The sequence below is a fragment of the Rissa tridactyla genome, chromosome 5, assembly GCF_028500815.1.
Source record: "Rissa tridactyla isolate bRisTri1 chromosome 5, bRisTri1.patW.cur.20221130, whole genome shotgun sequence".
NCBI classification, from domain to species: Eukaryota; Metazoa; Chordata; class Aves; order Charadriiformes; family Laridae; genus Rissa; species Rissa tridactyla.
This window is the reverse complement of record NC_071470.1, coordinates 39,011,509-39,155,687: the sequence shown is the minus strand read 5'-3', so window position 1 is coordinate 39,155,687 and position 144,179 is coordinate 39,011,509. Positions and strand designations below refer to the sequence as shown.

The 144,179-nt window shown below is 42.3% G+C and overlaps 1 protein-coding gene across 1 annotated transcript; it reads left to right on the top strand.

The window, feature by feature from the left end:
- Positions 1–39,312: 39,312 nt before the first annotated feature.
- On the top strand, positions 39,313–117,590 carry DNAAF9 (dynein axonemal assembly factor 9). The gene is made up of 37 exons (XM_054202775.1): positions 39,313–39,437; positions 49,632–49,711; positions 55,944–56,063; positions 56,879–57,003; positions 60,553–60,649; positions 61,926–62,032; positions 64,447–64,524; positions 66,733–66,831; positions 67,469–67,524; positions 68,648–68,783; positions 70,424–70,505; positions 71,547–71,583; positions 74,130–74,217; positions 74,624–74,700; positions 74,976–75,020; positions 75,483–75,528; positions 75,876–75,987; positions 76,880–76,950; positions 77,707–77,757; positions 78,590–78,677; positions 82,384–82,487; positions 85,812–85,958; positions 90,801–90,889; positions 91,122–91,220; positions 91,437–91,554; positions 93,387–93,475; positions 94,789–94,947; positions 99,760–99,885; positions 101,889–101,926; positions 106,133–106,268; positions 106,617–106,703; positions 107,799–107,905; positions 108,593–108,667; positions 108,827–109,029; positions 110,692–110,757; positions 111,402–111,495; positions 113,048–117,590. Exons 1-37 carry the CDS (start codon positions 39,352–39,354, stop codon positions 113,158–113,160), a joined length of 3,531 nt encoding a protein of 1,176 aa, XP_054058750.1. The 5' UTR covers positions 39,313–39,351; the 3' UTR covers positions 113,161–117,590.
- The last annotated feature ends 26,589 nt before the right edge of the window (positions 117,591–144,179 follow it).

Genomic DNA, 144,179 nt, shown 5'->3' with positions numbered 1-144,179 from the left:
TTCCAGCTGGACCACAAACCCTGCAGGGTGAGGCCACAAACCCCATAGCAGCTCAGAGGAATGGTGCTCTTCCTCCTTCCCTTAGTTTCGTGACAAGGTCTACCCCAATGCCAGCCCTTTTGTCACAAGACGAGTGGGATGTGGCCCCACAATGGGGGACCCTCTATTGTGACACGAGAGTTGCACATCTGTCCTTTTTACTTGGACGTGCAGGCTGAACCCATCCATGACCTGGCACGTGCCTGTGACACCGTGCAAGGGGGCTACATTTGGGTCATTTGATGCACGTGACAGCGAGGGGTGTTGGAACCATCAACAAGAAGAGGCCATTGGTGGCTCTTTGCTTGTACCTGGGGGAACCTTGAGGAGAAGGGGAGGTGGCATGAGCCATTCTGCAAGCCCTCTTATGTGAAAACGCCCAGATCGGCCTCTCACTAGAGCACCCCACACAATGCTGCTGGTCTCCATTCACCATGGTCTGGCAGGGGTGAGATCAGGCTCCATCCCTGGTGCCTTGTGTGTGGGCTCCATCTCCTGGCTGCTCTGCAAACCCCACTGCCCCCAGCCCTGCTGCTGTTGTCAGTCCAGCTTCCAGCAAGAGCAGCACCAGCCGGGCAGGCGCTGCCACCACCACCTTCTCTGCTCCCTCCCAGACACTTCTGCATGCAGCTGTGCTTTGCAGCTTCTCCTTTTCCTAAAGAGCTATCAAATCATATGCCAATTGCCAGGAGTTTCCCCAGGATGTGCTCCTGTTGCAAACCGAGTGCCTCCATCTCATCCCCTTCTGACCTTCCTTTTGGCAGTGGATATAATCACCCCACACTTCACCCATCGGGTTGGATCCGTAGCACCTTCCAGCTGAGCCAATCTTAAGCTCTCTGGGGGATTTGGCTGACAGCTCCAACCTCCCTGTGGTTGGAGGCCCTGCCCAAGCCACGGGCTCTCCTCCCATGCTGCTGGGAGGCGGCTTCGCAACCCACCATGACAGCATTTGGAGAAGCCCAGTGTCCACAAGCTGTCTTGTAGCCAGCAAGGATAAATTTGCCAAAATTAGGATCTCAGAATATTTACAAATTCAAGCCAAATTATTTTTGGCAGGTGAGACCCCTGTGGAATCTGGGCAGAGAGGTTGCTGGAGCGACTGGTGAAGCTCTGTTTCACTGGTAAAGTCAGCAGCGGCTGCACCAACGTGCCCCTGGGACTGACCCTGAGGGTCTACAGGATTTCTTCAACCCCACACTACAGTCTAAAGGATCAGTCTTAGGGTCCCATGATCTGTGCAGCAGCGCTCAAATGTAAACCACTTCTCCCTTGCCATAACAACAAGGCTGGCTGGTATCTTGACATGGATCAGGGCTCTCTCATGGTCTGTCCTGATCAAGCTGTTCAACCAAGTGTGCCACACTCAAGTATTTGCCAAGGCAATGCTGAGAACAGCTCTAGCTGATTCTGCAAGACATTCACCCAGAAAAGAGAAATTTAGAGCATCCTTCTCTTTTCTCTTTCATTATTCACCCAAAGTTGCCCAATATCAGCAGAGAGGTGGAGAAGAGCATCCCTCAACTCTGAACTCTGTCTGGGAGCTTGGGACCTCCCAGAGCAGTGCTCTAGAGCAGCCCCCTGGTCCATATCTCCCACTGGGAGGTACTGCATAAGCAGGGAGGCCACGAAGAACTGAGCTCTTCGTATGCTGTATAGGGGCCCATGTAGTTTTACATCAAGTGAAGCATTCCTGACAAGCATAGAAATAAATGAAGATTTTGATTTTTGGGGTTATGACGAGAAATGAAAAAACAGCATAATTTTCTATTTGGTGCTTGGGAAGTAGACAGGGATTGCCAACAAGAAATAAGTGATTCAGGGGTCGCACAGATGAGAGAGCCGGGAGTAATGTGATTAATATAAGCAGGAGCGGCAGGCTGGCAAGGAAGATGCGTTTTCTAACAGCCAGGAGCAGCTGTCCAAGAAAGGGATGAGAGTCCCAGCATGGGAAACTTGCAATTTCTGATAGGCGCAATCTCAGAAAACATGCCGCCGAGGATGGTCCCATCCTGCAAACCCACACTGGTGGGCAGGGCAGCCGCCTGAGCTCATCCGCCGCTTGCTGTCTGCTATTTCTCCCATTTTCACACATTCTCCAGACTTGTAAGACTGGCTCTGAAAACGATGAGCGGTTGCAAGATTAATTGCTTTGAAAGCACAAAAGGAACAGAAAATGCCTGAAGGCACTGGGACAGATAATATGTTGTATTCATAAAGGTTTTAATAATTTATTACCAGCAGCTGTATAAAGTTATTCTGTCCCCTTCCACTGCTCCTCTTCAAGGACGACTCAAGGCAGCTCGGTTGCTGCTCAAGGAGCTCAAATCAAAGGATGCCTTGAATCCTTCTCGGTGGAGTCATATTTTTTTAACCAAAGAAACTTGTTTGCTGGTAAGAAATTAAAAGCGGTTTTACTGAGTTCAGGGCTCATGAAAAATTCCAGATGGATACCCTGGAAATCGAAGATGATGTTTGCCTCGGCTCTCGCTGGGGAAAGAAAACTTGCTTAGGGGAAGGAGTGAAGCACGCCTTTAAAATTAAGCAAGTACCTAAGTGATTTCTTGAAATAGAGCCCAAAATGCTGCTCGGTGCAGTGCTGCAGGGCTCTCCTTTGCTACAGAGCCCCATGTCCTTTGGCACTGAGAAGATTGGGCATCTGTCTGGGGTTACCCCTTTGGATGTCAGTGCCTCACAGGCAATTCCTGCAACAGGGCATTTGGTTTCTTCAGTATGATCCCATTCACTTACAGCCATAAACCTGGTGATCAGCCATAAAAAACAAGAAAAGCTTTCCTAGAAGAATGGAGGAGTGGAAGGGGAAGATACTGGGTTGAAAAAGTGGTGAGAAAAACACAAATCTCCCACGAGCAAGCCTAGAGCACCTTCCATTTGCATTTTGTGGTTTATTACGTTTGGAGGCATTTCCTTCAAAAATATTATCCTGGTTGTAAAGTGGAGAGCAGGATATTGCTGTGAAGAAATGAACTTGGCCCAAATGTGCGTGGAGTAAGCAGTCGTCCTGACTTAGCTGGTGATGCTGCAACAGTGCTTGTCATACAGGGAATCTGCAGGTGGGGTTTTCGGGGGGCACCGGTTGTTTAGTGAAGTCCCATTTGACATCTGTGATTGCCCCCAGGAGTGGTGGGCACAGAGCAGGGCCAGCTAGGGAAAGGGGATCTGTTGTCCTTTTCTTTTTAGGAGAAAATTGATAAAATTAATGAGAAACAGGAAAGGGTGTGAGGGCGAAAGGCTCGGGCAGGGGTGGTGAATGCACTGGGGGAAGTCGAAGCTGAGCACCACTACTGGAGATGGAAGCAGTTTCCATACTGACTCTCGGGTCCCACCACCACATTTTGTCCAGTTTGATCAAAGTTGAGGGATAAGGAGAGACCTGAAGGGACAGCCTGCAGGCAGAGGGGGATGGCAGCTGGAACACACAAGGTGCACCAGGGACCCCTCTTGCCACGACAGGGTATAAGTTAGGGAACCCATGGACATACTGGTGACTATTCAGGAAGGCAGAAAAGCAGGACCAGCCACAGGGCGAGGAGGCCACATCAGGTCTCAGGCAGGATGGACCCCTCTGCTCCAGGGTTGGGGCTGTGGGTGTGTTCACAAATAGGTCCAGGTTGGCAGTTGAGAGGAAGGACATGTCTCCTCTGACCACCAGCTGTACCTTAACGTAGGTGTGATGACTTCCCCATGATCAAAGTGGAGACTGGCATTTTCTTCCTAAAGACTGTGCTCCTGAGAAGAGGCACATGGAGGAGATGAACGGCCATCCACGCTGTTGTGGTGCAACAGTTTGGGGACATCAAGTGAGATTATAAATTGGCTGGTTCAAAACCAGCACCGAGGAGGGTTAACCAGTGCAACTGGTTTCTCTAGGTTGATGCGGAAGCCAACACTTTCCATGGGTTCGGAAAGCAATCGGCCAACTCTGTTAAATGCAGGGCCGTCCAGTTTGTCCCTGGCATCCGCTGAGCCATGGAGAGCTGCGGCCTGGGAGGGTGTTCAGGGAAGGACCGCTCTGCGCTTGCTGTAATACTCTGCTATTAGCCAGTGGCAGCCAGGATCTGGGGCTAAGGAAGGCTTTAGATTGATCCACTATGGCCATTTGTAGGATCTTCCATTCTGAAACCTCCACGTTTGAAATGCAAATTAATTCAGCCAAATCCCATGGCTTGAATTATTCTGGGGGTCCAATTACACAAACACAATCATCCCTTTCAGCCTCAAAATCTGTGAATAAAGCCAACAAGAACCATTCTTTTATCTGTCGAAGATCTGGCCCACAGAGAATAATAACTGCTTTAAATTGAGCCTGCTTCAGCTCAGAGAAGCCAGAAATTATATGAATAATTTATGAAACTAGGCAAGAGACAGAGGGAAAAAAAAAGACGATTCTTTTTCCCCAATCCCACTTGACAGTGGAAGAGGCAAAGAGCAAGGCTTCTCTTAATGAAAGGAGGTTGAAGTCTCTGGGAGGAGGGGTTTTAAAGCTGGGCTTGGGTTGGCATGACTTGCCGTGACTGCCTTTGCTGTGTTACAAGTGACTCAGGAGCTCAGCTGACTGAGGGGAAAACCAGACAGATTAGATCAATGGAAAAAAATTTAATAGCATTCCTTTCATGGGCAGAAACCCATAGGAAAAGCAATCTTTAGACTTTGCACCTACATATCAACCTATTTAGGTGTAGCCTTGTCCGAGCTGATGCTCTTAGAGCTGGAGGGCAGAGCGAGACTGAGAGGGAATCCCTTCCTTGGCTGGTCTACCTTCAGAGCTGGGAAAAAATTTCTTTCTTGGAGCCTTGTGCTGTCACATAGAGGGGTTTTGGGGAAAAAAAAAAGTAGCCAAATTGCCATTGAACATCAACTGGTGCCATTGAGCTGATTGTGGAGGTGTCTTCCCCATGTCCCCCAGGGACAGACAGGCTCCCCAGGTCTCAGTGCATCCTTCCTCCCAGCCAGGGCAAATCCTTGCTAGTAAAGTCAGGCTATGAAACTGCTCATTATTCCAGTGGGATGCCTCATTTCCATGGAAATAACATGTTCATTGCAAATGTTTTGCTATTGGTGCTTCTGGGCTCCTCCTGAGATGCTCCCCTGACATCTCCGGGCCTTTTCTTTCTTTTTCTGTAATTAATATTCCCATTCACATCCTCATGGTCTTGGCAAGTCAGAGGGTGGCATAAAGACCTTGGCATTAAATATTTCATTACCAGGCAGTGCAAGATATTAACAGGAACAGTTAATAGTAAATGTCCTCTTTGTGAAGGAAAATGAACTTATTTATGACACACTGCCTTGCTTGTTTCCACAAGGGAAGGGGAAAATCGGCCTATATTCAAATGGCCATTAAAAACAAAAGCTTAAAGAAATGTTTGCCCAAAGAGTTTGTGTATTATAGATATTTCTGGATAAATAAAGATAGGCTATACGACAACAAGGATTTCTGGTTGGGTCTGAGCTGGTTGCATTTGAAACCTGGCTGGCTGAACCAAGGCATGGGAAACTAAATTCAGCATTTTTCTAGCAAAAGGACACACAATTTCCAGTCTCTCTCCTCTTCCTGTTCCCTTAACTGAGCCACGCTACTAATCTATCTTGCAGTCATTTAATTAATTTGATTAATTAGCCCAATTCTGCAGCATCTCTGAAGACTTTTCATTAAAACAGAGGCGATTCCTGCTCAGTCTTTCTTTAAACCTCCCTCTTTTTGTCCAGGTTTGCAAACTCCCTTAGCATTATCTGTGCTGGTATAGGAGGGGTAAAAATACCATTGCTTGCTTATGTTCATGGTTTTCCTCATTCTTCTCTCTTGAAAACCCCAGATGCAGGCTGCAAGCTGAATCCCTCATCCAGCAAGGGTATGAAAAGGATGCTGGAGCATCTTGGGGCCACTGGCCATGGATGAAGACCCCTGGCCCAAGAAGTGAAGGGATGGAGTGGGAACCGGGTGACAGAACGAGGTCCCCATGGCCTCCCTGCTCCTCTGGCCCCAACTCCTCTGGCCCCAACCTCGGCAGTAGGGATGCACCATTGGCTGTGGCTCTGGATGCGGCTGAGAAGCTGCGTGACACCAACAGTGCGTGGGGTGGCTTTTCCTCCGCGTAGCAGCTGTATTGGCTTTTAAGCGATACAAACAATGAGTCAGTGACAGATACTGCCGTTAGCATCCCACCCAAGCTGCCGGATTCTCCCAAAGAGGGGAAAGGAGGGAGATAGATCTGTGCTGCCTTTATACAGCCAGGCTGGTGCATGCCTGCATTAGGGATGAGCATCTTGGATGGACCAGAGACCCTGGGGTAAGCCTTACCCCCACGCCAAAGCAAGCATGCCACCTGCCGACATCAAGGGCTGCAAGAAAGCAGTGGTTTTTTCTCGCCTGGTACAACTTCCCATATTCATTCGAAACAAAAAAAACCCCCGCAGAACATGCACAGGGATCTTGCAAAAAGACTGATTCCACCTGGTAATGTCCTTGTTTAATGTCCAGGCAGGATGCATAAGGGCATGATGCCAAAGATGGTTTCGTTTACGTCTGCTTGACTGCTTGACTTCGCAGCCCAAGTCAGTTTCCTTGAGATCATTAGATCTTCATTAGATCTTCATTAAATCTGCTGTATGGGCTACTGGCTCCAACCTTGGGCCCAGCTGCTGGAGCAGCGCCCAAACTGTCATAGCATTGACACCTCTTAGTGTAGCATCTGTGATACTGATTTAACCATGGCCCTACCGTGACAGTCCAGTGGGGAAAAGAGGAAGCTACCACGGGTATGAGACATCTTTGGATAAAATGCAAGCAAACCTGGGATGTTCTCATTTAACCATCTGGGATAAAAAAATACCCCAGTCCCAAGCATCGAAGAGGAACAAAAACCAGCTGGATGACAACAAGTGTGTGTCTTGAATTTCTCTCTTCTGATCTGCTCACCCTCTGCATTGGAGAGGTGTGGAGTATAAAGCTGAAATCACAGAAACCTTTATTCTATGTTAATGGCGAGCCATCACCTAGTTAAATCGAAGACATGAATCTCTTTTTTTTTCCTTCGTATTTTTTTTATGTCCCAGACCAATTTTACTGTCTCCAAGATTGGTGAAGTGATAATTGCTCCAGCTGCACCATGCGGTCTACTCTGGAGAAAGCTCCTTGTCTTTAGCTCAGGCTGTGATCAGGTGCATCTATATGTTAATGTATTCACAGCCCTTTCTTGCACAGGAGACAAAATAGCTGGTAGAGGACAGAAGGAGAAAGAGGAATTTCATTTTCATCGATTTAGGAGAGCAAAATATTTAGCACAGTAAGACAAAGGAGGTGGTTGTTGCTTTTTGGTGTTTTTTTTCTTTTTGAACTAACAAGACTGAAAACAGGAGATAAAATATGCAATTACTTGGTTCAAATTCCATTTCAATCCCTTTTTTCTCACCTAGAGAGTGTCTGATGCCTGACATACAGACAGGGATGGTTGCTGTGGTTTTCACCCAGATATGTCACCCACCTCGTCAGCTTTTTGCTTCTTTGTTTATCACTTTTGATATTTCTTCCTCATCTTTCAGGACTGAATCTTTCAGGACTCCTTTTTTACTGCCTGTTACTCTTCAGATCATTCTTCCTCCAGTCTCAGTGGATGTGAATATTGTTTGTGACATCCAAGGGCTCTCCTCCATGTTAAAGCTAATCCAAACCGAGTCATGTCTGTGGCTGAAAGCCTCCTGGTAGCACTGATGAAGAGGCGACGAGGCTCAAAACCTCTTGTGTCTTATTGCAGTCCCTGCTGAACAACGTGCCAAGCAGCACATGAGCAGCATCAACAATGGAAAGCAGATGAATTTAATTCGTATTGGCGGTAATCACCTCTGTAAGCAGGGTAAATTCGACAGGCAGATTTCAACCCAGCTATTCTCTCTTGGGTGATCGAGATGAGGAGGTTGTAAAAATGCTCACTTACTCTCATTTAGCCCCAAAACCAGACCTCTTGCTTTTTCCTTCCCTGCACCCTTGCGGTTCCCAACCCCCAGGTTTGTGACCCCTTTGTGGCACCTCGCATCATGTCCCCTGGTGAACAGGAGACACAAAGCTGAAGCACAAGTGACAAGCATGCCTGCTGACATCCATAGGTGTAGGTCCCTGCAAGTATGAACTGTAATCTTTCGTTATCAAGGACGGCAACGAGGTTCTCTTTTATCCAAAGGCCCTTTGACATTCCTGTTTTCTTCCCCCCTTGCCGCTTCTCCTCTTTCCTGTAACAACTACACAGAGATGCCAACCACATTTAAAGTTGCTTTTCTTCCCGTGACCTTTGTATACTTTTACATTCTCTGATCAAATGTTTGAGAAGGGGGGGAGGGTGACAGGCAAAGGCGTTTTGTGGGTTGATTTATGTCTTATTGATGTGATTCTCTCCAGTGCTTTTGATACACCGACTCAAGCACATCGATCTCTCAGGCTGTATTTTTACCCCCCCTCCGAGCCTCCCTTCCTACCAGCAGTGACTCAGGCTGTCTGCATGGTGGGTTTGTTTTCATGTGCGTGATTCTGACTCGGTGTGTGTGTGAGCATCCACAAGATTAATTTGCAGAACTGCAATGCAGGTAGCATTGAGATTGTTCCAAAAAAAAAAAAAAAAAAATATGTCGGGGCTGTAGAATTGCTTTTCTTCCCAGCGCAGTCTTACAGGAAGAAAATACATAGGGACCGTCTTGTGGCTGCCAACAGCCCTAGAAGCACGTCTATGGAAAGAAGAGGGGAGGAAACTGGTTCCTCCAAGTGAGTCCCCATTAACCCAGTCTGGGATACTAGATTTTTTCTACCGTGTCCCCTGAGCTCGTACGGGTCCATCACTTCACCGTTGTGTTAGGGCAGGGCACGTTGTGAGATGCACTACTTCTGGATGAAGCTGTGGACTCAGCGGCTTGGCAGCGCTGGCAGATCTCTGCATTGCTTCCGAAAGCTGGAGATGAGAAGCCCAATTTTCCAGCCCACTTCCCAGCCCGTCATTGTCGCGATTAGATAAAATACTCTTTGTTTCCTGCCCTAAGTGACTGGATGGTGTTCCTCCACTGTGTTTCACTCAAGCCCAGGATGTAAATCATCTCTAATCATGGTGGGTTACGGGGAGGGCACAACTTCAGCATGAAAAAATGCCACACTTCCAAATCAGGTTACTCTGAGTCAGAGAAAACATTGCAACCTCTCCTGGAGAGTACCACTGAAAATCCCCCAAACCTTCTGGTCAATCAAAATGTTCTGTTTCTATTTTGACTGTTTTCTTTTTCAGTACGTAAGACACTGAAATAAAAAGCCCTTCTGAAATGAAAAATGAAAAGGCTTCACTTTGAATGTTAAAATGTTCTGGTTTGATACCTTTAAAATACTTGTGAGATTTTTAGATCTTTTTTCAAGCTATGTTTTAATTAAATCTTCAGTCTCGGGGAAACTCACCTGTTTGATTTGCCTTGGCAAATATTTGAACCTGGTCTGCTAAGAACTACCTGCTGTAGAAAATACGGATCTGAAGGATTTGCCTTGTATCCTGCAGATACGGGCAGCTCCTTTATTCCTCCAAATTGAGGCCAAGGCCACTGCAGTCTGCACAGACCCGTCCCTCCTCCAAAGCCAACAGGACCAGAGAGAGATGAGATGCTCTCATTTTGCTGGAGCTTGCAAGTCCCAGTACCTGCAGATCAGAGCTTGTTGCCTTCAAATATAAGGGGACGAGCAGAGCTGTATGCGAACAGCCACGGAGGAAGAGCAGCTCTCAGTATTAGTCGACTGGGAGCTGAAGCCTGTGGTCCACTGGGCTATTTGATGTCTGCTTGTGGGAGATGCCGGAATCATGAAATCTAAGCCGCAGCGGCGCTTTGGGTTCATCCTTTCTGGGTGCAAACCCATCAGGGAGGAGAAGCACGGCCAGCTCTCCGTCTAAATTGCGTGTTTGCTTGCGAGTTATTTCAGAGTGCCCAGTTTGCCCTTTCAGAGTGAAATATCTCCTGGGTGATTTAAATGTAAGGTAAACGGTTCAGAGGCTCTGTGAAACAGATTTTTGGGCAGGGAAGGATTTCATACCATGCTGGTAGATGCTAAAGGTCACTTTCTGATAATATTTACACAGAGTAAATGAAGCAATTAAAATAACCAATCTGCTGCTGTTATCTCTCACAGGAGGCTGTCCCGGCAGCGGAAATAACTTATTCAGTGGGAAAAACTCCTTGGAAGTGTCTGTTTAATTGGCCAGCTGAGGCTCTGCCTAATTGGAGCCTCTGTTTGCCCTGAAATTTGTGATGCAGTGGGAGCAAAACGCTCTTTTGAACCCCAGCTCTCCAGGGTTGCTCCGTTGCCTGTGCAAGCTCAGAAGGTTTGGGCATTCCCATGAAACGCTAGAAGCAAGAAGCTGCCTGCAGCCTTCATTGCGTAGCAGATTTGGGAGAAATGGAAGACCCCTTCCTGTCTCAAGCTATTTCTAACCCTCATTCCCATCATGCATCCTCACAGCTGTGGCGTGGTCATCTATGAACCAGGCAAGTTGACCATCAGCTGATGCCACGATTGCAGACATCAGTACTCAGGCTGGATGGTTGAAGAGGGGAAAACAAGATCGCAAGGGTGCTCCCAGCCCATTCACATGGGAGATGAGACACATGAGGTGAATCTCGGATGGGCTGGAAATCATCGGCGAAACCCCACTGACTGCAAGGGGGTTAAATCTCACTTCTTGGGGGAGCTGAGCAATTGCACAGAGAGCATTCCATTTAGCTGGATCAGAAATCTGCAGGAAGAAAACAGATTGGAAGTTGGCTGCCACAGTGAATTTGCCTTATGTTGCACTTATCACACTGTTGACACTATATAAATAATAACATTTTATGATTTATTTATGAACAAGCCTGGAGGTGACCTCCAGCTGTAGACTCACGAAGCTGCAATAATCACACAGACATTTGGATATTGATCTCTTGGAGAAAACGAAATCTGTGGAGCTGGCACCAAAGGAAATTAAAAAGATAGGTTGATTTTTTTGGAGGCATGATCGCATGGGGAAGAAGGCTGGGGATCTTTCGTCATGATGGTCATGGGAAAATCAGTTGTGGGGAGGCACCTCAGAAATGGGGCTGGGGAGATGGTCAGGGATCTTTAGTATCTTGAAGGTCAAAGAAAGGAATTGAAGAAGATGTTGTTCCACATGGACAAAAGAAACCCCATGCAGTAAGGAATAAATACATTACAGACAATGTAATAAAGACTGGAATTTTTCAGCTAAATGGTGCCGACAGGCCAATATCTACAGACATTGCAGCTGAACAAGTGCTCACGTCTCGTGTGTGCCTTTCTGCCTGCCTCCCTGGAGCTCCTTGGAGGGCCCAGCTAAGGCCTCACCACTAGGCTCTGCTGGGACTAGCACCCTCGGGGAAACAAATGTCCAATGTGGTAGAGCTCCACCATACAAAGAAATCAGAGACTCAGCCAAAACCTAGACACCTGAAGAAAAACCCACCCCATTTCACTTGGATTAACTGAAGATCCCAGATACGAATTTGGAAGTCCAGAGACTCCTGATTTGTTTCATTTTTCCTGTGGTTCCCCATCAATGTGGTCACCTATGTTGGGAAGTTGTCAACACTTGTTTTCCATAACAGCCACCAGACTGTCCACATATGGCACCTTGTGATTTGCTCAGGAGGGGGAAGAGGAGACACAGGAGCTGTAGACGTCACCCCCCCCCACCTCCTGTCCATGCCCTACTCGCCCAAATCCACCTTGCATCCAAATCTGCCCTGAATGATGGCCAGGGATGGCATGGGCTGGACCACAAGCCAATGTCTCCACCAGTCAGACCAGTCTCCCTGGTTCTTTAGTTCGATTAATGCTGACAGCACAGATCTCCTCTCTGCAGCTCCTGCGGAGGTGGGGAAGCAGGGCTTCCTGCAGATTATTTATAGGGTACATCATTATTTATGTTCCACTTATCTTGCTACTGTCATCATCTGAACTGCATTTCAACATCGCAAGTTGATGATGGTGGCTCTGTGATGGATCCTCGTTTACACGTTCTTAACCAGACACAATTTTTTTTTGGCCTGTGCAAATATAAATCAAAAAAATAAAACTGACTTTCATTTCACAGTTCCTTCACTGGTTTCCTGTGCTGTTTTCTTTTTACAATTGCAACCAGCATTTATTCTCTGCAATTTGGAAGGGGGTTTGCTGTTGAAGGCACCAGCACTCCTGGATCTAAGTGACTCGGGGAGAAACCAGGCAGTGTGGGCTCAGAAGATGACATGAAACCCCCTCATTTCTCCAAAGCTGGTGGGACAACCCCAGAAAGCATCCAAGCAAAGTGAGGAGAATAGCCCTTGGGTCTCATGTGTAGAGAGAGGAGTACAGGAGTGTGACATCTCCAGCTCTCCCTGCTTTCAGTGAATTATTATCAAGCCAATTAATCTGTCACTTGAAAATCTCAGTACACGTAAATCGACCCAGATTCCACACTGGCATCAATCCCTCTGTACCCAGCTGGTAGTGGAGTTATTTTTCCTTTATGTTTTATGCTCTGTTATTAATGGGAGAATAAAAAAATGCACTTTTGCTTTTGCAGATGCCAGCTAGTGAAGAGGTATAAAAAATAGAAGATGAAAGATTAAGTATGTTTATTTATGTAACATTATTTTGTGTCTATGGGTTATTTACCAAAACAGTAACTCTCTAAAACTATCACCCTAAAAGGTACACAGCAGTTTATTTAATCACTAACTTAAACTTCCAGATGTTTTGCTGATGTGTCCTTAAAATATCCACAAGTAAACCATGTATTGTTGTACTTATAACCAAAGATGACAGGATTTCTAGTCATTAGTAGCATCAGCAGGGTTATTATTTAGGGCAATTCATTATTTAATGCTTCTTTAAGATTCCTGCAAAGATACACAGAATGACATATTCCAAAATGCAACATAAAAGGCCACAAATAAACCTGACTGAAGGGTGGATTTGTCTGCGTTTCATAAGAGCCAGGAGAATGATAAATAGCTGGTCCTTACTAATTCTGCCTGGGAACTGCACACTCACTCAAACCTCCTTGGACCACAGTGAACAAGATGCTGCAAATCCAGCAAAATTGCACAGGGGCTTTGAGGGATGGGAAGGAGCAATGGGGAAAAAAAAGCTGTTGAGGAGGAGTTCTTATTTTAAAATGGTAAGAAATAACCCTGCAGGAGACTAGGTGTCGTATGCAAGACCATTGCAAGCATCCTTTGGGAAAGCAGTGTGCTGCCCCCCTCCATTTACTTGCTGTGCCTGGAAAAGCCATTTTTCCTTTTCATTTCCCTCTCTCATTCCCTGTTAGGACTGTGCCTATTTCAAATTATTTTTACTCTGAAGCATAGGTGCTTGCTGCTCAGCTGCTGCCCCAGTTTATCAGTGCTTTTAGCCTCACGGGAACAACCTGTCTCCAAAGTTACCAGAGCATCTCGCAAAGCCGTAGGCACTGGCGATACGAAGTGCGTGGTGGTTCAGGGCAGTGTGCTCAGATCCCAGATGGTCCTGGCATGAGTGAAACCAAAAAATAGGTGGTTTTTCCCCTCTCCAAACAATAAGTTTCAAAAACTTCTCCAGCCTCGCAGGGGAATTTTATTCACTTTATTTCTTCTAGGGTGCTTTTGGCAAAGAGGCAGGTTCTCCGAAAATCCCTCCCTCATGTGTTCTTCTCCTCCATCCCCTGCTAGATGTTCTTAGCAGCAGTGATGAAGTGCAGCCCATCACAGTTTGCTCCCTTTATGCCTAAAGAAGTAAGTTAGCTGTGGGATGCCAAAACCTGGGCTGTGAGTAATATCAGAGGGATCTGAAGGCATCCCATCACCTGAAACTTTGGGGATTACTGATATTTTTAATAGCTGGCCACCTCCAAGGGTTCTGGACCACATGTTGTCCTTTCTCTGCTTGGGATGTATAGATTGTGCATGCACCCACTCCTGCTTCATCCACAAACTCTGCTAATTGTCTTCTCCTTAAAAATTGCTCATTTACGCTGTTTTTTCCTCTCATGCAATTCTTGTCTTATAAAACCACCCATCCACTTGACTGTGCTGTCAACATTTGCAGCGAAGCATTTGCAGTGAGTGTTGCATCGTCCACCTGGGAAGCAGTTTGTGTATCACCATCCATCCTCCTCCTCTCACCCCTAGCAACACAGCCCTTGTGATTAGCACTGTCCGCGCTGCAATAATTCAGTCTGGCTGAGGTTGGCGAGAAATATCAGATGTCAGCCTGGAAAACCACAGGGACTCCGATTTGCTGATTTAAGATGTTAAATTTAGACTTCTGATACTGAAAACCTTTGATATAAATTGCATTTATGGCTTCATTTGGACACGGTACTCTTCACTGTGACCATGAATGACTGTGTAACATTTTTTTGGCTGGTTATCAAATTCTGCTTTTCCCAGGAGGAGGTTGCATTTTCATGATTTAGCGAGGCAGTTTTGAAGACAGTGGTGATGGAGCAGATTCCTACACACTAGTCATTTCTACAGTGCTTTGGAATTCCCTTCTGGTGAAATGCCATGAGGGACATTGCTAAAATCCCTCAAGACAAGAAGGGATTGTGAGCTTTAATAGTGAGCTTTCCATAGGCTCAGCTTGTCATCACCACGGGTCTGTCCTCCAGGATTTTGTTGCCCTGCTGATGATGGACAATGATTAAGGGCTCCACAAAGCTGAGCAAGAAGGAACATGATGTAAAAACTCTTGGCTTACCACCAAACAAACCGTCTGGCAGAAGCACCTTCTCCCTTCTTATGAAGCATCTGACACAGGTACTGACAGCAACAGCCGTGGACCTGGGCTGGTGCAGCAGCTTCTCTATTCCTTGATTGCTTCTGGTCATAGGTAGATGTCCTGTTGCAGCTGGGAATATCTGAGCTCATTGTGATCATAAATGTTGAGCCTTCGTTGCCCTCTTAAGGACTGGCATCCAGATCAAGAGTTTCTTCAGATTGGCAGTAGAAAACCAAAAGTGCAATGAAGTGGTTGAGTCACCATCCCTGGAGGTATTTGAAAGACATGCAGATGTGGCACTTAGGGACATCGTTTAGTGGTGGACTTCAGCGTCAGGTTTACAGTTTGACTTGGTGGTCTTAAAGGTGTTTTCCAACCTAAATGATCCTATGATTTTAACTCCTCCATACAGGATTTTCAAATGGGGCAGAACAGAGCAGGTGAGCTATGCAGGAGATGGTGCACTCTCTGGACAAGCTTGGTGCTATGGTAGGAGTTTCCCCCCAGGAGTTATGGGGTGTGATGAGCTTGGCTAGATGTTTCCCTGCTTTTAAAGCTGTGTGCAGCCATTGCTTATCTCATTTTCTCACCACTGAGCTCTGAAGTGGCAAAACGGAGCTGAAAGCCCCATTGTCTCTTCTTTTGAGTCAGCCAGTCCCTTCTTACTGTCACAGTAGAACACTCAGCAATATCTGTTGCAAAAGATCGCTGCTGTGTGATGCCACTATCTTGTCATGTGTGGTAACTCTTTACACAGCAGGTTAAATTAAGAATAACATCCTTATTGCTGCCTCTGCTCTGCCTTCTCACCTGACAGGCAAACATCCATCCATGAATCCGTTTTTTCAATACTTAATCAGAAAATCAATATATTGTCCATGGCATTTCAGGAATTTCTGCTTGTTCTCCAGGACTCTAAATATATTTACAGGGTTCAACAGCCTCCCCCAACAAGCAGACCCAAGAGCTGTGCATGGCTAGAGGACAGCCTCTGTGTGGGCAGGACCTGGTGCGGGATGTGCCCGACCCCAGAGGGAGCAGCCCAGCCTTTCCCAGCCCAGCCCTACAGATGGGGAGCAGTGTAAGATGCCTGCTGGCTTTGCAAAGCTTTTCTGAAGCAAAACATCTTCTCGGGCCATTGTCTGCACTGTTCCTGCACTGCTGCACCGAGCCACGCTGCTGGGGTTGCGGAGTGTGTTTTACAAAGGATTTGGCTTGAGAAGGCCGAAAGCTGGACCTGGGGATTGACCCACACACTTGTAGAGGATTTTGGCTTTCATTGTAGAGTTGACATGTAAATATATAGCCATATATGTCAATATAAAAGCTACTGAGCAATGGTTAGAGGGCACGGGGCAGAGCTGTCTCCACCAGCTAACAGCTTACACTGCTGCCAGATGGGCATGGCAGGGAGAGACCAGTTGGGAAGAGAGACAGATGGCAAGACGGGACCAACTGGGTTACAGCTCAGATGTGCAGGGATACAGCGCTGTCTCATGAGGCTGCAGATCCTAAAATATAAGCAGAAAAAAATGAAAGCCTGAAGAGGGAAGGGAGCGCAGAAGCAAGGCGGGTCCTGATATTCTGGATGAGGCTCCTGCTGCTCTCAAGTGCTCTACAAATCTTTAGCTTGGTTTCACATCCTCAGTAAAGATCAGACCATCAGTGACTGTTGCTAGGAGGCACTGGAAAGGGTTAAACTCCATCTGGGGCCCTTATGGTTCTTCCTTCTCCAAAATTATTAGCCCCCTATAGAGCAGATCTGTAGAATACTCCATGTTTTTTATTGCTGGCCCTGGCCAGACCTTTCCAAAGACTTGTGTGTATGTCCGTGTGTGTATGTGTGCATGCTTCCATGACCAACTGATTTCATTATCTCTCTAGCTAATTAAAAGGCTGCTTGTGCCAGTTTGCATTCAGTCACAGCAAATTCACTGCTACCTTTATGGATCGATTTTTCCCTCCTTGTTTATGTGGTTGGTGAACACAGCACAGCTTTGAACCGATCAAATTCATGCTCCACGTACCAAGAGAACCTAATGAAATTACACTGCAGGATGCAACCTGCCCAACATTAAATGTAGGGAATTGCAGCTCTTCCTGGTAGAGTGTTGAACAAACAAGAAAGTAAAGATATTAAACAGACAGCACATTTCTGGTTACCATATATCCTATGAAGCCTGGCCCAAGGATAACCCCACAGATGAGTGTAACCAGGAGCACGCCTGCACCAGCAGCGCCTGCTGAGTGTTTGTGCAAATAAATCAAGTCCCACTGCATGTTCCCTTCTCCGCCAGAACATCAGCATCTCTGGTTGTCTCTGTCCTCCTGGGTTGTGTCTGGTGCCGATCCCGTGCCTTCAGATGGGCGAAGTTCACAGATGTGTTTGGTGCCTTATGGAAAATGATGCCATGTTTATTTGCTGAGCAGATGAGAGCATGACTGAAGTTAGCTTAATCTGGTGGTATTCCTAGTGAACCAAGTAATTTTTTATCTGACAGACAAGGGGGCCACGTGTTGGTGACTTGCTGCATGTCAAGCGTGCTGAGACTCTTGGGTGGCTGATACCAGCATGGAAGCTATTATAGTTTATGGCTCTGTGTAGTTACTGGGCCCCAGAAATGTGGATAAACTACTTTTCTTTTCCATGGCTGACCCCTTTCACCTGCACTCTGACTGCTAATCCGTCTCCACCAGGATTGCTTGTTATATTGCAAAACTCTGAGCAGCTTCCAAGTGGAGCCATTATAAGATATTAAATCTGGCAATGCAACTCTCTTTCTTCCTCCTCTAGAGAGAAACATCTAGATCAGGTGAGAGCAGAATCCCTAAAAGACCAGGATTTATTTTGTTCAGTGCTGGACTCCTCTGAGACAAGGACTTTGCAGAGCCCAGTAATTTGAAATTTGCTGTGGACAGAAATGCTGGCTTTATTCCCGCGGGAGCCCAGCAATCCGAGCAGTCCCGGGCACTACTTTGTGTAGCACATGCAGCCTCTGACCCTAATCGAGGTCGTGATTTATAGGATCATGCAAACCCCCTGATTTACAGAGCAGCTGTCTGGGAGCTTGTTACGGACCTTGCAGTTCAGGGCTGGCTTTCCTACCATTGCCTTTACACAGGATTTCCTAGGCTGGGGTGAGCTGTCCTTAATAAAGAGAGAGAGACAGGGTCTTGAAATCACGTTCAAACATAATTTATAACTGGATGGGTGGATGGATGGAAGGATGGATGGATGGATGGATGGATGAAGAGCATTAAGCACATGTGCATCTGGAATAAATAGGTGTAATTATGCCTTGCTGGAGTAAAGTGTATAATTCACTCACGGCCTCCCTTGGATTTTGTGGTTATCCCAAACTCATGCCTTTAAGAGAAATGCTCATAAAATGTCAAATGGTGTCTGCATGTGGATATAATTAAGATCCAAGCATGAACACACAATTATTTGAAACTTGTTTCTTCCAGTTTCCAAGCCCTATGAGGGCAGGCTGCAGAGCGCCTAGTGAGATCTGAGTTTAAATGCTGATTCACTGTATCATGAGTTCCTGGCAGGTTATTATTAATTTTAATGACTTTTGTTTTCCTAGAGGAAGCCTGCTTTGGTTTTGGCAGTTATGAACACTGCTTACAGCAGCCTGGGTGTAATTGGTGTACAGATCCTGGCAGCAGAGGAGAAGGGAAATGCATGGATAGATGACAAAAGCCAAGCAGAAAACCTGTCTGAGCCTGCAGGAGGAAAAGGTTATGGTGAAACCCTCCTCTGCAGGTCCAGAGGACACCAAACATTTCTTCAGGATCCAGTTATCGCCAGCAGAAGCTGAAGATATGGCTGAAATTTCTGCACAAACCCAGCATCAAACTTCAAAGAGCACATGAGGATTTGTCAAGCACCCAGGTGGTGAGATAGGAATCAGAGATGCCTGAGGAATATACAAGAGGCAACCTAGCCAGGAGGGTTGTCTTCATTAACCAACATGACAAGGCTAAAAAGACTTGCGGGCTGGGACATGGACCTGGCTTGCAGTGGTGCAAGATGGGATCGGCAGACGTCACGTTGCACTGAGGGTGTTTTTGGTTTCTACCTTCAGGTATCTGCGATCAAACTGAAGATCCCAGCTGAGCATTTTGCCATATGGCGGTGGATCGTTTGCTGCTCGGGTGCTCGTGCTTCCTGACAAAGTCTTGGTTAGTGCAGTTATCAGAGACAGGAGCAGATCCAAACCTCAGAAGCTCAGGTCTGAGCTTGGCCGCTCAAGGCAGAGCTGCTCCACATTATCCCAACCTTTGGAATCAGCGCAGGGGTCTCTGCAGGACCGTCGTTGTAGGGAAGTAGTTGTCAGCTTTGAGGTAGACTCACTATGGATGTCGGATGGAAAGCTGAACAAAACATTCAGGTGAACCAGTGTTTTTCAAAAGCAAGCCCATGGTATTTCCAACCAGCCCAGCCACTAACTGGTTGGATCGCCCAAACTGACTCCCCTGGGTCATGTCTCTTCTGGCCCAGCCGATGGTGTTCGCAGTGGCTGTTGGGCAGGATGAGTCATTACTGCTCTGCTTTGCTCCTGCAGCTGAAAATCTACCCCGCAAAACTGAAGTCTGTGTCCAGTCTTACAGCATGGGCTATTCTGTCCTGGGGAAAATGCATTCCCACCTCCTCTGCACCCCGCAAGCATGTTGGTGCCACTGCTTGTTGTTCAAGCATGGGGAAAAGCTTCTCTAATCCAGAGGAAATTGTAGGAGATCCATGCCAAAAGTGAGTTTCTGAGTCTTTTTGACATGCTGTGCTCTGTGGCCTGTCAGACACATACCTGATTACCTTACCTTGTTCGCTTTGTTCATCCTGTCACGCCAGTAGAGATGCTGATGGTGTGTTGATCTTGTTTCTTTTTATTTTCTTTTTTTTTTTTTTTTTTACCTTGAATTTTGCAAGCATTAAAGGCTTCACAGTGGTTGAATAACTTAAAATTGGATTTTCAATCCCTGCAAAGCTCCTGCAGAGGTATGGCTCCAGCACAGATGATTTTAGCCTTCAACTAGTCTAGCAATGAAAACTCAGTTCCCAACCAGCTGCAGCAGGTCACTCAGCACTAATCCATTAAAACATTTGGGTACGAAACTTCTAAGGGAATCCATGAGAGATTGGAGCTTAAATAAATTTGGTATTTGTTTTAATAACTATTGAGCCAGCTCTGTAATGTGGGGATGACAGCATGTCTACCACACCTGTGTTGGGAAGACAAATCTAGTGCATTGCAAGGACCTTGCCATACTAGAAAGAGAGTCATGGATGAGAGTTGCTCTTTACCGTAACGTTAGTTTTCAGTTCTGCCTCTTGCAGTGATTTATTCCAGTGGGGTGTTGCGCTTTGGAAATAGGGCTGAATACTCAAAAGAAAAAAGTAATGGGCCTACAAGCTTAGGTGCATATTACCTTTTTTTTCTAGATGCAATATCCAGCATCAATATTAGGGCAGTCCTCTTCAAGCAGCGTGTTATGGTAAGTGTCTCCACTTTCCTCCTCCCTAGCTGCACTACGGATGTCATTCAGCACACTAAAATGAATAAGTTATAGGTGTATTTATTCAGCACAGCATCTGTTTAGTCTGCAGATGATCTAAGACATTCATCAAGTTAGTGAAACTTGTATTATCCTGTGCCGACAAGCTGAATTACACAGCAGGAGAATTCAGGCAGAATCCTAAAGAGTTTGTGCCTTTTGGTCCCACTTAACTCTGGCCACGGACTCAGCCGTACTGATGGGATCCCCAGAGCCATGCTCAGCTCTTTGCTTGGAAGGATAATAATTTTCATGGGAAGGAGAGAGGATATAAATTAGGAAAAAAAAAATGGGATTGGGTCCTCAGGGCTTTTGCACATGCTGCAAGGAGCTCAGGGGAGCGAGCAAACATTATTTCAGTCCTGCTGTTTGCAGCTGGCATCGCTCAAGGTCCACAGTGAGCCCAAACAGTAAATAGAGGAATAACCAATATGTCACAGTTCTGCTGTTTAGTTCATTTTGTGCTTTACTGAGTCAATAGCTGTTAAGGTACCTCCCTAGAGAGAGAGATGGAGAAAGAGCTCGATCCTCTGCTCACAGCAAACCTCCCAGAGCGATGAACTGAAAATGCCCAGAGATCTCAAGTCTGTATTTGCTGTACCCGTTTCAGAGAGGGGCCCCAGGACCTGACCTAGGGCCTCCTTCAGGAAAAAGAAAATTCCAGGCCAATGCCCTCTGGACAAGCAGTGATTGATTTACACCTGCCTCTGGTACTGAGAGCCGTGTGAAGGAGCAGTCCCAGGGAGCGCAATGGAGCAATGGTTTCTTCTCTCTAGAAAACTGTACTTAAAGCTTCTCCTCCAGGTTTGTAACTCTCCATTTTGGTCAGAAATGCTATTTCTCCCGTAGTTTCCATGCAGCTGGATAACCCTGTCAGAAATGTCATGATTGCGCCGAGGGATCCCAGCCCAATACCTGGACCTGGAACACGAGAGTTGGCGTTGCAGGCTTGAGGCATTCCTGTAGGGCTTCTGCTGCATGGTCAGCCCTTCCAGAAGAGAAAGCTTCCTTAAATATGCACCTCAAAATAAATACAGGAACCAAACTCAGTGTAGCCACGTCCTTTTTGTAAGTCGTAGATTTCACAGGTGGTTCAGACCAATCTTGAAAGTCAAGCTGAACTTACTTACAGTGATGTCTGCCTAAAAAATTAGGGTGGTCAACCACTTGGCGTTCACATTTGTTTCTTTTCCTTAGCAATGACAAGCTGTTTCCTACCCAGAAATATGGCAAGCATCAGATCATGTCCACCCAGTACCATGTTTCTAAACATCTAGCTGGCATGTGTATGTCTGCATTCATCTGGATGGTCTGCTCACTGATAATCAAGTCACTGTGACCGTTTCTGGAGAGGATGCTCACCAGGTCATGATGCTGAATTTTGCTGTGCAAGTGGAATGGCTTAGTTATATCTATTCCAGTATCAAATTTTAGGACTTAGTCTAACTGTGTGTCAGAGGAGTGTCCTAGAGAATCTGTCTCTACCTTGCCAGCCCCGACATCTTGGAATTCTGTCCAAAAGGGTACAACAAAATACAGGGACACCGGAGAAGCAATAAAAACATAGATAAGATGATTTATTGTGAGCTTTGAAGGGGCATAGGTGCTTTGCTGCCTTGCTTTCAAATCCAGCCAAGTCACAAAATATCCACAGTGGGCTTTCTTCGACAACAGGGAAGAGGCTGCAAGGCTGGAAGCACAGTGCACACCTCGGTGACCTTCTGCACCAGACCTGGAGGTGGGAGCCCTCCACCAAGTGCAGTGACTTATGCTGGAATCAGAGCACGTATGGTTGGAGGCATCTCAATGAACAGAACCGGTGCTGCAATATCCCCACCCACCCCTCAGCAACCTGTTCAGATATTGAATCTCCTTTTACATTTAAAAATACGTTAGAAGCCCTTTTTATTTCCCATACAAATACTGCTTCATTCACTTCCGACTATCGGGTGTTGGTTATATTTTTCTCTGGCATATGGAAGAGCTATGTAATATCAAAGATCTTGTGTGCTGGTAATTCATACATCTAATCCAGTGCAGCATTTCTGCAGTGGATTATGTCTGCTGTACCAAAATTCATATTCCTTCCAAGGAAGTTTTGAAGAAAATACTCTGGTAGTGTGAGTGAATTCATTCTGCTGTAGATGGGCATGCTCTTCTCCATGGCAATCTCTCGAGAATCCTGTTTTGTCATTTGGGGTTAGACTCACCCTTTTGGCTTTTCACTATAAGGGTGATTCTTTGGCGTGGGGAGGAGGAAGAAAAAGTGCTTTTTGCATGTAACGGAGCGTATTAATCACTGAGCGCTCACACTCTGCTGCGAGGCCCTGGTGTCACCGTCCTGCAGAAATGTCCATGTGTTGCTTTGAGGATGCAGCCATCATAGAAGAGTGATTTTGCTACAGGGACCTGTCCTGCTGCACCTGTCTTCTGCTGGCCAGGGTGACTCCTTTGCACAGATCCCTTATCCCTCAACTTAATTTGGGAACTTCTTATCTGTGACTGCCCCCTCCAGTATTTTTGAGGATGGCACTCGTATTTGTCTGCTCAGTCCAAAAAACGCTCTTCAGCCAGCTTCTGAGCGCTTGCTTGCAGGGGGCTTTGGAGAAAGGACACTTGGTGTGTGCCTGTTGCAGAGACAGGCACTGGCTAATGGGATCACCACCGGTCCAGTGCAGCCATTTGTGCATTCCTAGGAGTAAATCACAGACTGCACATTACCTCAAATTACCAAATTTTAAGGCACTGAGGTCTCACAACAGCCACTGTATTTTCTACCCCTAGAAGCGAGCTCCGTGTCCACGCAGAAGCCAGGAGGACGATTACTTTCCTGCAGAGTTTCCAGCCCTGACATCATGGCATGAGGCGCCTTTCAGGATCCAGCTGCATCTCACGCTGCTTGTGAAAGCAAAGGTCAGGTTTTGCCTGGAGGTAAAGGAAAGGGACGGCGTGAGCCAGCAAAACTCTGCAAGCCCAGAAGGAAGAAGCTGCTGCAATTAAAACCAGGAACATGGTGGTACTTTTTGCTACTTCCCTGCTATGCAACAGTGATAGAAGGCAAAGCAACCAACAAGATATTATTTTCTCTTTGGCTTTGTACTTTTATTGTGTATTTGCTGCCTCCTGGTGCCTGCAAAGCAAGGAGCCGGAGCAGCACTTCTCTGTGCAGGCAGTTCTGGCACCACCACAGCAAAGGTGAGAGGCATGAAGCTCCTGGAGATACGGAAACATCAACTCATGACCCGATGCACGTCCAGCCTCAAATATTTTATGCTATTTGATAGCAAATTTGGGCCAGCCTCTGCTGTTGATGTTCTCAGAAGCCGGGAGGATACCCACCTATGCACATAAAAATTCATAGAATCATAGTGGGAGGCAAAACCTTCCCAGTGCAGAGAATTTCCTATATGAGCAAAGTTTTCTCAGGTGTGTAAATATTTCTGAGGTGTTATTTACGTTAGTAACAACACAATATATTTAAGTTAATAAGAATGTTAATTCCAGAAGGCTTTTGTAGCCCATCTAGGGAGAAAAAATACCCAGCTCAAGTGTGGGTATTGTACATCCAATGGGCACTCAAGTCTCATCCTGCTGACTCGTTTTCTGCCCTTTCCTGTGCTTTGGTTGAATCTTCTTCAGATCATAAACATGGTCCAGAAATGACCAGTCACCAACATCAAAACTCATGATATTTTAAAGGCGCATCCCCCAGCTGTGTGTTTTTCTGCTTGACATTTATGCTCATGCTGGAGCAGAGCGGTGCATGGCTCTGCAGACAGGCACTGACTTGTAGGGTCATGTTGCAGCAGCGTTAAAAGAGAAACTTAATGCACCACAGAAGAAAAAATATAAATTCAGAGAGACAAGACATCCTGCTTTCTATTAAATGGAGCAACAGCCAGCCAGGTGTAATCTGCTCTGAAAGCCTCCCTGTGTCCTCTGCGTACACTCTCTCGTGCCCTACTGTGCCACCAGGTTGTCCTCACCACTCACTGCCCATGGCCAGGAGATTGTTCATGGTTTTCTCTTGGGACTCCTTCCTAAGAAAATCCTTACAAGTGTTATATATTTTTCCTCTTTTTTTTTTTTTTTTTAAATCCAGTGAGTTTTCTAACTGCTTTTGAATACCAGGAGGAACTAGGGGATGCTCTTTGTGGCTGTTTGATTGTGGGAAGGTTTACGATGCATTTGCAATGCTAGCAATGTGCCCTTGGATAGCTTTAACTCATCTGCATCGAGAGCTTTACAAGGGCTGACGTGTCTTCTTTGCATTTTATGATGGGATAAGCAAGGTGTGGCCATTTCTTGACTTTTTCCGTGAAATGAGATGTTAGGAGTGAAATCCCATCCCCTCAGCCCTGCTCCTTTGCCTGAGCTCAGAACAGCAGTGAGATCTTCCAATACGAAACTAGAAATACTAAATATAAGGAAGAAATCTTTTACGATGAGGATGGTGAAACATTGGACCAGGTTGCCCAGAGAGGTGGTAGATGCACCATCCCAGGAAACATTCAAGGTCAGGCTGGACGGGGCTCTGAGCAACCTGATGTAGTTGAAGATGTTCCTGCTCACTGCAGGGGGGTTGGACTAGATGGCCTTTAAAGGTCCCTTCCAACCCAACCATTTGATGATTCTATAATTCTATGATTCTATGAAACCATTCATTTTATATTTCTGGTTCATCTCTTAAACCCATGACAGCAATGTTATCTTGACCAACTCTTCCAGAATGGCACAGCAAAGGCAAAGATCTGGGCTTTAAAAGACTCAGTCAGTGGATGCTTTTACACCAAGTGACCTCACTTGCTCTAATTAGCTCATCCTAAAGCTCTCACGGAGGCATGGACACTGTGCCTTCTTCATGGAAAAGGTCAGTTGTAATGACATGATTGAAGTAAAGCCTGCTTGGCTCTAGTTGTCACAAAAAGACTTGGGATGACACATAGCTCACTTCTACTGCCCATGGAGATGCTGCAAAGGTAAGTGTAATGTATGTGTTATAAATGAAATGAGTTTCATGTAATGCCATCTTTCCCAAGCTATTATCTGAAGGTACATTTTGCAGGCTTTTGGTTTCATAGCAAGTGCCAAGCTGTTGGGATTTTGTAGTGAGTTTGAATTTCAACACAGATTTTCAAGATGTTGTGAGAGTTTTAGTGGAAGGGAAAAAAGTGCTGTGATTTTGACTGAAAGTAGACATAAAGTCCCGATGGAGACAGAGCAGAGGCAGGTACCTCTGCACCGAATACCAGCGTGATGTGAATGTTGCCCTTCCTCACCCACGGGGCTATACACAGCTCTGTGACGGCAAAAGCTATCTCTAATGAGCCATCTGATTGTAAAAACACCTCTTTTGACAAAAAAAAAAAAAGATATTTGGCCTTTGCAAGATTTTGTATCATTTGCCTTCAGAGTGGCTCAAAGCCGGCAGCTGGCGGCAGCCAAAGGGCTGTGCCTTGTGAACGTGTTTGCTAATGAGATCAGTGGTTCGTTTTCATTTAATGGGCTGCAAGAGAGCACTTTGCTGAAGGGCTGTGCTTGAAATTAGTGTTGCCAGGAGGCCGGTCGTGTAAAAGCCCAACTCCTTTGTTTCGGATGTGGGCGACAGCTATAAATTGGCATTTAACTTGACAGCTTGGTTCCTATTGTTCCCTTTTTAAAGATCAAGCAAGGTAAAGCAGTAGATGAAAAGCTCAGGATAACACAAGGGAGAAGGCAGACAAGGTCAAAGTCAAGGTCAAAGACAGGAGATTCCTCACGCCCTTCTCTTGACAATAGGACAATCTTATTTTTGTGCTGGTAGTGGAGAATGCTGTTTTATATCCTAATTTTAGCTTCCTTTTAGCTAGTAAACAGTGGATATTATTGTGCTGGCTAAATAGGAATCGTACTCACACAAACCCCACTTGCATATTACAGATACCTCCTATTTGATACACAATCCTATTTCTTCATGTTATTTTACAGTTAGGAAAGCAAACAGCAATGAAATCTCATTTTGTATCACCGGACCTCAGACCTTGTTTTATTATATTGCCAGCACAGCACAGAGGAGCATCGTGGAGCGTGGAAAAAAGTACAGAGCATCAACACGAAGGGCTTTGCGGATGTTTCCGCAGATGCTATCGCAGCGATCATCCCGGGCAGCTTCCCCCCTCCTCCCTTTTTAGCTGTCATCTTCCTTTTATGCAGTCCCCTCCTCTGCATAAAGCGCTTCTCCACTCAAAATCTCTCCCAGCTGGTCGGGGAATAGTTTCTGATCATTGTCCCCAGTTCTGCCATGCAAACGCAGCATTCCTGCTGTGCCAGGCGAGCAGCGTGCTCCTCCTTCCCCTTGCCCAGCGCTCTCTAGAAAGCAGAGAATATTTTGAAGGTATTTTGAAGACAGTATTTTGACCATTTTCCTGACTCTGAGGCAAGAATGGATCATTTCTAATTATCTGTGATTGCATCTTAAGTGTCCTGTTTTGCGCAGGGAGACATCAGATTTCCTTCGTTTTTTCTATTTGGGAAAAAAGCTTTTCCTTTGTCTCCCATCGAACAAAGAGATGTGAACACGCTATTTAAACAGTGAGGGCTAAGCCCATCCCCAGGGTAAAGGCGCTGCCTTAATGGGGTTACATGCAGAAGAAATTTGGCTCAGAGTATGTAATCACTGCCTGAATTAATGAAAAAAGGGTTTCTTTGGAACAGATTGAATAGCCCAGCTGCAGCGATTATCTCGTCACTCATCAGAATGACGACAAAATTAGTTCCAGATATAAAACCAGACAACGGAGGCAAGACACCTAGCGTGTATTTATTTTCCCAGTTAATGACACTTGAGGTTGCCTTTCTGTCCCCATATGTTTGGCGCAGCCTGTGCCGCACGCTTGTGGCTCACAGCAAAGCGCTGGTGGTTCACGCACGGCGAGACGGGGACCTGGACACCGGCTCCTTTTTCAGGAATCTGCTGCAGCTCCATCTCAGCTCTCCAGGCCGCTCCCCAGCTCATGACCTCTGCAGGCAGCTCCTGCCTTAAAAATGGAGATCCCAGCCTGGCTGAGCCCCATTGCTGTGCTCATTGCTGGGGACACGGGGAGCAGCATTGTCACACCGACCGCGATGTGCACAGATATTTATCCATCTTTTGGGGACCCACATCTCTCATGTGGCTTCTAGGTGCCCCCACAGTGCCAGTAACAGCCAAGATGGGCAATTGGTTTCTTGGGGAGGCCAAACATGGGACTTTTCCCCTGTTCCTGTTTGTGGACTGGGGGGCTGAGGGCTGAGCCTGCTGCTTTGGTTAATGTCTCTTCCTAAAACGCTGGGACTCGGCCGGTTTGCATGGCTGTGATTTGTGTCTCATGGTGACTGTCGAAGCAAAGAAGTCCAGTTTCTAGTGAAGAGGGAACAGGGACATCGTTTCCTAATAGCTCTGTGCATCGGCTTATGGCTGCTGCCCAACGTGCCCATGGGTCTTGGAGCCAACAGCCATTCGCAGAGGGCTCATACTCTACCCGTTGTGAGCAAAGAAGGAGAAAAACTACTGTATAGTTAGGCTAAGAAATTTCATTACGTATTTAACAGATTACGGACTACAGACCCCTTCTGCAGTGCCTGCTGATGGCTATCAGCAGTAAGCTTTGTCACCGGGGGAACTGGTAGCAGAACTGCCCCTGGGAATATGGGAGCTGCAAAAAGCTGATTTTAACTCAAGGAAGCAAACCATACAGGGAAATGTTGCGTATGGGGCACTGTTTTCCACCTAAAATCTGTTACCAGTCCCTCTGCTTGAGCATCCAGAGCCTTTTGCACAAGAGAATTGGGACACTCACATCCCTGCTTTGTTCTCATGACCCTCTGATGATGGATTTTGCTTCCTGATCCACCTGATGGTGTATTCGTGATCTAGCACACAGGCATCCTCCTCCTTTCTATCCTCCTAGCCCAACTTTAGTGTGTCCATGTAATCTTGGCTGGGTTTTGCCCCCGGGTTGGTGCAGGGTGACCTCAGTAGGTGCATTGACACCAGAAATCTCCCTTACGTGTTCAGTACTGGTATAGGCCACTCCAAGCCTAAAATAGCTAATAAAGGCTGTATTCTGTGTTTTGGGGGACTTTTAGCTGGTGGACCCATGCTGGCACGTTGCATCTCAGATGCAGCTGCATTGGATAGTGGGGGAAAAAAGATTGGTAAATTAATTTTGTGTTTTAGTTTAAAATATTCACAGGAAAGAAAGCTTTCGTACAAGGAAAGATTGTAATAGCTGCAGTTGATTCACTGCATTCTCCCATTGAAGGGGGCTCATAAGACACTGAGTAGAAAAGCATGTGATTTTTGTAAAGAGTTTTGGTTTTTTGTTTTGTTTTTTTTTTTTCTCTCCTGGCATTCAGAGGCATGCAGAGCTTTTGCTTAAATGAGAGCTGCAATTTCAGTTTTGCCTGTGTGCCCTGCATCCCTGCGAGAGTACCTACTAGAGACCATTTTGTGTATTGTATTTCCAGCCGGCGAGCAGAGCTACATAAATAACCCAGCTGCTGTTACCGGGTGTCACGCATGACTTCCAGGAAAGGGCTGACAATACCCCTTGCCGAAGGAAAGCTGTCAAGTGTGAACTGAAGCAGTGAGAAATCCGCTTGGGAAGATGCTGCCCAGCTGGCTCGGCGCTGCGTTTCTCAGGGAACAGGAAAACCAGCCGCCTCCTTTCCACGCTGCCCGTCAAACCGAGTGACCTCAGGTGACAGCAACGAGCATATGTGCTCTGGGGGATTTAACCGCCCTTCTCGCATCGCATGTGGGCGATGAGAAGGATGCCGTCTTTGGGGTGAAACACAAAAACACATCACCGCGTGGGTAAAGAACTGGTGGCACCACTTCCCAGCAAGCCCGTTAGTGATAACTAATCACTACTAATGATAATCAATAAATTAAGGCCTATGGGATTCCCCATTGAGATATCTAGCACTTCACAAACACTGGCTGAGAACGCTGTTCCTGCTCAAATGCCTGTTGCGCTGGCTGGGGCAGCCCTCAGGGTAGATGGAAGTTTGTAAATCATGATCTTGTAGAGCCTCCTGCAGGTTTAGTGAAAGGGATGAAGAGTCCCTAAAGGCTTTTGTCCTTGGGCTGGATTGACACAATTCCTGCCCATGCCCAGGGATGAGAAATCAGGACTGCTGTCCCTATTGAATTGGGATTTTTGTCTTGTGAAAGATGTGGGTTTGATCTTTGAACTTGGCCCATGGCATGTATGACAAGACAGTGATGTTGGCAAAGATGAGATAACCTGTATTAATCCTCCAGCCAAGTGCTTCATGCTTGTCCTGCAGCATCTCCCTGCAGTAATTTGGGAAGAAAGCCGAAGGGAGCTGCTGACCGAGGCTGGGGTGATGCAAGAACTGAAGGTTTTTGAGTCATGAAGAGGTCGGCTCCAGCAAAGCCCAAGCCCTCCAGCCCTCGGCGTTCAGTTCTGCAGTGCACACCAGCCAAAAACCAGATTTTGGGCTATTATTTCCTAAGACGTGGGGCCAAAGCACATCTTACGGGGAGCCTCGGCAGCTGGCTGTGTGTAACATCAATGCTGTGTCTTCCTCGTAAGCTCAGTCTTACGTCTAGATGCTTTCCCTTAAGTCTCTTAAGAGTCTTTAACTCATGAAACACAATAAAGGCCGCTTGCTGGCATTGGAATAGAGTTTCTCTGAAGCCTGCCTGCCAGCTCTGGTTTTCAGTGGAGATTTCCCCAGCATGTTAAGCAACAGGCTGTAGCATTTCACTTTCCAGCTGCAACTGTCCTAGAGGTAGGGAGAGAAGAGTTTATTAGTAAACCAAGATTTACGGCTGATTACGCCTGTGTGCTTTCCCAAGCTGCGTATTTCACAAGAATAATTGGGAACAGGGAAGCTCTCAGCAGCTTTCCTTCCCAAGGCTGAGTTTTAGACTCTGATTGTTGTTTCGTAAATGAATGGTTTTGTTTTTCTCACTTGCAGATGCAAAAATGCTGCACGTTGAAGGGCAGTGAATTGACCAAATGCAACGTTTTTCCCTGTGCATCCCCTTCCAAATCTCCGTAATCATGCATTTGATTTGCAAAGGATCCTTTTGCTAGTGGCTTCAAAGCTGGCCTGGTTAGAGCAAGCCATAAAATGAAACCGTGTTCCTCTAATTTGTCTTGGTAACAGAGGGACATGGCAGCTCGCGAGCCCTGAATGTTGCCATGAAGGGAAGCTTGCTGAGCACATCCCAGCCTGCCTACAGTGCGCACCCGCTAGATCACCAGGCTCCATGCTGAACGTCAAATTCATGAATAAATGGCTTGGGAAGACAATGGGTTCATCCCCATCCGTCACTGAACAAAACCTGGGAGCTGAGCCCGGAGCGGTGCTTTGGCTGCTGGCTTTGTCCCACTTGTGGGTCCCCGCCGGCTCCCACGGCCCCTCTGCCAAACGGGGATAAAACCTGTGAGCTCAGCCTTCCTCTGGATCAAGACAGGATGGAAGAGGAGGATGGAGTGCTGCTGGTTTTAACTATCACCTTCGTTTTCACAGATGAGCAAAAATGAGCTTAATATATTATCACAGAGGGTGAGGGTGATCGCTGCTCGGTGTTTGCTGATCAGACTCCTGCCTTTCCGCTGGGCAAGCCAAATCAGAAAAAAATAGCTTTCCAAATGATCTCATTGCTGTTTCCTTCCCCTGGATCCAACAAGCAGAGCGCACGGCAAAGTGGTCAGCAAGGTACTGCTTCGCCGGAGAGCTGGGAAACTCTGCAGGAGGTCCTGGTCAGGAACTGCATTTTGCCAGAAAAGAGGTTCAAAAGGAGATGGAAAGGCAGAAGTGACTCAGTGGAATGGAAATTAGTGATGGAGTCTGAGGACATAAATGTCCTTCTTTGGAGAAAAAGGAGAGAAAGGGGTTAAAAGGAGTTAGGTCCCAATTCTCACTGCACCGTGTGTGGTTCCTTCCTCTTGCGAAGAAGGTGGACAGCACTGGCCTGAGCATGGAAGGTGGGTGGGAAGCCATTGAAGACGTTGGCATCGGCAGCATGAATATCTCACTTAAATGAAATGTTGGCAAAAGGAGATGATAAGCTGAGGTGGATTTTCCCTTCCTGACATCCTTGGCTTTGTCATCTCACAACCTTTCTGAGCCAGAAACCATCGCAATCTGGAAACAGGGAGTCCATGAGTGCAAAACTCCAGATAAGGAGAAATTCTGGCTGTTTTCTGGGAAAAGTGGTGGGTGAAAGATGGGGGGAAATGGTCTCAGAGAGAGAGAAACAGCTTCTGGGAGTCTATCCAGGAGAGGAAAACTGAGAGGTGAGGTGCACCAGCACAGCATGGTTCATTCGTATGCTCATAGAGCCCCTAAAAATTTTCCAGTGTGATGCAGTGGAGTTAAAGTGAATATAAGCATGCCGACAACTTTGCTTTCTTAGTCACCTTTTGTGGGCCCCTTAAAAGGAGCCCAGAGCTCTCCAGGATCACCAGCTGAGGAGTCATGCCAAACGTGGAGAGCCTCAGAGATGCTCTTCGCCTACACATCCAGCCTTTGAAGATGTTGCATTGCCTGAAGTTGCAGCCTCTCCCCAGCTTGATGTTCGAGGCTGACAGGTAGCGACTTGAGAGCGATCTGGAGAGATGCAGAATCAGATGCTGTTTGCTTAAATCATGTTTTAAGAAGTGTATCCCCAGGGAGTGTTGAGAGGAGGCTCCTGGAAGGGCAATGCACAGTGAAGGGAGGGATTAGAGCCCCGGAGGAAGTGAGATGGGAGAGGTAGGAAGCTGTTCCTGGAGATAACGAGATGCAGGGGAGGCCACACAGCAAGTGCTGTGGGTCCTGGCTTCCTCTCTGCATCTGAGGCTGAAATTACTATATCAAAGGGAGGGAAAAAAGATGGGTGTAGGGCTGGTTGCCTCCAAGAGCTGGTGGCCAGCCAATGGGAGGACAGCTGTAGTGCTGAGGGTGGGTAGGTTGTGGCTGTGGGAAAGCAGCTGGAGAGGAGAAGGTCCCAGGGAAATCTTTGAGGTTTCAGGTACGGGGCTTAGGGAGGTTGCACTGTCTCCATCCTTGGAGGACCCTGAGCAACCTGGTGTGACCTCATGGCTGACCCTGCTTTGAGCAGGAGGTTGGAGTAGAGACCTCCTGAGGTCCCTTCCAACCTGAATTTCCCTATGGTCCTAAGACATATCCAGACTGTTCCCCCTTTGCAGAGCCTTTCCAGAGCATACAGGGGGTTAGAGAAGTCGGCAATTACTCCAGACAGTAATTTCCTGTCTTTCATTGGACAAAATCCCACACTAGTAAATTCTGACACTGACAAACAGCTTTAGAAAATGCTGCTTTTACCTCCAGGGTCACATGGTGAGTGGGTAGATGAGATCTGAGTTTTATTCCATGGGGCCAGACAGAGTAACACCATGGAAATGATGCTGGGCAGAAATTTAGAAAATAATAATATTTCTTTTTTCATCAAGAAGTGTCATAGTGTAGCACCTGGAGGTGTCATGTCCCAGGCTATGTTGGGATTAAGAAGCCATGACACTAAATTATCCTCAGGGATGACGGTTCCCCCATCTGGCAGCAAACACTTCCCTGCTCCGACCACCATTGAAGAAGTCAAAGGCAACTTCATTGATGACCACCAACAGCCCCAAATTCCGATTTCCCTACCTGTGTGGGGTTAGCTATTGCAAACAGAACATCTAATAAACCTCTTCAAGTTCATAGTCACCCTCAGCTTCACCTGCCTCTTAGCCAAACTCTTCATTTACAGAGGGCAGTGGCTATAAGAAAAAAAGTCTGGGTAACTCTGGGTCAGCACGGCTATTTTTGCAATATGTTTCCTGTGCTTGCACGATCTTGTTGTGTCGTGTCTCCATCATCTCCTGCATCTCCACCCTGTGTTTCATGGGCTTATGGTGCCAGATTCATGGTGCTGTAAACATGCAGACCTCAGCTTGCTGGAGAAACAACTCACCTTTTTATTTTCTTTGACTTGGGGGCTGCCTTTTGCAATGAGAAAAAACCCTTAATTTAAGGCTAGAGGAAATCTTAATCTCTCTCCTCCCAAAATAGCACTTGAGAAGAACTGAGATCTTTTAGCCTGAAGAACTTGGATAAATCAAGTAGGAGTTTTTTTATCGCCACCATAATTTATTATTTAATTTTCCCTCCTGAGGTAAAAAGTGTGAAAGTTTTGTTACAGTCTTGTTTTATCCCGGTCTGATGCTATTTATAAATTTTTCATGAAGATCTCTGTAGGCAGCAAGTTTGTTCTCGGTACAAACATCCGCTGCTCTCAGGACACTGCCTGGAGGGTGGACTCTGCTGAAACATTTATGGGATCCCATAAACAGAACAGGATCCCATAAATCTGAACAGAAGGGAGGAAAAACAATCCTTATGAAACACAGCAGGTAACTGCCTTGTTTTTTTTACCACGCAAGTATGGCACACTCTGTTTTTTCTCTCTAAGGAGTCTGAATTATTTCCTTAAAAGTGCTGTTATGGTGGGAAAATGGCTTGTATTCTTAACGCTACATAGGGATAAGAAGAGAAACACTGAAAGCCCCAAAAGATGGATCCTTGGCTCATGGGAAGCTGGAAGCTAACAGTGAGATTTCTGTAAGCCATAAAGCTTTTCTGTTTGTTTTTATTTGTAGCCTCTCTGCTGTCACTGCTACCATAGTGAGAGCCAGAACTGGAGCTGTGGCCTCTGGTTTTATTTCTGGGGTTGCCTCTGTCCGGTCAAACACAAGGGATGGAGACAGGTCTTCCTACTGGGAAACTGGGGTTCCACTATCCTGGAAAGTTCTCCAGGATGGCTCGTGGATGGGTCCTCGCCATGCACCAGGACATCAAAGCCTTCCTGCAGCCAACAAACCCAGCAGCCCAAGCCTTTTCAGGGAAGAGTTGTGCACGTGCCAGTAGTGTGGGATGTATATGGTAATTTTTTAGTAAAATGCAGCCTCAAGCTTCCTAAGCAGCCACCAGCCCAGGGTGAGAAGTTTAAGCGTCCCTCATGGGTGGGGGAACAGCGGACCTCTCCAGATGCATGTCATAGAGCGAACCATATCTATTTTTGGCCTCTGTGTATCCAACATTGGTGCAGCAGGTGCAGCAGGGATTTACTAAAAATAAAAAGGTATTAATGGGAGAGGGTGAAAAGGCAGCTGTTTGCATAGGCAGATGCCAATGTTGAGGTACCCAAGCTGAAAGCACAGCGAGAGAGAGCCCTATCAGGTCAAGCGAACAGAGACGTAACCCAGATTTGGTGGTTTACTGTTGGACAAGATCTAGGTCAGGAGGACCCACCAAGGAACATCAGCAGTAGCTTTCCCCTTTTTCCAAAGCACTCTGCTTTCCTCTTCCTTTCTTTGGCAATTGCTATGGAATTCATTCAGCTTTTGCAGGCTTCAAAACATGGAACAATAGTGGGACAGCGAAGCTCAGGAAGCCTGGAAGCAGGAACAACAGTTGACGTTTTGTCCTTCCTCAGCTGTGCTGCCAGACACCCCTTCTCCTTCCCTCCTTCTCCAGGAAGTCTGACCTCTCTTGTTTTTTTTCCAGGCTGTTGATCTGCTTTTACATCACCCTGCACCCAAGGGAAATGCCAGGCTGCAGTAACAGCCTGGTGCAATCACGGAATCACGGAATCTTCAGAGTTGGAAGGGACCTCTAGAGATCATCTAGTCCAACTCCCCTGCTAGAGCAGGATTGCCTAAAGCACATCCCTCAGGGCTGCATCCAGGCGGGTCTTGAAAATCTCCAGAGAAGGGGACTCCACAACCTCCCTGGGCAGCCTGTTCCAGTGCTCTGTCACCCTCACTGTAAAGAAGTTTTTCTGTGTATTTGAACGGAACTTCCTATGTTCTAGCTTGTGCCCATTGCCCCTTGTCCTGTCGCTGGGAACCATTGAAAAGCCCCTGGCTCCGTCCTCCTTCAACCCACCCTTTAGATACTTGTAAACATTAATCAGGTCCCCCCTCAACCTTCTCTTCTCCAGGCTAAAGAGTCCCAGCTCTTTCAGCCTTTCCTCATAAGGGAGGTGCTCCAGTCCCATAATCATCTTGGTTGCCCTACGCTGGACTCGCTCCAGTAGTTCCCTGTCCCTCTTGAACTGGGGAGCCCAAAACTGGACACAGTACTCCAGTTGTGGCCTCACCAGTGCAGAGTAGAGGGGGAGAATGACCTCCCTCGACCTACTGGCCACAGTCTTCCCTATGCAGCCCAGGATGCCATTGGCCTTCTTGGCGACAAGGGCACACTGCTGGCTCATGGATAATTTGCTGTCTACCAGGACCCCCAGGTCCTTCTCCTCAGAGCTGCTTCCCAGCATGTCCGCCCCTAACATATACTGGTGTTTGGCATTCTTCCTTCCCAGGTGCAGGACCCTACTCTTGCTTTTGTTGAACCTCATTAGGTTCTTCTCTGCCCAGCTCTCCAGCCTGTCCAGGTCACGCTGGATGGCAGCACGGCCCTCTGGAGTGTCGGCCACCCCTCCCAGCTTGGTATCATCAGCAAACTTGCTGAGGATACACTCTGTCCCCTCATCTAGGTCATTAATGAATATATTGAACAAAATTGGTCCAAGTATTGACCCCTGAGGGACACCACTCGTTACAGGCCTCCAACTGGACTCTGTGCCGCTGATCACAACCCTCTGGGTTCTGTCACTCAGCCAGCTCTCGATCCACCTCACTGTCACCTCGTCTAGCCCATACTTCCTCAGCTTCCTAATGAGGATGTTATGGGAGACAGTGTCAAAAGCCTTGCTAAGGTCAAGGTAGATGACATCTACGGCTCTCCCCTCATCCAGCCAACCCATTATAACATCATAGAAAGCTATCAGATTGGTCAGGCATGATTTGCCCTTGGTAAATCCATGCTGACCACTTCCAATAACTTCCTGTTCCTCTATGTGTTTGGAGACGACATCCAGAATGAGTCACTCCATTACCTTCCCAGGGACAGAGGTGAGACTAACCGGCCTGTAGTTCCCTGGGTCCTCCTTCTTGCCTTTTTTGAAGATTGGAGTGATGTCAGCCTTCCTCCAGTCCTCAGGCACCTCTCCTGTTCCCCATGACCTTGCAAAGACAATGGAGAGTGGTCTAGCGATAATGTCTGCCAGCTCTCTCAGCACTCGTGGGTGCATCCCGTCAGGGCCCATGGATTTATGAATGTCCAGCTTGGCCAAGTGGTCTCTGACCCGGTCCTCCTCAACTAAGGGAAAATCTTCCTCTCTCGATCAATGCACCAGTGGCGTAAAATGTCTTCCCTTGTTGGCTGAAAGAAGAGCCTTGGGGGCAAAATTGCACTTACATCTGTCCTAAGAAGATCCCTTTCCCCTCTCCTTTCCTCTCTCACCATGGGTCATGGCCACCAGGCTCTTGGTTGCATGCCAAGGAGAAGATGGAAGGAGCCAACACACCACCCAAATGTTAAGGACCGTGCTTGTTGCAGGGAAAGGACAGCTGGGACAAGCTCTTAGGACACGTCCCCTTCCCTACGTGAGCAACGGATGTGGAGGGAGCCCGGGAAAGCCTTTCAGAGGCTGATGGTCCACGGACTAGGACAGGGTCAACCATCAGGAGTCTGCAGGAGATTGCCCCATTCAGCATAGAGCAAGAGAGGCAGGAGGGACGCATTTTCGGGGCTTTCTGGAGAGAATCCAAGGGTTTTTAGCAATACTGAGAAACACCAAAGGTGCCTGCTTTTCATTTTGGTGCTTCACTTCCCACTGCTGATGTTGCCTAAGCAAATTCATTTCAAAGGACGTCCAGGGTGCTCAAAAAATAGGGAGAGCTTGGGATCGACATGGTGCCGACTTCCCATCAGCACATGGGATGGGGCTGGGTGGTGTAACCTGCGGCTAAGAGACATCTGTACATCGAACCCATCTGAGCTTTATTGGTGAGGCCAGTGAAAATGCTTCCTGGTTGCCCTGGGGCAGCTGGGTCATGGCCCAGCATATTTATTTTGTCTTCTTTGCTCCGCAGCCGTGAGCAAAGTCCAATTTGGTTTTGGAGGAAAAAAAGAAATTACATTTTGGAACATGTTCTCACCTGAACTGAGTGAAGAGCAAGGTGTGGGAGGTGCGCAGAGCCCTCCATCGCTCCCCATGTATCCCCGTTTGCATTGAGGTCCATTGCAAAGCAAAAAGGTGTTTGCTTTTAGCAGCCCGTGTCTCCATCACACCCAAAGGCTGCAGATTTAGGGCTTTTTGCTGCTCTTGGCAAATACTAGCGTAATTAAAATAAGATGCAGACAAGCAGTCTTATCTCATTCTCCACCAGGGATGAGGAGCCAGGGTGATTAACGGGGATGGCAACGGGTGCCGAGAGCTCAGCCATCACAGATTAATGTTGGGCTTTCTGGGGGGAAAGCACCACGTGGGGGGATGAGAGTGGGGACAGCAATTTCGGGTTTCCTTAATGCTTACTCAACCGCTCGTCATGCCGTGGGGCAGTTTTCCTGTCCTCCTGGGCTATGCTGACGAGGCAGGAGGATGCAGGAGGAGAAGGATGTGTTCTCCGCAGCTGGGGGATGCGTGGTTTCAAGCCATGTGCCCCTGCACGGTTCATTAAACCCCGGCTCCAGATCCTTCCCCGCATCGTGTTGACCTCAGTCCTTTAATTATAGATACTTGGAGGTGTTTGTGTGGGGGACCTAAAATCCCTGCTTCTGCATCACGGTACTGGAAGCCAGGTGTGCTGGCTTGTTTTATTTTTTGTAATAATGCAACACGGCAGGCCCATGGGGATGGCGGAAAGACGCAGTAACACTGGAGTGGGAAAGACTGGGGAAGGTGGGAGGTGGAAGTCCAGAGCCTGTGGCGAGGCTGGCACCTCCGAGCTGGGCAGGACAGGGCAGGATGGAAGAGGCGAAACTTGTCTCTGTTTGGGGGGGGGGGGGGGGGCTCTGCACTCCTCGCACCCCAAATTTCTGGTGTAGGCAAATAAAAGGTGTCCATAGGGCAGTTGTGCTGGTACCAGGACACGGTCGGCACAGACTGGGGTGATGTACTGCTGGGTAGAAAGACGGGGTATTTGGGGGGTGTGTGTGGTGCGGTGTGTAACTAGAGGGGGGCGATGGGAGATAGCTGAGGTTCTGGTGACTCGCCCCAGAGGGATGCGTGAACGGGGCTACCGTGGTTTTGGGGCCCGGCGGTGCGGCGAAGGGCAATTGGGGAAGGGTTTACGTGGGGGGTGTAATGCCTGGGGGCCATGGGGGGCCGGGCATGTCCACGTGGTGTAGGGCGTTTGGGGGGGAACAACGCTTCGCGGGAGCCAGGGCACATCGTCCCGCGGGGCTCCGGAGGCTCCGTGGGGGTCCGTGTCACACCGTCCCGCGAGGCGCGGCGGGCTGGGGTCCGGGAGGGGTCCTTGTCACATCGCCCCGCGGGGCTCCGTGTCACACGATCCCGCGGGGCTCCGTGGCGGGGGAGGGGGGTCCGAGGAGTCCGTGTCGCGTCGCATCGCATCGCATCGCCCCGCGGGGCTCCGGGGGCTCCCTGTCACACGGTCCCGTGGGGCTCCCGGGGGTCGGACGAGCCCACGCCACGGCGGCGCCGGGGGGCTGTGGTGGGGGTTGGACGCGCCCATGAGCGGCTGGGTGGGGGGGAGGTGGTGGAAGGAGCCGCTGCGCCGGGGGCGTGTGCACAGAGCGGAGCAAGAGTTGGACGAGCCCATGCCTCGCGGAGGGGGTTGCCAGCCGTGCACCGCGCTGTGTTTGCGCCCAGCTGTGGTCGGCGGTAGATGCCTTCCTGGCCCCGCTCCGTGTGAGGGGACAAGAGGGTCGGGCGGCATCCTGCGCGGCCGGGAAGGCGGAGAGCACGGGCAGCGCCGCGGCAGTGCCTCGGAGTCCCCCCCTGCGGCGCGGAGAGCGGTGGTGCGTGCGGCGCGGGGCGGGGCGGGGCGAGGCGGGGCGGGGCGGGGCGGGGCGCAGGGACCGCAGTGCCGCCGGCTCCCTCCTCCCGCTGCTGCATCGCCGTCGTCATGGCGCTGTGCGGCCGCTCCGCGCTCCTCCTGCCGCCCCCACGACCCTCGCCCCGCCGTCTCCGGGCCGCCGAGGCCTTCGTCAGGTAACGGGCGGCGGACGAGGAGGGGGGGAGGCTGCCGGGGGAGGGCTTTGAGGGTGCGGGGGGGGGACGCTGAGGAGCTGACAGGGAGGGGCCGGGCCGGGCCGGGCTTTGGGCTGCTCTGAGGGGGCTGGTGGGGTGGGGCCGGGCCGGGTGCTGAGGGGGAAACTGAGGAACCAGGGGTGTGAAGGGGGGCTGGGGGCATTGGAGGGGCTGTATGGACTGGGGCTGGGGTATTAAGGGTACTGAGGGGGGCGATGCCGGGGTTTTCGGGGAGCTGATGGGGAGGGGTTGGGGGCTTTGAGGAGTTTGGTGGGGGAGAAATTGAGAGCTGTGGGCGCTGAAGGTGGTGACTGGGGAGAAAATAGGATGTTAAGGGAGTTGGGGTGGGCTGGTGGGAAGGATGGGAGGGGCTAGGGGCTTTGGAGGTGCTGGGGTAGGCTAGAATAGAGGGGTTGGGGACGTTAAGGAGAGGTTTTGGGGTGTTCAGGGGGCATTAAGGAGTTTTGGAGGATATTACCAGGGGATTAGGAGTCATTAAGGTTGGGGTGGTTATGGGGGGCTGGAGCATTAGGAGCAGCGTTTGAGGGGCTGGGGCTACAGGCAGAAGGGATGGAGCTTCATGGGGGGTGGCTAATTTTGCAGGTGGCTACTGGGAGAGAAGTGTTGATGGCCCCGATGGGATGGCAGGCAGAGGCCTGACTTGACTTTGTGGGTGTAGGGATTGGTGAATCCTGAATCCCACTGGAGGAGGGTGTGTGGGAGGCTGCGATGGATTGGGGGACAAAAAGAGAGGTTTGGGGACCATGGAGAGGGGCTGGTCTGGAGAGAGGGGGCTTGGGGCAGTGTTACTGCAGGGAGCTAAGCCTGGTTCTGGTTTGGGTGGGGATGGATGTGAGGCTACCTTGGAAGTAGGGAAAAAAGAGCTTGGGAACGGTAGGAAAGCCAAAATTAGGTAGGGTAGGGATAGCAGAGATTTGGGCGAGGATGAGGGATTATAGAGAGAAAGGAGATTGTGTGTTTGTCTGGGCACCTGCTGGGTGGCTTGTGGAGAACTGCTTGAGGATGTGAAGGCAATAACATTCCCTGAGCTTCAGAAAAAAGGGGGATAGAAGCCGACGAGATGGGGCGTGGGCACATGTTAGATGATAGTGTTGGTTCTATGGGAGCTCGGATGTCAGCTCAGGTATCGTTGGGTTGCTGGAGCTCTATTTCCTTTTAAAGAATTGAGGTGCACCGGTGTGTATGTTAAGCTACAGTGTATTATCTGAAATGTCTGAATATCACAAAGAACAACCCAGGAACTGAAGTACTTTCAATAGTTATAGCACAATAGATGGAAGTATTCACCAGTGTAAAGTCAGATAATGGAGTAACTGGGACATTGCATGTAAATTTCAGAAATGCATGTAAATTGCAGATAAACAGTTGACCAAGCTACCTCGGTATTAAAGTGGGTCTATATTTGCTGTAGATTTGCAATTTTTTTTAAAAAAAGTTTTTTATATTTTGTACAAGAAAGGAATAAAAGCATTTTCACTTTTCAGACCATATGCTGTGAAATGAGAAATTCTGCACTGTGAGAGAAATGGAGGCTGTTCTGTTTGCTTGAAATACATGAACATGGCTGTTCTGTGATGATTGTGTTCCCTCTCTGCCTGCAGTTAGAAATTGAATTGATCATAAGAGGGAAGAAAAAGCGACCCTTTCAAATAACTTTTTTTTCACTTAATAAATTAATCTTACTTGTTTAGAAAGAGCTTAATATTTGTTTATAGCTGGAAAGGACCTAAAATTCATGATCAGTAACAAAATACCAAGATGGTAAAAAAAAAAAAAAGCTGAAAGAGAAAATGGTTTCCACTCAAGTCTCTCTCTTTATGAGTGATTTTTGTAATCTGAGATCCTGTTTTAAAGTTGTCATGAGAACATTCAGACTCTATGTGAACATCTGCAAGCTTTTGAGCTCCACTGGGAGATCCAGACAGCATCTGTAATTTGGCATGTTCGTAGGAGGCATGTCATTTGTTAATTTTTTTCCTCCTCAACATTTGTTCTTGTGCAGTTTTTTTTTTTTTTTTTTCAGGCCAGATGGAGGCAGGGAGGCCAGTGTTTGCAATAAATTTCCTAAGCAGTCAGCAGATACCAGGCAGTTAATAAAAATAACTTAAAAACCCCCCACAATCTGTTACCCTCCTTCCCCTGCCCCCGAGTCCCAAACAGGAATGGAAAAATTCTTAAGACTATATAAAGAATAGAGAAACATCCAGAGATAATTCTTGGAGTTCTTCCACATACTTCAGAGTTTTGGTTTGCTGTATGGTGTGTTGGGAGCTGGTGTTTACTGCAGAGACCCTAGGGTTGTAACAACAAAAGGAAGTAAAGAATGGTTTTGTAAATAAAAAAAAGAAAGCCCTTAACTAAGAGATGAGTATTGCCCAAAAAAGGGTATGCCTTTTTAGAAGATGATGTCATGTTTCATATGTCTGTGTTTAGTGGCAAATGAGTGTTTCCCTTAAGAATACATGCATTTCTGAACAAAATTTCTATTGAATGCTTTGCTTAAATATCACCATCTAAAATCAATGTAAATTTGTTCTATTTGGTAGGGCGCTGGATCTACCTGATTTTGCATTACCTTTATGTAAAATAGAGTAGGCAAATCCTTGTTATTAATTACCCGTGTTTGTAGCATAGTACAGATTCGTTCTCATTAGGTGTCTGTGTGGGGAAATGCAAAATGAGTACTTGGGTTCATTTTTATGTTGTCTTTGCCTATATGCCTTAATATTATCGTCCTCTAAACCATTCTGGCTTTAATCGCATAGTGGTTATGTATGTGGCTTTTTTCCTACAGCTTCAGAGGAGCAGTCAGTGGGGTGTTTGGGGACATGGCGGTGCAGGGACGAATGAGTTGTAGTTTCCCAACCAGTTTTAGCAGGGGACATATCTGTGTTGAAAGATTAACAATTGGTATCTGTGTGTTCCTTATGTAATTATGCTGAGGTTCAGGATTTTGTAATAGCACAGTTTGACCAAAATTTTTTTAAGGAATGCACTGTGTTTTAGCTGTGCAACCAGAGTGCTAATTTAACTTGCTGAAGTACTGGAGGGGAAAAAAAAGAGAGAAACAACCCCCACTCCTTGAATAGGGAAGTACGATGGCTTAGGGTCTGTTGAGTTCTAGGCTGCAGCCAAAGTTAAAAGGGATGTGGGACTATATGGTTGATAGGAATAGGAAGGTAGAAGTGATGCTGGGGAAGGAAAAGTTGCCAAGGAGAGGAGCAGAGCTATTGCATTAACTCGGCTGCCTGGGGAGCTTCAGCCGAAGGTACCCCTTTGCGATCATTTAGCTTGAACTGATGGCAAAGCATGTGGCTTCATGCTTTCTGGCCACGTGGTTGTGGTGGTTGTGGTCCAGTAATGGGCTCTGAAAGTAAATTTAGTCTTAAGGCACTTCAGCTTAACTTCTGATTTTTGCTGAAGTGCTAGACACTTGCCTTGTCCTTCTGATCAGAAATTGACTGATGGCAGAATAGTTACCCTGCAGCTGCTAGTCTTTCCTACTTCTTCAAATATTGCCATTTTCTCAGGTGATAGTGTTTTTTGGGGGGGGAATAGCTGCCATCCTTGATAACATGATGCAATGAAAATACAGAGCTGGTGTTTGTAAATCAATCTGTTAAACAGAGGATGCGTCAAGGCTGCAGATGTAACTGGCACGTACGTGTGTATAGGTGATGGGCAACCTGTCATTTGATTGTACCCATGGAAGAACTTCACTTTGTTTCCAGCCCATTAGCTGATGTTGAGGTCCTGTCTGCGAGTTACTCACGGTAAACAAGTATGCTGAAGTGCTGCACTGTCCAGCGTGGTTACAGAAAATAACAGTATGAGTATTGATGTGCAGCCTTAATATATAGCGCTGCTGTTCAGATGTGCTGAAGTGCCAAGATCCTGAACGAGCTTGTAAATTGCAAAAGGTATCAGGTAGTCCAGATGTTTTTTAGTAAGGAGAGATTCCTGCCTGTTCTGGGTGCTTTGAGGTCTCTGAATTACAGAATTAAATATTACTATCCAGTTAAAGTCAAGAAGCAAGGAATTTGGTCCTGTAAAATGCACACAGAGTTAAAATTTCTGCCTTTATGTCCAGTTTTAATATTTGCTACTTACTGTTGCTAAACATGCCAGGTGTTTTTAAAGTTGCTAGATCTCCTATTTACAGTCAAGCTGCATCCCTATGTTCGTTGTAGAGAAATTTTGAAAATAGCTGGAAAATTGTCATGTATTCTAAGGTGGGTGAATGCCATTGTCTTTTGTGAGTGCCAGGCAGTAAAAGAGAGTTATTTTATTGAGCTAAGGAAAAAAATAAAACTGAGAGAGCATGTTATTGTTCAAGCTAGATAGTAAATTTCAAATAAACTACTTTGGAAATTAATGAAATTCTGAGAGTCTTCAACTCAATCTGACTTCTGGTTTCTGTTTTCACAAATATGTTAAGATGGTGATAATGTCAGGCTATGGGAAATCCAGGGAAATCCCATACTCTAATATAAGCAGACAATAATAATCTTTCTGGTAGAAATCATGAAGTCAACAAAAGGCCCATAAAAAATAAACTTGATTTTTTGAGGGTAGAGTGGAAACAGATGGTAGTAGCAGCAAGTTAACAAGAAGTGAGATTTGGAAAGAAGTATAAATGGTTTTATCTTTCCATTTTATTTATTTTTTAAAATCAAGTACTTAATGTTAAAGGCAATGTCTGTCTTAAGTAGACAGCATGAATCTATTCAAGCCATTCCTGGAAGATGAACCTTGTTAATGTGAGGATTTGCACAAGCTTGCCAGGGGTGTCTCAGATTTTTCCCCTTGTTCGCTGCTATCTATCAAAGCTTTACCACGTGTGGGTTTTTAAGACTGCCTAGCCTTTGTGGGGGAGGAGCATAACATCTGCCAATATGAAGAAAAACATACTCAACACAGTGAAATCACATCCTTTGTCAGCTGAATTGCATGTTAACCACAGCTGTGGCCATCCCAGACAATGGTTAAACCAGCCTGTGAGAATCAATTGGGAATCAATCAGGGATCAAGGCTAATATTGTTGCTGCATTGGTACCACTGGATTACGACAGCAAGCTTGGGCATAGAATAAATTCAGATAGCAACAAGGGATGCAGAAAAAAGTAACACGTTGTGGAAACATAAATAAAATGGGAATTAAAATACTGTGTGTCATTGTTTAAAAAACACATTTGTTCTTTCTGTTGAGAAAGGCACAGTTGTTAATATTCTCTTTTTTTTCCAACATATATGGCTTGCAGCGCCGTGTCTGTTACTAAGTTGTGACAGGCTAGACTGTTGTAAAGCAAAGTACTTTGCATAATTAGTATGAAGACATGTGAACAGATGAGCACTAATTCTTAGAAGTTAATGATTGTCAATTATCTTCCTCTTTTTTTTTTTTTGGCTTGGATCTAGTCCAAGATTAGCAGAATATCAAGTACCTCAATGTATAGTTTCTTAATTGGCCTAAGCATGCTTTATTGCCAGATGCTGCCCCAAAATGTGGCTTTGCCTTCTGACCCGCTTTCATCAGCAGTCAGAGCAGCTTGCTGATGTTTGAAAGCTTGCTTTTTTTTTTTTTTTTTTTTATTCCTGGCCTAGAGTTTGTTTGGATCTGTAAGCCGATCTGACTTGACACATGGCTTGAAGATTGTTAGTGCAGATACAAAGGCAGTGAGAACAGCCAGGCAGCCCCTTGCAGCATCGTGGGCTTAAACCAATGTGGAAATCACATCTTCTGTTCAAAACTGCATGTTGGAAAAATTCTCACTTCACCTACTTCAACTCCTTACCACTTCTAAAGCAGCCTAGTTGTCTCTGGTTCTCTCAGATGTGGTTGGAATAGACCTAGTTTAAGTAGCTTGCAGCTCACATCTTCTCCGAATCTCATAGAATTCCAGGAATTTGGGGTTTCCTCAGAAGGGCTTCATGTAACTGTTTTTGAACACACCTAATGCTGATTTTTCATGATCAAGCTACTGTAAAATTTAGTTGTAGTTACATATGTGGGTGGATCCAGAGCCACATCTTCCAGGAGAGCATCCTGAAGCCCAAAGGGTTACACCATTGTGTGGAGATCGTTCTTCGTTGTTTCTGTTTGAAATTCTGTTACTGTGGTAAAATGAAAAAGATTAGAAAGTCAGTATCCTTGATAGGGTGCTTGTTTTGGAGATGGGAAAAGTAGTGGAATTTTGTTCCCAGGACGCTTTCTTTGTTTTTGTCAGCTGACTGTTTAATGTGAAATGCAAGAAAATGCCATTTTTTTTTTCTCTGGCTTTATACAGAGTTTAGCCTGTATTGTTTAAAAGCATGTATTAAGAATTCTAATTATTCTCTTCAGTATTTCTGAATAAGGTTGTTCTTCAGACACAGAAGTCTTCTGTTTTTAATGTCAGCCTTTGAATGTAATGATTTATACACAGTTGAAATGTCGTTGAAAATACTTCTGTGTGAGTTTTCCTAAGATTTCTTTCATAGAAACTATTTATTTAAACGAGGCAAGAAAAAATATTCTGTTGAAGGCTGTTTAATATTAAGATCGATGTAAACACTTTTATGGTCATACATCTCATGAAGTAATGAACATATAGTTTGCCCTGCGCTTTTTCCTTTTATGTCAGGAGTGTCTCCTGAAGGGAATGTAGCACTGACATTCAGCTTTACTTGGCAAAAGTTTTGTAGCGGCTTAATCTGAGAACTTTTTATCTTTTAAGGATCCACCAAAGTTATAACATTCGTGAAAGATACTGAAGCTAATTCTAGGAGAGTAAAATTCCTAACCTTAAATCAAAACTTGAGGGGGGAAAAAAAATACCAAACCCAGAACAGACATGCAAGTACTTTCCTCCTCCAATTCCTCGCCACCCCCACCCCCCCGCCCCAAAGTTACTTGAACACATAAAAAGTGCTTTCACAGAGTCCAAGACAAAAACATCGTGTATTTTCCTTTGCTCTGCTCTGGTCCTGAAGCACAGGCTCATTATGCTAATTTTTCTTTTCAGGTGATAAATGTATTTGATCAGGTTTCCCTTTTGTCAAAGTTGTTAGTGTGAAGTTAAAATTTAAAGATTTTAGGAGTAACTTACCCTGTATCATATAGTAATATTTTATAATAAATGGGTGTATTTTCCCCCACAATTTGCTTATGCGTTTCCGTACTTGTTCTTTGACAAATTTAGTTCTAACCGTTCTTTTCTTTAAAAGTGATCTGTATGGGGGGGGGGAGATTGATAGCAAAATCAAGGTATATATTCATGCTGTGTTTATAATGCATAAAAGGTTTTAAAAATGTTTTACACTCCAGACAAACCTGTCTTTGGCTGGGGAATTACTTAAATTTGCCTTGAGAGTAAAAGTTGAACACAAGTAGTAGGGGGATTTTTGCATCTTGTTTCTGAGAGTTTTATGAGAATCTACCTCTTGTGTCTTCAGACTGGAAGCATTCATAATATTTTTTTCTGATGACAGTTTCTTTTCTCACTCTGAGCAGAAGCAAGAAGCTGCATCCTCTGATATGGTAAATGTTTTAGTAAGAGTGAGTTTGGAAGCTGCTTATTGCGTCACTGCGGAAGTCCTTGGGCATGCTTTCTTACAGTCCTCAATCTGTCCTTCAAATAGCCTTGGGAAGCAAGGGAAGCGTTTTTGTTTTCATGCAGGCTTTGTTTGTACATAAAGTTGCTTCCATTTTCTTGCATTTTACAGAGGCTCTAGCAATTCTACTTGCCTGCAGCTGGTCCTTAAATAACTGTAGGCTTGTTTGCATACTAGCAAATTAAATAAGTCAAATTTGTTTGTACCCATAGTGAAGAGTCTAGTGGGTTTTTTCTACTTTTGATCTTCTAACGTGGGAAGTATAAAAATATGAGCACTGTGTAACTTGCCGTAGTGGATCATCTCTCACCTAGCTAGTCTGGGTCCGGTTTAACAGTGGGATGAAAATCTTTCAGAATAAGATGCAAAATCTTTAAGATTGGATAGCTGTGAGATTCAGTTTTAGGTTGTTTCAACAAACTAATAATTAAAGTTGCTAAAATGTGCAGCATAAAGTTCAATGTTTATTTTATGGACTTCATAGCATCACCTACATTGGCAACAACATCTGATAGTACCTGATTAGGTGTCTTTTTGCTGTCATCAGTGGCTTTAATTTCTGTTTCCGTATCTCATGGTGCATCAAAATATCTATTAATCCATACAGTGGACTGTGATATGGTGCAGTCTATAATATGGATTGGAAAATTTTAGGAAAAAAGAATAATTGAGGGATTCAGACCTCAAATAGGCAGCTTAAAATTGGGAAAAAATAAAACTGGAGTATTTTGCATTGATTTTGTACTTCCTATCAAAGTGTCTTCAAATGTTGTCTGTCTTCTATTGTGAATGTTCAAATTGCACTTAGATTAGCTATGATGTAAATCTCTCATGTTCGTTCCGTCTTTCAGACTAAGTATAGCATGATAATTGTAGGATTACTGAAAAGATCTATTTGCTTTTTACTTGGCTTATGTAACTATGAAAATAGGAATTCTTGTTTATCTGAACAAATCATAAGTTTAGCTCTGTTGCAGTGTTGCTGTAAGAGACATTTGTTTCCTAGAGCTGAACCGCTCATAGTTATATAAACAAGACTATGAACAAGAAAACACATTCAGTAATATCAGCAGTGAAATGTCTTGCCTTCTATCTGTATTAAAACAAGCTCATAAAATGTTGCCTGCAAGCACAAATTATGTTGCTCTCTTTGTGACTACTGTAGATGAATTTTGTGCCTGGCTTAAAGATGCATATTGGTTAAGTAAGTTAAAATTTATATAATAATTAATTTTTGTTATTAAAATCTTGGCAAGATTTGGTATTGTTGAATTTCTTTTTAGTGTAGATTATCAAAGATTATACGTCAGGTCTATAATTTTCCCTTATTGTTCATTTTAGAAAGAAATCATAGTTTTAATACACCTTACACCTTATGCACCTTATGAAAATGATCTAGATATTTCTTTGGGTATGGAGGGGAAAAAGTTCCTGCTTTTGTTGTTTGCTTTAAGTATTATTCACTTAGAGTTGTTTTGAGCCGTGGTTTACTTTCGGACTGGAAACCCACTAGTGTACATTCAGTTTGTTAATTTGTCTTGCAGAAAAAAATCTTTCTTAAAAAGTGACATTTTTCTGGAGTTCAGCTTTTGTTATGCCAAATGAGAGTATTGGCTATATGTTTTCCCGTTATGGACCAGCTAAAATTATATAGAGCAATGCCAGATGCAAGGAAGAACTGGAGTACCTGAAGCGTAAATTATAAGACAAGACCTCCTGGTCAGGAGTGTCTGTCTTGGAGCACTCACTAAAATTGCTTTATCTTTTCTGACTGAAAGTTCCCTCAGTTCTGTGTTCCTGCTTGTGTATGTGCTTGTAGTAATGACAGGGTGACCCCTTTGAGTCTTCACGATACTGGGAAGCAAAAGCATTACTGGGACACCGTGGGTAGCATGACACTGATATTTTAGTAACTGAGGATGTGGAAGAGACCCTGCATGTTTGTGAGTGGAGACGGTTCTCTGTGCCTTCACCCTTTCTCTCCTACACTTGCATTTGTACGAGGTCTGGGATGTGTCTGTATTATGTAGTTACACAGGATGGAAGCGGTCTGATGGTGCTGGAGGTGCTCAAACTCCATCTTTTGCAAACTCCTCTTGTGGTGCAGGAGCTACTGCAGTCCCTTCCGTTGTCAGCTTTCTACCTGGGCGTCACCTGCCTCATGTTGCTTTGCTCTCACCTTCTCTTGTAGAGAAAGAAGTGTTGCTGGCTTGCTGAGCGGAAACTTGAACAGAAATTTCTGCTAGAGGTTATTAGAATTGTTATTATTAGTTATTATTATTAGTTATTAGTTTGGTTAGAATGGATGGTTAGGGGTTCTTGTCTTCTCTCAGGGCTATGTACTTAATCTTTTAGTGGACAAAAGTAATCTGGGGTTTGATATGAGGTCTAAATGTATTTCAAACAAAAGATACCCAAGTTGAACTGTATCCACTTAATTTATATAATAAAGAAGAAAAATAGCTAGGTTGAATCTTTAGCCTACCAAATTTGAGCAATTCAAAACACTGACCTTAAGGATGAATTCTGTTTGTTTTGCAGCTGCAGCCGCCTTCGAAACATTCAGAGTATCCTGACACAGAGCAGCAAATCTCAACCTGATGGAATCCTTTGCATTTTAGGTTAGTTTTACCTTTTGTTCTTATTGTACTAATAAAGATACCATGAGTTGCAGAAAGGTGAGGATCATCTCCTTCCTGCCCCAAGCCCCAGTGTTGTTTCTCAGTGAATGGACAGCTGTTTGATTGTTACACATTTTTCTCTGTAAATAATTCTTAAGCCTATTTACTAATTTCAGGCAAACTTACTACAATAGAAATAATATCAACATTCTTGCAAGCCTTATGTAAATTCAGTGACTAGAGGGAAAAGAGAATATTTGTTAATGTCCCAATTCAAGGAAAGATGGAGAGAATTTAATCCATATCTATTTGGAGTAAACATTCAGCTGTCTAGGCAGTGTTTGTTTTCTAGCTGGTGCTTGGCATAAAAGCTCAAGGCTGAAGGCATGTGTGTTGCAGCTGGTTTCCCAGTGGAGGTGGGGAAGTGGAAGGGATTAGAAGGTGCTGAGGTTAAGGGAGTGGAGAAGAGCAGAAGAGCACCAAGGTTAGGGATCACAATACGCAGAGCTATGGAGGGGGGTGATTGAGACAAGCTTGGCTTGTAAGAGATGCCATGGGGGAATAATCAGAAAACTGACAGAATTAATAAAACCTGAATTTAGGGGAAGGGAGGTCTTGCCTCAGGAGAAGTAATTCAAAATGCATTTAGAGTCACATGAGAAATCCGTGAAGCATTACAAGCTAAGTGGTGGCATATAAACAGCACGTGGTTTCAGTGCTTTATTTTTTCTGGGGTTGGGAGAAAAGGATGGTAAGATATAAAGCTGTGCGTGCAAGTATGCTGTAGGAAAGTTTTTTGTACTGCTTTACTATTTCTGTAACATTGACTCTTGTTTTTTATTATATAATCAGCATTAAGGTACTAAAGGAAAAAGTCAGGACCAATGATTGAAATTCCTTAGAGAGTAGGACTAAGGAGTGATTATTTAAATAATGTATTGCAGTTAAAGATGGAGACATCTGCTGTACCCCTAAAGAAGCTATGTGTAGTAACAGGCTTGCATTAAGAAATGCTACAACAGCCTGCTTCTTTTGGTTTTTTGTTTTTTGTTTTTTTTTTTTTTTTTAATGGTGACGCAAGAAAACTTGAAGAAGCTCATTTACTGAATCACAAAAAAGTTTAAAATGTGTATAACCTGGTTTTCTTTTGGTCATTGCTAACTGTATAACATGAGTCTTCCTACCCCACATGCTCTAGGGTAAGAGTTTAGTAAGTCTTTGGCTAAGTAGTAACTTTACAGCTGGGAGGTCTATAAGGTGACTTTGTCAACCTTTGAATGAAGCTTAATCGTACAGGATGAAGTATTTGGTTTTTGGTTTTGATGCTAGTCTAATTTCATAAAATATGTCAAGTTGTGTCATCTCGCCATTGACACTGTAGTATTTCTTGGCTATTGTTAACTCTGAAGCTGCAGTAAGTCCCAAGCAAAGAATAGTCACTCAAAACATTATATAGCTTTAGGGAAAGCATTACAGGCAAAAGGAATTGCTTTGTGTAATCCTCAGTGTAATGTGGAGTATTTAAGTCCATGCATAAGACCATACCTTTTAATAAATAAGCATTTCTGTTACGGAAATATAGGGAGCGTGTTTTCTTATTAGACTTGTGCTTTGCACTAATCTCTTTCAGCGCCCACAATGGGACTGTTGTTGTCTCTAATCCGACCTGTTCAATTTAGCCTGCCGAATTTCTTGCATAACTTCTGATTAAGCAGGCATGTCACTCTGTTATAAGTGCATTAAATCTGTCTTCAGATACAAGGTTCAGATGACAAAAAATGTGTAGTCTTACATTTTGAGTCCTGTTGACTTGTTTGGAAAGCAGATATTCTTACAACTATGCGTTTTTTTACAGTCAGTGCATGTTATATTTCACTTGGCTGTCTTTAATTCCCTAGAGTTAATGCATTTTCATCACTGCAACTTTAATTTTACATACTGGGCTGTGAGATAACAATATAAACTTTCATATCTTCACTTCAAGTAGGTTAATATTTATACTGAAATTAAAAACAGCATTGTAATATTCCAAAGAGAGATGAGAACTGACCAATTATTGATACAATTGTTTAAATGTAGTTACAGCTGATTTTTTTTAAAAAGAATCCTGTCATCTTATTTTGAAGTGGTTAAATGGTAGCATTCCTGCATTCTTTGCCAGGGAGAAGAGACATCACAACAGGCAGGAAGAAGAAATTTGGAGATTGGCATGTCAGACATCTTTAAAAAGCTGTGATGTCTCAGCTGGAGTGTGTTGCTAAGAAAACAATATATCAAACTACCTGAATTATACTCTAAACTATGTTTTTAACAGTGGTGTTTCTTGCATCTTACCTTTCAACAGAGATTTTCAGCTCACCATTAATTTGATATGATTTCCGAGGATTTTTATTTAGTTTCAGTATGTTTTATCTATAAATATGATTGTGGTTGTAGCTGTTCTGATCATAGATCAAACCATTTCACTGTTCAGCAGAGCTAAGCTAAATTTTTACAGACTTTGACACTTTTTATCCTCCCTGAAGAGGATAGGAATACTTCAGAGGCTGTGCCAGTAAATCTTTTAAGTTTATTTTACCTTAGTTTTTATATCCATCCTACGTAGAGCTCTCGCTCTTTGGATGTGGGAGAAACTTGACCAGCGTTCAGTACATTGGACTGATCATTCATCCCATTCCCTTTCCCAGTGGAGACTATTTTAATGATTATTGTGCTACTTCTCTTAGATGGTGGTTCCACAACTTCATGATGGTTTTGGGCAGCTGTCTGAAGGTGATCTTGTCCGTTCTCTCCAGCCTCACCTTCTTGCTACCTCCCTGGTGTCCCTGGAGCTCACATGGCCATTCAATGTGTTATGGAACAACTATTCTTTGGCCTAATACTTAAGGGTGTGTCAGAAATGCATAGCTGGGACAAAGCAGGACTTTTTTTACCTGTAGGCTATGTTTATTTCAGCTTAGCAACCATGAAATCACAGATATGAGAGATGGCTGAGCTGAATGCTTTTTGCAGCACAAAAGGAGCATCTCAGCCTGCCCTAGACTATTCCTCTTACCTTTCCTTTGTTTCCTCCCCACCATGCTGGTGGTTGGTTGATATCTTGCACCTGGTTGTTCTTACAGAGCAAACACATTTTTTTAAAAAAACTTTTTTTTCCACCTCTGTATTTGGCCAGACTAGTTTTTCTGTTGGTTTCGCGAACTGAATCAGCTCACTTGAGAGGTTGTATGAGCACTGACTGCAGGAGAAGGAGGAGCAGGAATGGCTCCTTGGGCAGCAGTGAGCTGTTAGCCTGAGCCATTGTCTAACTACACCCTTGTGATGAGTTTGGAACAGGCTGGGAGTTACTAAACTCCCAGCTCAGCTGGAGACAGGCGTGGGGGTTTCCTAATTAATAGCCTTTCCCATTGTTCTGTTGAGGACTCCTAATACGCTTTCTGGAGGTATCTTATCTCTGTCATTGTTTCATTTCCTGTTTATTTTCCACTAACTATAGCCGTTCATTTAACTCCATATGTTTCTGTAGAATAGTATTAAAGCCTCAGTATGGAAGATTCTTTCTGTACTGGGTACTTAAAACGCCCCCCAAAACCACCAACAAAAAAACAAACCACAAACCCCAAATATTCTGTAGAGTTAATGATTTCCTGGTAAGCTAATGCCTTCCCTGCTAGCCTCTTAGCATTCTGTGAGCAATAAATTCACCCATGTCCTCTGTTATAAAAGCTAAGCTTATCAGCTGCCCCTCTTGGTAACATCTTTTTGTCTTCTGTTCCCCTTCTTCTGTCATTAACAAAAAAGCAGGGTTTTGGTGTTCAGCTTTGAAGATATCCTCTTCAAGATGCTTCAAGCCTGAAGAGCTGGTGCACCCAGATAAAACCTCAAACTTTTCAAGTGATGGTGACATCTTAACTTTTTTTTTTTAATGAGGACAATTCCTCGTTTTTGTTCTGATCTTCCAGACTTTACAATCATCTGTTCTTTTTTCTGCTTCTGTTAGCCTGAGCACGCTGCTTTGGCTGTCTAGGTTTTGGAGACCCTGGCAATGAGCCTGATAGGAAAAAGTACAAATGCCATGGCTGCTTTCATCCATGGTGTTTGGCCTGTAGTTGAGGGTGCCTTGTTAGATTAACATTTGAGATGATAGGTGATGTTTGCTTGCTGCTTGCAGAACAACTGATCTAACTGTTTGCTGACACTGAAAGGGACTATCCTAACTCCTCCTTTATGCTAGATTATTGCTCATCTGATTGCCTTCAGAAGTTGCTTCAGTTAGGCAAGTAATCAGTAAAACATTATCCTTAGGACATTATATGTGCTAGCTTTCTAAGGCTATAGCTGATTTCAAGGAGACTGATACATTTAAATGGAGTTCCCTAGAACAATGGGACAGTTGCTTACTGGAAGAAGGGAGTCTCCAGGCTTGGTTGTAATTAAAATCCCACCTGGAGACAGGGGCTTTGGCACCAGTATTCTAGATTACATTGGTATACCTGCTTTCATGGGGCTGGAAATATAATATAAACAGTGTGTTCTCCCTCTCCTCCCTCTTTTGTACCCTGTCTCTCTTGAGTTCACAGATCCAGGGCAGTCTGGTTATGCAGAAAATTACTGGCATAGCAAAGACAGAGCATTGCAGCAGAGGGGAAAAAATGAGTGACTGGGCCTGAGCATTCTTTAGCTGAGTCTTATCAGTTCCGTGACCTGAGTTACAGATTGACTGCTAGGACTCTTTTGTCAAGGAATGCCTCCTGACACATAGAATTGTGACTTCTTTTAAAAAGAGCATGCTGCAAGGACATATATGTATACGAATGTGAGATCAGTGCCAGAAGCTAGATAGCAGAGGATTCAAAGATAGTGGCTGGAAAGATTTTTGAGGACTGAGAAAGCTGGGGCAGATGTGATGCAGCTTCCCCCTTGCCCAACACAGTTCAAGGAATGCAGTGCTACAGCATGTTATTGGTGCTGATAACCATGAAGCCTTGAGTGGGGAGCAGTATAACAGAGGTTCATAGCTTCAGCACGATTTAAGGTGATTGTTTCTCTTCTGTAGGCTTAAACCAAATATCTTGAAATACATGTGAATTCTCCAAAGGCCAATTGCTGCACAAACGAGGGAGTTTATTAAGATGTGGGATTCAGTAGCTGGATGCAAACGCGGCGTCGGGTTAGCACTTTAAAGCTGAATCATAGCATAAAAAAAGGGGACATAATTAGGAGAACCTAGGATTTATTCCAATTTCTGGTACATTCAGGTTACTCTTGAGGAGTTTGATTTCCGATGCAAGTCCTGAAACCCAGACATCCAGGCCGTGTTGTTATATTATCAGTGTACTGATCTTTCCTTTGGACAGTGGTAACAAATATTCATTTGTTGGCAACCATCCAATTGTATCCTAATATAACTTGGTAGGAAAACTTGATGTTAGTGTTTATGAGAAATTTTGAAGCAGTTGGGACCAGTGACCTCTATCAAGTATGATGTCAAGGATGTTGTTTTGTGCATAGTTTACTTGTGGAGAAAACCTGATTTATTACAGTAGAATTAGGAACTGTGACTGTGAGATGAAAACATTTCCTAAATCTGTGGCCTGTATTTCTTGTATGAATCTTATATCTCTTCGTGCTCCATATCTTCAATTTTTTAAATTTTATTTTCCCAAGGAACAGAAAAGGCTTTCCTTGGAAGCTGTTTGTATACCATATGTTTTGTCAGAATATCTTTGCACGATTCGTTAGAAGTCTGCACTGGCTTTCTGGTGACTCAGGGATTGCACTATAATACTGATAAGATAATGTTTAATCATGTATTCTAAAGCAGGAGATTTAGGTCACAGGATTAGTTTGTTAGGAAGCTTCATTCAAGAACGTATTAATTAGAATGCATACTGCATACAGACAGATGTTTAAGTTTGAATTACTAGATAAAATTGAACTTGTGTTGATGCAGAGCACTGCAGAAAACTAGACTCATTTAATTTTTTTCAAGCAATGCCTGTGGATTTAGATTAAGAGTGGAATGTCAGGATGTGGCAATGAACTTGCAAAAACTCCTTGTTCACTACCCCATTTTCCTAGTATGTTCAACAGGCATAAGTGCCCACTAACTGTGTGAGGGAGCTGAATTAATACTTCTGTTTTAAAATTTTCTTATTAGGGAAGAAAACAAACTTTTCAGGTGTACAGTGTTAGGGTACATAACACTTCATATGTGGTTTTGCTTTTGCAGGAATAGATAGTCGATACAATGAAGGTTGCAGGGAACTGGCAAACTATCTGCTTTTTGGCTTGTATAACCAGAACAACAATGACTTTGAAAGAACTGGGTTTCCTGAAGAAGTTCTTGATGGTAAGATACTCAGCATTTTTACCTATTCTTCAGTCTTTCTGGAGGGAGTTGAGTGGAAAAAGGGGCATACCTCAAAAAAAAAAAAGTCAGTAAATCTCTAATTGTGTATTACGTGTGAAAACCTATTCTTAAAAATGCTGCTGAAGAACTCTTGTTTTTAAACATGTCCCCTCTCCATACATTCCCCAAGGTGTTCTAAACCTAGACAAATAAATCCTGTTATGAGAAGTCCTAGTTCAGTCATGGTATGTATGTACATGCGTTAACGATTATTGTGTGATCACACCTCTGGAGTTCTAAAATACTTGAACTCTTTTTTACTTCAATATATTAACTCGCTTTTGTAATATTTGAAAGGTGGCCGGTCACCATGATCATAGATTATTATTCCCTTATTTGCACAAAACTTTGAATATCTACCCCATAGGCTGTAGTGCTGGTTTTTAGTTGGAGCAACCTTCTCATGCAATATCAGGCAAGAGCAACTATAGTTTACAGTTTTGTAAGGGCTCTGTAAGGACTCATCACTGACACTCTTGGCTTTTCAAAGGACTGGCTGATGCAAGTTCTGTGCAAGACTTCAGAATAAACCCACAATTGTTTGGAACAGTAAGAAGTACTATTGTACTTGGAACTGTATATGACTGCCAACTGTTTCGTTCTCTTTTTTTAAAGAAGTGGAACAATTTTCTTTTAATGAGGTACATTATAGGAAAAGTATTTTCTGTTCAGTTTCTGTGAGGTTTTTTTTGTGCCCATATAGTTCTGTGCATGGAGTGTTGATGCTGGAATAATATTTATTCTGCTTGTTGCAGATATAATCATATTAATAAAAGCTGACAGTGTCCATCTGTACTGTAACCCTGTGAATTATAATCATCTTTTGCCGTACGTGGCATACTGGAAGAACTTGCATTTTCACTGTCTAACTGAAAATGAGGTAAGTGGAAAATGAATGCCGATAAGAATTGCTAATGAACTGATATTCAAAGTGGAACTTTTTTAACATTCCTTCCAGAGATCTTTTTTTTTCTTTTTCATGCTCAGCAGGGGAGTGATCTGCATGTATATGGGTATTAACAATTTTTCTAATGTGTGCAAGAAGAATATGTTTTTAATACTTTGTATTTGTTGGAGCGTGAAGATGAATTGCTCTAATTACTATTGTTTTGACATGAGTCAATGGTCTTTTAATGAGAAAGAACATGTGGGTTGTGAGAAATGCAGAATCTGAATCAAGTACCACAGTCAAGACTGCGATTTCCAATGATAGCTTTATTGGCTAACAAAGCAGTGTTTTAATGCGTTGTTTGCCAATATTTTTAGAATATTAGAAAAGATGTGCTTAGTAAGCCATTTAAAATCAAGAAACTGTATTATGTATTTTCATTTCAACTTTCAACTCTTCCTTTCAAGAACTATTAACCTCACTTTCATTGGACCATGTGAGTTTCATCTTGCATTTAGAATCAAGGTATTCTTAAAAAAACTATGTTAATCATAGTAGAGTACTGTTAGAGGAGTAAAAAATGAAAATAGTTTGTCTATGTGTAGAATAAAAGTGTTTTTATTCCAGTTGAAGCTGGAAATGCTTCTTCCTAAGTGCCATCATGGGAAGCTTCCTCCCCTGTTCAGTTCTGTGTAGTTCCTTTTCTAGATTAGAATTATACTGAAATCTGAAGGGAGTGGGTTAGGAGTTTGCAATGTCAATGGGTGAAGCTGGTGGAAGAATGAATGGGGAGGTCAGGGAGAGAAGGGAACCTTTTGTTCCCTTGAGTTTCCAGCTTGAAAGCAGTGGGGCTTATGATAGATTGATTGTGTTTTCATCTGTCTGTTTGATAGTTTAGATCACAGACTTATGAAATAATTTAGGTTAGAAGGGAGCTCTGGAGATTGTCTTGTCCAACTTCCTTCTTAGGGCAGGGTCAGTGTTGAGATCAGATCAGGTTACTCGAGTTTTTTTGCAGTTGGATGTTGAAAGTGTCCAAGGATGATGACTGCAGAACTTCTTTCCATTTCTTGACTCTCCTAATAGTGAAAAAGTGTTGCCTTTTATCCAATCTGAACCTCTCTTGTTTTAAATCATGCCCCTTGTCATGCATCCTGCAACAGCAGACCACTGCGAAGAGCCTGGCTTCACCATCTCAGTAGTGTTTTTGCGGGTGTTGGAAGGCAGCTCTGAGGTCCAGCCTGAACAAGCCTGGGTCTCTCCTTGTAGGACAAGTGCTCCAACCCACAGATCGTCATGGTGGCCCTCCACTGAACTTGCTCCAGGTTGTTAATGTTGTTCTTGCACGTAGGTCCCAAAACTGGGTGTAGTGTTCTAGATACAGTTCCATGAGTGCTGCATGGAGGGGGATAATTACTTCTTGTTAAGATGTAAACAGTTGGAGATACAGGTGAAAGCGTGCTGTAGCAAAATCTAAAGCCTGGCTTCATAAAGTTTTTCTGTTGCCAAAATCCCTACTGAAAGGGCAAATCTTGAAGCATACCTGATGGTGATAAACACACATGCATTTTGGAATGAAGAAGGGAGTAGTTCTTAACACTATTGCTAGCACAACTGCAATCTCAGCTATTGAATTTTAAGCTCCATCCGCTTATGGCCTTTTATATGATTTATCATGGTAAGTAGTAACCTTAATCACACAGTACTGGCTTGAAATAGGGATGTAACTAGAAGGGTAAACCATATGCCTTGCTATTTGTGGAAGTGAATGGAAAAGTCTGATTTCTGAAGCTGAAAATACAAAGTTTACTCCATTGCTGTTTCATGTGAATGAGCTAAGCGATGCATTTTCTAATGTATAAGAATTGCCAGTTTCCTAGATTACTTCTGAAAGAGAAATCAAAAACTGTTGCTGTGTCAGGCTTTAAGTGCATCCTGTTTACAGGAGGATTGCCTGCAGTGGCTTTTAAGCAATTTTTTTTTTTCAGTGATAGAAATAACTTTTGTTTGCTTTTGTAAAAATGAAACCAAAAAAGCTCAAGAGTTTTAGAAATAAAGCAAGCAATGCTGTGGCTGACTCTGTGAAGCTCTTGGTGAATCTGGCAAAACCTATAGCCTCTCCTTTGTTCCTTCCTACTTGTCTTTAACTAGGTCATAAGAATTTAAGTGAATATCCTAGTTATTGGAAGAAAAACCATATTATTAAAGAACGCCCATTTTCAAAATGGCCAAATAAGATAAAGTACTGAAATTTTATGCATACTGTATAAGCTTTCTGGGTGTCATGACTGTACTGTTTATGGAACGGGCTGCATTTATATTTGCAATAGCAGATAGTGAGCAAGCCTTTAGCACTCTGCCAAAACCCGAGCTCTTATTCTAATGGCTTTTTAAGTCTTGAGAAACTGGCAGTTGTTTGGGGCTTGGCTTTGAGCTGAAACTTTGATCTGGCTTCCTGAGATTGAAGAAAGAATGCATCATAGAGGAACTTGGGCTGCATCTTAAATTCAGGCTTGTCTTAAAAGAACTTGTTCTTAAAATAAATTTTTTGGGTGTACCCTGAGGCTCACAAAAGCTATATAGAAAAAGTTCATAATTATGTAATTTACCTTAATATTAAGTTCAGAGCAGTGTATGTTTAAAAAAAAAAAAAAAAAGAAAAAGTAGTAGACAAAACACTATCGCCTTCTGATCTTGCTCCAAAAAGCAAGTGACTCTTGAAGTATCCAGTGGGGCTAGGCCTTTTGGTGTCAAACTTGCTGCTAAACTGTACCTTTTCAGATAGAAATCAGAGAGCATTTCTAGGTTTTTTGTTCTGTTTATAGAAATGATTTTTGTGTGATTTCTTTCTTCAGTCTAGTTTTTATGCTTCCCTGAGCCATGTGTGATATTTGTTCTTCACCCCTTCAGTCTGCTGAAGTCTTCAGACAACTGCAGTCTGCTAGTAGCATGAAACAGCAAGATAGTGTTGCATGGTGGTGTCTCCTCTTCTTTCCTCTTCCTTTTCCTACATATACCTCTCCCTCAGACAGCAGTCAGTTCTTAATGCTTGTTCTGTGACCTAAGGCATATCTTGTCGGTCTGCTTTCCCAGTTTAGTGTTGTCAAGCTGGTAATTTTTTATTTTTTTTTCTCAGTGGCAAGTTTTTGTGGCACGTCAGTTGGTATTCTCAAAGTATCTTTTATTGTTTAAAATTGTCCAGAGTCTAGTAGATGATGTTGAGAGACTTCACTGAAAGCTGAAAATAAAATATACATTTATGCCTTCGTATAACCTTATTAAAAACCTTGCTCTGAAGTTTTAATTTTAAAGAACAATTTCCATTGGCTTGAATACATCCCTGCCATGATGGAGTTTCTAAAATATAGAGGCTAAAGAGGTTCTTCAACTTCTGGAACCTGTAGGTAGTATTTTAGTGGATTATGTGAAGTGACATTTGCCATGGAATTAAAGCAGTACAATACGTATTCCCTTTAGTGCAAAACTAACCATCAAATTAGGCATGCCTAATCAAATTTTATTTTAAATGATTTCTTTCAGTATGAAGATGAAGAAGCTGCAGAGGAATTCAAAATTTCCAGCTTTGTAGACATGGTTCGAGATTGTAGTCGCATTGGTATTCCATACAGCTGCCAAGGTAGGTTAGCTTGTTTTATGCTTATAGTGTAAGTGTTTTGCAGCGTGCAAGGCATGCAGTTCAGGGAATGAAGATTGCCTTTGGTAAAAAATACGGATTAATATGTCAATAGTTTTCTTTTAGCCTCTTTTTAATTGAGTTTGGTTTCTTTCTGAAAAATGTAAGCCCTTAGTCTTCATCTGAAGGGTGAATGCTCGCAGCGTGAGGCAAAGAAATAATTTGCATTCAGAGAAGTGTGTTCTGCTGCTACAGAAGTTCTCTGTTCAGATGAGAGCTCCAGATAAATACTTCTTTATGTAAGGAAAGAATAAATGTTTCGTTACGCAAGTTTCCTTTTTTAGCACTGAAAAAACTGGACTGTATGACTTCCTGTTATGATCTGTAGCCAGCCTTGCAGCCTGAACAGTGTAATCTTACATTGTTCAGTGAAGTGTACTTTGCAATATCCCCAACAGTGAATAATGCAAAAGCAATGCAGTGCATGTTCTTCACTGTGCAGCATGAGCATAAGGAGTTTTTGATCCATAGTACAGTAGGTGAGAGGCGAACAATAAAAAAAGGCAAATAACTTTCTATTTTTGAACCATGTAAGTTCAAACCAAGCTAATTCAGTGGAGTGGTTTTTTTTGTTTGTGGTGGTTTGTTTTTTTTTTTTTTTAAATTCATAATTCTTCATTGCTTCTATTGAGGAAAGGAGAAAGGATGATGTGCTCTGACTGCCTGAAAAATGATTAATGGGTCAGGGCAAGGGGGAAGGATGGTGGTTCTTTGTTAGGAGGTATCTAAAGAAGGTGTGTAGTTTAAGGATGATAATCACAGTTCGCTTCAGATGGTTTACAGCTTCACCGATTAGTAGCAGAATAGTTTTCCTCTCCCCTGACTTAAAATTCTGATTTAACATAGGGATGACATTGACAGTATTTTACTTAAGCCCAAATATTTGAAGGAATGGGAGGAAGTAACGTTCCCTGTTTATTATCTTGAATTTTAATGGGCACAGTTTTGCTAATGGTCTTGGAATGAAATTTGCAAGGAGACATAATGCCCTTTGCTAGACTGATAGCTAGAAAAAACAGACAAAATTTGGGGTGCTGCGAAAGGAGTTTCTAAAAGCTACTGTCTTCACAAAAAACAGTTTTCAATTGCAGAATTTAAGTTGTACAGAGACAGGACAATTGAGCTCTTTTATTAGAATCTGAGAACAACTCTAAGATCTCACAGAAAGTTAAACTGCCAGTATTTGTGAGAGAGTGTTTCTGTGAAACTTCTTTTGCAGGTCATCTACAGATATTTGATATGTTCATTGTTGAAAAGTGGCCAATAGTGCAGGCTTTTGCACTGGAAGGAATTGGGGGCGATGGCTTCTTTACAATGAAATATGAAGTAAGTAGTTTAATTTTTAAACTTCTTCCATTTCCATTCTGAAGCAGAAATTGAATCACGGAATTATTTCAGTTGGAAAGTACCTTTTGAGATCATCTGGTCCTGACTCACCGCTTGAGTGAGCTTCTAAGTTGGATGAAGAATTTTTTCAGAATCTTACAAAGCTGAGTTTTGAATGTGCAAGGATGGAGACGCCACAGTCTTGCTGAGAGACTGTTATGAGCTACACAGCACTCTGTCCTGGATAAACCATGATTGTTTTATTGCCCCCCAGCCTCCCTGATGTGATTTCGAACTTTTTTCTGTATCTTCTAGAGCCTCCTGTAACAGAAGACGCTTTTTTTAACTCTGCTACATGGGTATAGATTTTCAAGAGCAGTGCAAGAGAAGCTGGTTAGTGACAAATGTCTTGAAATGAACTGAGAAAATCAGAAGTGACTGTATTTCTTGTGTCACTGGTTTTGACAGAGAGATGCATCTACTTTTCTCATCAGCATTATGTATTGCATCATCATAGCCTGCTGAATAGGGCAGAAAGATTTTGGATGATGCTCCTAGTTGTAGTAATGATTTGCTCTTCCACTCTGAGCAACTTGTGTAATTTGATTTGCCTATTTATTAAATATACTCTAACAGCATCTTCAGAGGCTTTGTATTTATGTACTTGTTTGAAGCTTCTCTTATTTAATTTTCTTGGACCTCTGCCACAGAAATACAGATGTCCTATTTTTCTTGTCGCTCCTCCATTTTTACAGCCAGAATGTTCTTTGTCTGACTTCTGACAACTGGAAAAAACCCAAGGAATGAATAGTACCGTTGTTAAAATCTTGTAACATATAGTACTGTACATGCTTGCTCAAAAATCTATTATGTGAGTTCAAGTGTGCCTTTCTCTGGGTACTGTACTCGTTCCACTGATACATTTATTCATGTTTTTTTTCTTCATCAGTGGTACTGTAATCATCTTGTTGTGTGAACCTGTCAAAATCGTTAAATACAAAGTGTAAATAGGTTCACATCCTTGTGGAGGTCTGCCTATGAATCAATAGTCCTTCCCGATGTCAAGGAAAATTGGACTGTGAATCGAGGAGTTGTTTGGGTCTTTACCCTTGCCAGTTCATGTAATGAATCCGTAGGGGCTTTGAGAAAATATGTGGATGTAGTGTGGTGATGACTTTGTAAAGACAGAGCTTCTCCTGTTTCCTCATGGGAGTTGATACTGTCTTTACTGCAGTCTTGCAGACTTAAAAAGGAGCAATGTAAATTCTCAGTGTCTGATTTTAAGAGTACACGTGTTAGCTCTGGCAGTTCAGCCAGTTCCAGCTTGAGTTCTTGCTTTCTTCTTCCTTAAAGTCATAAGGGGATTTCAAGTGGGAAGTGGCATTCTTAACTCTATACATAACTGTTTATGCATAGTTATCTGTTAGGCAGCTGCTATATGTCACTGGTGGGGAGGGAAAACCAGTCTATGGGAGGAAGTACATTTGGGATCACTGTAAATGATTATAAATGAATACTTCTGATGTTATTAAAAGAGGGTGTTCTCAGTGCATTTTTAACTTCTCAAATTGACTTTCCCTCTGCTGTGCATTCGGTGATGTTAGATTTGAAGATGATCTAATGATGTTAACTTTCTAATATTTTTTTCTGTGTTGGGCAGTTGCTCTATTACTCTTTCTACAGAAGTCACAGTTGCTCAAGATGCTGTCATCCAGAGAATTTATTGTGCCGATAGGTGAATGGAAGTGTTGTCTAGGAAATCATTATTGCCATATCTAATAATATGAGTAACTGCAGTAAAGCAGTGGTTTAAGAAAATTCTATTCAGGGTTGCATTTTTATTTAAGTGGGTAGTGGGGAACCCTGTAGATGCAATAATTATTCAAATACAAGTGTCCCTTAAGAATGTGTTTTTTAGTAGTGTTCTCATATGCATCATCTTACTACTTGGAAGAAGATATTGCTAAGTTAACCTAGCTTTGCCTAAATTTACATTAAGCTTACAGCAAGAATTTGTTCGTGCGTAGGATGAGTAACCTTGGAATCTGCTTCTTGTCTGTCTTGTCTCAGGAAACTGATCTTTCCCTTTTGGTTGCACCAGCTGATATTGTTCTTTGCTATTAACTCAATTTTGAAAGTTTGTGAAAGGATTTGTTTGAAAGATGCAAGCAAAACTTTGCACCTACTTTAAACCCTGACTTGAGGAGATGAGTCTCTGAATCATCAGAACTCCAGAACACTTGCGTCTGGTCAATTCTTTTGTAATCAGTAGTGTAAAAATATTTCTGAACTCAGTTAAGGATAACTGTTAGTCTGGGCAGTATGCTGTAAGTCTGTTTCAGTGTGGCTTAAACCTGAATCTGTGGCATTCTTCATGGTGTTTTTCACAAAAGTGTGTTTAAAATATTTTTCAGTTAATGGATGTCAGTGTTGATTTGTGGAAGACATACAGCAAAATGGATCCTGTTTCCTTGGAGGACTTGCTCTTTGAGGTAATGCAGGTGAAATATTCTGAATCAACTACTAGTGTAGCCATAGAGCAAAATTGTTGTGATTTGGTTTGTTTTTAATAGTGCTTAGGGACTTAACCTATGGGCTCTGCATACTGTTGTTCACAGAGTCTCTTTCTTTTCCTCAGATCTACCACAGAGTCTGCAAAACACTAAAATAGCTTGTGTTGGATTCCTTGAATTTCTTAATTTGCCTGAAATTCTCCTAAACATTTTTCTAAATGGTATAACTATTCTTCAGGTCACAGGACTATGTACAAAATACAGACAGTTGGTATGCTTGTGTGTGTTAATTGTCCTTTTGCAGCAAGGGCTGGGGGGGGGGGAATCCACTTTAATTTACAGGCATTCTTCCAGGAAAAAACATTTTCAGGGTTGATTTGTAACTACTTTGAGTGGGTAACAGTGACACACAGTGGCTGCCCCGATGCCTTGTGAAATACAAACATACGGTGTAAAGTGTTGCCTCATTTTAATGCAATGGTCTGATCTCAGTACTAGAGAAGAAAGCACTGTATGAGTATTAGTATATAATATTTTGTTGTTAATTTTATATCAGTTTCTAGCTTGGCAGCAAAGTAGGCTTTTAATATACAGCAGTCAGTATCCTTTATTAATAAAATTTTGGTAGTTCACACCAATTTGGTCGTTTAATCAACTAATGAAAATTAAAATGTCATATGGTTTATAAGGCTGCCAGTCTAAATAGTTCCTCTCTGATACTTCACTTCCCCCTTTCTGTGGAAGTGAGTAAACGTCTGGGATTTTTTTGTATGTGCTAAATCTACCCTGAAGCAGACTTATTTATCTTATTTTGAAGTTTTAAACCTGAAGGATATTTAAATTGACTTCAGATTTTCTGGAAAAAAAAATTAACGAATGGGGTTTCATAGAAATTGGTGATTTTTAAAAATGAATAATTTTCTCAGTAAGGATGAAGTTAGGCGATCTTAGCATTTGAAGGTGGTATGTGTTTATCTTATTTTTGTTACTGTTAACATAGCTTTATTTTCAAAAAGTTCTGATTTAAACTCTACTTGGGATTTAAAAGAATGTTCTGTACAGTATTGATGTGTTCCCAAAAAAATTACAAAAGCACTTTTTAATTCTTAGCTTCTAAGAAAAGATTTGAGACCGGAGTTTTCTCCAATGACAGTTTCTCCCTCTAAATGTAAACGTTCGTTTTAAACCTCTAATATAGGCTTTATTAATATTTTGGAAGGCTTGTAAGATTTCATCAACATTCACTCTCTAAATTTCATTCATTGCTGTGTTAATGAAGTGGCTGAAGTAAAATACTGTATAATACTTATGCCAGTGCTAAAATCGTAGTTCTGGTTTTGCCTGTATATATATATGTATGAAAAACTACACTTTCTAAAATCAGGATGTCTCTCATCTTCCAAGTTAGTATGTGAGAAGCAACTGAAAGTAATATTGAGAGCACTTTAAAATTTCCTAGTTCTGTAAGATTCCTGCTTTTATCAGCATGATATACACTTTTCTTTCTATTGATTTTTCTGATTTTTTTTAAATTAATTTGAATGCAACACTTACCTGTAGACATCTTCCTTTTTAATTCTGCTTAGTGAGGTGTTACTGATATTTCCTTTTCCACTTACCAATGTTTTTAACAAATGCAGGTAAGGAAATGACTGTCTGCCACTTGCCTATCATGAGTTTCCCAAATTCCCCACCCTGTTCCTCGTTTTCTGTCCACAAGCATACTTAATGTCAGATACAAATTACTGCAGAACCATATACAGATTTAAAATTTGAAAATTAAATCTGTCCAAGTGTTCATTTTGGAAGTCTTACGGGAAGTATGAGGTCTGAGTTATGAGTGATCTCAAAACGGTGTACTTCCTTGGGTTAAAAGCAGAGAGTGCAGGACTCTGGTCCTTTTTCATCTCCCGCCTCCTCTCTCTCCAAAAAACCTGAAACCCCAAACAAATGAAAAACCACACACCCAAAAAAGCCCCTAAAATCCTGCAGAAAGTCTTTATCTTTTAAAAGATGTTTATTTTCTTGTATTTACTGTTTCATTGGGCAGGCGGTATTCTACACTGCATAATGAAATATAATCTGTGTTGTTCTAAAGTAATTTGGGTTCATTCAGTACAATCTGTGACTTCCTTTCTCTGATATAATATTAGCCATATTAAGTAATGTTGAATATTTTTCTTCTAGGATTTAATGATTTTTGAACACCAGTGGACCAACTTTTTTGCTAATTTTGATACTGAAATTCCCTTCATTCTGGAACTATCAGAATCTCAGGCGGGGGAGGTAAGCCTGCTTCAGTAATCCTTTGAAATGCTAGTGTCATCCATGCAGAAGTAACAAGTATTCAGGACTGGATTTTGGTTTGTTTGGTTTTTGTTTTTCTCTTTTTTTTTTTTTTTCCCTCCCTACCCCATCTCACCTTTCATGTTTGAGGAGTAACTATTGGTTTTGGTTTTTTTTCAAGTTCACCACCCACCTTACCTATCCATGGTATGATGGTTTAGGACTGCCTGTATAATTCAGTTGAGTGTTTGTTCACTGGTAATTGAACTTATTTGATGTATGCCTGCGCAACAGATCCCTCTTTGTAGGTAGCTTGACTTTCATTTTGGTGGGAGCTCCAGTACATGTGCTTCCTGACAAGTTGAGGTTGCACATGTCAAATCTCAGACATAGCTGATGGTAACATGCAGCACGGGTAAAAACAGCACAGTGATTTTCAGTAGTGGCTGTTGCATTTTAAGCATATATGAGACTTAATGGTGTTTGGGTTTATTTATGGAGGTTGGAAGTAGTTTTTGAGGATTCAGGAGTTTTCTCTGAGAAAGATAATTCAGACTTGCTTTTAATGTTAGTGAGGATGTATTACATTTTCTGTTAATTTACATGTTGATCAGATTGGGTTTTTTCTTCTTCACAGCCTTTCAGGAGTTATTTCAGTCATGGAATGATCTCAAGCCATATAACAGATAACAGGTATTACTCATTATTCTGTGAGAAATGGTGGTGTCACTAGTACCTTGATATGTTATTTCCATATCTCTCATGCCATAATGCTTATAATTCCTTTTGGGACCATCTCAGTATATCACATCTCACCTTTGCGTATTTAAAAAGAAAAACATGCAAAGGGTTTTCTGGGTGAGATAAACCAAATTTTCTTGGGATTTAATGCTGTAGTTATGACACATACAATGTCATTACGTTTGAAACCATCTACCTTGTGCGTTCTAATATGATCAATTTCTTCATGTTTAGATACCTAATCAACCTCATGAACTCATTACACAGGACAGCTGTTTGAAAATTTTGGTCCTTTTTATATGATACTCAAAACCAATTAAAATATGAAGGTTGAAGAAGTCAGTATACTTTTGTGAGTCACAACATGCACAAGATGAAAGTTTAAAGCAGGGCAGTTAAAACCCCAGGTCTTAGCCAATATAAGCTGGACAATACAGGTCAGCTTTATTTTATTTCAGCATGGAATTTTAACTGAGAGGGGAAGGTTGTTTGTCATATGCTGCAAAACCAAGTGTTTTGCTGTTTTGTGCTAAATAAAGGTTGTTTAGTTACTAGCATATCTCTGCAGATTCTTCTTTATTTGGAATTAAACAGTAGAGTTCAATGTCCTTTATTGTTTCCAGTATCCTATGTTGTTTGCATTTAAATAAAGAAAAGAAAAACCTTGACCTCTTCAGTTGAGTCTTGGGCGCAGAGCCAGAACCAAAATAGTTTTGTTTAATTCCGATACAGTCATTTCAGGGTTTGGTAAATTTTAAACTAGTCAGCTTTTCAAGCCAATTAAATTTAAAATAGGAAGAAAACCCCCTTTCTGATAGCATTTCGGAAACAGCCTTGAGATATGTTCTTGTATATGAAAGAAATTAGTCTTGTTAATTCAAGTAGTTTCTTTTTTCTTTGGAACTTGGTCTTTTCAATGGAAGGCTTTCTGCAGCTTTAGTAAAAACTTTTTTTGTCCTACTCCTTTAGTGCGAAGTTCAGTAGTTGGGCCATCACAGTTGAAAGTTTTGATTTCATTTGTTGTTTATAAGTTTTCTTCAATTATCTTGGTGGCAATACCTTCTTTTCTCCTCAGCCCAAGCCGGCAGCCCTTCGTTCTGTTTGGTAGCCACTCAACTAAGGAAAACTTGAACTCGGGTAACTTTAATTTTCCATCAGAAGGACATCTTGTTCGAAACACTGGTCTTGGTGGAAGCACTGCCAAACATATGGTAAGGGTTTTAAATAGTTATCTGATGTTGTGAAACAGTGTATATTTTCTTTTTCATTATATATTTTTTGTACCCTTAAAATGCTTACCTTCCATGAGTTAAATACCAAATTCTTAACATATAAAAACTTATGTTACCTTAACAATCAGTCAGTTTAAGGAACAAATTTCCTTTTTCTCTCCCTTTCCAAGTGAAAATATACTAGACGTTTAATCAGGGATTGCTGAATGAGTTAAATTATTTTTCCCCTTTAAAAACACAACTTTTTTAACGCTTGTGGTGCTGCAAGTGTGTGGGGTGGGGGAGAGGGAAATGTTGTTTGTGAGGATGCTTGTCCTAGCCATAACGTGAAAATCTTCCTGATGGTAGCATACGATGTACTTAACTCTGACATATAGATTTTATTTCAATCAGAATTGTTTAGCCATTTCTTGAAAAGATATGGAAGGATACTTTTTTTGCTAATGACTTTGTGAATAGACAAAAAATACTTATGTGTATCCAGATTTCAGTGTATGCTTCAGCAACTGAACAGTTCATGAAACTGAAAATCTTTCTGGTGTTCAAAGAATGTTAAGATCAAGTTGTAAGATTAACTTGTTTCCATTTTCAAGTAAAAGCTTAGTTTTAAAACATATGATGAGGTCGATGGCTTGTTGCACCACCGTGCAGGGGACGTAACTGGGGAAGCGACCCCAGGGAATTCAGATCCTCTGGCTGGCTGGGCTGGGTGCATCAAGAAGGTAACTCGCAGCGAAGGAGGAGAGGTAGTGTGCAGATTGCATTGTGTAGTTCTCCCTGCTGGCCGATTTCCATGGGCTCTGGAAGTGTCCGTCAGTTGTGCGAGTCCAAAGTCTGTGCTGTTGAGGAGATGGATGTGGTTGAGTACAGGTCATCGTGGAGTGAGCGTATGATTGAGGGAATGATTTTTATGATCTTGTCATGACAACATTTCGTGCATAGCTGCCTTAGGAGTGGATGTATGTGGGTATTCTGGACATGTTGAGTTGATCAGAAGCCTGAGAAAGGATCATATTAGCATTCTGGTGAAATCTCATCCTCCATTTGCTGCTCTATCTAATCTATTTCTGTAAATACACTTCCAATTTTGTTTCTTCCTCCCCTTCTTACCATTCCTGTTTAGACCATTGGATATCTTTCATAACGCAGATACTTTTTTTTTTTTCCTGATGCAGTACTTGCTCCATCTGTTGTCCTCAGATTCTGATTTTGTTCTTAAAAAGGTGGTTTATTTACAGGTACAGGTGGTACTGTTTAAATAGGGTGTCATGAAAATAGTAAATAAGACCAAGTGCAAGCATAGTTATGGGACCCCGACACACTTTCCTCTTCATGAAAAAAGCAGTTCACATAGGAAATTGAAAACACATGCTTAATGCTTATGGAAGTCAGAGCTCATCTCCTTTCCAAAGCCTTTCAACCATTCAGGTCAAGTCAAAAGCGAAATATACCTTTGAAAACGTAAGTTGCTTTCTTAAAATCCAGTTAAGTCTGTGTTGTGCACTTCCTGTAGTATGTCAGTGGTTAGAAGACTTAAGGGGAACTTAGCTTATTGTTAACTTTTGCACTAATTTTTTTATACTAACGTCTCTTTGTATCTTATTAATACTGATAACTAGGTAGTGCAGTGCGTATCTCCAAAGGGACCACTGGCTTGTTCAAGGACCTATTTTTTTGGAACCACTCACATTCCTTTCCTGGGTAAGTATATTAAAAACACCAAGCAGTAATTAAAGGTAGTTATTCTCTTTGATTGTTTAAAATTTGTAGTGGTTAAAGGATGGTTTTGATTCCTTTTACGAGCGTTAGTTCATGCAGTGGTAGATACTGTGTAATTCTGTAGCTGGTGCATGAAGTCATAACAGAACATTGTTCCATTGCACATCCTACACTCGTGCAAAAATCTGTCAGATATTCTCAAATAATGATTCAAAGGTCAAGAAGCATATTTTTGTTTGCATCAGAATGCAGTGTAAAGGTAGGCAGTACCTCAGCATGCAGGCCTCTTAGAATTACTAGATAAACATTTAAGTTGGTGTTCCATACACATTGATAGAAAAACAGTCCCCAAAAATCTAGTAATTTCAAGTGGTAGTTTTCAAATAAGTTTGCCTTTTTTTTTTTTTTTAACAAAATAACTGAGGATTTTAAAAGGATAGAGAAAATTCCTTGACTTTTATTCTTTATCATCTGGTTTGGGTCAAGTAGAATGTTATAATAGTTGTCTTTAAGAATTAAAACAAGCCATGTGAAATTTTTAAAAACAATTTTCTTGCCCGTCTTAAATGGCTTCATGAGTCCATGGATAAAGTCGATCTCCTTAGGGTTACCATGTATCTTGATACCGTATCCAGCTCAGAAAGTATCTGAAGAGAATCTGAGGTTGGAGGCTTGCAAAATGGAAGGAATTGTAGCATATGTTTGTTCTAGTTGTGCTTTTTCGTGGTCATCCAGGAATGAACACTTTGGGAGACGGAATACAGCGTGAGATAGAGCTTTGTTCTGACCCAATGCAGCTGTTTTTAGGGGATGCAGGTCTTATTCTTGGCTGTAGTGTGTACTGGCTGTACTGATACAAGTTAAACCGTGCTTTGCTCTTTTTTTAAATCTACAATCAAACCACAGTTAAATAAAATGCTGGATGAATCTTGTGTAAGATATGCAGCAGAAATGTTATGCCCAAGAAGTTCTCTGTAAATGCTTCCGAAAGTGCTTAAAACAAACATTTTGTTTTTAATACAGGAAATGACAATGAGATGCACAAGCAAGCTGAACAAGTGTAAGCTGCCAACTTTTTATTATTCCTTAACTCTTCACTCTTTCTACCTTGTGGTAGTAGGTCAAAACCACTTTTAGTCAGTGGTGGCTATTGGCATTTGCAGAGCTACATTTTTATTTAGAATAGCGTGAGAGGGTTTCAAAGGATATTAATGAGTAAACTAGGAATTGCTAGTGTGACATCCCTTCTGCTGTATGGCAAAGTATGAAAGGAAATATTAGTAAATTTTGCTTAAATTTTAAGAAAACTTTTTTTAATCTTAACGCTTATTTGAATCACTTCAAAACGTACTTCATATGCACTAAGGGGGAAAGTATCTATAACTGAGTGGGAGCACGTTCCATAGATAGAATTAATAGTATTCATTAAGCTAAACAATGTGTAAGATTTATAATGGTTAGTGAAAATGCCAACAAAGAAATTTCACTATGTGAAAGGGTAGATGAAAGTTAACTTCTGAATTGTGGTTTGTTTGTGGGTTTGTTTTTTTTTGGTAAGCTACAAAAGCTTCTGCGCATTTTGACTTTCAAAAATAACACTTTGTTATCCATGTTGATGTCCACTTCTCTGTACGTTGTAGGTGCCTGTCAAGCTTTAAGAACATGGCAGATAATCTGCTTTGGTAGTGCTCTCAATCTTGATAAACTAGACCGTTCCTTAGTGATTTTTGTCCTCCTTGCTAGTTAGAATAATTTTAGGAGCCTGTTCTTGCTTCTGCAGGGGAGCAGTTTGGAAGCCTGCATGACACCTTAGTGAGATATTAAAGATGTGTCAGAGGAAGCTGGTAGTGGTGACCTTTCCTGCTAAGTACTGTTGACTTTTGATAATTGTCATATGGTTCTCAGGCATAAAAGTGAAGTTACTAGACTGAGCAGCAGAATTTTAATTTTTTTTTTTTATAGTAAAGGTAACTTTGACAGATAGTCTTGCTTACATATGTGTTCTGCTTAAACACAGAGAATATTTGTTGTCCTACTTCTAAAACACTGTGAACTAAATAAAGTTCTAACAGCTGGCTAGAGGGGTTCTAAGCAAAGCAGGGGTCTATTGATTAAGGCAGTATTTTTCATGAAAATATGCTTTTCTTGGAAGGGTCCCTGTATTGGATCAAATAATCAGTTTCAACAACAACAGCAAAATTAGCTTTTCTGGCAAACGTGACCTCACGATTTTAGGATTAGTTTGCAGTTGAGTCCTGTAACTGGTTCTTATAGTTGTCAGGGTTTTCCAATGAAACAAAAAGCGGAAAAATAAGCACTATTCACTCCAAATTTAGCTCTATTTAGGAAGCTGAACTGCAGCCTAGAGTGCACATTGGCTGGGGTGCATAAAGTAACTGTGTAACTTGAAGTATCCCCGGGGGTAAATGTTGTATTTTTTTTTTTCTTAAGAAAATACCATTTTCTGGTTTGCGTTGTTCACGTAAAAATTTTAAAATGGGAAGAAGAATAAGGTAACTATAGGATATTAATGTAAAGCTCAGCCCACTGTGACATGTTTTCTTGCAAATATGTATGTGAATTTGAGTGAAAATAGGAATGGTTACAGAGTTAAGAAGAATTACATGCATTAATAAGTGTGTACTGAAAACAACTTAAATCCATGTGTTAATACATGAAGTACATGAAATTGCATTAGAAGAAACCTCAAAAAGCAGTAAGAAGGTTCAGTTTTAAAATCTCTTACGGCTATTGGGGATGAAGCTCAAATACAAGCCTTGGTGCATTTTGAGGTTCTTCCATGTTGGGCCACGTTTGGGAGATTCAGATGCTTTTTTTACATCCTTCAGAAATGCTTTGCATATGGCTTAAATGCTGTATCCTTCTCTTTCCTCCCCCCTCTTCCCTCCCTCAACGTTTGCAACGTTTGGGGAAGTAGGCCTGTTTTGTTGATCTGCTTATCTTATTGTTCCAATTTAGCTGGAAGACAGAGGCTGATGTTTCTTAGTTGGGCACAGGTGGGTGTTTTCAATAGTCCTGGGGCTATAAATATGTCAGTAGCTGTAAGTGGCTTCTGGCTTCACCTAACCTGTGTTTATTTGTATACCTTTTTTTCAGTTCCCTTTTAATAAGGAAGTCGGACTAAGCTGTGATATAGATGTGCTCAAAAGGTTGTGGTGACTGGTTTGTTTTGGTATCTTTTTTTGCTTGACATGCTCCAGAACAGATCAGTCTCTGAAGTCAGTTCACTCTGTCTTCCAGTTTTGCTTTTGCGGAACATGGGGCTACCATTCTGTTCTTGTTGGAATAGTTAGGACGTGATCCTCAACACAACTGCAGTGAAATCAACAATAAAACCTTTTTTTTTTCCTTGACTGAAGAGCAGGGATAGGATACGTTTGTGTGAAGAGGGTTTTCGCCCCAAGATATTCTGTTATTTGAGCAATTTACTTGCTCTAATTTATTTTTGCTAAACTATTTCTTATTTGAACGAGGACCCCTTCCATACAAGGGAGTTCTGTTATGAGAGGAAAAACTGCTCCTATAAACAGAGGAGGAAGAAAACTCTATCTGTCTAGTAAATGTTGTGTTTGTATTTCTCTTCAGTATGCTGTTGTCGCAAATATATACTGCTGTTGTAGAGGCTGTGCTTGCTGGCATTGAGTGCTATGCTAAAACTTCCACTGAATCCAAGGTAAATGAAGCACCAATTCTGTACACTGTAATTGTTGATTTGGATTGCTTGCAATATAAGATTACATGCAAACCAAAAATAAATAAATGTTTCAGTCAACTGCATAACGTTAATGAAATTAATACTGTGGCCTCCAACCAGTCTCTCTGAATGCTGTTTAAAAAAAAAAATAAATTTCAGAGTATACTTAATCTTATCCATCTACAGTTGTTTTTCCATCTTTCATGAATTTTCCTAACCTTATAGTAAGGAAAATGAGATCTGTGAAAGAACAAATTTTTAGCCTGGTGCATCAGTGTGTTATTGTTTAGTGTATGGTCTTTTGTTTATCTTACGGGTGCTCCTGTAGTTGCTGGGATTTGGAAGGGTGGGAAGAGATATTTTATTCTCAATTTCCTTTTTTCAGGCAAAGGATGTAGCAGAGCAGATGCTCATGTCTGTGTTGGATACCCTTCATTTAACACAACTTAAAGCTGCACTGCGGTATGTATTTTCAAATACTTATGGATTGATGTATTGCGTCAATGTATTAGCTTCTTTTGGGACAACATATGTCTAATGTTAGTTTTCAACTGAACTTGCATGACTGACAAATCCAAAACTTCATAATGCATGCAGACTTTAAAAATCATTATAATTATTCGACTTTTATTTTTCCACATTTTTTTAATCACTTCAGCTGTTGTTTTGCTTTAAGTCTATTATTGCTTATTTTTGTATAAAATACTTTTTTCACCACTACTATTTCTGTTCTGCAGCTCCAAAATCACTTTTCAAATTCAGGCTGTGAATAATCATGGAAGGTTTGTATCACTGTTTTACACTTCTTGTTACTAATTAGTGTTTTTAATACAGTAATAAGTTTATATTTCTTGTCTTGGAACTTCTGAGAAAACATCACATTTGATTATTTCATACAAGATGTACTAAATGCTTTTGTGTATGCGACAATTTTATTTCATATCTGTAATTCTGTGGAATCTTAAAAACATTTTAAAAATTCTAAAGCAACTGGGCAGACCAATCTTATTAACTGTTAATGAGTAGAAGCAGCATGAGCCCATTAAGAGTTCCCTTTTAAAACTGTGCTTTTAACTTAGTTGATATCACAAGCTTGTGCTTTTTTAATCACCATGCTGTCTAATTGACTGAAATGGCCTACACAAATAAGAGTTTATTTTAAAATTAAATAGGTTTTTTTGGCTGCTATGAAGTCACTCGAAATGATCTAACCTTTAAATATTTAATTATCATTATTGTTCTAGAATTACTCCATTAGATAATGAGGATAGCCTGAGTTTGATTAAAACGGTAAGCAAGCTGTTCAGTATTCTGATTATACATTTTATTAGAAAATAGAGCTCGGGTGGCTTTTTTTTTTATGGGGCATGTTGAAATTTTTAGCAATGCGAATACAAATACAGGGGACAGATGAGATTGACTTCATGTTACAACTCAATCTTACCCCGATTTCAGCATCTGAAATCTAACAGTGGAATTTGGAATAAAACATTAACATAGAGTTATGATCTCAGACTTTCCATCACAATATAGAAGCGGTGTTTTGGGAGGTTTAAAACACGGATTTTGCAGTTTCAATTGAAATGTTTCAGGTTCTGCTTTCTCTTCCTTTCTGTCCAATTTTTGGATTGCTGTAGGCATCTATGATGGTATTTGACATTCCAGACTTGCTCACAGGAAGAGGATGCTTGGGATCTGTTGTCTTTTCAGAGTCCTTTCTAACCTCACAGATACAAGTAAAAGAAAAAGGTAACTATTTTAAATTCTAACACCATTGCTGTCATTCTGTTAGCTTTGATGTGATGCAAAAGGGCTTCCGATGGATGTCATTACTATTACCGTTATGGTTTTAAGCCTTTGGATAATTAAAAGACCTAAATGTTTTAGCTTGCTTGAATATCTTAAGTATCAGGTTTCTCTAATCTCACTGAAAGGACTTCGGGTTTTATGGCTGCCTTGTGATACAGAGGGCTGAGGTGTAAAAAATTCAAGTGTAATAGTACCCTTCGTGGATGTTTTCTGTTGTATAAGGAAACTCAAACAGGTCTCTTCCATCACTTTTGTAACACTCACTTTATATAATGTTTTAATTTCAGTTGCTCTTTGTTTGGAAGAGATGAAACAAAACTGAAAAAGGGTATGATTTTTAGTAAGCTTGGTTTTGGAACAGTCTTACATTTAAAATACAGGATACTGAGTAATTTCCATAACTTTAAAGTGCATATTTTCTAGATTGTTTACATGTGACAAAGTTAGATAGTATTGAGGTTGTCTGAACAATATTTATGAACTCTCATATGCAGACAGGCTGTGGTTTTTTTTGTTTGGTTGGTTTTTGTTTTAAGCATGGTATTTGAAACACTTTTGGTGGGGAGGAGAGCAAAGGAAGAAGCCGTATATAAAGGCCAGAATAAAAACGGGTTTTTTGGTATTTTATAGCAGTTCTATGTATGTTACAGCACAAGAAGACTGGGAGCTAGTCTGCTGTGAAAGCTTCACTTAAACACTAATAAGTCCTTAAAATAATTAGGAGATTTTCACATTTCCTAAAGAAATAACAAGTCGTAAAAGTAACTTACTGAACAGTCTGAAGTATATGAATGGTATTATACTACTTTGCTTTCCATTTACTTCCCTGCAGATGGCAGCATTTATTCAGAAACCAGCCACATAATACTGACTGCAGCTATCCCAAGATACGCTTCTTGGCTGGTTAGTACACACAAACTTATTTGAGTTTTTTCCTATACATACAGATTCATAAATGAAAACTTGTTACAAAAGTATGGCTGAATGAGGAAAAAGTATGGAACTTGGACTCTGAATCAGAATGTTAATATATTAATACTATTCTGATTATTGAATTTGGACATGAAGTGGAAACAGGCTGGTGGCTCCATTCATAGCACAAGTTTTAAATTATTTAATTTTCACCGCTTCAATTTTTAGCTGTGTAAATGTCGGTGTTTTTCAAGTAAACAGTGTGACTTCTGAAAATTGTTTGTTGTGGGGTGCTTTAGATCACTTAAATGTCTGCCTCAACAGAAAGAAAGGTCTGCTTCTAGACCTCTAATGTACTACGCTGTGTTAGAGGTATAATTCCAATGAATGTTATGAAGTTGGACAACATTATGCCCTTTGGCAATCCATTCTTAAACAGTTTAACAGTAATAAAAAATGAGACCGAATGGGATACACTACTTTGTGTCTATACGAGGTTGTTTTAGCCTATAAAACATTTTAATGGGGAGCATCCCCTTGAATGTCTTCCAAGGAACTATTTCAGTCCCATGGTAACACAGTATTGAAGAGCACAAAGCTGTCTTTGAAGCACTCTGGTCTCGGGACTTTATCTGTCTGTGGTACCTAAGGTTCTTGTTTGCCTTGAATCTTCTTTAATGCTTTTTATTTAATGTTAGACTTGCTTTATCTACCAACAATACAAATTGAAACTGTTTCTGGCTACAGGTTGAAGACAGTGATGTGAAACTGTCTGAAAAGGCACAGCATATATTGAAGGTAAAATTAAACAATGTTGTTCAACTATAGAAGTTACGCTTCCAAGAACCAGTATTCAAAGAATCTTCATTCATTCATTCAAAGAATGCTGCTAGCAAAACTGGCTTTCATTATGTTTGTTACTCCTCTTCTACGAAAGACTTGCCTGTTCTATACTGTCTCTTTCAAACTGACAAAAAAATACATTGTGTGTAAAAGTTTGAGGTTTTCTTTATTTCAAAGAATGACAACACCCAAGAGGAAAAGGAGTTCTAATAACGCTACGATTTCATGGAAGTCTCACTGGGTATTACCCATGGAGCTCATGTGTTTCAAAAAAAACCCAGAACTCAATGCCACTCTACACGCAACTTTCTTTTAACTTAATTAGCATGCTAAATGTTTAAAGGAAAACATTTCAAGCACTATGAAAAAGACAAGAATTTGGGATCTGGGAACATCTTAAACCGCATGAGTTTTGCATTTGTGGTTTAATTTGTGGTTACCAGAAATCTTCATTATAAATAGATTTATTTTCTTGTAATATACTTTTAGTTCAGTAGATTGACGATCTAAATACAAAAAGCTATGCCTTGTGGTTGTGACAATAATGTGTAATTTAATAGCTGCTGGCAAAACCAAAATGGGGGAAATGCTTTTAAAAATTACACTCTTGGCATGCTGTCTTTCACTAGTTTTTCTGTATCAACACACTTTAAAACTCTTAAAAAGATCTGACAGATGCTGTTTAAGAAAACCTTTTCTCTTGAAGCAAAAGCATGAGAAAATATTCTTGCCTGGATTACAGTCCTTGATCCAGTCTGTGATACTACTATTTGCTTTTCCTGTTTAGGAAGACAAATCTTTTCTGGGCACTTTACTCACTGGAGGCGATGGAGCGTATATTTGTTCCAGCAATCCACGCACCATGCCTGCAGAAGGTGAGATGTGGGTTTTTTTAAGTTGTTCTGCTTTTTCTTGTGTTGTTTTGTTTTTTTTTTTTCTTTTCTTTTTAACCATAAGAAAGGTGCACAGTTTCTGGGATTCGCACGTCTGGTGAGCCTACCTATACTGTTATCTTAAGCTTTATTTCCATGTGCCTTTTCAAGTCTCTCTTTAGTTAAACTCCGTGTCTTATTTTTTGTCCCCAACCTCTGCTTGAAACTCCTAGTGCTAGAAGAAGGATTCTAGTCAGGGCTAAAGGCAAGCTTTTGAGGCACACGGGACTCTTACATGATTGACAGTGAGGTTTTGCAGACATGGGAGATGGTTTTTTTCCATAGTTAACATTCAAACAAATGCACAAACTCGCTGCTTCTATCCTTAATATATCATGGGCCATATTTTCTTTGCCTTTTCTGTATCTATATGAACATCAGGTTGGAAAGATGGGGCGTTACAGTAGTGACAGGATGCCATGGGCTCCCAGCTCAAGAAGTGAAAGCAGATATGTAACTTTTGGACAATGTGATACATTGCCTGTGAAGTAGGAGGGGACTGGAATGCTTTTGCTTCTAATTTTATTTACAGTCTTGTGTTCTTTGCTCCTACCGAAGACACCTCCTGGAGCTGACATGCTGTTCCAGTTTTTTTCCATTGTCATTTTTGCTCAAGAACCTCAGTGCTTGTTAGCACGGATGCTCACTGTATTACAGAAAGATGCTTGATCTTGGTCCTGTTCAGATTCAGTCAAGTTACTGCTTCCTGACACAAGATTACTAGCAACAGTCTTAGATCATTCCTCCTCCTTTGGTGCATTTTCCTTCAAGAGTTTAAGTAACATGAATATCCCAGTAATACAGCAAAAGACAATTTGGGAGGACTGTTGGAAGGGGTAGCCCTCGGTCCACGGCCTTACATTAATGTGTCTTGCTTTGCCTTGAACCAACAGATACTTCTTAAGGCGTAACATTTTTGTATTGCATTGTACAGAGAAGGTACTGTTGTCACAGTACTGATGTACAACAGAAGATAACTAATACCTGACACCTAAGTGCTTAGTATTAGCAGACGATCTTTAGAGGAAAATCTTTAGCTTTATTGTTTTTGTAGTTATACAGTGTAGCATCGAGGATAAATAATGATGTATAAGACAACTAAACAGCAACCTTCACATAGCAGAATTTACTTTTGCTCTAATTGAGCAGATTTTAAAGAAGGTTAATGGAGAATAGCATTTAGCTATTTTGCAATACAGTGCTGTGGGCATGTGTTCACTCAGTAAATAACTAGAGAACGGTGAATTTTTTTTTTTTGGCTTTGTGAAAACTGGCTGTGTGTCCCCCAGTGGAGCAATTTACTTTTTCCCTTTTTTGGTGAGATTTGTGAAGTTAAATGTTTTGATAACTCTTGGGATGGAGAGTTATAAGTAGGTGGTATAAGGACTATTATGTAACACTTCAACAAGCGAGATATTTTCTCAGGTGTCAAGTGAAAATGAACTTGATCTCGTTGCTTTTTGCATATGCTGCAAGACACTTCACTGTGCTCTAATTTGGGCTCTACTGAGGTTGCAGCTATGTGGTCTGGTAAGATTAGGTGCAAAAGGTGCTGTCAGGCACTCATCTTCTCTCTGTCACTTTTGTCTTACTGTAACAAGGTACACGTTCAGGACTAAAATACGTCAGTCAAAAAAGTTTGGGCTGTTAAACCTTTTCCTTTTTATGCTAATACATCTGCTGTGTTACAGATTTTTGTAGGATGAATTTAACTGAGTCAGTCAGTCTTGCTAATTAAACTCTCTCTTTTGTGCTTAATCACTTGTGGAAAATATACAACTAGCAGATCAAGTTGTTCTTGATATAATTCACTGACTTCCATGTTAAAGGAAGCCAGTTTATTTTGAATAAATTAATACTCCTTTTGGGTTGCTTTTCTGTTACAAAAGAATTAACATTTCTGATTTCCTTTCTTTTCCCACTGACACATTCTCTGTGGAGTTGATACTCTGTGAGATTTGACAGAAATGTACTTCAAGTATTTTTGTATTTTGCATTTTTCTTCCTCGACCACTCAGTAGAAGGCTCATACCTGTGCTGTGTCTTGGCTTTTGTGAGCACTAGAAGCATCAGCAGTGAACATACTGTATATGTAAACCATTAAACCTCCACCTCTATGTAATTATGTGTATCTTTGTCTCCATTCTACTTGATCTGCATTTGGATCATGACGTTGTGGTTGTAATTAAATTTCTCAATTTAATAGTAGCTGTCTCTCCAGTGCAATTTTTATGTTAACTAGAAGTTTCAGTCTAAAACAGGTTTGCAGTTAGCAGAGCCTATATATTTTTAGGTAACTGTTGAAATCGTATGTCTAGGTATGGTGATTTGATTTCTTATCAAGCTCTTTTTTATTAGAATGAAGTCTTAATACCGAACAATTTTGAAGATCTTATTCTAAGTGGCCATTTCAAGAGGAAAACATCTTTGTTTCTTTATTATTTTTTCCAATCATTGTTTGAGCTAGATGTGCAGTCATGTTCAGCTGTATGTTTTAGTTACTTTTGCTGCTTGGCTTTGCTTTTTTAAAAATGTAACTCTGAGTAATGCCACTTTTTTCTTTTTGTCTTTTTTGTTTTATTTAAAGAAAATATTTAACCTTTCCCTTTTGCTGACTCACATGCTTCTCCGTATGGGATGTGAGCCAGCTTTTAATGCATGGTCCAGCACTGGTAGCAGAGGTCCAGCTGGCAGCCCCTGCTTAGTCATTTGTTCATGGCTTTCTTATGACTGTTGGAAATTAGCTTTTTGCTGATGTCAGTTTCTAGTGCTTTGGTGGAATTTTGTTTTTATCCATTTTACCATCTAGCCTTGCTGTTTCTCATTTTCCAGCTGCTCTCCCTGGTCATGCAGGTTTGTTAAGAACCAAAGTATCTGTAAGTTGACAAGAAAAATGGAGATAGAATGAATGCCATGTCACTCTTGATTGGCACTGGATTGTTAGCTTCCAGGGAAGTTGCTTGCTCGGTAACAGTTGTCTCTATACGCAAAAGAAAATGCAAGTCTGCAAGTAAAGGGCTTTTCTGTTTTCAACTTAGTCAGGAAGTGAAAGGAAAGTTGTCATGTGTGGGGTTTTTTTTCCTTCTCTTTTTTTTTTAACTGTCTGTGTGTTATGTGTTAGTATATTGATATTTTGCTGAAAATCTGACCAACTTGTCACAATGTTTACATTTTCAGTTGTTTTGTATGTAAGTTTTTCTTAAGTTCTTGTTTTGTCAGTTTTACACTTCTGGAAGTTTGCAATTCAATGTGATGAACATTTTTTTTCAGCCTGTTAAAAAAAAAAAAAAAAACAACAAAAAAAAAACAAAAACAAAAAGCAACCCAAAAAAAACCCCCCAAAAACCCCCAAAACAAACAAAGCTGCAGAATATTTATGATAAATGGACTCCAGGGAATAAGATTAAGTCAAATGCAATCATAGTTATGATTCCTGTCCTTGATGGTGAGATCCGGTAAAGACTGAATGGTTGTGCTCTGAATGCTGTCTAGATACTATGCCAAATTTTTACTCAAATGTTCTACATGTTAAATATAACAAAATTCTGCAAGAACATAGATTTCTTTCTCAGAAAGAAGAGGTATTCTTCACAGGGTGCTGAAATACTGATATAAGCCTAATACAATTTTTTTCTCTTTCAAATTCTAGGCAAATTGTACTTCTTTTCAGATGGTGTTCTCTTCTCTGATCCCCATCGTGGCAGCATTTCCATTTCAAAGAACCATATGAGTTCTATTTCTCTCTATGATGGGGTGAGTATTGTGTTTGTTCCTACTGTCATAAACTTTTTATTCATTTTTAACAGTACTTTGTAGGGTACTAGTAGAAAGTTTCGATTTCAGTTGCAGTTTTACAAGTGTGTGCGTAAAACTGTAATAACTTATGCAAATCTCTACACTTCTGGTATTGGTTAGCTTAACCAATTTCTAATTGGTTAGCTAAACTGTAAGGAGGAGAGAATTTTGTATTAGACTGAGTTATCAATATGGTCTTAATGGTGTGAAAAACTGCTTTTCATTAAAAGAAGAATTGCAGAACGTAGCATTTATAAAACATCTAGCAGTCTTAAGTGATGGATAGAGAAAAGTCCAAGGCATAGTGAAGTCACGTGGTGTATTGGAGGATGAAATGCTGCCTTCTATTCAAACTCTATTTAACCTTCAGTCAAACGCTCATGGCAGCGTACTAGTTATCTCTGGAGAGGTCACGAGCAGCGTCTGTCTACTGTCTTAGAGTGTTGTGTAACTGACAGGGTGAAGGGAATGACTGGTTCATGTTTTCCAAGCTGAAAAGTGAGAAGGAAAGGCATGTAATTACACATATTCTGAGTAATTACAGTGAAAGATACAACGTTAGGTGTAGACTTTTGCCGTTCCTGTGATCAACTTCTATCACTTCACTTGGCCAATTTGCCACACTAATAGTTTGGTTGTCTGGCTTAGTGGGAATTGAGACTTAGCTTAATGATGGCAACTCAGCTGTTTGGGTTTTTTTCCTCTTCCAGGCTGGGTTAACTATCACTTTTTCAGAATGGAAAAGAGGTTATTTTGGTTATTGTTTCCTAAGCACTGGAAAAAAAATAATCTCTGTTTCCTTTAGTTTCTATTTTCTTCAGGTACAGTATTACACACTTGTTTAGTGACCTCCAGAAAGCATTGTGTTGCTATGATTTCATCATATAATGGAGGAAGCCAGTAAAATACAATAAAAGTGTGTGATTCAATTGAGATGAAAACACAACAGTGAAGAGAATCTTACCTTAGCTGCCTTTTCTTGTGTATCATGTTGATTGCTCCTTGGTAGTTTAAGAAACTATTTTAACACTGACCTTCCTTCTATTGTTTGATTCAAGACACTCACTTTCATAAAACTAGCTATTTATGGGACCTGGCTATCATTCCTGAACTGATGCCAGATTTTTGTGTAAAGCTAAACCTTGTCAGAGAGCATTTTATTGTTCCACTGACTTGGCATAATACAAGGGTGGAGAGCTTAAAATGTGAAGAACTGACAGGAGAAGAACGGTAATTGTTAGTATGCTTTTTCCTAAAGTTATTGCAACAATATTGATGGAAAAGGAAGGATAACTTAATGCTAGGATTAAAATAAAAGATACCAAGACTTTAAGTGATGCAAAGTACAGTTTCTTAGCAGCTCTATCACCTTGCCTGCTAGGTGCTTCTCTTCTTAACTTGTCTGCACTTCCCTCTCCAACGTGTGTTGCAGACTTCTCTATTCTGAAGTCCTTGAGGCTCATAGACATCGAGTGCATGGATGACATGGTAGATTCCTCACAAAATGGTACCGTGAAGGTCTAAAGCAAAAATCATCCCAGTCTTTGCAGTGTCAAACATAAATCTCCCATCTTGTAAGGCAGCACTATTCTAGCTTAGTACCAGTCGTCCTGGAAGTAAAAGAAAGCTCAACAGGCTACGCTGCCACCCAGCGTAGCCTGTTTTATTCTGTATCTGGTCAGTGTCTCAATAAATTGTATCAAGGCATCTTTACTTAAGATGCTATGTGCTTGGTTTTAAGATCTTATTTAAGATCAAGTATTTCAGCTTTTAAGTACCTGAATCCAGTATTCATTTTGGCCATTAATTAAGTGAACAAATATTAGTAAGTAATACTTAGATTTCACAACAATATTAAGATCTTGTAAAACTTTAACCTGATGTCCATAGGGATTATGACTGCTTCTCTTCAGCTTTTTTCAATTTGTGGAAGCCTAAATATTTTCCAGGAGAAGGAGCATATTGTGTTGGACACTTCACATGCAGATGGCAGCATGTATGAGCTGGCCTTTTAGTCATTTCTCATGAAATCTCTAAGTTATCCTTTAGAACCCAGGAACTGTGGACCATGTTCCAAAAGCCATTTTCTCTTCAGAGAAATTGTTCTGTCTTGAGAGAACATTTTTGTATGTTCTTCAGTAACCTCAGTGACTTGGAGAGGATTAGTTTTATAATTAATCCCTCAGTCAGCAAAGAGTAGAGATTCTATTTGCAAATGTCTCTGAATTGATGCCGATTCTTATGTAAGTGTTGCCCGGCTTGAGTTTTTTCTTCTTGAAAATTAGTAAGTAGAGTTCTTTCCTCACTTCTCCTGTTAAAAGGGAGATGGATGGTACTCAATTTCTCATTTGAAGTCTAAGTAATGGAATCCCCATTTTCCAGGGATGTTTCATGCTGCTGAATTTTACTCTTTTTCTAATATTTTGGTGTGAAAAGGGTTACAAGTTAAAGCTTGAGCATAAAACACTTCAGCATCCTGCAAAGTTGTCCTTAAATGCCTGTGGTGAAATACAGAAAACCAAGGGTCAATGTTGTTTCATTAGAAGTAAAATTGGACAACCTGAGTTCAGTGCTTCTGAGGGAAACCCATCTTGAGGGCTTCAGCTTCATGTTGGTGAAGATTTAATTCAGGTGAAAGAAGCAAAAGATTTCATAGAACTTTTGCTTATCAAAGTATCTGAGAGAAACGGGACACTTCCAACATGCTAGCGACCTACACTTTAAACCGCAGGCCTGATAGTTGTATCTTCTTGCAGTGTGATTCCATTCAGGTCAGAAACTCAAAAGCACGATATTAAAAAAATAGTTTGCAATAGAACCATGCCATCCTTCTGATCTTTTTAGCTGACATTTAATTCATTCCTCCAGGGTGTCTGTGTCAGAGGAGATGTGTGTGTATAGATGAAGGTGGCTTTGTTGTGAAGCATTAGCAGAGGAAAGGGCTAAAGGTCTAGTTTTTGGTGGAGGGAAAAGAATAGATATTAAAATGCAAGCTTTTCAAGACAAGACAAAGCTTAGGTGCTTAGAACAATCTCAGCTTTCTTTAAAGTTTACAATATCTCTAATGGCTGCAAAGTAGAAACTGAGGAGTTCCGTAAGTGGCTGTGCTTGATTCTTCTGCTCCATACCTGGGCTATGCAAGCTAATGAACCTTCGGATCTTTATGCATGCCTAGCTATGACTGTAGTAGTTCTCTTCTAATTGCTGCTATTTAATATATTAAGCCTTTTTTTCATTTTTAATAACTGTTCATTCAATTTGTCCTGTTTCTTTGTTTTCTAGGATTCAAACAGTATTGTTGCTGCTCTCTTTATAGACATCAAAAGTTCCTTGCTTGCTCACCTACCAATTGAATTCCATACCCGAGACAACCTCTTGATGATTGCACTTTTCCCCAAAACAAAGATTTATAGAGCTTTTTATTCACAGGTAAAGTTAAAAAAAAAAAAAGATTGGTTTGGGGGGAGGGGGCAACCACACAATTATTTGTGTTTCAGATGAGAGGCGAGGGTTAATTTGTTGATGTCTATCTTAACTAATTAAATTTGGAAAGAAGAAGGGGAGAGAGAGATGGCTGATGTGATTTTGAGGCTGCTTATCTTTTATATAAAATCAGGGTGTTGCAGTAGGAAGGACTGTTACAGATAACTTTTTCAATAGTGGCAGATAACATAACATGGGGCAGTAACCATAGATTGCAGCTTTGAAGATTCAGACCGAATGTTGGTAGGAGGTTAGTGCAGTGACTGGAACAGGTCACCCAGACAGTGAATCTCCACCTTTGAAGATTTTGATAACTTGGCTGGACAAAGTCACAGCAGAGCTGATCTGTACTGCCAGCAATAGTCATGGTTGGAGAAAGAGGTGGGTCTGGAGACCTCCAGAGGCTCTCTTACAACCAGAAGCTCTGATTCTCTGTGTGACCTATGGCATCTGACTTGAAGACTCAAGATTGTCATGGAGTGGACTGCCCTGCCACGTAGACCTTCCCAGTCCTTCCTAGGACCGTTATTGCTCCTGATCTTAGAAACTTGCGTGTGTGAGAAACTTTAACTTATGTATACATTTCTAGTGATTGTGTTGCTCGTTAATTTTAATGCTTGCCATGTGCTTTCATTGTGTCTTCTGAAACTAGCGAGTGCTCTAAAAGCTTGTTTTCTAGTAGTTGCATTTTAAATGTAGCACTGGTGTATAATTGGCTACAGCAATTGTATGTAGTGGCAGAGCTTCTATTGTGTTTTTTTGTGGTTAGACACATTTGGATCGTGATCCTTAGGGAAGTTCTGTTAAATTCTTTAAGTATCCCATATGGCATTGTATTATTCTCTAAGTAGATTGACTTCATGCATTGTAATGCAGAGGCTTTTAATAAACAAAACTTTATAACAATAGCACTTTTGAGGAAATGAGCCTGGAGATTTTAGGACTTCACAAGGGTTTTAGTATGCGATCATAACACTGGACTGGAAAAGACCACCTAGCTCAGTGAGTACAGCCCCACTGATAGTATTAATGTTACCATAAAATTTCTCCTCCTTTTATCTTAAGTGTTTGGATTCCTCCCACTGTTCCACTATGTGAGTGGTTGGGAATATTTTGTTTGTTTGTGAATTTTCAGCCAATTTCATTAGATCTACTTCTATATCTGTTGTGTTTTGTTTTGTTTTTTTTTTTTAATTTTGTCTACCAGCAGACATCCTTGAGGTATTCAGAAATTTTAGACCTAGTCTTTCTGGCTTATTTGGCCTAGTAAAATAAAACCAGATCCTTTTTAATCTATGCTTATAAAAAGTTCTCTTTCCCTCTGTTTGTTGTAATACTTTTCTTTTGATCTGTTTTTTGGCTGTAGGTATCCAAACTGTGCGTAGTATATGAGATATGGGTATTTGTTTATTATACAGAGGCAATAATAGGTACCCTTGGTTTGCCTTTACTTTTCACTGCTGCCTTGAATTCATAGATCATGCTCATTTTTTGAGAAACTCCTCCAGGCTCTTTCTCTTTTGCTACGCACTGATACTCCAGCTGATTCTAAAAATGTTTGTGTGCTCATTCTTGCTTTCATACTTACCTTCATCCTAACTTTTCTTTCTGTTTCTTCCATTCTTACAGTTAGATCTATCTTTCTGTGAAGCATCTCAATGCTGTGTAGACTGTCTCCCAACTTAGTTCCCCAAAATGCTGGCAATTCACTTCAGTCTATGCCAAATTCATTGCAAAGGGTATAATGGGGCATTCCCTAAGCAACTCTGCTGGTGAATATCCCTAGCCTTCTGCTGCTTTTTTTTTCCTGTGCTATTTATTCTGGTCCGCCTTTGAGTTCGCTTTTTGCCGAACGGTTCTATACTGAGTTTCAGTTCCTGCAGTTTTAACAGTTTCTCATCCGGCACAATAGCAAGCTTTGCTCAAGTTCAAGTTGATGAAACATGTATTTTGTCTTGAAGATGTGATCTTGTGAATAGTTTTCATTCATGAGATAAAGTGTACCTGATTGTGTAAGCCATGGAAACATAATATTGTATTTTGTTAGTATTTACCTTCAGGAATTTATTGATTTCCTCCAAAATCTTTTATAAAAGTCTGCATGCCATTGAAGTCAAATAGACATAGTAGTCGTTCTACAGACCTGTAGTTACAAAGATTCACTAAAATGTAGGTACTAGTTTTACTCTTCTACAGTCACATGGCACGATACCTCACTTACTGGACTTATGCTTTAATTATTCCAAGCCTCCTTGAAATAGGGAATGGCAGTTACCAGAGACTGTTGCAAGATTCTGAGCATACAGAATTGGAGTCTGGTTTGCAGATCCTGCGAAGACAGGACTGTACCTTTCATGTCCTCACCCTAATTGGTAGGGGAGGAAAGTTTGCTTAGGCTTTGGGATGTATTGATTTCTCTGGTTTTCTTCACTTTCTCTAATGCCATAGCATCTCTTTTTTTAAAATGCTTGTTAAGTTATACAAAAAGGACTGATTTATTTCCACTGAGTTCTGTCTCAGTCTGACCTGTGTTTTCACTTTATCCCTAGCCTTTTGACTTGTACAGAATACAATTTTCTGTTGACCAGTCCTCCTTTGCATCCCTTGTAGGCGTTTTCCTTAGTCTCTTATATGTGTTTTGAAGGGGTTATTTGTTTGATTGCATGTGTCCTTCTACATGAGCAATATTGTCTTTGTTAATATCAAAAGTTTATTTTATTTTGATGTTTTTTATCTCAGTACCCTTGTGTTTAGGATGCCTATTTACTTGTTAATGGAAAGCAGTCTTTTCCTCCCCCAGTTGTTTTTTCTTGCAGCAAATTATTGTGAAAAATGACAATGGCTGTTGCCTTTACTTACTAAAAGAAGGGAAATACCGCACATTTAAATGACTGTGTGATTCATCTGAATCTGATTTCTAGGTTTAGAGTGCCATTCATATTAATGTGACTTGGCTAGGGCAATAGGATGTAAGCCAAAACACTGTTCCCTAGAGAAACGAAAGGCTCCCTTTTCTTTTGCAGAAGAACAGAGTTTTTCTTAATTATCTAGAAATGATTACTGCAGTCTTACCTCATGAAAATTATAATATTACTTAAAGGAGACATATTAATTCAGTTCCTGCTGTACAGCAATTGTACTATAAATACCTAGCATTTTTATCCGTGAAGCGCGCTATGACTAAAAGATACTCATGAATGGTGCTGTTACTTTGGTGGGTAAATCTTTTTCCTAGGATTTTTTTCCCCAGCTATGAAGATGAGGGTGAGGGGGGGGAGGAGGAGGGCAGGAACTACACCATTTCAGTAGAATCATAGAATCACAGAGTTGCTGAGGTTGGAAGGGACCTTTAAGATCATCAAGTCCAACCATTAACCTACCCTGACAAAAACCACTTCTAAACCATGTCCCTCAGTACCACATCTACCCTTTTTTTAAACACCTCCAGGGATGGTGAATCCACCACCTCCCTGGGCAGCCTATTCCAATGTTTAATAACCCTTTCAGTGAAAAAATGTTTCCTAATATCCAATCTAAACCTCCCCTGACGTAACTTGAACCCGTTTCCTCTTGTCCTATCACTTGTCACCAGGGAGAAGAGGTCAGCCCCCATCTCTCTACAACCTCCTTTCAGGTAGTTGTAGAGGGTGATAAGGTCTCCCCTCAGCCTCCTCTTCTCCAAGCTAAACAACCCCAGCTCCCTCAGTTGTTCCTCATAAGGTTTGGTCTCCAGACCTCTCACCAGCTTTGTAGCCCTTCTCTGGACATGCTCCAACACCTCAGTGTCCTTCTTGTAGTGAGTGGCCCAAAACTGAACGCAGTACTCGAGGTGGGGCCTCACCAGTGCCAAGTACAGGGGGACGATGACTTCCCTAGTCCGGCTCACCACACTGTTCCTGGTACAGGCTAGGATGCTGTTGGCCTTCTTGGCCACCTGGGCATACTGCTGGCTCATATTCTGCTGGCTGTCCACCAACACCCCCAGGTCATTTTCTGCCAGGCAGCTTTCGAACCACTCCGCCCCAGGCCTGTGGTGCTGCATGGGGTTGTTGTGACCCAAGTGCAGGACCCGGCACTTGGCCTTGTTGAACATCACACCATTGGCCTCAGCCCATCGGTCCAGCCTGTCCAGAACCCTCTGCAGAGCCAACCTACCCTCAAGCAGATCAACATGCCCGCCCAGCTTAGTGTCATCTGTGAATTTACTGAGGGTGCATTCAATCCCCTCATCCACATCGTTGATAAAGATATTAAAGAGAACCGGCCCCAGCACCGAGCCCTGGGGGACACCACTTGTGACCGGACACCAACTGGATTTAACTCCATTTACCACCACTCTCTGGGCACGGCCATCCAGCCAGTTTTTTACCCAGCGAAGAGTATACCCATCCAGGCCATGAGCAGCCAGTTTCTCCAGGGGAATGCTGTGGGAAACAGTGTCAAAAGCTTTGCAAAAATCCAGGTAGATAACATCCACAGCTTTTCCCTCATCCACTAAGTGGGTCACCTTATCATAGAAGGAGATCAGGTTTGACAGGCATGACCTGTTAAGAAGTAAAGTTACTTCTTAAAGCAGTTACAGTCTAGCCAAAGAGGAGCTTACAAAACCTGATCTGTGGAGACTTCTTCCATGTTTTGAATTCTTGCGACAAAACCAGTACTCTGGAATATTTAATGGCTAGTTGAAATGCATGTATTTTTTTTAGATGAAGAAAAAAAATTCCTAAATAAATCCAAAACAAATTTTGCAAAATAACGATGCTTATGCATAGGTCTGGTTTATTCCAGGTTTTCTCTTCGTGGCAAAACCAGACAAACTCAGGATTATCTATAAGGGTTGTCCAGGAAGAATTACTGTCTGTGGAACAAAAGAGACTGTAAGTTCATGCCATTTACTCTAGTGTAATTATACATTATCTGTGTGCTACAGTCAGAAGAATGTTGTCACTCATTGAAGATTTTGATAATGATTCAGAAAGGAATTACTGCACTCAGTGCAATGCTTGCTTTATTTTTTTCGTACTGGTTAACATGTAGGCATCTGTTTTAAAGAAGATAATTTCTAGGTTTCTCCTTTAACTAACCGATTAATTAATTTGCTTGGTTTAGGCATTCCAGTGTTCAGAAGCTATTTAATGCCTTGTCTTTTCCTTCTGGGGAGAGATGCAGGGAGCTGAAAATATCTGCTGCCCTTCCAGAATTAGAGAGGTGAGAAATTATTTTTGTTTTCAATCAGTATTGTATACGATAATAATATAAAAACATTCTAGTATATGTAATACTCGTCTAAAAATTGCTTATTTAATAATTCTGTCTTCACACTAGGTGTTTTTATTCTGAGACGAATTATTTCCTCTGTAGGAATGTGAACGAAGTCTTTTTGTCTTGATTGTAAGAAAATATACCTTCTATTTTTTTTTAAAGGTTTGTGCAACATTTTACTGTCAGCAGCGTCAGTCACGAGCCGATAATGCGAGCACATCTTCCTATTTTATTGCAACAGTCGGAAATCATTCCTGATAGCAAAGCAGACAGTGATAAGGTAAGGAAGCAACCCAGCAATACTTCCTATCCCTAGTAGAGACTATTTAGCAAATCAGTTGTGTTACAGGCAATGCAATAAAGTACTGATGTATATTTAACTATGCTCTCTGCCGCCTCCTCCGATACCACCAGTTCACACTGAACTTGCTTCAAGTCTGTTTCTTAGAATAAATTGCTCTGCCCTGTTTTTCCTGGTTATATTACTTTTTTTTTTCACTTAAACAATCTTTTGGAAGTGCTAATGGCCCTTCAGCCTGATAAAATAGAGGCAGAAAATGAGGCATAGATCTTCAAGTGAACAGTTTTCTCTAACGTCCAGAGAGACTTGCCCCTAAAGCAGTAGCTTGGTTTTTATGAATTGCTGAATAATTTAACTGAATTGTTCTCTGGAACATAAAAGTCCTTTAAATAGCATAGAGGTAGCACATGATATTTAACATTTGCTGATATTATCTGTAGAACACTCAGTTCTCTATAGGGGCAATAACAATTGTCAAACTTGAGTGCTTTAAATAGCATTTCCAGAGAAAATATTTCCTTGTAACTTTCCAGCATATGAAAGCTGCTGTAAGCAAGAAAGTTAGATCAGCAGGAATATAGTCTTTCTCTATGACTACTGCAATATGTTGTCAGCCTTATTTCCTGGAATCTAGTTCAGAGACCACACTGATGCTTAAATTAAGTATTAATTAATAAACTTTTATTAATGTTTTAAAATCTGATTTTAAGGTTAATTTAATAGTCTTTGTGTATGTTTTAAAAAAAATAAATCTTTCTATAATGTTCCTACCAAATTCTGTGAAACACGCAAACTTAGTAACTCTGATTTTTCTGAGGTGGTTCTCTCTATCTAGTGTTATGAATACTCATTTTCTGTGAGCATCTGAAAGTGATTTTGAGGATAGGATCCAAAGAGTCTGTAGACAGCTATCTTCAAGTATCATGTAGAAACTGTAAGAGGTGATTTTTCTGTTAGTAGCAGATGGTATGCAGGGTGATGACTGATTACCAGTGACATAATTTCTTAAGTTCAGCGCGGCACAAAAAGTTGTTGTTTTAGTCATGTTTCTTCCAGAGCTCATTTACTTACTTCTGTAGCTTCTGTAGCAGACTCGAATTAGTAGTGTAGAACTGTATCTATATACTTTGGGAGTGTTCTCTGACTTCTTACCAGAGTTTCTTTGCTATGATCCCTCTCTCAATACCACAAGAAATACACATAATGGAACCAGCGGTGCTTTATGCAACAAAGCTGTTGGTATGTTAGAGCTGTTATTGTGCAGCCTCTTACCGGTCCTACTCAAAATGCAGCTTTGCTGGAATAAATATTGTGTATAGCATGCTTGGTACAGTATAAGAAACCTAGAGTTGCTCTTTGTGTTTGAAAAGACTATTCGATGTACACCATCGCTTTTTGAACCATTTTCTCAAATACTGTTCTAAGTATTTGAATGTCCCCTTTTCATCATAGGAAACATAACCTATTTGGTGTCTCTTGCGGTGTTTTTTCTGATGTTTGCATTAATACTTACACTGCAGACTAGATTTTAATGTAAAGGTTTTGATAATACTGTTTGCTCTATTTTTTAATTATCCTTGCACAGTATTTAAGGTATGAAAACCAAGAGAAAACACGTCTTTGTGCATATCTGAGTAATTGCGTAAAGACACTACAGTTCTACATTATCTTGCTGTTTCTGTGGTTAGTGTCACTTAACTTTGTGTTTAGACTTAAGATTTTATCAAGATAGAAGCCTTAATGTGTGCGCAATTGTAGCTTGTTTCTAGTCTTCAAGTGGCCTCCCTTCTTGTCTCTTCCCTGTGTTTTAGGTGGTTATCACCATTATAACTGGTCTTCCAGGATGCCATTGCAGCGATCTCTGTGGTTTTCTTGTAACTTTTAACAAGGAGCATGGAAGGTTCGTACAGTTCTGGCTTTATAGTCCAAAGCAGCGATCATACTAATCACCAAAGAACTACTGAGCATGAAGGAGATGAAGCTATCAATGTTTCACTTTATTTTTATTTTTTTAATACATCCCAGTTTCTAATTTGTGAACAGATGTGTTATCAGAATAAATTCAGTAAATGTTATGAGGCACCTTAACTAGTTCTACATAGCACTGTGTAGGGTAGATGTTGCTGCAGTTCTGTTACTTCAGGTTTCTCATTTAACTGTGTTGTGCCAGGTATATTTGCTGTTAAACTTTAGACATTTAGACAAGAAAAATAGCACAGGAGGTTTCTTTGTTGGTGTTCCATGTTAAGAATACCACAGGTACCACTGTAGGTCTATGACATGTGTCTGGAACTATCACTGATGCTACAAACAGTTAAGATTAATTTTAGAAGGGCCAAATGAATTCTCCCTTAAGCAGGTATGGAAGTTGCCACAACTTGAAGGAAACGGGTGAAGAGCTTCCATTTACTGACATGTGTAGTGAGTCTAAAATGCATTCTTCTTGGAGAAAAGACTATGCTAACAGTCCTTGCTACAGCACTGTTTAATCTGACCTGGTTTCTGTTCTACAATAGCAAGAGATATATCCAGGACATCTATTGTATGGCAATAAGATAAATCTGCTGTCGGAATTTGCCATTCTGTGTGTTGATTCTGCTTCTAGAAAATAAAAAAAAAATAAATTCTTAGCCTTTTAAATCTTACAGCCAGACACCTTAGCATTTCATCTTAGTAATGTTCTGGACTGTTTCTTTGTCTTACTTTTAGCTCAGTGTCTTGATATTAGCAAGTTGATTTAGAACAGTTTTGTGGTTCTGTTTTTACGGCAAACATGTAAAGTGATTTTTGCATGTTCTGTAATCCCCTTACATTCCATCATGTTTTCCTGCAAATGTCATGGTTACTTTTTATTTTTGCAGTGAAATATTTTCATGCCCAGAGTGTTTTGAATTGGATTAATACAATTTTCGTTTACTTCATCACTAACAAAGATCAGAATTACTTATACGATGTGCTACTTTGAAGAAGCTGTTGAACATTGTTTTATTAAAAAACAACAAAAACCCACAAAACCTTTTGGCAATAGTACAAAGAATGTTCTTACACTGGAAATGATAGAAAGCCAAATAAATTCCTCTTTCCCATGTGGTGTGAGCGATGTGGAATCTTAGGGCTTGTCAAATTTATTTTTGGTCTGTTGGCTCAAAATAAAGAGAAAACAAATATTATGTCATAGAATGTTAACTTCTTTCCCTGTTTTATGTTGTTTAGGTGGATAGTTTATCGGCAAACTATGGATAGTCCTGAATGTTTCAGTGCAACCCACTTCCAGCGTTACCTCTCCAGTGTCCTGGAGGCTCAGCAAAACCACGGCATCCGTCAGTCCGCTTATGCTAAAAAGAATAAGCGTCTCTTAGTCGTCTTGCAAGGGTAAATGTTTGAAACTGAATTTTTGCATATTCTTCCTTTTCAGTGTCATATTCCCAAGACACTTTTAAACTTTCCCATCATGCTGAAGCAGTCATATTTCTGTGCTAAAGTGTAGTACTCTGTGAATTCTGTTTTATGTATGTACTAAACTCAGCTTTTCTGCAATCTGTTAATTTTATTGCGTGTTACTGCATTGGAAAAAAGATATCCGTAGTCTTCCTTCAATCATATGGAAGGACAGAGTGCATCTGCTTCTTCTGTATTTAGGAGATGGACTCTGATTTTTGGCTTCTCAAAAGAAGTTTTCTTGCCCTTTCCAGCTGCATCTTAGACTGTTGATAAATGGCACTTTATTGGTGCTGCTGTATGTGGTTTGGTTTTGGTTTTTGTTGTGGGTTGATGTTTGGTTTTTTGGTTTGTTTTTTTTTTCTTTTTTCTGTTTCCCTCCCCCCCCCCCCCCGAGGTCGTAGATAGAGAGGTATTTGCCCTTCAAAGGCTGGTGAGACTTCTTCATGCTGGTTATCTGTCCTTAAAGACTGCTGGAGTACTGGTCTTTACTGTCTTTAAAGCTATAGATTTAGATGAGGGCACTAGAGCAGAGATAGCTTGAGATGTGTTGCAAACTGCACTCCAGAGCTGCAGGCGGATGTTACTGAATATTATCTACTACAGCATTATGTTAATATTTAGAGGGAGTGCTGTGTGTTGTAGTTCCTCTTAGTACACAAATGAATTACTGCTACTTTTTCCCACCAGACTTGTATTTTGCTGATAATAAAACAGAAAAGCATGGAATAAACGCACAACTTGTTACAGAATGCAGAAAAGCATGTTAGCTGAGTTCTCGCTCTATCTTTCATGTATAATTTTCTTTGAAAGTTTGCTAAAATGTTGAAATTGTTTTGATGAAAAATGGGGGTGGAGCACCTCCCTATTTCTTTCAGAGGACGATTTATTGTCTTTAAGGCATTAGATGACTGAGTGCTTCGGAATAGAAATTAATTTTAGGAAGTGTGATATGGTGTAACACAAAGACTGTAATTGTATCTCTCAAGTGCTTTTACAATACCTTAAACTTTTAAAAGATTGGTGAGTGCTAGAGAATCTTTAATAAATAAATTCATGGTTTCCAGAATTAAATGGTGCATTCACTTTGCAGTATTTTTTCCTCCAAATAGAAACTTAAAAGCCTGAGCTACTGTGACTCTTACTGAATTTTTTAAACAGAGAATGAGCGTGCTACAGTAAGCATAAGAACCAATCTTTGCATTTTTGCAAGCATTTAGCATCTTTGTGTGCATAGGTGCTTCTTTCTCTTTGCGTTTCTGGTAGTCCTTGCTTTGATTCTTTGGCAGTACTAGCTACAAAAAATGTGACACAAACTTTGAAAATTCCATTTGTTAAAAGATAGGAAAGAGGGGCATTATTACACGCATGTGAGTTGCCATCTGAATAAATATTTGTGCCATTTTTGCACATCACTTCTCATATGGTACGTTCTAAGTCTCTGTACTTCAGAATGAACGGCTCTATAAAGAGCTTGCAGGCTTTTGTCCTGCTGGCGGACTTGAACCACCCCGACATCTGCTGGAAAAGTAGCACAGCGAGCTCTAGGCAATCCAGGAGACTCCTGGAGTGTGTCGAGGATAACTTCTTAAGCCAGGTAATAGGCAGCCCTACCAGAAGGGATGCAATACTGGACCTGATGGCCACCAATACAAGTGAGCTAATCGGTGGCATCAAGATTGGAGGCAGCCTGGGCTGCAGTGACCGTGCACTGGTGGAGTTCGCAGTCCTGGGGAATATGGGTCAGGCAGAGTAAAGTCAGGACCCTGAATTTTAGGAAAGCAAACTTCCAGCTGTTCAAGGAGTTAGTCAATAGGACCCTCTGGGAAACTGCCCTCAGGGACAAAGGAGCAGAACAGAGCTGGCAGATCTTTAAGGACACTTTCCGTAGAGCGCAAGAGCTCTTGATCCCCTGGTGTAAGAAATCAGGCAAGGAAGGCAAGAGACTGGCGTGGCTGAGTTGAGACCTGCTGGTCAAACTAAAGGACAAGAAGGAGACGCACAGGCAGTGTAAGCAGGGACAGGTATCCTGGGAAGAGCATCGGGACGCTGCCCAGTTTTGTAGGGATGGGGTCAGGAAGGCCAAGGCGCAGCTGGAGCTGAACTTGGCAAGGGATACGAACAATAATAAGAAGGGCTTCTACAGGTATGTCAGCCAGAAAAGGAAGGACAAAGAAAGCATACAGAGGGGAAACATTGTGCTCATTTTTTAAAGTGTAGAAAGGAGGACCCTAGAAACTGCCAACCTGTCAGCCTCACCTCTGTGCCTGGCAAGATCATGGAACAGATCCTCCTAGAAGCTATGCAAAGGTACATGGATGACGGGGAGGTGATTTGGCACAGCCATCATGGCTTCACTAAGGGCAAGTCCTGCCCTGACCAGCCTCGTGGCGTTCTATTATGGAGTAACTGCATCAGTTGACAGTGGAGAAGTTATGGATGTCCTCTATCTGGACTTCTCTATGGCCTTTGACATGGTCCCCCACAACATCCTTCTCCTGAAATTGGAGAGATATGGATTTGATGGGTGAGCTGTTTGGTGGATGAGGAATTGGTTGGATGGTCGCATCCAGAGGTCAATGGCTCAATGTCCAGATGGAGATCGGTGACAAGTGGTGTTCCTCAAGGGTCTATATCGTGACCAGTACTGTTTAATATCTTCATCAGTGACATAGGCAGTGGAATCAAGTGTACCCTCAGCAAGTTTGCAGAGGACACTAAGCTGTTTGGTTAGTGTCCAAGCATGCCTGAGGGATGGGATGCCATCCAGAGGGACCTGGAGAAGCTTGAGTACTGGGCCCATGTAAACCTCATGAGGTTCAACAAGGCCAGGTGCAGGGTCCTGCGCCTGGGTCAGGACAATCCTTGGTATCAATACAGGCTGGGCGATGAAAGGATTGAGAGCAGCCCTGCAGAGAAGGACTTGAGGGTACTGGTGCATGAAAAGATAGGCGTGAGCCGACAATGTGCGCTTGCAGTCCAGAAAGCCAACCATATCCTGGGCTGTATGAAAGGAAGCACGGCCAGCAGGTCGAGGGAGGTGATTCTGCCCCTCTACTCTGCTCTGATGAGACCCCACCTGGAGTACTGTGTCCAGCTCTGGGGCCCAAAGCACAGGAAAGACATGGACCTGTTGGAGTGGGTCCGGAGGAGGGCCACAAAAATGATCAAAGGGATGGAGCACCTCTCCTATGAGGACAGGCTGAGCGAGTTGGGGTTGTTCAGCCTGGAGAAGAGAAGGCTCCAGGGAGACCTTATTGCAGCCTTACGGTACCTAAAGGGGGCTTATAAGAAAGATAGGGACAAACTTTTTAGCAGGGCCTGTTGTGATAGGATAAGGGGTAATGGCTTTAAACTAGGAGAGGGTAGATTTAGACTAGATACAAGGAACAAATTGAGAGTGGTGAAACACTGGATCAGGTTGCCCGGAGGGGTGGTAGATGCCCCATCCCTGGAAACATTCAAGGTCAGGTTGGACAGGGCTCTGAGCAATGTGGTCTAGTTGAAGATGTCCCTGCTTACTGCAGTGGGGTTGGACTACATGGCCTTTAAAGGTCCCTTCCAACCCAAACCATTCTATGATTCAATGACCTCTAAAACTACTAGCAGAAAGAATTTTGTCAAAAATATGCTATTCACTTGAAAAGAATATGCAATTCACTTGATACAGCAGGCAATACTGAAGTAAGACTGATTAGCATGTTTCAGATAAATGCCGGTTTTCTTGTGGAATAAAGGTGAAGTCTCTGAGCCATCTCTGTTTGATGTTTCCATCTCAAGTGTAGCATTTGAGAACTAGTATTGTCTTCAGTGTGTTTGCCCATTCTGTTTCTGAGTCATTAGCAGGTAACATAAACTAGCTTTAGGGAAGTGCTACCCTAATTTGGCTGGAAAGGTTTTGATTCCCCGGCTACCAAGTGTTCATCTTTTTCACTAAGGGGCTATATATGGAGCTTAGCATTTTCTTCATTATGGCTCTATTCTGATAGTGCTAAAAAGCATATTCTTTTCCATGTTACAGCCAGATATTTTCTTTTTTTCTTAAAGTTAGTAGAAGTGGTATAAGGTCCAGTGATGTGCAAAATAACCGACATTCTGGTAGCAGAACTGGCTTCAGGAACTTCTAATTACAGGTTTTCTGTTCTTTCTGGGTAGCTGAGTGTTGGTATAGATAGCTTTCAAGAAGCTGGAGTTCTCTAAATAATCCATTAACTTGATAAATGAGAGTACAGTTTTGAGAGAAGATTGTAACTGGCTGAGAAATAAACACCTGGAATAAAACCTCACATTCACCTAAACTTTGCTATCATACACAAGTATAATGTAGCAGTGGCTGGAGTACTGATTAAAAATGGATGCATTAATTCTAGAAGCACTTTTAAATTGGAATGCAGATAAGTGAGAGGCATTGCTTTTTAATTTTTTTCTTTTACTCAAATCATAATTAGTGCTTAATATGCTTGTCACTAGGCATAACATGCTTGTATTACATTATGCTTTTTGTGCTTCCTGAAAGCTAGACTTTTCAGTTGTTCAGTGCAAAGTTTATACTGCTTTTCTCTATCAGTAACTTATTTCTAATGTTACTTGCAGTCAGCTTAATTTGTGTGGATTTGCCAAGTTTTGAACTGCTTTATAACTATTTTCTAGAAATACAACCTTCTTGCAAGCAATTGATTTCTTACTAGGTATTGAAGTGTGTTATTCTGTTTCTCTGAAACCATATTTAATTTTGTTTTCTTACAGATATACTGATGTTATTGATGTTGTACAGGCTCTGCAAACTCATCCTGACCCAGATGTGAAGTCTTTTTTTGTCATTGGAGCAGTTAATACTTGTGTAGAGCCACTGAGTTGCTATATGGAGCATAGGTATAGTTTAAAGTATTTTTACTAGTTTGAAAATAGATATGTAAGTTTGAGATCACTTTTACAATAATTAGAGATATATGATGGTTAAGTGCCACAGAACTGTCTTAAATCTCATAAAACTGCTGGTTAATCCACCTTGGATGAACTTTGGGGTGCTGTTTAGTTTACAAGGAAGACACTTGGTTTCCCCTAGATATATAAATATATACCGTATTAATAAAAGTTTACCTTGTGGAAGAATAAACAAAGATTATCATTAGCATACTGCTTAAATACATATACTCTGGCTAAGGACTTCGTAAAATCTGAACAGTCAACTGTCCTTTCATGTGCTTTTTAAATCATTTGTTTTTATAATTTTTTTGTGTGAGTATGACTAAAAATTGAGATGTGCATCTCAGTTTGGGTTATTGATTCTGTCACTACTCTTGGATATTAAATGAAGACTTTACAGATGTAAAATACAGAACTTATAGGAAGCAATCTGAAATTTAGTGGAAGAGAATGACAAAGCATGGAAGTAAAAGCATTGCAAGTATTAAAATCTAATATCCTGGGTTACTGCAGAGGCAGGGTGTGGAGGAAACGGTAGCAAAGCCAAGTCACTGACACTTTTAAATAGGGTGGTTTGGTTGCTGTTTCACAGTATGTGTGTGTGCTCCACACTTCAGCAAAAATGCACTAATTTCATAGACCTATCTGTAAAATTGTAATACTTAAATTTTGCAATTATGCCTTGCAGCTGATTTGATAAACGTAAGTTAAAGCAGTTACAATTTTCAGAGTTCTTAGCATTGCTTCTATTTGTGATAAAACTCTGTGCATCACAGCTTAGAGGTGAACCTTGCAATTATTTTATGAAAATGCATTCCTTAAACTTCCTAGCTGTTTTTAAAATGCTAGCCCATATGCTGCTTGTGCTTTGCCCTAGTCAATAAATAGATGTTATTTTACTGCTTCTTTTTGTCTCCATGACAAAGATTGTAAATAAATAATAAAGACTACATAAAATATTGGTGTTTTGGTGCTGGAGTGCTGTTTAAACTTGTTCTTTCCATAACTATAGGAAAGACAAGTTCCACTTCTAGGGTTTTTTTAAACTTACTAATGTGTTACTGGTCATAGAACAGAGTAGTATTTATAGCAGCAGTAGCCTGCAATCCTTTGACTAACATTGTTTGTCTCCTGAAGTGCCGTAGCAATTGAAGGAAGAGGCTTAGCCTATGCTGTAGACTGTGTCTTGCTTTGAAGTTTCTTCTGATAAGAACTTACCGAATAGCCACGTACTGCCAACAACAAATCTTTCACTTGGGAAGCTTAGGCGGTTTCACTGTGAGAATTGAGAAGAGTGATTTTAATGTCTGACTCAAAACTTCTGCAGTCAAGAAAATCAAAACCCTTTCCTGTCTGAGAGTTCATTACTGTAAAGGTCCAGCTCTTTCATGAGCCTTTCATGAGCTCTTCCCTATGTTGATTAGCAAGCCAGGACAGGGGAAGGTAGTTGAACGAGGACCGATAAAGTACTATCTCTGGAGCTTTTGTGTGCATGCTAAAGCTCATGAAAATAATTATCGCTTGTCTGACAGAGTACCAGAAATTGGTATGATATGTACAGAAAGCATTATATACATAAAATCTTTCCACGAAGAGTTACCACCATGTTTGGAAGGTACAATTCTTTAAGGCAAGCTTCAAATTCCTATTGTTTAAATAAGAATTAATGTTGAAGCCTTTCTGACTTCCTAGAATAGAGAATAGATTGTGTGGTGGGAGTTATCTCTTAAATCCATTAAAGAATTAAAACCATCTCCAAAACTAATTTTTGGGAACAAACTTCTGAAAGACATAACCTGTGGGGATGTTCCAGTTACGTGGTTTGAGGAAGGGAAACATGAAAATGGTTTGGATAGTAAGACTCTAACTGTCACTGTCTAAAAGAATGTAAATGCTTTACTTAAATAATAATATCCATTCCTGACTTAACAAACTTTTGGGTTTTTTAGGCTGCTTTTTCCCAAATTCTTGGACCAGTGTTCACAAGGTATGTGTCACTTTTCTTGACTTTGAGCTATACAGACCAAATAGCTGAGCCCTAAGGCCAAATAAATACACTGTAAATGCATGTAGTCAAAGGATCATGATAAACTCTTGGAGTAAGAACCATCTGTGCAGACCAATCTCTGCCTACACTATTAAACATCATAGGCACCTGGAGAAGATGTAAGAATCTAGAGCATGATGCATTCTGGTTGTCCTCATCTGGAGGATGGGTTTCCTAAGACAATGAGTTAAACTGCTTATCTTGAGCTGTTGTAATTCATGCCGTGTTGTTAATTTAGGAGCAAAATGGGTTGGATTTGAGTTCCATCCTCTTTTGGCAAGGCATGAGGAAATGGACCTCTCTTTTCATTTCTGCTGTTTTAGAAACGGAAAAATGAGCTGGTTACGTTGTTCCCCATATTCTCTTCTTAATGCAGTGTGGAGGATCCTTGCAGGTTGGATTTGACGTTGCACCAGACAAAAAAGCTCATTTGCAGAAGAACTGTTTCTTACCTGTATACTTAGTTTTATTCCCTGACCCTGAAATGAATCATTGACTGCATCATCCTTCTTGTCAGTCTTGGAGCTTAGAGCAGGGGTTCTCATAAGTGGGATGTCATTGTTCCTGACCTTTCTTCAAATAGGTTCTTTAAGTTTCAAGAGCAGAAGCAAATTTTACTATAGTACCTTTACAGTTGTTTTTAACTGTTGTATAGATGATTTCACAACATTAAGACCAGTACATAGCATCAGTGGGCCAAGACAGTATCGTACAGGGCGTTGTACAAATCTGAAAACAGAAACTTGCAATGCAAGTATAAGACAAGACAGGTATAGGTATAGGCAAGTAAGAATTAACTAGACTTTTGGGTGGTTACCTTGTCCACGTCGCTATCTTGCAAATCTTGGAAGTGAATAGGGTTAGCCGTTTGCTGCTGCTTTCCAGGTCCCTTCTATTGTGTGGTTTCTGAAAGATTACCCATATGTATTATCAACATGACATCATTTGACAACACGACGTGACACTTTCTGCTTAGAAAGCCACAAGAGTAACAGAAACAGATGAAGATCAAGGAGAACTGATAAAGTCTTGAGCAGAGTGACCAACACTAGCAGTTCTGTTTTATCTCTCCCTTGCATCCTTATTTAAACTTTTTTTTTAAAAAAATCTTGCCTCTGTCTGTGCACTGTAATTTCTTTTTGTCTCACTCCTTACAAATATGCCTCTTTTTATTTCTTGCAGAAACTGTAAGATGACACCTTAGTAGTCTAAGGGCACATTGGCATCTTTTGTGTTGTATATGAAGTTGTTTTACAGATTAAGACAACACCATTGTTAAATATGCCCATTGTACATTTGGGAACAAAGAGGATCCATTATTTTTGTAAAGTTACACGTATTTTTAATCTATCCCTCCTGTTTCTTTGCTACTTCTATTGAACATGCTATTCCCCAGGCTGCAGACTTTTTTCCTTTAGATGAGTGTATAAATAAGGAATTAAGCAAAACTGGGTGGTCTTCAAAATGCAGTAGAAACGAGATGGCAGTGACAATTTAAATGGAAAAGGTCAAAATTATTTGTTACTAAAGCTATGTAAGGATCTTCCAGTTCTCAGCTATTTTTCTTCTGGATTACACTACCTGTCAGCCAGTTCAGATTCATGGATTGTTGCCTGCTAAGCCGGGGCCAGTTTTTGTGGGATGCTGGCACCTACAAGATTTATGCATAGGTGTGCGCTGAGCCAAAGCTTGCAGGTTCCCCGGGCTCAGAGCAGTCTTACTTCCAAGGTTGTGTGGGAGTTTACAAGCAAGGATGACAGCTACTGCCCAAAAGCTGTTCCCCTTAGACAAGCTCAAATGAAGTGGGGAGCAATGGAGAAAGAGTATGGGTGAGGAGCGTGAGACAAGGTTTCTGATTTGCTAGATATTTTATTCCTTAGCTATCTTTCTTCTTAACTTTAAGTTTGCCACCTTAGTCCTTGACAATTACCTATTCTCTCTGAGGCATAGTGCTTCTAACTGTAATATATGCTTTTTAGCATTTATATTTTACAGCTTTTTTATTGTTCTGTGCCAGCTTCACAGAAAGTATAACTATGTTTTTAATTAAACTTGACTTTTAAATCAGTATCAAATTTGGGGACATTAAGAAAAAAAAAAACCCGCTGTGCGTAGTACACCCGCAATGCGGTGGTTGTTGATTAGCTTATTCATACTTTTCATCTTAATTGCAAGATCTACATAATAATTACAAGCATGCGTGTGACTTACTTAAATTTCTAAGCATGCTTGCCATTCTCCCCCCCCACCCCCACCCGCCAAGAGCAACTGTGTCTTGGAGAAAACTTAGATGTTTCTGAAATTGGAGTGGAAACTTCTTGTGGGGGATTAAAAAAAAAAAGAGAAATACTAATGATGGAAATTTGCTTGGGCTATTATTAAAATTCTAGCTTGAAAGGGTCAGTGATGCAAGTAACAGTGATTGGGAGCATATGGTTTAATATAAGTAGACCAGAAACATTTGGTATAGAAATGACTATATAGAAGCCTCTGCAAGGATTAATGTACTTTAAAGACTTCTGTAAAGAACAGGAATTACTGTAGGCAGCAGATCATGGTGTGAGCTTCATTACATATTCTGCTTTAAATAGTGATGAGTTGGGGTCAGGGGAAATTCATCCTAGTTCAGTTGTTCATTGATATTCGAGAGTTTACTGTTCTGTCTTACAGCGTACCTGTAGTTACAGGGAAGTGTCTGAAATGAGCTGCACATCTTGAGCGAAGAGATAGCATTCCCTACACATTCTGGACAATATTGACATCCTAGGGAGTCAGTCTCTTTGAGGAACCGGGCTGAAATTCACTCTGATGTAATGCCTTCTTGATATAATTCAAAAGCAGAAATCCTGTAACACTGAAATCAGTCAGATAAGCGCAATACATCATCTCGCATCTTTTCCTCAATGAGATCCCTTCCAGTGCCCAAGGCTTGACAGCTGCGATCATTCGTGTGTTATTTCTGATTGTCTTCAGAGGCATCTGCAGTAGCAGCAGTTGGTTCTCATTTAACATGAAATTTGTCTTATACCTGGCAAGACAGCACATATAACATGAAGACTGTGTTGTCATCTTCAAATCTTGGAAAGTTTTTGCTTAAGAGTAACCGCTCTTCAGTGAAATTGGCCGCACTAGGTGCGATGTGAAGGGCTATTGCTAAGTTGCTAAGTCTGAAAAAGGAATTGCTTTTCTGGTGACACAGATGAGTCTTTTTGGGAATTGGTGCTTGGGACAAATATCCTATTGTTTTCTCTGTTATCTTTTTTGATGCCTTGTGGGTTCAGACTTGCTGTCTGAATAGCATTTTGAGGTCTTTCTTTAAAAAAACAGACCAAAAAAAAGAAAGAAACCCTTATCTCGTTTTTGGAAGTGGCAACTTTTCAGAGTCCAAAATGCTGATTTTTAGCTGTTTAGCCTATCTTTCTACACATTGAATTTGCCATGAGGCTTTAAACATTAGTATTTTTTATGAAACAAATCCTTCTCAGATTGATTCTTCTATGAATTTACTCTTTTAATTAATTGTTTTTTTTGATTAACCGAGTCTAAATTACTTCTGTTACACGGCCTGTCTAATTGAAAGAAAAACGTCTTGACCCTGGTATAGCTGTGTTTTGGCAAAGCAGGCCTTCTCATTAGTCGAGTCATCTTCAGTGACTGGCGCTGTACTGATAGGCTCATGTTTTTAATTATTCTATTTTGGTAAGACTCTTTTCACTGAATCATAAGAACCCATAGATTACAACATTCTGCCTCTTTCCCCTCAAGCCATTCCAGTGACTGAAAAGGTCTGTCTCCTTCAGGAGGTATCATTCCTGTGTGTCTACAGGTTGTGACAAAATGGGCTTCTGAGCTGCCTGCCCACTAGATACAGTTGCAAAATAAATAGTTAATGATAATTCTGCATTTGGTTACTCCACAGTATTCACGTGTGGTTAGATGGGCTTCTGGGTGTTTGCTGGGCAGGCAAGAGATGAAAGGTTCCTTGCTTGTTTGTTTTTGTTGTTGTTTTTTTTTTTTTTCCTTAGCAACGTTAATGTAGTGAGATGGAAGGAAAATAAGAGAAGAATGGCTGTTATATTACTTAATAGTTTTTTAGTCACTGTTGCATACCTGACTTCTGTAAACTGTCCTGATTTCCTTACACAGGACTCGTGAGTAACGTGGTTTTCACAAGTCATGCTACAGAGCAGAAGCATCCACTGCTTGTGCAACTGCAGAACCTTATCCGAGCAGCAAATCCTGCTGTTTCATTCATCTTGGCAGAAAATGGAGTTGTAACTAGGTAATGTTAATCACTGTCCAGTATTTGTCACTTTTGGCAGATGGGACACATACACTTAGAAACTTGTATTCTTTTGTTTTACTCTGGTACCTTATACAAAGGAGATGCAGATTTTTCTTAATTGCTTCTCATGCAAGAGGTATCTTCCCTTTACATTTATAGTCAAATAGGGATGTGGGAAATGTATGTTTTTGTTTGCAGAGTATGACTTATGTTACTGTTATTGTCATACTAAGGGAAAAATACACTTAATTTTACTGTGACTGACATTCTGGTTTATGTAAGAAGCATACAGATAGTAGCCATTTTATTGAATTTATAAAATTAAAAATCTTTATCTCTTTATAGGAATGAGGATATTGAATTAATTCTCTCAGAAAGCAGTTTCTCAAATCCTCAGATGATGAGAGCTCGATATTTAATGTATCCTGGCTGGTAAGTATCTAGACTGAGAAATATTAAAACTATTTTTCTAATTAACTTGAAGATTAAAAAGTCTCAGTAACTTAATTTATATTTTTTTTTTCAAGACTACTCATTTGGAACAGGCAATAGCTTTGTAAATCATTTTTAAGAGAGCTGATGAGTATTCTTAGTAGATACACGATAGCTGCCCTTTTATGGGGAAAAGGCTCCTTTCTGGACACCATTTAAATCAATCGGAAAGATTACTGTTGCTTTTCAGAAGAATAGAAAAAAAACCCTCTGGGAATAAGCTGGGAAGGATTGGGATGGGTGAGGTCAATAACGAGTAGAGTAATTTCATTCTGACAGCTATTCAGCCTTACTGGAATGAACTTGCTCTGTCAGTCTAGCTATTAGCGGAACAATTATTCATAAAACCCAGCAACCTTATTGACAGTCTTGGCAGAGGCTAAGGGCACAATAATACATGGCACCAAGCTTTCCACTTAATACTAAGGGATATTTTTCATGGTTCAGAGTTCTTTACACATCTTGTTGCAGTTATCTGTGCTGCACCTATTTGGCAGAAAATGTAAACCTGTCAGCCATTGTAACTCCTGGCTGACTGTTTTCTAGTTACATTTATGGTGTTGGAAGCACGATTTATTTGCCATACCCTGCCAGTCCTGTACGTGTGTATATCTTTCTATTCACAATTCTTGCTCTAAATTGGACGCAAGTAGAGCTCTTAAAGTAAACTGGCACAAAGCTTGGGATGTCAGAGCTGCTTGTAGGTTGCGTGGAGCTAAAAGAAGAGAGAGAAGGCGGGAAGAGAAATATTAAAAACTTTTGGGCAACTGTTGAACTACTTCATGATAGTATGCAAGGATAGTATATAGTTCGTATGTAAGAAAAAAATAATTGTGGCAGGAAGAACAGCAAAAGAAACCCTGAGCATTTTTAACAATCTAATACTGTTAATATCACGTTTTCATGGATGTCTTGGAGAAGAAAGCTTAGTACCTGTGGTGAAATAATAGATGTTCCTTTTAAGAAATCTGTTAGATGGAAAGCGCAAGTCTGTGTTTCATGTAAGTTGAAGCTGGTTTTTGTTTTTGTCTTAAGGTATGAAGGTAAATATGGAGCTGGGTCTGTCTTCCCTCCAATGGTTCAGATCTGTGTATGGTTTAATCGTCCTCTAGAAAAAACACGATTTGTGACCAAATGTAAAGGTACAAATGAACTTTGACTGACTTGATTTAAATCCAAGTTTGAAATACTGAAAAATAGAGGGGAAGGCAGGCACTGGTATAACACACTGATGAAGTAAACTTTTAGTTGAAAATTCAGCTTTCCTTTCTTAAAGGACAGTAAATTGTTGTCTTTAGTGTCTGCTCTGAAAAACTGATCCATGATCTTGTTCAGATGAAAATCTAATGTGATTTTTGGTTTCTAGAGACTGAGACACTTATCTACATATGTTTGCTTTTTATTTTATGTTTTGTTTTATTTAGTAGTGTCGAAATGCAGTTTATAAGTGACCATCAGCTTCTACTTTTTATGCCAAATAATTATTTGTAGTTAGTAGAAAATAGGTTCAACTCTGTGTTAGGCTACTAGAGTAGCTATATAATCATGCCTTTCCTTCTTTCCTTAGCAAAACAGTGTTAAGGAGCACCATTTTACTTTCCACACACACTGTAAGCGTTCATTATGACAAACACATGTTATTTCCCCCCATAGCAAAGAAATGAGAACATATAGAAATGTTACGTAGTGGGGCTCTGGGGGACACTGCAGCATTTTCCCCTGAAGCACTAGGATGTGGATTAGAGACCTGTAGCATAGGTCTGACCAGAAGCGACACCAAGGATAAGAACAAGATGTGAAATAATATGTTTGTCTTCTATTTCAAACAGCGATTAAGTCATTGCTCAAGCCAAGTCCTTTTTCTGGAAACATTTATCACATCATGGGCAAAGTTAAGTTTTCAGGTAAGTGCAAATTACTACTTATGCGTTGTCTTCTGATTCTGTTGCATGTATACGTATTTGAAATCTTTGTGTACTCTATTCTGTCTACACCAGTGTGTTGATGTTAAATTAGATTAGCAATTATCAAGATGTGTTCTTCTTCCATCTTCTCGTTGTTAGATTCTGATAAAGTGATTGAAGTCTGTCACAACACATCATCTAATTCACTAAGCCTTGTGCCTGTTCAGGAGGGGCCAACTCCTCCTGATTCAAGAAGCGATAACAGAGATTGCAGTAGTCAACAGGAGTGCTTCCTTGTGTTCATTGGCTGCTCTCTTAAGGAAGAAGATATAAAAGACTGGCTCCGAGAAACTGCAAAGCAGGTTTGTGGGCATGTTTACTTCTGTTCAGTGTGATCTGTTTGGCATTTCTTAACAACAAAAGGAGGAATCAAAGTGTCTTGATGAAACTTTTTAATATCTCTTTCTCTTCTACCAAGGTATTAGCATTCCAGGGTGTAACTGTGCTCCAGACAGAGGACTAACAGTTTGCAAATGTGTATTGTAATTTGTTTATTGTTTTAATATCTGCTACAGTGTATTTGTGGATTGATCTACTTTTGAACGTTTGAGCACAAATGGATTACATCCAGAATAAACACAATATGATTTAGCTGAGATGTGATTGCCAAAAGCTGAAGTGTAGTATGAAATAAATCTTATTGAGGTACCTGAATGCTGCAAAGCTGAAAACTGTTTTGATTCACTAAATTAAACCTCCTTGGAAGTAGTCCACTGAAATGGAGGGTGTAGTTTTTTTCACCTTGTCTTACTTAATTTGTCAAGTGTGCAGCTATGTAAGACTTCATGTATTTCTGTATGGCTAATGTACCTATGCAATAGAAGTTGGAGTAGGGAAGAGGAAATATGCACATCATAAGCCCAGAAGGCACATTTTGCAGTTGTGATTTCTTGCTAACTTCACAGTGACTGGCATGACTTGACCAGAATGAGATGGTTTGCTGCTACACAACAAAGCAATAGCAGCAGGTATTACTTTTGCCAGGCTGCACATTAAGGTCTTTGGAAGTGAGTCTTGAGGTTTGATTCAGAAATATACATGGACAGAAACTGTTCAACCATATGAATTGCGTATTTTAGCACTCTAGTTGGAACCTGAGCCTATAGTTCCAACTGTGCCCTTTCGTGATGCCCATTTTGGAACATTAGTTAGTTAAAAATACTCATGGTTACTTCTTTATGGCTTAGGATTTGCATAGTATCTCTAAAAAGTTGTGTAGGAAGGGAAAAAAGTTTCCTGCAGACCAGTGTTGGAGCTGTTCCTAAATATCTTCAGGTTCTCACCTTTGCTCTATCAGGTTGTGTTACTTCAGGGAAATATACATTTTCTGTGATGATATCACATGGGTAATATATGGAGACAAATGCTTTTGATGTGTAAGAAAGCACTCTAGGGAATGCTGTTTTAATTTTATGAAAAGTTGGAACTTTAATGCTATCTCAAGTGTGAAGTGCTTCCTCTTTGAGGAGTTCAAGAGTACACAGTCTTTGTACAGTCTCACTAGTCATGGCTAATTTAGGGTTTCAGATAGTTCTAAGAGTTGCTGCATGAAAGAAAACTAAATTGTTTTTCTGTTCCTGTGCCAGTTTTCTTTGTTTTTGTAGTAGAGCTGTATATAAATGGTGTTATTTAAAATACTTCTAGAATTTGTCATTTCTAACAGTGCTTTATGTGAGATCACTTAATTTTTACTGTTGTTTTCAGAACATAGTTGTTGAGTGCCTTGATATAATCGAATAATTCTGTCTAGAAACTGATTTTTAAAATTCACACTTTTAAAAGGAGTATTTCTGGGCTGGGCTTGAGCATGATCGCATGTGATCATAGATTTTGCTACTGTTATCCACATTTTCAGGAAAGAACTTAGTTTTCTGTTCAGTGGTTTTGTTTGTTTTTCTTAACTAAACTGTAGTATCACATTGTCACTCAGTAGGTATATAACTGGGGTCTAATTCTTAATACAGAAACCTCAGAGGAAAGCCCTGAAAACCAGAGGAATGCTAACCCTTCAGGAAATAAAAAACATTCATGTAAGTAGAAGCAATTAATGGCAAGCCTTGCTTTTGGCTGATTTTCTTAAATATCCATTTGTATGATAGAGCACCTCCCATACTTGCCATAACAAGTGTGCTAAGCACTAAATTATTGCGGCACTTACTGTCCTTTTATATACACCAAATATAAGTGAGGCTGTCCAGGAGGGATTTGAGAGATGAATCTTGGTGTTATGTCAGGGCTTCAAGTTACCCCCTAAAAGTATGGGGAGGTGTAGGGTATTGCATACAATTTTGGTTACTGTAATAGTCCTTCCCCATATTTTCTCTCTGTTCTGTGCTGTGCAGGTTGCCACATGCAAATTAGGATCCCAAATGCCTAATCCTGCCCTCATCAACTACCTTGAGGTTGTAGGTGCTATCTCTAAAGTTGGGCTCTTAAGAGTTTGGCACGGCTATGGTTAGTGTCACTGTACCTAACTCCCCTAGTCCATATGGATGTCATTTGTCATACTGCTTTTTCAGAGCGCTGCTTTATAGCCAGGAGCCACACCTTCCTCCCTGGCTATTAAGTTCATCAGAAGGAATTTTTCTTTTATCTATTTAAGTTTGTTAGGACTGTCTCTAAGCAGTTTTGAGTTTTAAGTGTTTAATGTACGGTATATTCTTTCCTAATGTAGGTGAAACGCCACTTGGATCCACTTCCAGCTGGTTATTTTTACAACGGGACGCAATTTGTGAATTTTTTTGGTGACAAAATGGATTACCATCCACGTATCCTTTAAAAAGTGTGGGGTTTTGGTGAAGGTTTTAAGTAGGCAACAGGCTTTGTAAATCAGAACTGTAGGCTGTCAAAACACATGATATGGTGAAGAGCTGGTTTGATTTGCAGGTGATGGTACGAAGTGAAAAGTTTTGTTCCTTAAATCTGAGCGTGGCCACTTGCCATTTAAAGCTTACTGTTAAAACGCTTTTTCAGAGATATGATCTGAGAAGCAGAATAGAACCAACGTAACAATGCCCAAACTGTATATGAGCTCATGCAGAGAATAATTTATGGACCTCAGCTTGTCAAAGAAATATTTTTCAAATCAAATAGTGCTTTAATATTGCTGAATGCCTGGTCGTGACTGATAAAACTTCCAAAAGAATATAACTTTCCATGCACGCGCATGCATGCATATACTCAAGTAAAACCAATCAGGGTTGTTTCAGGTTTTACTACAGTATCCTTTTTTCTGCCACATATTTTGCAGTGAAGCTGGTGTTAAATGATTGCTCTCATTTTGTAACTCAATATGAGAAAAACCTTGTTGGATGCAATACAGTAATATGAACAGGGTGTTCAGAATTAGGTGTGGAGATGCATTTTTTTGTCATCGCTTTTTAAACTCACTTAAGGAAGTAAAACCTTATTTTCAAACTACTTCAGCTTAGCAAGCAGTTTGATTTACTATCATTGTGGCATACACACATTTGTAGATGAACTGTCCTCGTGGTCTTGTTTGGTGACAGTTTGCAGTACATGAACTACAGCTGGAGCAGGGTCCTTCCGATTTTCCAGAAATTCTTTCTATTTTTTTTTAATTTAAACCTGGTCATATTTTTGTCTTTGGCAAGAAATGCCAGAGTAATACTAATGTTCCAGTGTATTCCTATTCTAACCTTCTATTGCTTTTGTCTTTGTTTTATTACTGAAATTTCAAATTTGGTATTATATTCCCAGTTTACTTTTCACTTGAACCTCGACAAACTTTACAAAAATCCAAGTGGGTTCTGTGATTCTCTTTTGGAATAAGAACATACCGTTATTTTCTATGCCCTGTGGGACAACTTTAAAATTTTAAATCAGCAGACTTCTGTCTGCAGGGTAAGCTCCTAGTTAGGGTATAATGACAGAAAATAGCCTAACAACGAACTCGGGACTCAACATTCACGGGACCTTTACTCCACCACCATCTTGGTGTTTGACAATAAAATATGCAGGCACTGGTTAACCACTTCTGGATGATTTGAATTTTGAGCAGAGTTTTTTAGATTTCCACTTAACCAAAATAGCTCTAAACATCTGCAAACCTGCTGTAGTTTTGCTGTTCCTATGTTCTTCCTCTTGATTGGGAAATGTCTATTGTGCAAATCCTATATTCCCCAATAATAGAGAGTAGTTGTGGTTAGGTCTGGCTGCGGGACTTCCGGAAGGTAATATATTGAATTTCTGGTTTTAGTAAGTGTCCTCGAACTGTCACATCCTTCAAAAAACCTGTTATGTTCTTTTCTAATGGACACTATTTGCAACAAATGTTTTTCCTTAGTGTTTCAAAATCAGTAATGGACCAATTCATGAATGATTACTTGGAAGAAGCCAACAGGGAAATAGAGAAGTACAACAGAGAATTAGAAGAACAAGAGTATCATGATCTCTTTGAGCAGAAGACATAAGCATGTGCGTTCTGTGCATTTCTGAATCGCCTACTGTCAGTAACCAAAAATGCTGTTGTCCTTGCTGGTTAACTAGAAAATTAAGTGAAATGTCAGTTTTCAGCACTCCTTGTAAGACTAAGAGATCATTCCTGTGAGGTTGGCATTTTAATATGGTAACTGCTTAGCTGTTTGTACTGTCAGGTTTGCTTCCACTTCACCTTAATTCCAGACTGTAAAAAGCATCACCTGGAATCTCTGGCTAGTAGTGGAAAACTTGTTTAAAAGAAGAAAAGAAGCAAAACTGTATTTCCTAGTAGGTCAGAATGTAATCACGGAAGTGGTCTGTCGTGCAGATAATCAAACTTCTTTAATCTCTGGGTGTCCCTTGAAACTTGTTGCACAGGAGCATTGATGAGCAGCAGTATATGTCAGCATGTGGGATTGGGGGATGTTCCTAAAGCGAGAAATGGGGGAACATCTGAAAAAACTCGGAAGAGTACCTAATCCCACAGCTGTTTGGGTGTTCCCAAAGCGAGAAATGGGGGAACATTTAAAAAAAATTCAAGCGAGTACCTAATCCTATATCTATTGGGGTGTTCCCAAAGCGAGAAATGGGGGAACATTTAAAAAAAACTCTGGAGAGTACCTAATCCTTTATTTGTTAGGGCGTTCCCAAAGCGAGAAATGGGGGAACAATTAAAGAACTTGGAAGAGTACCTAATCCTTTCTCTGTTAGGATGTTCCCAAAGCGAGAAATGGGGGAACAATTAAAAAACTCGCAAGAGTAATCCCCCAGCTGTTAGGGTGTTCCCAAAGCGAGAAATGGGGGAACACTTAGGCATCTGCATTTTTCTGAGGGGACAGCGTGTCTCATAATCTCTGCACAGTTTGAATCTGCCGTTGAAATTTTGACTTTTCTAAAGAAAAGGGTGAAACGATAAGTGGAGATAATCTTGCTTTTTTCTTGGTGTTATTGGTGTTCTGGAAAATATGACATGAATGGCAGTAATCTGCAACTTGCTGCTGTTTAGAAGATTATCTCTGAAGGATTCTTATTTCAGTACTAAAAACGAAGCAAAGCAAGAGAAGAGGGAGATTCTTTAGATAAAGAATTCCTTTTCATGAAGATGACTTATTTCCAAAGGTAAAAAAATATCAAAAACTATACTTGAAATATGAAAGAACTTGTTTGTGAAGCTTTCAAAAGAATTTGCACGCCATAACATTTCACTAACTTAATACACCAGGTTTTAAGTACTGGCAACAAAACCTTTATAGTTACTAAATTATATTGTAAGAGGAGTACTGGCAACTTGTCCTCTAACTTAATTTAGTACAATTTTATGTAAGACATCATAGATCACTGACTGAAGGATTATAAGGTACCCTAGCATCTACTTAAGGGTAATTATTGAAGCTTATTTGAATAAGCAGATTATTGTAACATGCTGTGTGTTCAGAATTTAATCAAGTGAAAACAGTCTAGGAGAATATTTTTATTTTCATATTCCTTTGCCTTAGGAACAGCTCAATCTTCCAATATAACTGCAACTTTTCTTTTTGGGCAGATGTATGTAATGCAGTAAGAAACGGAGTGAATAATTTTTTACAGTACACTCGAAACATTACAACATGTCCACACAGTCTGTTTCTGTGGCAAGAAAATGAGATTTAACTCCTGCCGTCAAACCTAAGGCTAGATACAGTTTTATGCCTTACTTAAGAAATATATTTTTTACCTTTGGAATCTGAAACGGCTGAAATTACAAAAAGCCTGTCAAAAACTGAAACACCTTTTGGGTAGGCTTTCAGTGCACATTGCTACTAGCTGTCTCGGTGCCTGTGCTGTGGTGATTATACAGTGCAGAGGTAGAATTCCAGGTGCTGCAGATTGGGATAGAGATGTTGATAAGGTTTCGTTACTAGCTTTCCTACTAGATTTCAAAAAGCTGTCTGAATTTAAGAAACACTTTATTTTATTTTTTTTTGCACACCACGAGACTTTATAAACTTTATAAACTACTTGTATCCTGGTGAAGTACAATAAAAGCCAGCGATTAGTTTGTGTTGCTAGGCTTTCTGGGGTAACCCGTATTACAGGTATAGAGCATCGTGATAAGGCTCGTGAGTTTATCTATGCATGGCTATACTTTAGTCTTAATATGCTGTAGTGCCTGGTAGAATAAACGTAGCTAGCAGTGGACTTGGGGCGGGGGGGCTAGCGGGTGTTTACAAACTAGGTACAGTTGGTTGCATGAAACTATTTATCAGACCAGGATTATTAGAGTACAAAATTCTGGTCGTAACACTGCAATACAAAGGGGCATTAGAAAATTCTTAAAAAAATTATAGTTCCTTGCCAATAAGCTTAGTGTAAACCCAGTGTGCTCCTTTTCAGTACAAGTTATCTAATCTGCAAAGCCATATTTCTAGAATAGTGGTATGACTATGTAATGTCAGAAGAAATACCAGGGGTTGGGACAGCAGGCATGTCCTTCATGCTTTGTCTCAACTCGTGAGTCAATAACAGAGTAGGTTTAAGTGCAATTGAACGATAGATGAAGATACTGTAGCTTATTTTGCTCTGCTGAACTCTTTTTAAGAACTCCAATTTGTGCAGCTCTCGAAAATCAACTGTTGATGGGGCCAATTCATCTGGGCTTGGTGTAGCGAGCTGTAATTACAAGTGAGATGCCCCGTGAACAAAAAGGAAATAAGTATTCAAAATTGGCATGCTACTGTGCAAATTGAGCTGTTCCTTAAAAACTGAAGCAGAAGAGCTCAGAACAAAGGCCTAGTATACTTATATACTGTACTGCATGCTATATGGTAATAGCTGTGTATTATAAAGACCTTTCACCATACTGGTACTATTTCAATATTTTGGTATTGAAATAATTTGATTACCTCAATTTTTTTTTTATTTTTTAACTGTGACTTTAAAACAGAAAAAATACCGAAATAGTGAAACTGTGACAATGGTATCCTTTAAACATAGTAGTGCCTTGCAGATGACATCATTTATTCACGAAGCATAAAATAAATGGATGTCATGGGTTGTATTGCTTGCACCCTCTTTTTTTTAAAGGAAAAACGGTTTTGGTGAAAGGACTTAAAATTAACCTAGTGAAGAATATTAGCACAAATGGTTAAACTGTTTAAAAGAAAACTCTTTGAGGACTAAAATGTGTAAATGCCTGATGCTGCTGATAGTTTAATATCGGTTGCTAATTATTTTGGAGTTACTTCTAACAATCAGCAGCACTTTTTTTAGAAGAAGAACATAACTTTTGTACTCTGGTCAGAGATGTTTATACTGTATCAAACCCCCTCTGTAGGGTAATCTGGTTTCCTCACTCTTTTGAAGTTGAGGTAAGGATTGAGATACTTCTAAGGGTCTAGTTTTGAAAATTTTTTTAGCTACTGTAAAACTGAAAAAAAAAAAAAAGCACCATTTCTAAACCACAAATGTTTGGATACAGAAAAAGTGCCATTACACTGTTCCTCTGTCTCTTACTGTATTTTGAAAATTGGTAACAGTAACTTTGTGTCCAGGCATTTCTGATGTTGTGAAGAAGTGCTGAGAGTCCTCAAGGGGTTTACATGCTTTGCTGACCTTCATGTTAGCGGCTTGTGGTGGTGTTTTTTTTTTTTTTCCCCCTCACTGAGAATGAGTGTGATCAGAAGTTACTGAAGTTATAGGGAGAAAAATGTGATAAACTTAGGAGAGGAACGTTTGCAACTTGAACTGCGCTGCAATCTCTGAGTATTTTATATTAAGCTGTGCAATTTGGTATTAGTCCAGTTTTACACTTTACAATTAACAAAAGTGATTGCAGCGAGCATTTAAGTTGCACGTAAAAGTTCCCTAATAAGTTTTTTATTATTGTTATTTTTTAATTGAAACTTTTCTGAATTTGCACAGATTTAAGCTCTGGAATACTTTGGTATTCTTAAAAGGGAAAAATTGTAACTAGTATAGTGAATTGTAAACTGTGAGTTGTTAGAACCACGTTGTTGATCTAATTTTAGATTGTTTAAAAATGTACCTCAGAAAGCTAGTGAGAAATTGCTTCATTTTTACACAACAGTCAGATACTAATGTAACACTTCTCACTTTACAATGTGCCAAAATTCACTTTTATACTAGTTCTCAATGCTTTAATATTTGCAACTTTAAGTTAAAAACTTGTATTTACAAACACTACTGTAACTTCAGTTAAACTGAATTGTGTGATTGAAGCTTTTTGCCTATTGTATTTATTACACAACTTGATTCAGTAAATATAAAATTACCTTTCCATTTATTTTTATATTGTTTTACATGTTTATACCTGCAGTTTGTGTGACTTTTACACCTGTAACTCGGATGTGATGGAAAGAACCAATAAACAGTGTCCATCTGCCATCTGTCTTTGGCTTCTTTAATAAACTATTTCCTAACTTAATTTTTTAAGCTTTGAGCGGTTTTCTTTTAAAATCTGTCAGTTTTCTAAACTGGCAGAAAGGTGACTCATTTATATGCAAACTAAAATGTAAAGACTGAAGGGATTTTTTTAAGCTGCTATTTTACGTTTAGACCTTCTTGCTTGGGCTTCTAATTGGGTAGAATTTGAAACTAGTTGTTGGATGAAGGATATTAATCAGCTTCCTGCCTGCTTTCTCTGTCTTTCAGCAACTGTAGGGAAGCGTGAGTTGATGGTTGCACATACACAAACGCAGGAGCTAAATCCCACTCCTTGTATTCATACAAATGAGGACGCAGTTTCAAGATCAGCTTCCACTGATCTGAAATCGGGCTGCCATTGAGGGGGCAATCCCACCTTACCCTCCTTTTTCTGCCTTGGCCGCTGAGTGGGAGGCTGGGCATGAGTCACCTCAGTTTGCTGATTAGGCTGAATCTGCACATGATTTCTCTGTTTGACAATGCTTTTGCATTTATGGTTTGTTTGTTTGTTTTTGTTTTTTTGTTTTTTTTTTTTTTAATGAGAAGATGTTGTGGTCTATTGATTTTTATGAACCGTTTATGTAAAAATTCAGCCTGGTTTTGTGTGCTCTGGGTACGCACATGAGAAATAGCAGCTTCCAATGCATGGACTTTTGACTGAAATCCAGGAGTTTTGCCTTGCTATGCAGCTAGCTTTGGAAAGCATCTTCCACTTGTAAATGCACTTGGGTTGCGTCCACTGATTTTGAACTGCTGAGTACGTGCGGTTTCCTTTGACTTTGTGTTACGCACCATCAGCACAACACTAAACAACTCCTGTAGCGCTAGATAGCGATTGTCCGAAGGAAGCAGCCAGTTTTCATTTCTGTATTAGACTACAGACCCCTCAAAATAGTTTAATATGTCATTTTGGATTCTGTTTGGATTCTGTTACTACTGTCGTGCGGGTGGATGTTCTCAACACCAGCCTTTGGGCTAGGCTGTAGTGCTGGACAAGTAACTGGGAGGGTTTCCACCATCCCTCAGGTGCTTGAGTAGGGAAATCTAGAGTCTCAGCCCAGCCCATGGCTTTATGCACGTCTTACTGTGCAGTTACTTTTAAGATGCTCTTCAAATGCAGCTAAATTGCTGAAGGTGAGTGCGGGGGGGTGTGGGGGGGAAAGCAGCAACTTGTTTATTACTTTTCTTTTTTAAACCTGCCTGGATTATCTTTCAAGTGAGAATTTTGCTCTTTTCTCTGGTGCGTAGCTCTGCTTGCTGCCTTTGCCTTGGTTTCTGCATCTTCCATTCACTTTGGGTTTTCACGATTTAACTTGAGATCAGTTTGTGGTTGATCATTAAAATGTAACAGTCGTCATCTTACTATGATTTTAAGAGATGTTCTTTGCAAAGAAATGCTTTTACAGGAAGGCCGCAGAAATTAAACTGCCAGCTTAGCATGTGTAGTTCTTTGGAGCTCTGGCCTGGGGGAGTGCGTCTCTACAGCTCTGTTCGTAACAGCCCTTTTAGCTGGAGTGTAAAGAGAAAAATGGTATGACAAGTGGTGAGCTGTTTGTGATTTGGGAATTTCTAAAAATTACCCCAATACTGAAGTATTGGGCCTTTTTTTTTTTTTCTTCTTTTCAAGAAGAGAGACGTGTCCCTTACCAGACTTGCTGGAACATCTGGTGGTGGAGACCGCTGGCTTAATTACGGTCCCCTCCGTGAACATGACATGGTATTAAGCAATCATTTTGGGCTAAGCTCAGGATGCTCTCCTCCACAAAAACACGAATTACAGCTTTCTTGTGCGCCCATGTGATACTAGGCGCACTTTTGGTTGCACCCTCGAGGTGCAGTCGGCTGTGCTGGGTGCTTAACCAAGTTGAGAGCTCAAATCTGTCGCTTTTGTGCCTCTATCCAAGTACGTGTTGCGGACGTCAGCCCTGGGCTTAACAAAGGCGTGTTGCGACAGAGGTGTCTGGAGCGCTTAAAAGGAGGAAGCATCACCTACAGAGTGAGTTGATTTTTTTTTTTTTTTTTTTTGCTTTGCAGATACCAGTTTCTGTCTTCACAGTTTTAGTAGTTGTGTGCACTTGTAATGGACTGTAAGATTTGTTGCAGGGAAGCTTTTAAAGCAAGCACTGTATTGCCTCTTTTTGCTCTGCTATCTACTGATCTCCCCCCTTCTCTGCTTCCTATGACTCTGCTATATGACGCAGATGTGCCTTTCTACCCGCAGCTTTTGCCCCCTGTGCAGTAATCCATGCTATTGGATTATTTTTCCATGGCAAAAATATGGGAAAATCATTTTTCTCCATCCCAAGAATGCTTAGCTTAAAACTTTCCAAAATTGGTGCTCATAATCGATAAGGCTTGAGTCGCCCGATGAGCCAGCAGTGCTTTCTCCATGGAGACTCAAGTTTGGTTCTTCTCCTGGTGGCCTCAGTTTTGTGAACGTTTACTGACATAGCTCCTGCAACCCAGGGGGATTTCAGGTGTCTCTGAAAGTATGAAGCTACACCAACAAATCATACAAGAAAACAGTGTTTGGGGGAAACTTCTGGTAATTCAACTTGGGAATCGTCTATTCTGTTGTTGTGTTAGAGGATCAGAGGAAATATCTTTACGTTTGCGCATTAACAAAACCAAAGAGCAGTAGAAGCTTTGAGCAGGAGATTACCCGAGGTGTGATTGTTTTACCTCCTCCAGTTTTTTAACCCCCTTGGCCCCACTCTGGGTAAACCAGTGCCGCTGACTCCGTGCTGTATCTCACCTGCTGCCGGCTCTGCCTGGCCCTGTTGCCTTCGCGTTGGGCCCTAATCTGCAGCGCTCTTCTTCAGGCTGAGGCTGTTGAAATGTCGATTTATTTTTAGCAGCCAAAACTTCAGAGGGGGAGTGTGCAACAGGTTTAAAATCTTGTGAGCACGCTTTGGAAGCTTGTCCACTTTTACGGTCTCCTTTTTCAGGAACAAAACAGAAAGGTCAAAGAAGGTCACTTCGCTGATACAGCTCCTGCAAGGGGCTGTGCAGGTGCATCCTTTTTCGCTTGTTTTAAGTGGCTTATTCTTCTCCCCTTCCTTATACTCACTGTGGAGCAGAATCAAACTTTCCAGATAATATATATTTACTCTTCTCACACCACCATTTAGCTTCAAAGGTATGGGTCCCTTTCCTCCCCAGGTCCTTCTTCCAGTTCCCTTAAACTTGAGGGCTTCTCTCCTCCCCTTCCCGTCGAAGGAGGCTCTCTGGGAATAGCTGTGCATCTCCCTATTTCAGCCTCTGACCCATCTGCAAGGGAAGATGAAAGGACATCTCACCTGGTGGGATCTTCAGGCAGAGCTAAGTTGGAGCTTGGGTTGCCTAACCCATAGTGTGGATACCTGAAGCTGAGCCCCAGGCTCCTGGCCTTCTGCTGCTTCCAAATTTGGCCAGCTGAGGGATGTGTATTTACGTAATGTGTCTTATACCCACATTTCAGTGCTGACATGGGGAACATAAAAGGTAAAATCTGTTTTGTCAGGTCAGGCAAGATCAAGCTGACGCTCTCAAGATCTTCTCTGCTTTAAAAAAAAAAAAAATCTTAAAATTGAGTTTGGTTTGGCTTGGTTTTTTTTCTGGTCCAAAGTAACTTACTGCCTACAGACAGGGATGGAAGGGATGCACAGGTGGGTGTCCTAGGAGCTGCAAAATCTCATTTAGGAAGGACCTCATGAGGTTAGCTGACGTATCTCCCTTATCATTCAGACTGTTCCTTATGAACTTGAGTTTCTCCTTCAATAACTCCATTTTCAGGCAAAGGAAATGTGGAAGTTCTCACCTACTTGAACTTAGGCAATACATCTGGTATGTTTTTAAGATGGGAAGCTGTAAATCTGGAGATAAGGGGGGGTTGGTGGAAGAATCACAAGCTCAGTCAGGAATTGGCTGAAAGTTTGATGAGAGAGTGGTCAGTGTTTCAGTGTTCCAAGGAGAATTGGGCTGAGGGAAGGTTATGTGGTAGAGCTCATGAGGAACAAGTGCAGAGAATACTTTTATGAAAATTATCTCAGTCACAAGAGGTTTTATACAGTAAATTTACTAAGGATGTAGAGAGGACGTTTACAGACAGAGGGGAGGGTCAAGAAATGCAGAGAATGACATGGAGGACTGAGGAGTACCGTTGAAAATCAAATAATCATGAAGATCTTGATAGAGGGATTTGAGCTCATATCACTCAAAGCACCGAGGAAGAAAAGCTAAATGTGAGGCTAATGCAAAAGCATCTCTGAAAAATGAAAATAGGTTCTGGGATGTGAATGGTGCCAGAATTTCCAGTGTGGTCGGGGATGACCTAGACACCTGTAGATCACTGGGATAGCCTGTGCTTTTCAGGTCACTTGTGATCAGAAAATAAATACTCCAAAAATGTGTAAGCAAGAGTGACCAGGGTGGATGGAGATCCTGTCTCAGCCAGGGACACTGAAAATGCGCCTTTCTTTGTCCTGAGAACAGAGAAGACATGCAGTGGCCAAGGGAAAGTGCAGATTAGATGCTGGGAGGAAGGTCTCCAATGAATGGCAGAAACATCGGTCTCCCTTACTAATAGGAGCAGGTGAAGTGCAAAACCCTCAACTAATGTAAAGCTTAGGATGTTTTGAAAGGGAATGGATAATGGGGATGCCTACTTGATGAGTTCTGTTTCCTAAGAGAGATGAGTTTGGTTCTCCCAGATTAATCCAGACATATCCCTTGAGTCAGGGTTTTTTTAGCCACAATCCTTGCTCTTAATTATCTCTTTCATTTTGACAAGTCTGGTAGTATCTGCAGAGGTTTCCAGTTCTGCTTAGCTTTTCATGAGCTCCTCTGCCTTCCAGTGTGGATTGATCTGGAATTACTTTGCCTACGTGTCTGCAGACAAATGGTGCCTTGTTAGCTTCATAAATTGCTAGCCTAATTAAAGAAATGAATTCACAACAGGAATAGCATGAAAATGGAGCACTTGTTAATTGAATAGCCCTGGGTTCGGCTCCCATTGTACACTTTCAACAAGGTGCTTGTGTGATCCCTCCTATTGAATTTGCTTAAAATAAACCTTCAGGGTAGTTTGATGTCTTGGTAGGAAAGAAAACACCCAATGGGCAAGGCCTGGATGATTTCAATAGCTTTATTGCTCCAGGACAGACCAAAAAAAAAAAAGCATGGAAAGTAAAATCTGAGTGACCCATTCATGGCTAGGAAATCATTAGGCACACAATGTATTGTATAGATCACTGTAAAACCACCCGACACGAGTAAAACAGGAAATTTATAATAGTTAAAATTGAGCCTTCGGTTAACCCCACCAAAAATCTTCTATTTTTCTCTGTTATCAAAGTTAGTTCAATATTTGCTTTATATACATCCTGTTCCGGACTTTGATTCCTCTATATAGCACACCTTCCTGCCTTCTAATATCTGATTTATTACATAACGGTTTTTCTTCCAAAGTTTTTGCTTTGCTACTTTAACTCTTTATCTTGTCAGCCTAAGAGCTGGTTTTGCCTATGGTCTTTCCTTGTGCCTCTGCTTGCTTTGGGAAACCCCAGAGAAAGAGTAACTGAGGACCTGGCGAAGAGGGGGGGCTATAGGAGACATAAGGATGGGTTGCAGGATCTTCTGGAGACCGATGCAGAATATTTCAAGTGGCTTGTGTGCATCAAATTGGAAGTTGGGTGGGATTGCCTGGGTTGTCTCTGAAGTCAGAGGGTTGCGAATATGCAGGGTGTGCTCGGTGTCCTGCTGCTGGAGCTTGGGCTGTACGAGCACAGGAAGGAAAGCAGGTCCTAGCCCCATGTGCCCACCCTCTACATCAGCCTCCTCTTTCCTAAAACCCAGTGTAGGATGTGGAAGCTTCATCCACCCTCCCGGCTGTGGTGCTGGGTTGGGGGCCGCTGCCCTCTCCATGCTCTGAGGCTATTTGCAGGCTTTGCCACGTCGTGGGGAAATGGGGAGGAAGCGCTTTGCTTGAGGTCAGAAGGCATGTCACCAGCAGGCGGGGAAGGTCCCAGAGGCAGGTTTGATGCCGAAGACTGTTGAAAGATGTGTTTCCTGTGCAACAATAGAGAATTTTGTTGCATTTCCCTATGGAACCTCTTAAGATAAGGGCTGAAGTTCATCCTGTACCAGCAGACACATCCCTTCTCCCTTTGTTGGCACGAAGAACACTACAACGACAGAATTACAAGTTACGGTGCCTCTTACATGTCCTGTGCTGTCAGAGCTGACCTGTCCCTATTCGGTGTATTCCATCCTGAACCTACCACCAGGATGACATACACCTACCTAACACACATCTTCATGTGCACTAGTGACTACAGATGCTATTAGAATTTGCCTCAGAGAAAACGATTTCTGCTTTAAATTTTAGGAAGAAAATGAAGAAATTGCTTGCTGTTCCTGGACTTGGCTGGTTCTGAGTACGGCAGAAAGAGGACGCAGCAGCCATCCTCCTCGCAGAGAAGCATCTTCGTGTCCTCCCCCACCTCCCAGCTGCCGGTCCAGCCTGGGGCAGGGATGCAAGGGTGGCTGGCTCCAGCTTTCTGCTGTTTATTGACACATGCCCAGTGTTGGGCACGACTCAGACCTCTTTCCTCTGCAGAAACTGCTGAGCTATGTGAGCCTTGAGCCCTTCCTTCAGGCCCAGTTCAGGTTGTCCAGGAGCTCAGAAGGTGTTAACGGAGAGTGGCAAAAATACAAACCACTCTCTTTAAGACATTTTTTACGATGAGGATGGTGAGACACTGGAGCAGGTTGCCCAGAGAGGTGGCAGATGCCCCATCCCTGGTAACATTCAAGGTCAGGTTGGACGGGGCTCTGAGCAACATGATCTATTGAAGATGTCCCTGCTTACTGCAGGGGCGTTGGACTAGATGACCTTTAAACGTCCCTTCCAACTCAAACCATCTATGATTCCCTGCAGCTTTGTTTCTTCAGGAGATGGGGCTAAAAGGCTCCTTGAATTACGTCTTTTTTTTCCCCTAAAATAAATCTGCTAAATGTTGTGCCCCTGCCCAAGGACCTGCTCCCTGCCAGTGAGATGTGGTCGTGACAGAGAAAGCCTGATAAGAGACTTCCCTTCTCAAAGCAAAGGCCTGTGGCTTTCATCTCTCTCTGGCTGCAAGACCAGAGAAATAAGTAAAATCCCTACATTCCCCTCCTTAAAATGGGAGAGGGAAGCAGGGGAGGGATGACTGTACTTGCTTGGTCTGTGCTGCAGATTAAAATCAGTGCTGCAAAGCAAATGAAACACAAACATTATAGGTTTGACTTGGTTTGGGAAGGGTGTCCCTTCCGCTAGCGGCTGTTTGTTTGGTTAGGTTAGGTGGATGCAAGCTCTAACAATAAACTTTCCTGGGAACATGATGGCCCACAGAGAGGTCAAAGCAAAGGCACAAGCCAGCACCTGTGGATGGAATGCTGTGGGGAATGTGAGAGGATGGGGTGGGCGCAGAAAGAAGCGTGGTTTCCCCCTCTCATCATCGCTGTGGTGGGCATTGCTTTGGCTCTTGAGTCCTTTCAGCCTCTTATCCGAGCTAAGTGGTCATTAAAGGGCTTAAAGCAGCGTAGAGCGAGAGGAGAAGGTGTGAAGAGAAGGATGGGAAGACCCATGAAAAGTGATCTTGTTTATCCCCATTGCCCCAAGAGAAGGTCACTGCTGCTCCTTGGGGCATCCAACCACGGAGTTTTATCCACCTGAGCCTTATTCCTCCTTAAAAAAACTTTTCTTTGCGTCTGACTTGCCTCCCTCTTGAATGGCAGAGCCTGAAGGGAGACCCCAGGAGGAGGAAGAGGGAGGCCTTTTGGCACAGCCAAGCAGTTTGACTTGGAGTTCCCATCGCACGCAGCAGCACAGCTCCTGCGAACTAATAACAAAATAACAAACCCTTGGTGACACTCCTCAGCAAACACCTGTAGATCAGCTTTGGGGTGATATCACCTGTGTAGGTTGGGAAAGAGTGGTGTGATCCCTCTGATCCCCCTGGTAATGGGGCTGTACGTCAGGTTTTGCTGTCCTTGACGGGGACCCTGAGGAGCTCCATGCTCCTGCTTCCCACCGACTTCGGTGTGAACAAGCAAACTATTGTTTGATTCAGTAATGAAGTGGAAATACGCTCCAGATGTGAGAACGTGGTTGGTGCAGGTCTGCCAAAAGTGGACGAAAGATGAGAGCAACATCCCTGGAGTGAAGAGGGGCAGATTGGCTGTGGTGAGTCAAGTATGGCTAATTGCTAGGATTCATTGGAGTAGTGTGAGACATGAGAGACTGGTGTCTTTATGGCCTTATCTGGTTTGGGTTGGAAGGGACCTTTAAAGGCCAACCCGTGGACATGAATGTCTACATAACTGCATCTACCCAGCACCTTGCAATACTGTTAGCATGAGGCCAAGCCCAGATCAATGGACCAAAGCAAGGAAAGTCTCTGCCTTGACTCCCCTTGCAGGAAAACCCAATGGGGCACTGGGGCTGCTTTGCTGGGTGTGGGGCAGAAAGGTGTCAGGATTTCACTGCTAGGAAGCATCGAGGTGTGCAGCGTCAGCCTGGTGGGAACCTACCTTAGTGGTGCCTTGTTGGGATGGACATGGTGTCCCGTAGCAGCGATGAAGGGCAAAGCTCATCTCTCGTAGGAGGAACGGAAACCAGAAATGTTGCAAGCCCAGGGTGTTGATATCTAGGAAGGGATTACAGCATTGGGAAGCAGGGTGAATGTCTTTTCATGTGCCTAGAGCCATGGGCTTGCTTTCTTCCTTCCTGCTTCAACCAGACCCAAACTGCAAGTTTTCTTCCTTACAGTTCTAGATGGCAGACCACTACCTGATGCCGTGGGACACGGTAACGGAGGAGGGACACATCAACGTCATTCAAGATACATTAAACTTTGTCCTGAACTTGCTGGTCCCTCTGGGATGCACGGAGGAGTTCACTTCTCAGAGAGCTTCTGATTCAGCTGGCTCACAGACAGCGCTGAGTTCACCCTCTTGGCAGCCGGTGAGGGTAGGAAAATAATGATCGTTTTCAATCAAAGTTTTTAATGTGTGCAAAAAGCAGCCTGGAGGATTCCTTTGGCAAAGCCTGCTGCGGGGGAAGACAGCTGCTAGAGTGGGCCAGGAAGGCATTTTCCCCCTGCCTTGGGTCAACTTTTTGTTGTAAGTGAACTTTTCTGATTGTCTGCAGCAAGTCTGCCATGGCCAAGTGTCTCTTGCTCACCACAGAGGTGTTCTCATCCCTTTTCTGCCTTCAGCAGCCCTGCCCATCTGACATTTCAAGCACAATTTGTGCACTGTTGCAAACAGCCTTCAAAGGCTGAGCCATGAAGACGCTTGTTTTGGGGCTCATGGTCTTCTGTCTGGGTCTTCTCTCAGCAGCTTTCCCATTGCTGTCCAGGCTAGCAATCTACACTTTATCCTACTTCCAGGATGGTGAGGAGCAAATCAGTATTTTCTTTGCGATCTGGATATTTGAGAGGTTTTGTAATTGTTTAATTCCCTGTTTTTCTGCTCTGGATGTGCAGTTGTCCATGCAATGCTGTCCCTGCCTACGTTCTCCTTCCTAACCGTCGCCCCCAAAGTCCCCTGCCAAGAAGTAGGGGGGTTGCTGGACGTTGCTGTGCTTGAAGGCAAAAGGGAAGTTCGTTAAAAGTGAGGGATGCTGTGAGCTTTACCTGAGGAAGGCATTCCTTAATGCATTGCAGCAAGCCTTGAGGCTGTCAGTCAGCCCTTGAAGGAGTTATTGGATACTTGTACAAGACTTAAGCCTACAGAAGGCTGGTCTCAACCTGTCAACCAGGGCATCATGCCACAGATTAATTTTTGTAACTTAATTGAATTGAATTTTTTTCCTCTTTATTTTTCTTTTTTCTTTTGTCTCTGTATGTCAGAGTCTTTCAATTAATTACGTATCATATGCAGACAGATTTCCTCTTTCATTTCCAATGGAAGAAAAGGGAGCAGGTGAACCCTGTTCAGAAAGAAAAGGTGCTGGGTTGTTGGGAGAAATGATGGTTGCTGTTTCAAAGTACAGCCCTGGTGTTGAGTTGTTTGCACTTTTGCTTTGTCACCGGCCTCTTGCCACCGTATCATGCCTGGTTCGCGCGGCTTGCCTGGTAGCACCAGGGTTGCTGAAGGCTGCCCTTAGCTTGCACGGCTTTGCCACCTTCTGGGTTCATCCTTCCCGCTCTGCTTCCCCCATCTGCGGTGCTCGTGCGGACTCATCCTTCTTTCCATGGATGTGTTCAGGACAGCTCTACCACACAGAGATGACTTTGATCACTTCTGCACTTAGCCTGAATGCTGCTGTAGAGCTGCCTCCCGTAGGAGGAAAGCAGGAAAGAAAGCAAAATAACGGGGAAAAGATGTTGAGCGAATCTCCCCTCTGGCTTGGAAAGAAACGGTCGGCTAAAGAAGACTCTGAGCACCAAAACTCTGCTTTTCTGCTTTCTAGTTGACCCTACAGATGATGTAAGGAGGAAGATGATAGCCTTGATTCAGGCAGATCCAGGTCAGAGGCACTTGAGAGACCCTAGCACGTGTCCAAAGTCATGTAGGGCTGCAGATCCCTGCATGGAGCCCTTCCCCCAAATTAGCAGAGCGTTGCAAGGCCAGAAGCAGAGGTTACTCTGTCCTCCTCCCAAGTGAAGTTAAAAAGAATATAGGAGAAAGAAAACAAAGTGCACAGCTGTTTCCTGGCTTCTGTGTTACCTCTTTGATGGCAGCTATTTTTGGGATCTGAGCTATGTTTTGTTCTCATTTTGAGATACCTGAAGTGTTCAATTCAGACTGTCTTTGGGGAAGGCCTTGGCGGGCGGGGAAGAACAGATTAAGCACATTTCTAGCAAGGCGATACTGAAATAAACCCAGAATTTACACAGGAGCTGGGACTGTAACAATAATGTGACCTGAAAACAGACCCCAAGCCTGGCTGTTCCTTCTTGTGATGCCCTCTTGACCACAGGGGACCAAGCTCTCCAAGGAAAGGAGTATTTCTGGAGAAGAAAAACCTAACCACAACGATAAAAAAATAAATAAAAAATTGTTTCTACTATGTATATAAAGCAAAGGTTTGTGTGCAGAAGCTGTATGTTCCCTTATGTCCTCTCTCATATCTTGGAAATAGGAAACCAGAGATATGCTAGGTTATCCCTGGAATTTAAGGTCAGGAAGGGTCCATCAGGGCTAAAGAGCCGAACGAGGAGGTTTGTTCACCACTGGCTCCCTTGTTGCCAGCCTCTTCCCATGAGGTTCATGGGTGGTTAGTCCTGACTGGCTAGATCGTACTCAGCTAGCCAAACTCATTGTCATGCCCAGTAACGAGAACGCAACATTCCTCCAGCCGGATAGTCAGCATTACTGTTACTCCATCAGTAGATGCAAGGACTAAGTCAGTTCTTATGGTTCCTTGCAGTTGGAACTGCCTCGAGACCAGAAGACCTTGCTGCAGTTGACCTCCAGAAGCAGTGCAGTATTTCCCGGCAGGGCTGGGTTTAACTACCAGGATCCTCCTTGGGATCTCCTTTGTGCACTCTGCAGTTCAGCTCAGGAACTCCCTGCTACATCTTCCTGGGGGCAAAGCCAAAAGTATAACTAGGTCCAGAAAGATTTGTAGATTTGTAGAAGAAACGTTCCATCGAGAGCCAGTAAGCAGTAGAAGAGAGAGCTAAACTTGGTGTGTGCCAGGGCAGGGACCGAAGATTGCTGGAAACGAGAAGGGTAAGGCAAGGCGACCGTCGCTGTACAGCTGCAATATTTCCCCTAGCACTGGTTCTGGCTCCTGCCTGGCCTTGGTGAACCCTTGGTCTGATCCAAGACAGCTATTGCATCAAACCCCCCTCAAGACACAGAGCTAATTAGCGATACGGCTGTAACAGCCCAAGTGGCCTTCTGCAAACACAGGTCCTAGGAAGAATTGAGAGGACTTTCCCAGGGCTGTGACACCATTCCTGGAGATGTTGCAGCAAGGTCTGGGGGACAGCTTAGCTTGTCCTGGAGGTAACTGCCCAGGAGGCACTGGCCTTCACAGCCACTATGTGTAGGCTGCCAACCCCTGGAGCTCCTCACCCCAGGGTACCTGCTTATTTCTTGGCTGCAAGGTCCTGTTGCAGGGGCTCCCGTCTTCCTGCGCTCAGGGTTTAGTACAATGGAGCCTTGTTTCATCTGAGGATATGCTGTCAGTGCACCACCAAAAGAGGGAGGGGGAATATTTCTTTCTCTGGGAACAAAAATCACAGGCGCAAACCCCAAGTAACCTTGGTTACCGCGCTTTTATTCGTGGTAAACAGAACGGTTGATAGCAGAAGTCCTTTTCTCATGTGTGTACTGAGTACGCAGTGTACCCACAGATGGAAAACAGCAGAGCCAGGGCAGTGAAGACTTTGGTAAAGCAAGAAAAAATGTTGTAAATGTGATGTCATGGTTTTCTCATCACTCCAGTGGTCTTGGCGAGTCTTTCCTAAGGAGGTTGGCTCTTTGATACAATGGGAGGTTGTTCCTTCTCCCTTTTGTTCTTGCCCAACTTACGTCCCATGGTGAAGTGTTTTTGCAGCTCCTAGAGATGAAACATCTTTGGCTGCAGTCACGAAAATGCTAACGAGGTGTCCATGGTCGGATAGCTTTGTAAAATGGGTTTGTAGCTTAAATCCTTAATAATGTGGGATTTGGGGGATATGTTTGCCCAGTGCTTAGCCTACCCAGGAGCTAATCTCTCGGTTCTGTTGTTATAGAAATGCCCTTTGTGGCTTTCCCACCAGCCTTCGCCTCTGGAAGGCCTCTCTCCTGCCGTGTGCAGAAATGCTTGCTCATCATTTCCTTTCTTTTTCTGCAGAAAGTGAGGCTTCCACTACTGGAGTCACTTGTGCTATATCCTAATACTTCAGGGATTTTCCGCATTCATCTTTTCTGCGTTATCAATATTACGTTGCCAGTCTGGAGAAGAACAGTATCTCCAGCAGAAGTCTGTTTATCTCCAATCCCTCTTGTACGCCAGCCTGTGGAGACACAAGCCGCAGCGAAGCTTTCTCTGAAAAATATTTTTAACCCTTCCTCCCTCCCACTCATCTTCCCAGCCAGATCCCCAGGGACCTGCTTAACAAGACTGTTCTCACTTACACGTCTCTTGTGACTCTATGAAAAAGCTTAGCTCTGCTTTGAGAAATACACTTCTTACATACATTCTTGTCTATACACTTTTTTTTTTCTTGCAGCTTTGCCATGAAATCACAGTTGTCAGGCCAAAGAGGAAAAGTTTGAAATCTACTTGATTTTTTTACTTGAAGCAGATTTTTTTTTTTTTCATCTTTCCGTATTTTGAGGACATTTGGGCAATGTAAGGACTGTTTTTCCTGGCACATTCTCTAACCTGATTGACCAAAGTACAGCAGTTTTTGTGCTGGTTTCATACTCATCATGGGATTTATTTGATCGTGTGCAGGCAATTAATCTGGTCTGGTCTTTCAAACCCAATGAATCCTACCCCAGTGCAGTTATCCCCACAACTGGGTCCTACCCTCGATACCTAAGCTGTAGGAGCAGCACAGGATTCCAGGAGGTCTCACACTGGAGCTGGACCAGGCAGGTTCATGATGTGCACGAACATGCAGTGCACATGTACGCGTATGTACAGCCACGACCTGCTCCAAGGGTGGACTAAGCATTGTTGTATTGCCATGCTAACTTGTAGTACTGCAGCTTTGCATGACCTCCTGGTGTAGAAAACCCATGGACACATCTGGACAGGCCTTTATCCTGAGCATACAATTCATCCCAACTGTAGCGTGCAACTAGGAAGGCTTTAACTCATGTCCTACTGTCCTGCTGTTCATTTGCTGCAATCTGATGGCTAACTACACATCTCCATTTGTTTCTGCAAACTCCAACTCTGTCACTGCCCACCCAGCACACCCCATGAAGTCCAAATACAGGTTGGAAAGGATGGACATCTCAGGTTTTAATAGCACTGAAGTGAAGAAGCACAAAAAGAAGCTGAAGAAAACACAATTTGCGTGGACACCTCAACAATACAGCCTCATTGGATTAATTCAGCCTAAACAAGTATTAACATAATTTAAATTAATGATAAGATAAACACAGGCACAGCACAGGGAAATAGCTAAAGCCACGGAGTCTGGGCACAACGTTAGGTGGACATCGCATATGGTGTCCACAGAAGAAGATAGAAGTTCAGTCCAGTTAGTGGCTGCTGTCTCACCGTACTTAAGAAAGGCACGCATTTTTAGTACGCAGGTTTCTGTTTCATCCCTTCCTGGTCTTACCTGCTTTGACTTTTGTTGTAGGGGAGTGTCTCAAACAAGATGGCTCGTAGAGTTAGGGGCAGTCTCTTTGTACTGGATTTGCATAGCAAGGTTTTGGTAGCGGGGGTGCTATAGGGGTGGCCTCTGCGAGAAGCTGCTACATGTTTCCCCCATGTCCGATAGAGCCAGTTCCAGCCAGCTCCAAGACAGACCCACCGCTGGCTGAGCCCATCAGCGATGGTGGTAGCATTTCTGTGATAACAGATTTAAGAAAGGAGAAAAAAAACTGCAGCAAAAGAGAGAAGTGAGACTATGTGAAAGAAACAACTCTGCGGACACCAAGGTCAGTGAAGGAGGAGGAGGAGGTGCTTCAGGCAATGGAACAGAGATTCTCCTGCAGCCCATGATGCAGACCGTGGTGAGGCAGGCTGTCCCCCTGCAGCACATGGAGGTTAATGGCAGAGCAGATATCCCTTTGCAGCCCATGGAGACCCCACAAGAACTGTCTTACCATGGGAGGGGCACCATGCCGGAGCAGAGGAAGAGTGTGGGGGTGCTCTCCCTGAGGAGGAAGGAGCGGCAGAGATAGTGTGTGTGTGAACTGACCACAACCCCCAACCCCGCTGTGCCGCTTGGGGGGAGGAGGTAGAGAAATCAGGAGTGACATTGAGCCTAAGAAGACAGGAGGGGTGGGGGAAAGGTGTTGAAAGATTTGGTTTGATTTCTTATTATCCTACTCTGATTTTGATTGGTAATACGCTAGTTATCCCAAGTTGAGTCTGGTTTCCCCATGACGTAATTGGTGAGCGATCTCTCCCCGTCCTTATCTCGATCCACAAACCTTTTGTTGTATTTTGTCTCCCCTGCCGAGCTGAGGAGAGGGAGTGATAGAGCAGCTTTGGTGGGCACCTGGTGTCCAGTCAGGTCCAACCCGCCACGCTCCTGTTCGGTTTTTGGCCATCCACAGCTCGATGCATGCCTGGAGGCCTCCTAATGGCTTTTTGAATTGAATTTGCTCAGAACTAGGTGTGTTTTGTAGCTGCAGGTATGTGTTGTAATCTATCTTTACCTAATTTAATCCTGCTGGGCAGAGGAGGCGAGAGGAGGAGAGACATACGGGTTTGTTCTTTCGCTTATCGTTGTTTTTTCGTAAGTGACGCTTGCCCCAGGGCTGTTATTTTTGGAGAGTTGGTGTTCGCGTTTATTGCAAAGGCTCCTAGAGCTCTGGGCACAAGCTTAGAGGTATGTAAATCTAAATAAGAATGACATTTAAAATAGGTTACATGCTATACCCGAGTGTGCACAGAGAGGAAATCTGAGTAGATTGATTTCAGATCCTTGAAGTAAAATAATCCCCCGTGGGAGTATCATTAAAGTTCTCAGCACCTCCAGGTAATTATATTCTGACATAAGTTGTTTGGACCCCAATGCAAGGTAATTCTAATCTGGACCTCATTATGATGGATAAGGAGGAACTAATCACTGAGCTGGAAGATGGGTTTTCCCTGGAGGCGTGTGATCATGACCCGCCTGCTTAAATTTGGGCAAAGATGGGACAGTTTCAGCTAACAACATGTGTGTACACACAGACACGTAGAGTGGTCCCAGAGTGTCAGAGGGGCACAGCTGGGAACAGTTAACAGCAAAACTGACTGGAAAAGAAGAGGACATGGAGAGGAAGATGGCAGGGGGAACTGAGAGTAATGTCACTCATCAGTCATTTTTGTTCACCAAGCCAAACTGCTTCCACAAAACACAAGCGAAAATACAGTCTTTGGGAGCCTGCTGGGTCTGCAGATATAACTTGACTACCGGTGCTGTCTGTGGACAATGCACAGGTTGGGAAGCACCGAGGAGGTCTGGAGAGCTGCACGGCAGCATCCCCATTGCTCAGGGAGCACAGCGTGGTGAGAAGACTGTTGGTCACGGAAGGTGCATGCAAAGGTACTCAGCTGGTGGTGGGAGTTCAGAGGACAACGCTGACTGCCAGCAGCTTTCCAGGCTCTTACTTTTGGGACTGGGGTCTGGATTGTCTGCTCAGGCTCACAGGGCACAGATCTTTTTGTTTATTGTTATTCTGAAAGATGCACAAGGGACCTGAGTCACATTATGCTTCTCTTTCCCATGTTCTTCTTTCCCATATCCATCCAAGTGGATGGCCCCATATAGCCAGAACGTGGGTCAGAAGAGAAGATCCAGGGATCCGTACTTCTTCAATTGTTCTCTAGCACCACAGACAAGAGTTTAGCCTATGTCTACCACTGCAAGTGCTTCCTTTAATTCAAAGTAGTCCTTGTACTTTGTTCTTCAGGGCGTCTTCCAACATGTCAGCGTGGTTCCATCAAGTTTGGTGTGAAATGGGGATCCTGATGCATTAGCTGCATTGTCTGATTTTCAGGCCCAGAAAAGGTTCAAATCTACTTGAACTTTTGCTACAAGTCAAATTTAAATTGCCAAACCTGAAGAAAGCAGATCGTGTTCCCCCACCATCTTGCGTGCAGCATCCGAAAATAACCCACGGTTCTTGTTCTTCATTATTGCAACCAGAATCCCCATTTCAAGCATGATTCCAGTGCGGGCATGGAGAAATGTTTTCACTGTGTAACTTTTAGCCCATGGTCTTCCACCTAAGTATGAAAATTGAGCTTGATTTCAGTAAGTCGGTGTTTGTGGTGCATTGCAGCATGTGTCAGAGTTTCACAGCAGAGTTCCCTGTGCTTTCTGCTCAGTGATTAGAAGCTTTGGCTACAGAGCTGCTTCCTTGCCTGCTCCCTCTCTTCATTTTAAGCCGTCAGTGCTCTGAAGTATATATCTACATGTCATCCTTGATAATAAAAACCTGGAAGCTATTTTAAAGGCATAGATGATAAAATACAGCATCTCTTCCTTTCCCCTTTCCTCTGCCAAAGCACAGAGTCTTTCTGCAAGGAGGTCTTACTTGGTGTACTATATATTTACGTTTTTAAAATCTTGCTACCATCTGAAGCTGTTGGCTCCAGTTTGGGCTTTTTGGTTTTTTTTTTTTTGTTGTTGTTGTTATCCTCTCAAGAGAAAGAAACTATGCGGGTTTCCAAGTTCTTGAATAAATGTCAAATAAAACATTCCAAACAATTATTCAAGCTGGTAATAAGCAGTGAGACATCCTTCCTGTAGAGAAGCTGAACAATGGTTTCCTCTGACAGAAGCAAAATATTAGGAGCCTTCCATATGTTGGTGCTGATTTAAACGGCGGCAGCATCTCTGAGTGGGATAGGAGGCCCCAGCAAGTATCTGGATATCCTGCGGGAAGAAAAGCTCTGCGGGTAACACCCAGACTCCCCCCGACATGCCATAAAGTTCTGGGAGTTTTGTCCATGTCTCCTCAACATCCTCCAGTTTTGAGAGCGTTTGCTTCCTCCCCTGGCTTTTTTTAATCCTTCCCAGCACATCCAGCACTCCTCTGTGGCTTACCCCGAACACCCCAGGGAGGCAGGTGAGCCACCCCTCACTTCAAACGCCAGGATGACCTCCAGAGAGGAGCAGTGCTGGTTGAACTTGGCTGCCAGTTTGACCTGCGTCCCTGCAGCCCCGGTAAACACGTCCCCTTCCCAGACCATGTTTGGGGTCTGCTGCAGCACCGTCTTCTCTTGCCCAAGGACGACAGCTTGGTAGGCTTTCGGCACCTTGATCCTGAAGCGGACCCAGCTCTGCTCTTGCAGCACCCCTGTGCGTGGCTCTAGCAACACGCACCCTCTCCTCCACAGGCTGTACACCCTGGGGAAGGGAGGCCAGCTGGGATCGGAGAAACAGCGTATGACATAGTCACAAATGTGGGCAAAGTCCTTGTGGTCCTTGCTTCTCCCAAAAAGCCCCACCTTGTAGATGCCTGACTCGGGGAGCACAACGCACACGCTGACTTTAGTCCTCAGGTGGGTGACCAGGACGTACCTCTCCAGAGGGTACTTGGCGTTCATGACTTTGTCCTTACTCAAGCTGGCAGTCACCTCAACGTCAGTGGGCGTGTGGAAGGTGATGTTGCACTTCCCCAGCTTGGTGTTGATGATGGGGGAAGAGTGGCTGGGGTTGGAGAGGCCATGGCCATTGGAGCTGATCCCGCTCCCGCAGTGCATGCTCAGCCCCGAGGGGAAGAGTTCGTTCTGGTTGATGGGCCTCGAACAACGAATGAGGAAATTGGCTGCATTCCTGAAGGTGCTGCCTTCTAAATCTTTCACAAACATGGAGAGCCGGTAGTAACCCTGGAAAGGGCAGAGCACATGGCAACTCAGTTTCTCCTCCTCAGCTTGAGCAGCTAAGCATTTCTTGCTCAGAGCAGCATCTAAATCTTTATTAATCAGGTCATATGTGGCAAGCAAGGGTCGGGATGTCTGGAGAGTCAAGAGCAAAGTTCCCTCTGGAGCAACAAGCAGCTCTCCTTTGTGGCTGCTCTCCTTGATGCCAAAGTCTCTCACCTTTTGGTGAAAGCCCCAGAAATGAAATGGGTTTTCAGGCAGTTTTTCTCCATTGCGTGGCTCCAGACATTGGATCTGATAGGAGCACACCCAGTTGTACGGGTCCTGAGAGTCAGCGTGGCGTGCGAAGATCATGAGGTCAAACAAGCCCGTAGTTGGGGGAGTCACCTTGATGGTCATGTTGTTCTTGGACATCGTCATCATCCCGTGAGCTGCACCTACATCCTCTCCGATTGTGGTGCCGTGGAGTTTGGAGAGCTGGTAGGTGAACTCTGTTGGATGGGTGCTCCCAAGCATCACTGACACCTCCCCATAGGCTGCAGAAGGGTGAAAAAAACACCTTTTACAATACTTTCATCAGTAGTGTAAGACACTTACTTTTGCAGTGTTGACCTAAATTGTTTGCATGAGAGACAGAGACCTGATTCTCCTCTTTTTGCCCCTACCTGCTGAAGGACCTTAGTAAGATCCCTCCTCACCTTTTACCATTTTTCCCCCCTTGCTGAAACAGAAATGGCAATACCACTAGATCTGGAGATGAAGGGGACAGGTACAAATAGTTAATCTTTGGGCCCTGAGATGCCCGATAACTAAGCTAATGCTGTCCCATACGGGGTAATCCTTGTACGGCTTCTTGAGCTGGAGTCATTCCTCTAAGCTGCAGGTCTTGTACTGTGGTGTCAAACCAACAAAGCAGCTGGGAGGATCAAAATATCCCGGCCTGGCTGGTAGCAGATCCCACATCACTGCCACATTTTATGAACAAGTTTAATTTTTCCCATTATTATTAAAATATTTCTTCTAAATTTTAGCTTCACCAAATCACAAAAATCCACAAGCTTCTGTCTTGGAGTGTGCACTAACCAGGAAGGACAGGAGAGCAGGAGGTCTAAAGGGGAGATGCATTATGGGTACCAGGTGGTCGTGCTGTAGTTGGTGGGCAAATGCTGGGGCTCTTTCACAATGACTTTTGTTCCTTGGGTGGCCATAAGCAATCTCCTGCTCAGGGCTACTACACACCACCCAGTGCCTCCCCAACAGCAAACCAACCTGCTCGCCCAGGCGGATCACAGCAGGCAGCTTTAAAGCCCATCTGAACCCACCTTCACACCCAGAAATTAAGCACCTCCAGGGGAGGTCACCATGGAGGAGAAGAGTCGCAATGGCCTCCCTTTCACCCCCACTCTCCATGTGCCATGTCTTGTTGCTTGTAAATCCATACCGCAGTAACAGAGAGTGCTTCTCGGTGCAGCAAACCCTCCCAAGGGATTTCCATCTGCTCCTGGGCAGAAGGGGCGGTTGGTTGATTTTGCAATGGAGACAGGGCAAGGTTTCGCAAGCCCTGAAGTCTTGGCGCTGGAGAAGACGGGATTGTCTAACCAGCAGACAGCAGGCTGCTTTCAGCACGTGGTGAGCTACATCACCCCATGTGAAGCCACAGGTACTGGGGCAGCCTGGCTAGAAAAACCTGGTTTAATGGTATTTTATACCTTTTTTTTCTCCAGGTACAGATAAAAGCAAGAGAAAAATGGCCACAGAGAACAAGACTTGGAGTCCTTTTGCCCTTGAAGGATCCCAGAGTGCTTCACAGAGCCTGGCACTGGCACACAGATGTACTGAGATGCGTGCTTAAACCCACCATCCTCAAGGTCTGTGCAAATTAAACCTGCTCTTCGTTACCCAGGGTCCCTAAGTGCCCAAGGATGGCTCGTCTCACATCCAGAGTGTGGCTGCTCTGCACCATCCCATCCTCGCCACGTTTTTGCTGGAGAGAGGGGAGTACTGAGCAATGGCACTGTGGGAGCCCACGGCTGGTATCAGCACCCGCGCTGTGCACAATGTTCATTTGTTTTGGATGCTAACGCAAAATGACAAAAGACTCCAGATTCATGCTGAAAAAATTGTCCCTTGCTAATTATTAGATTATGAAATGTGTTTCATAATCTAATGAATAATGGGGGGAACGGCTTTTTTTTTTTTTCTTTTTCTGTTTGAATCTGGATTTTTTCATTGTTTGCCCCACAGTTTTTGTTGGTAGGTTGAAACAGAGATGTGAAAAGAATGAGAAGGCTGGGTTTTATTTGTGCCTTGCCTGTTAAAGCTGTGACTTGGCTCACACAGTAAGTGCAAACAATTCTCTCCTGGCAAGTGTTCAGTGGAGACATTACTGATGACAGACTTTATTAACTGCAGGTTTGCTTGTTATTAAATTCGCTCTATGCTAGTTTCCGAAGCTGCTGGCCTGGCCGGCTGCATCGTATTAGGATCTTTAGAAAGAAAGAAAAGAACAGAACATTGTATGCAGCGGAGCCAGCGATGATGAGATAGGGAAGCCAGCAATGCATTTCGCTTTGGGAAGGAGACCCGAGGAGATAATTAATGGCTACGTTTAAAACAAACATTTGTTTGTTTTATTGAGTTAATTCAAGCCATGCGCTGGAGATTCCTGGTTTCCAGGGAGGCCAGGTGAAGCTGCGGATGTGTTCCCATGTCAGCACGCTCAGTGCTGTAGGAGGTCAACGTACGCTGCATTAATTGTTTAGAGGGAAAAAAACCACTATTAAAGTACAGGCATGTTTCTCATTTCTCAAAGCCTTGTTTAAAAGGCTTCCCTTCCACTCTCCCACCCTAGCTATTGTATCTACAGCATGCCACCAATGACTGCCTTTCTATAAAAAGAAAAATTAAGTTCTTATAAAGTATTAATTCCATAGGACTGAATGCCCTTCATTGCTGCGGTTACCAACCCTAACAGCCCGGGACATGTTAGCAATTAAAAGGGCTGGGTTTTCAGAGGATTTGTGCCAGGTATTTCCTGAAAATCAGGTCCCTTTGCAAGGTGTCCCACCATCGGTTCCCATTAGATAGCGATTCGTGTGAGGAATCTTGGCCGAAATCTTTTAAGCATTTTAAGCAGGTGAGAGCTGCTCAAATACGTCAGAGCAGGAGTTGATCCACAGTAGCCAAAGAGGGAAAATAGGCTGATTTTGCACGAAAGATCTCAAGTGGTTTTTGCACTGAGATTGCCTTAGATGCTTAAGTGTACCCTCTAAGGGGATGGCTTCCATCAACCTAGATCAATATAACCATCATTTTGCATCCACAGAAGCAGACATCTGGTGTGGTTCACAATCTCGGTTTACAATTTGGTGTGTTAAGCGCACTTTTGATATGGGGCTGGCTGTTGAGGCTAATAGCAGTGGTTAAACTGTTCAGGTTAGGTCCAGGAATACAGTTCTTTCCCTCCACAAGATGTGAAATTCACAAGGGGGAAAAAAAAAAGGTTGTTTGGGGTTTTTTTTCCTATTCTAACAGAAAAATCTTCTTTCACCTCAGTTCTGGGAGAAAAAAAGAAAACTGTGCCTGTAGCCCAGGTTACCCAGTGAGTTTTGTGGTTGAGGGACAGGAGTTCCTCCAGCCAAGGGGGTGCAAAGGAGTGATGTAGCTGGGATGTGCCAGGCAGGTTTGCTTCCCTGACATCTCTCCCCAGGTCCGTTTTGGTTCATGGCAGCTAGTGGCCAGCGAGGACCCAAAGCCCTGAGCTGCTTCTGGGCTCCATCCCTATGTCTTTTGGCTATCAAAAACCAGGGTAGGGAGCGGAGAGAATAATGAAATACTTATTTTTGCTCATTCTTCCCTTTGGGCTTTTGTACCACCACTAATGATATTTGGTGAGAGTCTATGTTTTGCAATTTATCGCTTTGGCACCCAGATGAAGGGACTGGTTGGACTCTTGATCTCCTGTTTTTCCTCTGAGACTGCAGACGTTGTGTTGCTTGGTTTTATGCCTTGGAGCCTCCCTGGTGACCTGGACATAAAAGGGGTTTCTCCAAGTCTCCATTCCTGCATTTGCCACGTAGGTGCTGTGTGACCTTAGGTAGAGGTAGACAAAGTCCCCTCCCCAGGATGCTCTGAAGTTCTGTGGTGGAGAAGCACCACGCGAACTTTGCATAAAAGGCAGCATCGACCTTTCAGCTGTTCCCAATTTGATTTGATTTGCACAGGCTACTCGCTGCTCAAAAGGTGCATGGTAGCCCATTTTGGCAAAGTCCCAGCATCCTAGAAATACTGGAGCTGTTTGATTTCTGAGTAACTAATAACCTCTCTCAGTCAAAAGCTTTACAGTGTGCCTTGTCTGACGTACGTTCATTTTCTTTAAGCCTGACAACCCCCCTCAATCTAAGATTGCTTTATCTCCTAGCTTGCTGTCTTGATAAAATAAATTGCAGGAAAAATCCATATGCTCTTGGGACCATCCGGGGAATGGATGTACAAAGGGTGTCTAGGTAAAAAGAAGATCATGTTGTATTCAACATGAAAATTCCTCATAAAACTACAGTCAAGGAAAACCAACTCCACCCACCTCCCTTCCTTTTCAAAAAACGGGACACGAACCTCTCAGGCCACGTTTTATCTGGGAGTCTCCCTCCCCAGCTTATGAACACAATGAGGATTGTGTCTCAGGTACGTTGAAGCTATTTTGCTACTGTTGGTGAATTTAGATGGGAAAAGCCAGGCACAAAAGGTCTTAAGTGATTTGGCTTATTTAACTATAATTTATGAATCTTAATTCCCAGTTTACTAATCACAGTATCACACAATGGCTGTGATTTCAGAAATTGCTTAAATATGTGCCTCTGCTCTACTAGATGTTAAACATGTGCATAAAAATAGACAGATGAGCCATTTTTAAAGGAGAAATGTTTTCCTCAACCCAAACTTGCTTCTTAAAAGCAAGCGAGCTTTTATATTAATAGAACTTAGCCCTCGCTTTGCATTTACCTGTTTTGAGGAGGGAAGTGTTTGGAGAAAGGAGGGAGAGCTGAAGTCTGAAAAACTCTGAAGTTTTAAAAACTCTCTGCTCAAAGTCTTCCTGCAAGACAGGGGGCTGCAGAAGCTGCCATTGGGGGTCCTCTGGCCAGTGGGTCTCAATGAAGTGCTCAGGGTCAGTAAGGAAGAAAAAATCATCATGCCTGCAAGGTAAGAAGAGAAAATACCATGGAAGGAGCAGCAAAACCCTTAGCATCCCGAGAGGTCATGATGTACCGCTGTAAGGGAAGGGAGCTTCCTCCATACCATCAGAGCTTCACCAACTTCAGTAAGGGAGGACCAAGCTCTCATTTAGCATTTCATTTTCTGCTGCCCTTATTTTCTCCCTGTTTTTCCTGTAGAGATGCCCAAAGCTGAAACTACAGTTCCCAGCCCTGTAACAGACTTCTTCCAGCAACCAGTTAAGGTGACCCAATAAGCTGCAGAGGAGATAATTTTACTGAATGATTCCTCTACCAAGGCCTGTTACTTGAGGATATACTTCAATATGATGTCTGATCTTGGTTTAAAGCTCTTCCAAGAATTTACGTATGATTTAAGAAACAAAATGCATCTTCGTTCCAATTTGAATGTGCCTAACATGACTTTCCAGATATCATCACTGCTCAGGCGTTTGCTGAGTGGGTCAACCTGCAGATGCATGCTCAGCTTTGTGTTGGGGTCATTCTGTGAAGTCTTTGTTGCATTTGTTGACCTGAATGTTTTGAGGACACTGTGTTGGACCCACAAGAAGCTGTTATCTCTGCCTGTTGCTCTAGGTGATGTTTCATTCTGCTTCTCCTCTTTTCCCCATGCTCAGCTAAAAACAACCCACACTCACTGGTGTTCTAAGCTGTTCTCAGCAAGATAATTATCTATTAGAAATTCCCCAATTATTTCATTATGTGTTATTAGAGAAAAAAAATATTAAAAATGCAATCCCATAATACAGTTAATGGAAATTATTAAATTGTACAAATAACTTTCATGAGAGTCATTATTTGCTTAGCATGGGCTGAGAAATCTCAAGTAATTACATATGGAACCACATAAAAGCAGAGTTGCTGTGTAAATGAGGATTTGTTACTTCATAAGTGACACTCACTGCAGATTAAAAACAATTTCAGGGCGTGAAGTTGTCATCTGAAAAGTTACTACCCCAGTTCAAGGAATAAGGCACTTAAAATAGATGTTTTCATGTAGAGTGTCCACATTTGCATGAGGTCCCTGAGCACCCACCATAGTTGAGGAGGGGGAGAATAGCTCTCTGGACCTCCTGCAAGTAGCCTCTGGGGGTGTACCTGGAAAAGGGGGCTCAAGGCCTGGTGAAACAAGAATTTAAGGCATCTATTTTAAGGGTTGGGATGGCCACTCTGGGGTGTCTCTGAAGCCAGGTTGAGCCTTGTCCATTTATGTTGGGGACCATGTCTCCAGTGATAGCAGGGGAAAGGGTGTCTCACCTGGGTATGAAAACCCTGCTCTCTGCATCCACGGTCCCTGCACCCCAGCAAGCATCCAGGAGCCACCACCGTCCTTCCAGCTCCACCGCGTTCCACATGTGGCTGCTCTTCTGCTGCTGGCACCACCGGCCTCCCCGGGATCCCAGGCTTCGGCCAAACCCCGGGACCTCCACACAGCTCAAACCTGCCTCCCTGTCCAGGGAGAGCCATCAGGGAAAATAACTGCAGACCAAACACTGCTTTGTGCTTGCTTTCTTGGAGAGCAATCCAACCTGCATGGTAAAAGTACAGCCACCTCCTTCTTAAAGCCAGGGCCCCACTCGTGCAAGCTGTGGGCAAAATTCAGCTTTTATCCAGGCCCTGCTTCCCCCACAGCTACTCCCAACCCTCATCCCTCATATCTCTGGTTCTGGTTAATCTGTCAAAGCTATATCTACTCCTCCATCCAAGTGGAGGAGGAGGGAGGCAGCTGCTGCGCCCAAGGATGTGGCGGGTAAATGATGCTGGTTATGTGGCAAGCCCCACGCCACGTGTATCTCCCCACCTCAGATCTTCCAGGGGACAGGCGAAGAAAGCCCAAGGTGAGTTTTACCTGCACATTTCCTGGCATAAATGGGCATAACCAGAACACACCGCTCTTCCCGTTTGCAGGACCTGCTCTGGCATGTGGATCTTCTGAGACAGCCCCAAGAAGCCATTCACATCATATTCTAGGAAAGGGAGAACACCATGCAATTTCAGGCCAACGTAAGGGCTTATTATTTCCAAAATGATCCCATTCCTTTTCCTGCCCAACCCTGCTTCACTGCCTACCCACCCTGGAAGCCATGACAGCTCTTCTATCCATCGTTATTCAAGAGTTTGACAATTCCCCATATGAGCGGAGAATTGCCAAAGCCTTGGGGGAGTTGGGTTCCCAGCACATGTAAACAGCCGTTGCGCCATTCAAGTGAGGTACAGTGAGAATCACATTGTCTCACACACATGGATGTAGTAGGGTAAAGTAGCACGAAGCGACTGCATTGTGCTGAGATTCCTGTGTCCCCAGATGACTGCTTCCAGGCATAGCTCAGCCGCATCGAACTGGCATTATCAGGGAAACAGCCTCCAATGCGTCAAAGCCGAGTGCACCGGAGGCAGGTGGGCTTTATCGGTGTCTCCGGGGGTCTGGCACCTGAGTGCCAGTGAGGCAGGTGTCGTTTGCAGGATGGAGGAACCTGTGGTGGGAACCAATTCCTACTCCAGGCACTTTACTGACTTCGCGGGGGCTATTTTTATTCATGACTGCAACAGGAATACCGTGGAGTCTCTATTCTGCAGGGCACGAAGAGCCTAAATCCAGCAGGTGGCACGTGAAGAAAGGGCTTTTCACATCTCTGCAAAACACGGGGACCAGACTTACCGATGTTGTGGCAGAGCCAGAACCATATTGCCCGCACCACCTCCAGTTTGCTCTGGGATTTGGCTGTGATCAGGGGAACGATGGCCTGGACAGACAAACTGGTGTGCCCAGACTTCAGCTGCAATGGAGAGGATGGGTGAGTTAAAGGGAGTCTGGGTGTCACCACTGCCTGGGTGGGTGACTGCTCCACGTGGCGGGCTTGCTGGAAAGAAAATGTACACCACAAAAACC

Coding starts and splice junctions, on each gene's coding strand:
- DNAAF9 (XM_054202775.1), top strand. CDS start 39,352: ATGGCGCTGTGCGGCCGCTCCGCGCTCCTCCTGCCGCCCCCACGACCC. Junction 77,758..78,589: donor AGGCACAGCATATATTGAAG/GTAAAATTAAAC, acceptor TTTCCTGTTTAG/GAAGACAAATCTTTTCTGGG. Junction 110,758..111,401: donor AGGAAATAAAAAACATTCAT/GTAAGTAGAAGC, acceptor TTCCTAATGTAG/GTGAAACGCCACTTGGATCC.